At 47.5% G+C, this 108,820-nt stretch overlaps 1 protein-coding gene across 1 annotated transcript; it reads right to left on the bottom strand.

Moving 5' to 3' along the window:
- Positions 1-10,519: 10,519 nt before the first annotated feature.
- Positions 10,520-93,515, bottom strand: raly (RALY heterogeneous nuclear ribonucleoprotein). The gene is made up of 9 exons (XM_052030959.1): positions 93,459-93,515; positions 40,857-41,120; positions 36,670-36,742; positions 34,841-34,891; positions 28,870-29,030; positions 25,147-25,260; positions 21,766-21,932; positions 12,167-12,211; positions 10,520-10,576 (listed from the first exon to the last, which is right to left on the bottom strand). The coding sequence occupies exons 2-8, from the start codon at positions 41,110-41,112 to the stop codon at positions 12,170-12,172; spliced, it is 864 nt and encodes a 287-aa protein (XP_051886919.1). The 5' UTR covers positions 41,113-41,120; positions 93,459-93,515; the 3' UTR covers positions 10,520-10,576; positions 12,167-12,169.
- Positions 93,516-108,820: the final 15,305 nt, after the last annotated feature.

The following is a 108,820-nucleotide window of genomic DNA, read 5'->3' as shown; positions in this document are numbered from 1 at the left end:
AACTAATCATCTTTGCTAAGGAATGTGCACAAATGATACCCATTTGTTTTCTGTGTTTATTTAGCGTGTGTCATTTGCATGGACTCGGTGGAGTCTGGGATAGATTGAGCTCTGTTTTGGTGATGTACGAGGCGCCTAACAGTACACCTTCTCTGTTCAGCAAACTCTCAAAGTGCCTCTTTGGAACTGAGAATGCCAAGATCTCGAGTGTTGATGTAGATTTGTCACCATCCACTTTAATGTAAGCACAGAAGGGATGTATTTTAATTTTTTTAAATTGAGCTCTTTGGTTTTTCCTTTTAGACGTAATACCAAACGACTTTGTAGGTGCTGTGCAACTATTTTTCTTTGTCAGGACAACAGCCTGCAAGTGCAATTGTTATGAACAAGCTGCTGCCTTATTCCCAAAGGTTATGTAATGCAAGTTAAGAGGAACTTCCTTGGAGAGCGATGCAAGACATTTGAAAATAAATTGAGTGGACTTCCAATACAGGCTGGTGTTTCATGTATTCTTTTGAGTTTACAAGCCCAGAGATATTGAGGAATGTGCATTGAATTGGAGGGTGAAAGCAAACTAGCTTCCCTCCTCAACCCCTATCCCTTCACCCGTTACCTGTGGATTTAACTTGGATTGGGACATATTGAACCATTTTAACTAGTGTGCATCAATGGAGAGACATCTGGAATACATCATGGAATGGAAGCTTATAGCTTGCACTCCCCTGGCAGCATGTTCTAGGCACCCACCACTCTCAGAGAGAAAAAACTTGCCTCTCACATCTCTAAACTTTCCCAATCTTATCCTAAGCTTACGCCCTCTGATATTTGACATTTCCATTCTGGGGGTGGGGGGAGATTATCTACCCTGTCTATGCCTCTCATAATTTTATACACTTCTATCAGGTTGTCCTCTCGGCCTCCAACACGTTAGAGAAAACAATTCAAGTTTGTCCAACTGCTCTTTATAGCTAATACTTTCCAGTGCAGGCAACAACCTGGTGAACCTCTTCTGTACCCTCTCCAAAGCCTCCACATCATTCCTGTAATATGGCAACCAGGACTGCACACAATACTTCAAGTGCGGTCTGACCAAAGTTTTATACAGCTGCAACATGATTTGCCAACTTAATGCTCCAACAGATGAAGGTGAGCATGCTGTATGTTTTCCTTACCACCCTATCCACTTGTGTTGCTGCTTTCAAAAAGCTATAGACTAAGAAGCATCCCAAGATCCCTCTATATTATGCTCCTAACGGTTGTGCCACTTGTATTCTTTCATATTGCATTTGACCTCCCAAAGACGCAGCAACTCGCACTTGTCCAGATTAAACTCCGTCTGCTATTTCCCTGCCCAAATTTCCAACTGTTCTCTATCCTCCGGCAACCTTCCTCACTGTCCACAACACCACCAATTTTTGTGTTGTCTGCAGACTTACTGATCAGACCATCTACTTTTTCATCCAGATCACTTGCGGGACACCTCTCGTCACAGACCTTCCAGTCAGAGGAAATCTCTCCCACCACCACCCTCTGTCTTTTTATATCCAACTTATGAAGATGCCTGCATCCCATGTGACTTAATCTTCTCAACCAGTGTACTATTAGGGATCTTGTCAAATGCTTTAGTAAAGTTCATGAGGCAACATCCACTGCCTTTTGCTCATCAATCACTGTTGTCACTTATTCAAAACAAAACTCAGTAATTTAAGAGACAGGACCTGCCCTAGATAAAGCCATGCTGACTATCCCTAGTGATCTATCATATATATTAGGTATATATACCTAGTGATCATGAGGACCTATCCTTGATGTAATCACGAAGAAGGCATGCTAGTGGCTCTACTTTGTTAGGAGTTTGAGGAGATTCGGTATGTCACCAAAGACTTGTAAATTATGTACAGTGGAGAGCATTCTGACCGGTTGCATCACAGCCTGGTATGGAGACTCCAATGCACGGGATCGCAAGAGGCTGCAGAGGGTTGTAGCTCCTTCACGGGCACAACACTTCCCCACCTTTGAGGGCATCCTCTTGATGCCTCAAGAAGGTGGCATCCATCATCAAGGACTCTCACCATCTGGGACATGCCCTCTTCTCATTACTACCATCAGGGAGGAGGTACAGGAGCCTGAAGACCCACACTCAATGATTTAGGAACAGCTTTCCCCTCTGCCATCAGGTTTCTGAAAGGTCCATGAACACCACCTCATTAATTTTTTTTGCACTATATTTTTAAATTTATTGTAATTTTTGTCTTTGCACTGTACTGCTACCACAAAACAACAAATTTAATGTCATACAAGTTGCTGATAAACCTGATTCTGATAGTAAGTCCATTCTTTTCCAAATGTGAGTAAATTTTGTCCCTGAGACTCTTCAATAAGTTCCCTACCACTGATGTAAGGCTTATAATTTCTCTTAAAACTCCCACAAAGATTCAATCACTCACCTACACATTATGGGCAATTTACAATTGGCAATTAACCTACCAACCCTGCATGTCTTTGGGATGTGGGAGGAAACTGGAGCACCCAGGGGAAACCTCTTGTGGTCACAGGGAGAATGTGCAAACTCCACACAGACCAGCAGGGGTCAGGATTGAACCCAGGTCTTTAGAGCTCTGAGACTGCAGCTCTACCAACTGCATCACCTAGACATGTAAGGTCCTATGGGTCTTGACAGGTGAATGTGTTGAGAATGTTTCCTCTAATGGGAGAATCTAAATGTAGGGATAACAGTTTAAAAAGGTCACCCATTTAAGACAGAGACCAGGTGATTTGTTTTCTCTTGGGAGGGTCATGGGTCTTTGGAACTCTCTGCCACAAAGGGTTGGTGGAAGCAGAGTCTTTGAATATTCTTAAGGCAGTGGTAGCGAGATACTTCTGAGTGAGGACAAGAGAGGAGAAAGCTTACCATGGGTAAATGGTCATAGGAAGTTGAGGTCACAATCAAATCAGCCTGTATGTTATTGAATAGCAGAACAGGCTCAAGGGGCTGAGTGGCCTACTCTGGCTCCTAATTTGCCTGTTCCTTTTGGAATGCTTGCTCTCAGTGTTGACACTCAACTTTTATCGATGCACCATAGAAAGCATCCTATCTGGACGTATCACAGCTTGGTACGGCAACTGCTCTGCCTGGGACCGCAAGAAACTGCAGAGGGTTGTGGACGCAGCCCAGCGCATCACAGAGACCAGCCTCCCCTCCTTGGACTCTGTCTATACCTCTCGCTGTCTTGGTGAAGCAGCCAGTGTAATCAAAGACCTCACCAACCCGGGTCATTCTCTCTTCTCTCCCGTCAGGCAGAAGATACAGGAGCTTGAGGGCACGTACCACCAGGCTTAAGGACAGCTTCTACCCCACTGTGATAAGACTATTGAACGGTTCCCTTATACAATGAGATGGACTCTGACCTCACGATCTACCTTGTTGTGACCTTGCACCTTATTGCACTGCACTTTGTCTGTAGCTGTGACACTTTACTCTGTACTGTTATTGTTTTTACCTGTACTACATCAATGCACTCTGTACTAACTCAATGTAACTGCACTGTGTAATGAATTGACCTGTACAATCAGTATGCAAGACAAGTTTTTCACTGTACCTCAGTACAAGTGAAAATAATAAACCAATACCAAATACCCATTTTCTCCCATTTGTGCTGGAATCTCATTGCCTGAACTGTTTACTTGCTCCTTCCTACACAGCTGCTGCCTGACCTCCTGAGCAGTCCCAGCATCTTCTGGTTTTATCTCATTATTATCTGTCACTGATGTTTTGAGCAGTGCGCAGAGTAAAGGCAACCATTTGTTACAACCCTAACTAGAACTACTTCTGTTAAGTGTACAGTGCTTTAGAAAGTCTGAAAGCATTATAGAAATGGAAATCTTTCTTTAAGCTTATACATTGAACCATATAAAAGATCAGAAGAGACACAAGACTGCAGATGCTGGAATCTGGAGCAACAAAAAAATCTGCTGGAGGAACTCAGCGAGTTGAGCAGCATCCGTGGGGGGGGAAATGGACAGTTGACGTTTTGCGCCGAGATCCTTCATCTGGACTGAAAGATTGAGGGGAGATCGTCAGTGTAAAAGATCAGGTGGGTGCAAATAAAAAGCCATCTCTAATCATTCTCAACAGTAAAAAGCTTTATTGGAGTATTGTACAACACATAACAGTCTCCCATATGCTTCTCATGGATAGTTTGTAGATCATGGATAAATAAAGTTTTTATAGTAGTGAAGCATAGAATAACCCTCAGCACCCAGCATGACACCAGACAGCACTGTGTGTGTCCCTCAGGAATACAGTCACTGACTTCACAGTCAATTGTTTGGTGATTTAGTATCCCCTCTTGTGAGTAACTCGAAGATTGTTCATTAAGTGGATGCAACAACTTTGGTTGGTTCGATCCAGAGAGAATGTGTCACTGCTGTATGGAAGGGCAAAACTAAGGAATATCAATTTAAGGAAATCACTGCTGAATTCAGGAGAAACATCTTTACTCTCAGAGGTGGGAGAATTAGGATCTTGCCTCCACAGGAATTGATAACATACTTAACTTTATGAGAGACCAGAAAAGCAAATGAGTGGCCAGGAACTGGGGCTTGAGAATGAATACTGACTTGGAGTGGTTGGCCAGAATTGTTCATTTCTACGCTGTATCTTCTGTCTAGAGATGGAGCTGATGGTGTGTGTGTGAAATTGAGGCTAATGATTGAGAAAAGGGGCTAGTTTGTTTTGCCTGAATGGTTCTTCCCCCATTGCTGAAATCTCTCATGTTTTGAACATATAGCCCAAACCCTCTTAAGGAAATCCGCCTTCCTGATGATTCAAGTGCAGTAACTGGAGGACAACCCCCCCACAAAGCCAGATAAGACAATCCTGCGGACTCAACGTGGGCTGATTTCTCGTGCTCCGATAGAAATTAAGCCAGTCCCAGGAGAGAGGGGGAGCCCCTTCAGAACTGGGAGAATTCTCTAACCCTCTGCGAATTGGGACAGGAACGTTTCCAAGAACAGAAGCAACTTAATTGGCCCAGAAACCCTTCAGATCTCTGCAGCAGCTGGAATGGGTTACTGGGAGATTGGCCATCTCAGAATCACTGGTCTTTATACAGTCAGTTTATTTTTTAAAAGGCAAGTTAATCTCTGATCTGTGATCTTGAAAACTTCAGTAGATTGTATGAAAAATGATGACAGTGATCTCCAATGTCCCCATCGACAAACTACACCTGGATCTTCTCATATCTATATTTCTCATACTTCCTAGAGGGAGGCCATTCAGCCCGTCAAGTTTATGCTGGGTCTCAGACCAATCCCAACAGTCTTATTTCCCTGGAACCTGTTCTCTCTCTCACATGCCCATCAACTATTCTCCTGCCATCCATCTACACCAGGGGTAATTTACAGTGGCCAATTAACCTACCAATCAGCACCTCTTTGGGATTCCCTTCTACTCCTCTGTCTTGCTGTGATTATCCAGCTGTAACACATCTTTTGTACTCACCTCCACTACTTCACACAGCAGCCCATCCACATTCTCACAGCTTTCTGATGAGAGGTGGTTCTCTGGATCAGGTTTTCATGTGATTGGATTTTTTTGGCCTTCTGCTTGCTTTTGCCCATGGTGGAAACATCATCTGTACATTTACCCTGTCAAACTACTTTGTAATTTGAAAGATCTGTCAGCGGTTGTTGGCTCTGTGGATGGCTTTTGTTCTTAGACCCTTTGCTGTTACAACTCACAGACTTTCAGTTCTTAAGGTGGGGGTGGTGGGGGGGGGGGGGGGGGTGCTGGTTAGACCTCAGACTCTCCCTTCTGGAGCAACGACTCCAGCCTCTTTCTTGAGAATTATGTAAACTGATATGATCCTGATACTTCTTCCAATGTGCCTTCATCTTTTCCAGAACAGTGCTCGTAAGCAGGATCTAACCGAGTCTCTCAAAACATCGAACTTTTCAGTTTTTCCCTGCTCTAGGAATGATTACTGTCTTCACCTCCTGCTGACCTGCACCTCTCTTTACATGATCTGCCATCCACAAATCCCCTCTGCTCCTACACCCTAATTAAACTCTGACCTTCCAAGTAGTGTATGGCCTCCATATTTGTTCCAATAAAAGTGCACTGTCTCATACTTGCCATATTGAGATCAATTTGCCAACTACTGTCAATTTCTGTCTACACTTCTCGCTGCCTCGGTAAAGCAGCCAACATAATCAAAGACCCCACCCACCCCGGACATTCTCTCTTCTCCCCCCTCCCATCAGGCAGATGATACAAAAAGCCTGAAAGCACGTACCACCAGGCTCAAGGGCAGCTTCTATCCTGCTGTTATAAGACTATTGAATGGTTCCCTAGTACAATAAGATGGACTCTTAACCTCACAATCTACCTGTCTTCACTTTCTCTGTAACCGTAACACTTTATTCTGCATTCTGTTATTATTTTCCCTTGTCCTACCGCAATGCACTGTTGTAATGAATTGATCTGTATGAACAGTATGCAAGACAAGTTTTTCACTGTACCTCGGTACATGTGACAATAATAAACCAATTTACCTGTCCATGCTGTAATGTTTTAGATTAACCTGAGTGACATGTTTTTCACACAGAAGGTGGTGCCAGAGGAAGTGGTGGAGGTGAGTATCATTACAATGCTTAAAAGACATTTGGACCGGTACACGGATAGGAAAGGCCATACACAAGCCAGATGGGACTAGCTCAGGTAGGCAACTTGGCATGGACGAGTTGAGCCAAAGGGCCTGTTTCCGTGATGTACAACTCTATGATCTCCATGAATCTACACTTGGGCTGCTTTTCGTCTGTCAACTGAAAGCTGCAGTAGGCCTGTTGAATTACACGAGGTTATGGCACATTCTGAACACACAAAGTGGTTAAAAACAGCGGCAGAAGATGGAAAACTCTTCACGTGTCTAGAGGAGTGCTGTTCCGACACCATCCCGGACAAACCAGCCCACTTGAAGGGTGTCCCATCCACTGAGCTAAATATTCATTCCCTCCACCACTGGCACACAATGACCACAGTGTGTATCAGCCGTAAAATGCACTGCAGTTACTCACCCAGGCTACTTCCAAACCTGTGCTGAAGGAGGACGAGTACAGCAGGGGCTACCTGCCTCCTTGCCTCCAAATCATGCACCATTCTGACTTGGAAATAGATCGTTGGTCCACCGTCACTGGGTCCAAATCCTGGAACTCCTTCCCCAACAGCACAGTGGGAGCAGCTTCACTGGAAGGACTGCACCATTTCAAGAAAGCAGCTCACCACCACCTACAAGGGCACTTAGACCCGGGTAATAGTCCTGGCTTTGCCAGCAGTACCCAGATCCTGAAAAATAAAGTTAGACAACCAATTGAGCTTCTCCTGAAGCTCCTGTGCATGAAATAGCCCCCTCTCATTCTGTACGTTTAGTTTTATTAGCAGGAGCTGGTAAGTTTTTCCCCTGTCTTCCTGACACTCCTAAAGTAACCCCGAGCCATTCTTGCTGGAGTTCAGTAGGCAGGGATGTCCAAGTGTGGTTGGTCACAGTGGACAGAGAGTATGGGTTCCACGTTACAAGGCAGGAGGACACTTTGCCAACTGTGTCTGAAAGACCCGTCAGACTTGGATTTTACCCTTGGCCAGGAGTTTCTGCACAGTCTGGGAGCTGTTCACCATTCACACAGGTACCTGCATTTAATGGCTCCTTCAAAACTCACCATACTTCGTGTTTTCTTTTGGTGAGAAGAGGGAGAACGATGGTTTTTAGAGAATTTCATACTTTTAGCATTGATGAAACAAGATAGTGGACCCAATGTCTTGGCAATGTCCATCTCCGATAAAGGAGAATATAACCATCTCCCCATCACATTCAACACAGTTCCCATACTCAAACCCACAACCATCAACATCCTGGGGGTTGACCAGAAACTGCATTGCAACAATTGCACGAATACACCGACCACAAAGAACAGGCTGGGTACCCTCCAGAGAGTGAATCACCTCCTGTCTCATTAAAGCCTTCCTGCCTTCTACCAGGCACAAGTCAGGAGTGTGATGCAACACTCTCCACCTGCCTAGATGAGGGCAGTTCCAACAACTCTCAAGAAGCTCAGCACAATCCTGGCAATGCAGCCTGCTCTATTGACACTCCATCTAGCACCCCAAACATTGTCTCCCCTGAGCTACAGAGGCTGCAGTGTGCACCAGCTGCGAGAGGGGATACAGGAATTCCCCAAGGATTTTCTGTCAGCACCTCCCAAGCCCATGAGGTCCTTCATCCAGAAGGACAGCAGGCTTGTGTGAACATAACCACCCTCTTCTCCTCCAATCACGCCCTATTGGAAGTAAGCCGCTGTTCCTTCACTGCTGTTGGGTCAAACTCCCTGAGCAACGTGTTTGTGGGAGAACCTTCATCATGTGGATTGAAGTGGTTCAAGACAGTAGCTCACTACCACGGTCTCAGGGACACTTAGGGACGGGCAACAAATACTGACCCAGATCCCACAGGGGGTTTTCACAATTGACATCAGTGAGCCAGATGGATTTTACATCAGTTTGGTACATTTCAAAATCGACAGCACACACCCCTCATTTCCAGCTCCTGTTTTTCACTGTACCTTGGTACATGTGACAATAATAAACCAATTCCAATTCCCAGCAGGAGACCTTGCATCCTACTAGTGTGTTCTAACCTGCAAATCACGCAAACCTCCTGTTGCTATAGGAATCACAATTTAATTTTTCTGTAGATTTTTTTTAAACACGGAAGAATACTTCAAATGGAAAGGAAATACTATTAGTTTTTAAAAAATGAAGTATGATACAATTCACAAATCACTTAGATTGATGATAAACTCCTTCAGAACATTGGCAGAGGTTGGAAGGTCAAAGGCAAAGACAGAAATGCAACTCAGCTACACAAGCAGATGCGGAGACGGTGCTAGACCCTGCCATTTCTGGACCGCTTTTGGTGTGGAGTATGGGGATTCATCTGTGACTTCAAGCTCAGCCTGTTCACTGCAACATTGCAGAAAGGAACGACCGATCAAATGGAAACCCAATGCCCCCAGCCGTGTCCCCCAATTTCTCCCAGCCATCTGTAGTAAGTTCTGGCCTCGAGTCTCCAGGTCAACATTTCTTTGAACAGTTCTGTTTATCAATTGTTAAACTATGTGAAATGTGGAGGCAAAAAAAAAATAATTGTTTGACTGAGAATCAGCCAATCAGATCATGAAGCTTTGGTTGGCTTTCCAATTAGCTATGCTGGATGGCCAATGGTGGCCAGGGGTGGTGGTGGAGGCAGATACCATAGAGGCGTTTAAAAGGCTCTTAGATAAGTACATGAATATGCAGAGAATGGAGGGATACGAACATGGTGTAGACAAAAGGGATTAGTTTGGTTAGGTGTTTAATTACCAGTTGAATTAGTTCAGCACAACATCGTGGGCCGAAGGGCCTGTTCCTGTACTGTACTGTTCTATGTTCCATGACATGAGGGGACAGATGAGACTGTTGGAGGTGGGAGGTCATGTGTTCAACAACTGTCCAACTGGAGGAGGTGAAGGTGGTACAGGAGAATGAGTTGGTAAATGTCTAAAGTGATAGGCCTGCCCTCCTGCCAGTGAGAGCCCAGTACCCGGGAGATGTGATGGAATAATGAAAACTCCAGCACTGAGAAAATGGCCTCATTGTTCGAGAGCAGGACATTCTTCTCAGTTGTTGCTGGGATCTCGGCAGGCGTGAGCAGCCAGGCCAACATTTACTGCTCATCACTAATTGCCCTGGAACTGAGTATCTACCTGCACTGTTCTACAGGGACGTGAAGGGTTAACCACATTACTGAGAGTCTGGAGTCACACTGCAGGATGTTAGTGAGCCAGATGGAGTGTACATCAGTCTGCTACTTTCATAACTGCCATTACTAGCTTTTTATTAATATATCCCAGTTTACTTAATATGCCCAGCCATATGTCAACAGATCAAGGGTCCAGACCTCTAATTTCAGGCCTGGCATCCACAGTGCTCCTGTATACTGAACGTGGGAATCCAGGAGGTGAACGGCAAGGAGCATTGAGCCAGGACTGAGAGCAGTTTCCCCATAACCTGTGGGCAGGAGATTGCCACAGCTACACTAGCCTGAGTCTGACGAAAAGGGAAGTGGTTGAAAGGGATTTTTATTTCCCTCTTTGAACATGTAATACAGGTTTGTAATATTCTCAAGTATGATGGAGATTGACAACAGCACTTGTACATGTCAAGGGAATAAAGTAATGAATGATCAATCTGACATCTATCATGTATCCCAGAGAGTTTCAATGGCAACTGGCCAACAGTTTGCTCCTTGAGTGTGGTGTTCTCTGCAGTAGTTCCTGAGGCACACACAGGTTTTTTATCATCTCTGCAGCGACACAGGAATGCCCAAATGTTTTACAGATGTCCCCTCATCCTCCTGGTCTGGCTGAGCTGAAGTAGTGATGGCCTGTGGTGGTTTCTCAGTTAATTAACGGTGCAGTCCTCAGCCAGTTTCGAGCGCTCTCCCCATTACTTGTTGCCTGCTGAGAACCACTGGTTTGCAGTCTGTAAAATAAAAAGCCAATTGATGCAGGAAGCAATCTGTCTAACTACCAAACATTCACTGAACACAGTGTGACAGGTGGACACAACAGGAAGGACTTTACGTAATTAACCAGAAAATGCACAACATAAATAATGAGTCACTGCTCCCATTCCTCATCCAATGGTAACTCCTTCCCAGAATTTCTCATCCAATTGCAACGCTCTCTCAGAATTTCTCATCCAATTGCAACGCTCTCTCAGAATTTCTCATTCAATAGTAACTACCTCCAGAATTTCTCATCCAATTGCAACTCTCTCCCAGAATTTCTCATCCAATTGCAACTCTCTCCCAGAATTCCTCATCCAATGGTAACTCCTTCCCAGAAATTCCTCACTGGATGGTAACTCGCTCCCAGAAATCCTGATTCAATTGTGACCCACTCCCAGAAATTCTGATTCAATAAGGTTCCAGGAACCTACTCTATCCCTAGCTCGAATCAGTCATTATGTTGCTCCAGAAATCTATTAAAATAATCCAATAAGATCACCTGTCAAACTGTGCCTCCCCGAGTTGAATTGCCCAATTTTCTCATTATTAACACCTCCCCTACACTGGCACAGAAGAGGAGCTGAGGCCAGCATAGATCAGCCACGATCATATTGAACGGTGGGGCAGGTTTCAGGGGCCGAGTGGCCTAGTCCAGCTCCTTTTTTTTGTATTCACTGGAATTCAGCCTAACAATCCTTCTTTATACAACCCCATCCCAGGAATCTCTCCCTGGTGTCTCATTTGTCTGAACCAAGATGATTGACAAGATACTCTAACTCCTGTCAATCCAGAATCAGGGAACATTTCCCCTCTGCTGCATGATGTTGGTGAAGTTACGCATTGTTTGGGCTTTGCTGATTGGTGCTCTTTGTTAGTTGGCTGTGCTTAACGTAGTGTCCACTGACTCTCATGGTTTCATCCACGGTATTTCAGGAATGTGCAGGAGTCTGAGATCAATTGATCTTTTCTTCCTTATACTGCATGCTTTTTCTTTTGCATTTTATTAGCCTTTATTCAGAACTTCATCTTCTAAGAAATGGGTGGATAATTCCCCTGTCAGTCTTACCCAGGGACAGTTGTGCTATAATTGATTGGGATTGATCCTATGTCAGTAATTTGTACCAACTGACTATCGTCCACCCAGTTCATTCTGTTGGAGAAATGTAATTTGTTTTGGGAGACCCATCTTAGGTTAGATTAGGAACACTGTTGTGGTTCATACAGTCTATGTTTAAGTAGACCCTGTTGTTTGCCTTAAACAAATAGACTTAATTGTTTAATAGACTCTGTTTGCTGAATGCTTTAACCAGCCTCTGGTTGTCAGAGGTCCTGCCCCACTTCACCTCACTGACCAATGTCCATGTCACATTCCTAGCCACACAAATGTGGAGGGAGTGTTGTTGGGAGGTCTGGCCGGTCTCTATGAAAGACCAGCTGTTGATTACTGACTGAAACCGTCACACGACTCTGCCCTGCACCTTACTGAATCAGAGGGATTGTGCAAAGTCATCTTCACAAGACATGAGAAAAAAATGTACATGAAATTAAAGAAAAACGGATACCTTCTATTCTAACGTTGCCTCTGCCTCTACTCTGTGATTGGCTTCCTGCAGATAGAGAAAGGAAATAATTTAATGTTTCTTTCTGGGCAGTGAGTGTGAGAGCACAGGGTGAGAGCCACAAGGCAGAGATCAGGAAACCATTTTTATTTGGAACTCAATCCCAGCAAAGGCAAGAGTCTAAAACCATGGAACTTTGTGTTCTTGGCTTCTAAACCTCGACAGCACAGTGGCGTCCCTGTCTCCCTGGACTGGAGTCTGATAGAGATTGGCTGTGATTGCTGGTCAACAAGATGCATGTGCTGGGAGGATGGAGGGTAACCAGTTGCACTTTTGTGGTCAACATCCTGCACTCCTGTCTGGTACGCCAACAAGACAACATTATCCCTGCCATTGGTGCTGTAACAGCAGCAGGCAACCGGAAGGTCAGTGCGTTCCGGGCATCCAATGTCTGGGGCCATCTTGTCATATGCCATCCCTGCATTTGAGTAGGAGTGCCAGGTGGTTTGTACACACCACTGGCAGTTCAACAACAGTAACTTGCTTTCAAATAGCATCCCACAGATGATATATGAGCCACATAAGGGCAAGTGGTCAAACATTCAGTGTGAACATGGTGGGCTGAATTCCCTGGTTCTGTGCTGTATGCCTGTATTTTTGTTGATCTGGTGAGGCTAGTATTTAATGCTTGGATCTACATGTCCTTGAGACAAGGTGGAGGGAAGAGAATTGACCATGAGGCAATCATTAGCAAACATTCCCACTTCTAAGCTCATTGATGAAGCCGAAGATGGTTGTCCCAGGACGCTGCCCTGAGGAGCTCCTGCAGTGACGCCATGGGTTTTTGGGCTGACTGACCTGTGACTGGGACTACTGGGAGTTGGCAGGTACCTGGATGGCCTTGCCCTGTGAAGGGCAGTCAGGTGGCACTGCAGCTTGTGCCCACTGCCTCACAGCTCCGGGGCCCAGGATTTGAACCAGACCTTGGCACTGCCTAGTGGAGCTTGCACTTTCTCCCTGGATTTCCCCCAGGAATTCTGGTTTCTTCCCACATCTCAAAGGCCTGCTGGTAGGTGAACAGGCTGCTGCAACTAGAAGGGGGTTAATGGGGGGAGGAATCCAGGGATGGGCTGGGATTTTGTGCGGGAGTGGGGTGGGATTTTGTGTAGGGAAGGTGGGTCGTGGAGTGCAGGGGTGGAGCGTGTGAGGTACAACTCCAGACATCAGAGTGTTTCCCCTTGATGCCCATTGACTGAACTTTTACCAGGTCTGATTAATGCTACACTCAAGTCAAGTGCTGCTTTGATACTGGAGGCAGTCACTCCCACCCCACGTCTGGAGCTCAGCTCTCTGCTCCACCTTTGGACCACAGCTGTGATGAAGCCCGGAGCTGAGTTGTGCTGGACCGACTCAAGCTGGGCCTCGGTGGGCAGGTGCTTGGTGGATGCTCCTTGATAGCACGGTCACGGATACTTCCCAATCCTTCGCTGATGACTGGGAGGAGACTGACTGGTGAGGTAATTAGCCGGATTGGATTTGACCAGATTTTTGTAGACAGGACATCTTCGGGAAACCTTCCATATTGTTGGGTAGATCTCAGAATTGTAACTGCACTGGAACAGCTTGGCAAGAGGTGCATCTGGTTCTGGAGTGCACATCTCCAGTACTACCGCTGGGCACGTTGTCTGGTCCTGCCTTGCTGCATTCTGTGTTCTTGGCCGTTTCTCGATACCACGTGGAGTGAATTGAACTGGCTGAAGGTTGGTCTCTGTGATCGAGTTGCAGAGCTCAGAAATGGGCCCAACTCCTCCATGCCGAGCATGATTCATATCCATGCTAACCCCACTGACCTGCATTAGACCCGTATCCCTCCACTCCTTTCCGATCCAAGTACCTGTCCAAATGCCTTTTAAACACTGCATCTGCCTCTCCCGCCTCCTCCAGCAGCTTGTCCGAGATAACCACCGCTCTCTGTGTGAAAACGTACTCTCAGATCTCCTGTCTACCATCTCACCTTAAACCTGTGTCCTCTAGTTTTAGACTCCCCTACCCTGGGAAAAATACTGTGACCGTCCACCTTATCTATGCTGCTCATAATCTATAAACCTCTGTACGGTCACCCCTCAGCCTTCTACACGCCAGTGGGAATAAACCCAGCCCATCCAATCTCTCCTTAAAACCACAGCCCTCCATTCCAGGCAGCATCCTGCTGAATCTCTTCCGCGCTCTCTGTATCGCCAGTACTCAGTTGGGCGACCAGAACTGTGCACCGACGGTGATGGTGGGGATCCCAGCGGGAAGCCGGGATGGATCCCACACTCGGTGCCTGCTTGTGAATACTTCAGCCTCGTCTCCAGCACTCACTGCTGGGTCTCAGAGGGTGGGGGTGTTCCTGGAACCTCCTCCTCCCATGAGCTGTTTGATGTGGAACCCCACCACTTGTGACTGGATGCAGCAGGACTGCAGAGCTTAGATCTGGTCCATTGGTTAGCTCTCTCTCTGCTGCGCACATGGACACAGCCCACCTTCAGCAGGTTGGCACCTCATTTATAACAGCTCCCAGCATGACATTCTGCACTCCTCCTTGAATCAGGCTGATCCTCCATCCTGGTAGTAGTGGGTGGAGTGAGGGATGCTTGGACCATGATGGGATGGTGTACATTATCTGCTGCTGCTGATGGCTCAGCCCCTTATGGCTGCTCAGACCTGTTCCGAACCAGTCCTGTTAGCATGACTTCGAACCACGTACCACGATGATTGCGTCCTCAGTGTGAAGGCAGGACTTGAGAGTCATAGAGTCATACAGCACGGAAACAGGCCCTTCGGCCCAATTGGTCCATGCCGACCAAGATTCCCATCTAAACTAGTTCCGTTTGACCACGTTTGGCCCATATCCCTCTAAACCTTTCCTATCCATATACCTGTCCAAATACCTTTTAAATGTTGTTAATGTGCCTGCCTCAACCACTTCCTCTGGCAGCTCATTCCATATACTGACCACCCTCTGGGTGAAAAAATTGCTATTAAATCTCTCCCCTCTCACCCTAAACCTACACCCTCTCGTTCTTGATTCCCCAACCCTGGGAAAAAGACTGAGCGCATTCACCCTGTCTATGCCCCTCATGATTTTATACACCCCTATAATATCACCCCTCATCCTCCTACGCTCCAATGAATAAAGTCCCAAATCTGCTCGACCTCTCTCCACAACTCAGTCCCTCCAGTCCCAGCAACATCGTCATAAATCTCCCCTGCACTCTCTTCAGCTGAATGGCATCTTTCCTATGGCAGGGTGACCAAAACTGAACACAATACTCCAAATACAGACTTTGTCTGCACAAGTTCTGGGCAGCATTGACGTACCGACTCAGAATGCCACCCATCGAATCACAAAATTAACTCTAGACCATGCTGGACCAGGTCCCACAGTTTATGCTGCCCCTCAAAGAGTGCTGGAAACTCATAAACAAAAGATGCTAAAAGATCTTGACTTATTTCCCCCGTCTGTACCTTTGGGTAACGTTTCCACATCTGCCTCATATTTTACAGTGTTTCAGTGACAGCAGCTCTCAATACAACATGCGCTGAGCTTAATAAACAGGTTGTTTTTAATCCCCAGTTTGGATGCCTGTTGGAACAAGTGATTGATAACTTGAGATAAATCTACAACCACCAACTCTTCCCTCCCTGGTCTCTGCCCTAGATGTCTGTTCCCTATTAATATACAGGAAGCACTGCACCTTTTCCACATCTTATCATATTTTTGATCAATACAGTTTGAACACAAAGAGCCTAGTTAAAAGATTTCCACATCAGACAAAATGATTTCTTGAGGCAAATTATGACTAATGACCGCAAAGTATCTGAGAGTACAAGATCAAACAATGGCGGCTGAGGTCTGAGTGGAATAATGGGTTCTTCGATCTCACTGAGCTGAGGAACGTGGTGGTCTCCCAGCTGGGTACTTGAAGGGGAATCAGGAGACAATAATGTATCCCTGGCACTTTGTGCTGCTGCCTCAAAGTTCCCGGGACCTGGATTTGATCCTGACTGTGTTTGCCCTGTAACCATTGGTTCATAAATGTGCAGGTGGGTTAATTGGCTGCTGTGAATTACCCCTGGAGTAGGCAGATAACAAAAGAATCAAAGGACGGTTATGGAGTCAAAGAGTTATACAGCACAGAAACAGGTCCTTTGGCCCAACTGGTCCGTGCCGACCAAGATGCTCCATCCAAGCTAGTCCCATTTGCCTGCGTTTGACCCATAGCCTTCTAAACTAGTTCCATTTGACCATGTTTAGCCCATATCCTTCTAAACCTTTTCAATCAGTGTACCTGTCCAAGTGCCTTTTAAAAGTTGTTATTGTACCTGCCACAACCACTTCCTCTGGCAGCTCATTCCACATACTGACCACCCTTTGTGTAAAAAAGTTGCCCCTTCAAGTTCCTATTAAATCTTTCCCCTCTCACCTTAAACCTGTGCCCTCTAGTTCTTAGTTCTCAAATCCTGGGAAAAAGACTGAGTGCGTTCACCCTATCTCTGCCCCTCATGATTTTATACACCTCTATAAGATCACCTCTCAGTCTCCTACACTCCAAGGAATAAAGTCCAAGCCTGTCCAACCTCTCCCAATAACTCAGGCCCTCTTGTCCTGGCAACATCCTTGTAAATCCTTTCTGCACTCTTTCCAGTTTAAGAGCATCTTTCCTATAGCTGGGTGAGCAGGGTTGGTGGGCATTTGATAGAGGCAAGTTGTAGGGAGACAGAGAAAGGGGATGAGATTGTCCTGCTGGGAGTTGGCATGGATCTGAAGGGCCCAATGGCCTCCTCCTGTGTTGTCATAAGTGAGTTATACTGCAAGTACAGTCCTCTGTCTTTTAACAGTTCCACAACATCAGTTACAGTTATGGGCTGAGAAATGGCAGCTGGAGTTTAATCCGGGCAAATGTGAGGTGTTGAACTTTGGGAGCTCAAATGTAAGAGGAAAGTATACAGTAAATGGCAGGACCCTTAACAGCACTGATGTACAGAGGGATCTTGGAGACCAAGTTCATACCTACCTGAAAGTGGCAACACAAGTGGATAGGGTGGTAAAGGCGGCGTACGGCACGCTTGCCTTCACTGGTCGAGGCATTGAGTGTAAAAGTCGGGAAATCATGTTGCAGCCGTGTAAGGCTATGGTCAGGCCACACTCAGAGCCCTGTGTGCAGTTCTGGTCGCCCCATTACAGGAGGGGTGTGGAGACTTTGGAGAGGGTGCAGAAGAGGTTCACCAGGATGCTGCCTGGATCAGAGGGTATCAGTGATAAGGAGGGGTTGGACAAACTTGGATTGTTCTCTCTAGAGCATCAGAGGCTGAGAAGAGATGAAAAAATTATGAGAGGCATAGAGAGGGTAGACAGTGAGAGTCTTTGTCCCAGGGTAGAAATGTCAAATACTAGAGGGCATAGCTTTAAGGCGAGAGGGGGAAAATTTAAAGGGGATGTGCAAAGAGTGGTGGGAGCATGGACCCGGGCCGCCAGGGGTGGTGGTGGAAGCAGATACAATAGTGGCATTCAAGAGGCTATTAGATAGACACATGAATGTGTAGAAATGGAGGGATGTGGACCAAGTGCAGGCGGAAAGGATTAGTTTAATTTGGCATCAAGTTTGGCTCAGACACTGTGGGCCGAAGGGCCTGTTCCTGTGCGGTACTGTTCTATGTTCTGATATTTAAAAGTTAGCTCGAATGGTCTTCAAGAAGATGGAGGCGAGTAATCACGACAGTTCAAGCACACGAGTTACTCCCACAGGGTAGCTGGTGAGGGACTACCAGGATGTAGACCAGCGGCAATGATGAAACGTTTCCGAATCTGGATGGTGTGTGGCTTAGGGGAGGTCCTGCAGGCAATGGTGTTCGCCTGCACTCGCTGCCCCTGTCTTTCCTGCTGGTAGAATCCTCGGGTTTGGGAGGTGCTGCCGCAGTAGCTTGGGTGAGGAACTGCAGGGCACTTTGCAGATGGTTTACTCTATGAGCTGGTGGCGGAGGGAGTGCACGTTTATTATCGGTGAGGTGCAAACTCCACGCAAGCAGCACCCCAGGTCGGGATCGAACCCGGGTCTCTGGAGCTGTGAGGCAGCGACTCTACTCACTGTGCCACAGTGCTGGATGTCTCATTACACCTATTGGAAGTATTTCCAAGTTCTGGTTGATGTAGATTTGTACAGAAACATTGTCCACAACAAAGAACTAGATGATCTATCCTGGGCCCAACACATTGCTGTGATCACGAAGAAGGCACAGCAGTGGCTCTACTTCATTAGGAGTTTCAGGAGATTTGGTGTGTCACCAAAGACTCTTGCAAATTTCTACAGATGTACGGTGGAGAGCATTCTGACTGGTTGCATCACCGCCTGGTGTGGAGGCTCCAATGCACAGGATCGCAAGAGGCTGCAGAGGGTTGTATCCATCACGGGCACAACCCTCCCCACCATCGAGGGCATCTTCAGGAGGTGGTGCCTCAAGAAGGCGGCATCCATCACTAAGGACCCTCACCATCCAGGACATGCCCTCTTCTCGTTACTACCATTGGGGAGGAGGTACAAAAGCCTGTAGACCCACACTCAGCAATTCAGGAACAGCTTCTTCCTCTCCGCCATCAGGTTTCTGAATGGTCCATGAACCCATGAACACTACCTCGTTACTCCTTTTTTTGCATTATTTACTTTTGTAACTTTTTTTGGTAACTGTATGTCTTTGCACCGTACTGCTGCCGCAAAACAACAAATTTCACATCATAAGTCAGTGATAATAAATCTGATTCTGATTAATCTGTTATCTGAGGGAAAAATCTTGACCAAAGCACCAGGATAATTCACCAGCATCAAACAATCTGCTGGAGGAACTCAGCGGGTCGAGCAGCATCTGTGGGGGGGGGTGAAGGAATTGTCGATGTTCTGGGTCGACAGTTCCTTTCCCCCCACAGATGCTGCTCGACTCGCTGAGTTCCTCCAGCAAATTGTTTGTTGTTCCAGATTTTTGTGTCTCGAAGATGACTCACCAGTCTTTTGCAAATAAAGACATAAAATTTTTAAGGAAATTTCACCAGGAAGAGGTGGAGATGGTTGAGAACTTCAAATTCCTCGGAGTAAACATCACCAATAGCCTGTCCTGGTCCAGCTACATAGATGTCACAGCCAAGAAAGCTCACCAGCGCCTCTACTTCCTCAGAAGGCCAAGGAAATTTGGCATGTCCCTGTTGACCTTCACCAATTTTTACAGGTGCACCATAGAAAGCATCCTATCCGGATGCATCACAGCTTGGTACGGCAACTGCTCTGCCCAGGACTGAAAGAAACTGCAGAGAGTTGTGGACACAGCCCAGCGCATCACAGAAACAGCCTCCCCTCCATGGACTCTGTCCACACTTCTCGCTGCCTTGGTAAAGCAGCCAACAAAATCAAAGACACCACCCACCCCGGACATTCTCTCTTCTCCCCTCTCCCATCAGACAGAAGATACAAAAACTTGAAAACATGTACCACCAGGCTCAAGGACAGCTTCTATCCTGCTGCTGTAAGGCTCTTGAACAGACCTCTTGTACGATAAATACGAATTCTTGACCTCATAATCTACCTCATCATGGCCTTGCACCTTATTGTCTGCCTGCACTGCACTTTCTCTGTAACTGTAACACTTCATTCTGCACTGTGTTATTGTTTTCCCTTGTACTACGTCAAAGTACTTATGTTTTGAAATGACCTGTCTGGATGGCATGCAAAACAAAGTTTTTCTCTGTACCTCGGTACATGTGACAATAATAAACCAACTCTAGTTCGGCCCTCTGGTTATTGGAAGGACGGTTCCACTGGCAAGATAGCATTCCACTGGCAAGATAGCATTCCACTGGATTGCTGGCCTGGGAAAGGTGCTGTGGGAAGGTGACAGAGTCGGTGGTCACTGGCTCAGGGTGAGAGCCCACACTGACTGAAGGAAGCTGCTGCAGAGACACAACATCCATTCGCTTCTCTCATCAAAATGCAGAGCACAGCAAGGGCAGACTTTGTCAGATTCCACAGGCTAAACGACAGGGCATCCTGTGTGTCTCCCCCTCGGTTCCCGTGAAATGTTGGGCACAGTGGTGGTTTGAAGAACTAACAGCACAGCCCCAAACTGGCAGGAATGTGCAGCTGCAATTTAGAGTTGAAGTCCTTGGATAACCCAGGCTGTGGAATCTGTTCACACAGGCTGCACGGCAAGTAAACTTTATTGAAGCAGCTGCGTTTTTAACTTTTAAAGTGGATCAGGAACTAACATTTTAGTTGAGTTTTAAAACCAAGTTTTTAAAATGTGACTAGGAATAAGGTTTCAAAGGTCATATAATGTCACTGGCTCAGGTTTAAAAAATAGCCTGAATTATTTTGCAATAATGGAAACCATTTCCTGCAAATGATGTCTTACTGAAGTTTTATCTGGATGTGCACATAGTCCATAAATGAACGTGCTCTGCTCACAGGGCAGTAGATCTTCTGCATCCTCTGGTGGTGGTGTGAGGTATTTATTGGAATTGGTTTATTACTGTCCCCATGTACCGAGATACAAGGTCCAGTTTATTGTCACCTGCACAAGTCCATGTGTGCACGGGTGCAATGAAAATCTTACTTGCAGCAGCATCACAGGCACAGAGCATCAGATAAGCAGCATTCACAAGAAAAACATAAATTTAACATAAATTATACATAATTTTTTACAAGAAAGAACACAATTAGAAAAAAAAACAAAGTCTGTTTTAGTGCAAAGTGATCAAAGTGGACATGGTGTTGTTAACTGTAGTGATTAGAGTTTTGCTGGTTGGTTCAAGAACTGAACGGTTTTGCGTGCCATCCAGACAGATCATGCCGTACTTAAGTACGTCGAGGTAGTAAAAAGAAAACAGGATGCAGAATATATTGTAGCAGCTGCAGAGAAAGTGCAGCGCAGGCAGACAATAAGGTGCAAAGGGGAAGTTGAACAGTCTCCCCTTTAATAATGGGGGCATGTTTTATCAGATGGTGAAGTCTGTGTGTTTAAACTAACTGACCTTAAATGGAGGGCAAAACAGTTCTTATAGGGTGATCCTACAGAGGTGTATAAAATCATGAGGGGCATAGACAGGGTGAATGCGCTCAGTCTTTTTCCCAGGGTTGGGGAATCATGAGCTAGGTTTCTTTTAAGGTTTTATAGGTTTAAGGTGAGAGGGGAGAGATTTAATAGGAACCCAAGGGGCAACTTTTTCATCCAGAGGGTGGTCAGTGTATGGAACGAGCTGCCAGAGGAAGGGGTTGAGGCAGGTACAATAACAACTTTAAAATACACTTGGACAGGGACATAGATATGGAAATGGGTCAAATGTGGGCAAATGGGACCAGCTTAGATGGGCATCTTGGTCGGCATGGACTATTTGGGCCGAAGGGCCTGTTTCCGTGCTGGATTACTCAATGAGTAATGGCCATAGTCGTAATAAAATGGATTAAGCTGATAAGTATGGTTTACAGTGTGAACCACCACCACAGCAAACTTCAACCCTCTGCCTGCCTTCGAGAGACCCATTCGTCATTCGATGCCGCTCCACCTGGTGAACTCACCACTTCATCCTCACAGTCATTATCTCCTGCCGTTTCACCCTGTTCCAGATCAGCAGCATCAGTCTCGTCCACCTCAAATGGCTCCTCTGTGACGGTTTCGGCTGTTTCTGAGGCAGAATCCCCATGAGACAACTCAGTCCTGCCCTCGTCTGCCTTCTTCCTGGTCTCTAGAAAAACACCCGAATTCAGACATACAAGAAGAGGCAACGTGTTTCCATACAAGGACCTTCCCCCCCTCAAAGCACCAAACCTGTTGTATAAACAGAAAACACCAGGAATACCCAGCAGGTTAGTCAGCATCTGTGTAGAGGGTACACAGAGCTAACCTTTCTGGTCAACAATCCTTCATCAGCAGTTGGAAAGTTGGAGATAAAAAAGTGTTTTGGAATGCAAACGAAGTGGGAAGGGCCAGGGAGAACGGAGAAGAAGGAGTGTATGTCGGTTGGAGGTGGATTCAGTGACAAAAGGGTGAAGGCAGGGGATGAAGGGATTAGCAAGTAACAACAGGCAGGTCTGAAGCAGCATGAATGGAAGAGAAGTGATTATTGGAAATTACCAGGAGAATAAAATTGTGAAGAAAACAACATAATCTGTTCTATAAGTAACGCATTACACCGACCAAGAACATTAACAGCCATTTTAACCTTCTGGTTGCACCACATTTCAACTCCCCTTCCCATCCCACACCGACCTGTCTGTCCTCGGCCTTCTCCTCTGCCAGGGTGAGGCCAAACCCAAACTAGATGAACAACACCTCATATTCCGCTTGCACAGCCTACAACCCAATGGCATGAACATTGAGTTTCCCAGTTTCAGGTGATTCACACCCTCTCTGTTCCTCTCTCCCACTGGTCCATCTGGATTCTTGCTCCTTTGTACCCCATCACTCCCCATTACCCAGCCCCATCACCCCCCTCCACCTGCCCATCACCCACACACCTACCCACCTGGGTCACTTCTGCCTTGACCTCCTCTTTCTATTCCTTCCCCTGCCCATTGTCCTTCCCTTATCACCCTCCAGCCTCTGTCCCCGCCTCCCCTGGCTCCACCTGAAAATCCCTTTTCCCCCCATCTGTTTCCACCCACCAAATACCAGCCTGCGTCTCCCCCCCTCCCTCTCTCTTCTATACACTGGCTATCTCCCCTCTACACTCTCGGTCCTGATGCAGGGTCTCGACCTGAAATGTCAACCACCTCTTTGCCCCCACAGATGCTGCCTGATCCGCTGAACTCATCCAGCAATTCGTTTTCTTGCTCAAGGTTCCAGCATCCGCGGTCTCGTGTCTCCAAGAACCTTAACACGCCTGGTAACTGTCGGGATTAAGCCACACAGATATTCCCTTTGATCTACGTCCCTCCCACCCACCTCTCTTACTTAAACTAACTTTCATCTCTCTCTTTCCCAGTTCTGACAAAGGGCTGAAACATTGACTATTTCTGTCTCTACAGACGCTGCCTGACCTGCTGAGCATTTCCAGCATTTGTGCTTTTATTTCACATTTCCAGCATCTGCGGATCTTCGATTTTCATTTATGAAGCAGCAGCTACTTGTTTGGAATGAGATCTCTTACACCCCACCAGACCTGGTACTGCTAAAGGATCTGAAGACATCAGTCAGCATCACAATTCCTCAGTGAAGTCCACTCGCATGATCCAGGGAAGAAGGTTTCATGTGGCTCCATGTTTGGGTCTTTGGTTTTAGGAACTTAAGGGTGTTGCTGGATATGGGGTCAGTGCAGGAAAATGAGGCAAAGGACTGGCCATGATACAGCAGTCAGAAGGAGCTGGTTGGCCTACTCTTGCTTCTTTATATGGCTTATAATAAGTGAAGTGGCAGCACAGAGGCATGGCGAGTAGACCTGCTGCCTCAGGGCTCCAGAGATCCCAGTTCGATCCTGACCTCGGGTGTTGTTGTTCTCCCTGTGACCGCGTGGGTTTCCTCTGGATGCTCCGGTTCCCTCCCACATCCCAAAGGCATGCGGGTTGGTGGGTTAATTGTCCGCTGTAAATTACCTCTGGTGAATAGGTGAGTGGTAGCTTCTGGGGGAGTTAATGGGAATATGGGGAGGAGTAGGTTACAGGGAGTTAGTGGGGCAATGGGAGTCAGCAGAGACTTGTATAACATAGAACAGTACAGCATAATACAGGCCCTTCAGCCCACAATGTTGTGCCGACCTTTAAAACCTCACCTAAGACTATCTAACCCCTTCCTCCTACATATCCCTCTATTTTAAATTCCTCCATATGCTTATCTAGTAATCTCTTGAATTTGGCCAATGTACCACCGCCCCAGGCAGCGCATTCCATGCCCCAACCACTCTCTGGGCAAAAAACCTTCCTCTAATATCTCCCTTGAACTTCCCATCCATTAACATAGAACACTACAGCACAGTACAGGCCCTTCAGCCCACAATGTTGTGCCGACATTTTATCCTGCTCTAAGATCTATCTATCCCTTCCCTCCCACATAGCCCCCTATTTTTCTATCGTTCATGTGTCGATCTAAGAGTCTCTTAAATGTCCCTAATGTATCTGCCCCCACAACCTCTGCCGGCAGTGCGTTCCACACACCCACCACTCTCTGTGTAAAAAACTTACCCCTGACATCCTCCTTATATCTTCCTCCAATCACCTTAAAATTATGTCCCCTCGTGTTAGCCATTTTCACCCTGGGAAAAAGTCTCTGACTGCCCACTCGATCTATGCCTCTTATCATCTTGTACACCTCTATCAAGTCCCCTCTCATCCTCCTTCTCTCCAAAGAGAAAAGCCCCAGCTCACTCAACCTATCATCATAAGACATGCTCTCCAATCTAGATAACATCTTGGTAAATCTCCTCTGCACCCTCTCTAAAGCTTCCACATCCTTTCTATAATGAGGCGACCAGAACGGAACACAATACTCCAAGTGTGGTCTGACCAGAGTTCTATGGAGCTGCAACATCACCTCGTGGCTCTTGAACTCAATACCCTGACTAACGAAGGTCAACACTCCATTACTTTAAAGCCATGCCCTCTTGTATTGAGCATGGGTGCCCTGGAAAAGAGGCACTGGCTGTCTACTCTATCTATTCCTTTTAATGAGCTAAATGGCCTCCTCCTAATAATGTATGGAAATATCAGGCATATTCATGTTTCTGGGTTTATAAATCTCTTTAAAGGTGAAGACCTCCAAACACATGGAAGTCCCACAGTACTGGGTTGAGGTGTCCGCCTGGGTTAGAGGTTCACAGCCCAGGACAGTTGTCAAAAATCAATTCACTGAACAAACCTTAACTCAGGCAGCTCCAATTGTGGAAGTGGGAGATCAGAATCTGATCTGTTCTGGGGCCAAGTCACAGGGCAAAGGGCAGGAGTGACGGTGTGGATTAATTCACCCACCTGTATGACCCACTTTCTCCTTCGCAATCTCCTCCAGTCTCCCAAGGAGTGAGTCAATGTTGGATTTAATCTGTGTGAGCTCAAGTTTAATTCGCTGCAGTTCATTGGATTTTACTGTAGAGAGAGAGAGAAAGAGGAACAGAGGTGACTAACATTTCACGAGGAGGCAACAGCTAACAGAAGCCAATCTCTTCTGTCAAAACTATCCATTTTCCCAAATGACTTTCAGGGAACCATGTACTTGTACCTCAACAGAGGGACCTTGGAGTACAAGTACATGGTTCTCTGAAAGTGGCGTCACAGGTAGACAGGGTGGTGAAGAAGGCTTTTGGCACCCTGGCCTTCATCAGTCAGGGCATTGAGTATAAAAGTTGGGAGGTCATGGTGCAGTTGTACAGGACGCTGGTGAGGCCACATTTGGAGTATTGTGTCACTGTTGGTCGCCCTGCTGTAGGAAAGATGTTGTTAAACTGGAAGGAGTGCAGAAAAGATTTACAAGGATGCTGCCGGGACTTGAGGGACTGAGTTACAGGGAGAGGTTGGACAGGATAGGCCTTTATTACTTGGAGCGTAGGTGACTGAGAGGTGATCTTATAGAGATGTATAAAATCATGAGGGGCATAGATAGGGTGAACGCACTCAATCTTTCTCCCCAGTGTTGGGGAATCAAGAACTACAGGGCACAGTTTTAAGGTGAGAGGGGAAAGATTTAACAGGAACTTAAGGGGCAACTTTTTTTTACACACAAAGGTGTGGTATGCATTTGGAGATATAAGATTTCTTGATTAGCCTCATGTACATCAAAACACACAGTGAAATGCATCTTTTGCGTAGAATGTTCTGGGGGGCAGCCCACAAGTGTCGCCACGCTTCCGGCGCCAACATAGCATGCCCACAACTTCCTAACCCGTACGTCTTTGGAATGTGGGAGGAAACTGGAGCACCCGGAGGAAACCCATGCAGACACGGGGAGAACGTACAAACTCCTTACAGAGAGCTGCCGGAATTGAACCCGGGTCGCTGGCGCTGTAATAGCGTTACATTAACTGCTACACTACCATGCCTGAGCTGGGAGGGGAAGTGGTTGAGGCAGGTACAGTAACAACTTTTAAAAGACAGTTGGACAGGTACATGGACTGGAAAGGTTTGGAAGGTTATGGGCCAAACGCTGGCAAATGGGACTAGCTTGGTTGGGGCATCTTGGCTGGCATGGACCAGTTGGGCCAAAGGGCCTGTTTCTGTGCTGTGTGACTCTGTGACTCTCTAAGCTTTGAAGTTCTAGACTTCAGGACATGGCCCTGAAATTTTCAGTGATGGTGATGGTGAGGACACAGAGTGGCCTCACCACGAACTGCCACGCGCACAGTTAAACAGAGAAATTCCGTGATCTCAGTCCTGATGAAGGGTCTCGACCCAAAACGTCAACTGTCCGTTTCCCTCCACAGATGCTGCCTGACCTGCTGAGTTCCTCCAGCATTTCGTGTGTGTTAATCCAGTAATCCAGTTAATCCTAGAGAAACAAAGGACTACAGATGCTAGAATCTGGATCTGCAGAATTACTGGATTCATCCAGTTGATCTTGTGGGTATTACAGCCTTCTCCAGCACAGTCTGCAGTAATCAGTGAATTGCCAAAATCTTCCAGTTTTACAAGGTCTTCTTGTTATTAAAAATCCCCATGGAAATGTTACCTCTTACTGCAGAGAGCAACAAAACCTTTAACCCTGTAGTTAAATCATAATTTGCTGCTCAACAGTCTCTCAAGCCCAGACAAGGATCACATTTTGCGTGTCGCAAGTATCATTCTGGCAGACATCTTTTCCAAAAGGTGTACAATGGCGAGCATTACATTTAGTTTCACATTACGGCAAGCACACGCCGAGCAGTGAAGGGGCTGTGGAATGCAGCTGAGCAGTCGCGGAGGTTGACAAGGCCGTTGTTCAGTGGAGTTCTGACCTCCATGTTATAAACCAAACAAGATTTAAGCTGGATCCCAAACTCAAAGTTTACAACTAATGAATGAGTTGGGGCTTTTATTATTTACGTATTTCCTTATGACATAGGAAGAGTCCATTCAGCCCACCAAGTCTATGCCAGCCCACAGTGCAGTCCCATTCCGCACTACTTTACTGTATCCTTGTAACCTATTCTCGTTACATTCCCCACCACTTTCTCCCGGACTTTACAACTCACTTATACACAAAGGCACAATTTACAGTGCATGTTTTGGGATGTGGGAGAAAACCAGAGAACCCGGGGGAAACCCGCACAATTGTAGGGAGAAAGTGCAAACTCCATACAGACAGCACCAGAGGTTGGGATTGAACCTGGATCTCTGGAACTGAGAGGCAGTGACTCTGGTCCTGTTGAAAGGGAATTGACCTGATAAGGTTGTGAATAGGGTTTGGTAGAATTGACACCGAGAAGCTTGTTCTGCAGAACTGGGGCTGAAAGTGTGAGATAATCCCTCATAAATCCAGTTTGTGATTCAGGAGAATCTTCCCTACCTGGAGTGGGAAGTCCACGGATATCACTCCCGTGGGAAGCCATTCAGCTGTAGAGCATCAATATCGTCAAGCCAGATACTTAAAGGAGAATGGATGAGGAGAGGCTATGGTTGGGGTAAGACACGGGAGGAGCTTGTGTGGAATATAAACACAGGCACCCAGTAGTTGGGCTAAGTTGCACTAAGGTCTTGCTTTTGCATGTTCTTTTTTTCCCACTGCACGGTATAATTTATGTATAGTTTATATTCTATGTGTTGTCTGTACCTAGGTGCCTGTGGTGCTGCTGCAAGCAGGTGTTTCATTGTACCTGTACCTCACCGTACATGGCAATAAACTCAACTTGACTCAGCCAGTTCCATCACGGTACAGCTCTCCCCACCATCAAGGATATCTGCAACAGGCAATGTCTCAGAACAGTGACATTCAACATCAGGGACCCCCACTATCCGTGCCATGCCATCTTTTTGATGCTGCCATCAGGCAGGAGGTACAGGAGCCTGAAGACCCACACCTCAAGGTTCAACAACAGCCTCTTCCTCACTGCCATCAGGTTCTTGAACCCACCTGAAAAACCCTGATTCTACCTCAGGCTACATTTCCCTCAACTTGCATGGATGTGGATATTTTTGAATATGTTTATTTTTGTTTATTTTGTCGTGTAAATTATGTATAATTTATGGTCATTTAAGTTTATGTAATTTATATTTGTCATGTATTGGTATTGGTTTATTATCGTCACTTGTACCAAGGTGCAGTGAAAAACTTGTCTTGCATACCGTTCGTACAGATCAATTCATTACACAGTGCATTGAGGTAGTACAGGTAAAAACAATACCAGAATACATAGTAAAGTGTCATAGCTACAGAGAAAATGCAGTGCAGGTAGACAATAAGGTGCAAGGTCAAACAAGGTAGATTGTGAGGTCAAGCATCCATCTCATCGTATAAGGGAACCATCCAATAGTCTTATCACCATGGGATAGAAGCTGTCCTTGAGCCTGGTGGTATGTGTCCTCAGGATCCTGCAGAAGATACAGGAGCCTGAGGGCACGTACCACCAGGCTCAAGGACAGCTGCTATCATGTTTGTAACGTACTGTGCTGCTGCTGCAGGAAGCTAATTTTCATGGCATTTATACCCTGGGCCTGTGTGCCTGTGACAATAAACTCGACCTGACTTGGTGGCCTTATTCCATGCTGTAGGTGTACAGAACTCACATTTTAATTTTGTGGCGTTTTTTGCCACAGTCGTGGAGCGCGACATTAACTTCAGGGGGATCCCAGATTTCCCCCGCCGGAGCACGGGGACAATCACACGAGGACGCTTCACCGGGATGGCCCTAGGAACCAACGAAGGCCGACTTGAGTACTCGTGCATCCTGTGGTGGAGAGAGAGTGACGGAGAATCAGCCCCGGTTAACCCACGATGGCCAGCCTGAGACAACAAGCAGCGGAGCGGGGGTGAGGGATGGGGAATGGCTGGAGGGGATGTGGACCGGCTGGTGGTATGGGTGGGTGGGTGGGTGGGTGAGGCTTGACGCAGCAGCGGGAGAAGGATCAGCAGGGGCTCACGGACAATATGGTTCCACCTCAAGGTGGGACAGGAACAGAGGCGATGGAACGTCAGCACACTCAGACCCAAGGAGGTGGCAGGGCAAGTTCAACCAGCTCCTACATGACACAGAGAGGCCATTTGGCCCATCAGGTCCATGCCAGCTCACAGCAGAGCAATCCCATCAGTCCCATTCCCCCTTCTCCTTAGTTCCCTGTATCCCTGCAACTCATCCTCTCTCATACACACACACACACACACACACACACACACACACACACACACACCTGTTCGATTCTTTACTTAGACAAGGGACAATATACAGCGGCCAATTATCTACCCGCACGTCTTTGGGATGTGGGAGAAAACCAGAGCACCCGGGGGGAAACCCACGTTGACATGGGGAGAACAGGCAACTCCCCCTACGTCAGGATCCCACCGGAATCCCTGGATCAGGGAGGTGGCAGTACTAACTGCTGCACCACTGTGCCACTCTTCAGGGTCCAGAGGTTATCAAATGAAGTCAAAAAGCAAGGAATCCAAGCTGAACTTTAGTTTGGATATGTCACGGTCACTGGTTAAGCCCCAGGGAAGGACCCAGGGTAGTCATTTCAGGTCACAACACCTCAGGTCCTGAGACACTGCAGAGAACACAGAACAGTACATCACAGGAACAGGCCCTTCGGCCCACAATGCTGTGCCGAACTAATTAAGCTAATGACACCTAATTAAACGAATCCCTTCTGCCTGCACACAGTCCAATTCCCTCCATTCTCTGCACATTCATGTGCCTATCTAAGAACCTCTTGAACGCCTCTATCGTATCTGCCTCTACCACCACCCCTGGCAGTACATTCCAGGCACCCACCACTCTCTGCATAAAAAACTTGCCCCACACATCTCCTTTGAACTTTCCCCCTTGCACCTTAAATGCATGCCCTCTGGTATTGGCCATTTCGAACCTGGGAAAAAGATACCGACTATCTACTCTCTTTGTGCCTCTCTTAACATTACAGGAGAGTTCCCAGAATGAGGTAGTTCAGTTATACGGAGAATCTGCTGGAGGAACTCAGCGGGTCGAGCAGCATCTGTGAGGAGGGAAAGGAATTGTCGATGTTTCGGGTTTGAAACCCTGCATCAGAATCCTTGATCTGAAACATTGACAATCCTTTCCCCCCCACAGATGCTGCTCGACCCACTGAGTTCCTCCAGCAGAGTGTGTGTTGCTCCAGATTCCAGCATCTGCCGTCTCCTGTGTCTCCTGTTGTATTGAGGAGATGGGGGTGGCGGGGGGGGCGATCTCCTCAACCGGAGGATTTGGTCGAGCTGTTTGAATTTACCAATGATTTTTTTGAAGAGGTAGAAAGGGAGAAGCTCTTTCCACTGGGAAAAGAATCCATTTGGTTCTAAGAACTGAGCAAGGTGTGTCCCTGTGGCCCTGCCCTGTCATGGGGTCAGGTCATGATCAATCTGACCTTGGCTTCAGTCCCATCCTCCTGGCTGCTGTCCCAACCTGGAACTCGGTGTAACTTCACCTGGAATATTCCCATCTACTCCACCTGGGATAGTCCCATTAACTCCACCTGGAATATTCCCATTAACTCCACCTGGAATATTCCCATCAATTCCACCTGGAATAGTCCCATTAACTCCACCTGGAATATTCCCATCTACTCCACCTGGAATATTCCCATCTACTCCACCTGGAATATTCCCATCAATTCCACCTGGGATAGTCCCATTAACTCCACCTGGGATAGTCCCATTAACTCCACCTGGGATAGTCCCATTAACTCCTCCTCCACAGCTCTCTGCCGTAGAGAATCCCAGAGATTCACAACCCTGTGACAGGTGAAATTCCTCCCCAGATCCATTGTAAATGGACGTCCCCGGGATATCCTGGGGTGACCCTTTGACTGGGGGACACAGGGATGGGCTGGAACCCCAGGTGAGCGGGACTGTGGTGAATGTCCGATCCATACTCAGTGTGGACGCACATCTGGGGCTTGGAGGTGGTTGTGCCTCTCACTGCAGTTTCCAGTTCCCCTGGTGACCCTGCCCATCTGTGCCTGACAGCTTCAGACGAGGTGATCCACTCCCCTTCCTCCTACAGACCCTGGGAGCAAGAGCAGGATGTTCAATCTTCTCTGTCCTGGCTAAACTGTCCCTGGTCCTACCTACCCACCTCAGTATCCACCAGTCTCAGAATCCACAGCCTTTACATAGAACAGTACAGCACAGGAACAGGCCCTTCGGCCCACAATGTCTGCGCTGACCACAATGCCAAATTAAACTAAATCTTGTCTGCCTGCACATGATCCATATCCCTCCAGTCCCTGCATATTCACGTGTCTAACAACGTCTTAAACCCCTCTATCATATCTGCCTCCACCACCGCCCCGGCAGTACATTCCAGGCACCCACCACTCTCTGTGTAAAACACCTGCCCCACACATCCCCCTTAAACTTTCCCCCTCTCACCTTAAAGCTGCGCCCTCTAGTATTAGACATTTCCACCCTGGGAAAGACTCTGACTGTTTAGCCTATCTGTGCCTCTCATAATTTTATAAACTTCTATCAGGTCTCCCCTCAGCCTCTGACGCTCCAGAGAAAACAATCCGAGTTTGTCCAACCTCTCCTTATAGCTCATACTCTCTAATTCAGGCAGTGTCCTGGTGAACTGCTTCTGCACCCTTTCCAAAGCCTCTACACCCTCACTGTAATGGGGGACCAGAACTGCACACAGTGCGGCCTGACCAAAGCTTTATACGGCTGCAAAAGAGGGCAAAGCACTGGAGAGATCTGGACCAGGGGATTGAGATCTCACTCCCCTGGTCCAGATCCCCCAGCTCCATCTTGTAGATTCCCCAGCTGGTATTGGTATTGGTTTATTATTGTCACTTGTACTGAGGTACAGTGAAAAACTTGCCTTACAAACCGATCGTACAGGTCAATTCATTACACAGTGCAATTACATTGAGTTAGTACAGAGCGCATTGATGTAGTACAGGCAAAAACAATAACAGTACAGAGTAAAGTGTCACAGCTACAGAGAAAGTGCAGTGCAGTAAGGTGCAAGGTCACAACAAGGTAGATCGTGAGGTCAGAGTCCATCTCATCGTATAAGGGAACCGTTCAATAGTCTTATCACAGTGGGGTAGAAGCTGTCCTTAAGTCTGGTGGTACGTGCCCTCAGGCTCCTGTATCTTCTACCTGATGGAAGAGGAGAGAAGAGAGAATATCCCAGGTGGGTGGGGTCTTTGATTATGCTGGCTGCTTCACCAAGACAACGAGAGGTAAAGACAGAGTCCAAGGAGGGGAGGCTGGTGTCCGTGATACACTGGGCTGTGTCCACAACTCTCTGCAGTTTCTTGCGGTCCTGGGCAGAGCAGTTGCCGTACCAAGCCGTGATACATCCAGATAGGATGCTTTCTATGGTGTATCGGTAAAAGTTGGGGAGCAGTTTCTCCATCTATCCTGTCAAAATCTTCAGCTCACTCTACTGACTCTCCTGTACAAAGGGGTACAGCGCCCAGTCCTTGCAACTGGCCCTCACAACAACTCTTCAATCGCCAAACTCGGTCCTCATTGAGAGGTCAGCTGTGGAAAGGGTGAGCAGCTTCAAGTTCCTGGCTGTCAACATCTCAGAGGATCTATCCTGGGCCCAACACATTGATGCAATCACAAAGAAGGCACACCAGTGGCTCTACTTCGTTAGGAGTTTGAGGAGATTTGGTACGCCACCAAAGACTCTTGCAAATTTCTACAGATGTACGGTGGAGAGCATTCTGACTGGTTGAATCACCACCCGGTATGAAGGCTCCAATGCACAGGATCGCAAGAGGCTGCAGAGGGTTGTAGACTCAGCCAGCTCCATCACAGGCACAACCCTCCCCACCATCGAGGACATCTTCAAGAAGCGGTGCCTCGAGAAGGCGGCATCCATCACTGAGGACCCTAACTATCCAGGACATGCCCTCTTCTCGTTACTACCATCAGGGAGGAGGTACAGGAGCCCAAAGACCCACACTCAACAATTCAGAAACAGTTTCTTCCCCTCCGCCATCAGATTTCTGAACTGTCCATGAACACTACCTCATTATTCCCTTTTCTTGCACTATTTCTTTACTTTGTCATTTATAGTAATTTCATGTCCTGCACTGTACTGCTGCCGCAAAACAACACATTTCACAACATATAAGCCAGTGATAATAAGCCTAATTTTGACTATTCTGGGCAGAGGCAATCCACATCTCAAACCTCCTTACAATGTAGAAGGAGACCATTCAGCCCATTGAGTCCATGCTAGCTCTCAGAGCAATCCCATCAATGTGTGAGAAAGAGAAAATAAGCTATTCTTTCTCACACGCCCTAATCCTCCAACCCTTCGTATACACACTAGGGGCAATTTACAGCGGTCATGTACCGCTGTTGGGATGTGGGAGGAAACCAGAGTACCCAGGGGAAACCCACGTGGTCACAGGGGGAATGTGCAAGCTGCACACAGACAGCACCGGAGGTCAGGATTGAACCTGGATCACTGGAACGGTGAGACAGAAGCACAAACCTCTGCACCAGTGTGGTACCCAGCTGGACAAGACCTGGGCTGGCCACAAAGATAAACGTTTTGTAACCCTAACAATCAAAGTTTGAGTCCCTGTGGTTAAACCAGCCACATGCACTGTCCAGGTGTGGTAAACCCTGACAATTCCAGCTCAGCCACTATTGAATTCACACACTCGAACGGAGATGTTTAAGGTGATCAAAGATTTGACTGGGGAGAAGTTTGAAATCCAGCGGGGAGGAAGAGTCTGCAGGAAGAGTACAGAACAAGGGGACATCAACATAGACCAATAGTCCAGCCGCTCAGGGTGACATCAGGAGAGGAAACCAGGGCCTCCCTCGCTGGAATTCCTGAGGCTGGAACTCCGGTGACCATTTTAAGATCTGAAGTCAATAGATTTTTGTTAAGCCTGTTGTACAAAAGGTTACGGATGGAAAGTTGGTGGATGGACTTAAGATATAGATCAGCTATGATCTAAATGAATGGCAGAACAATCTGGGAAGGCTGAATGGCCTCTGCTGTCCATAACTGATCAATAAATGTTCCAGTAACCAAGGAAGACTTGCATTTCTGTGGCACCTTCTGAGGTCAGGCACTACAAGGTGCTTTACGGCCAACAAAATATTACTTTTGAAGTGTGGCCACTGGGTTATTATGCTCAGCGAATACAGGCACAGCAAGATCCCACCAACAAGAACGTGATGCTGAGCAAATGACCTGCTTTGGTGGTGTAGGTTGAGGGAGAAATACTGGTCAGGATACCTGGGATGGAGATACCACAAGCTCTTTTGCATCTACTTGAGAGAAAAGGCAAGACGTGGTCTAACCTTGTGCAAGTGACGGTACCCCTGACCGTGTGGCGCTCCCCCATTCCTGCACTGGAACCTTCCGCCCACGCTTGTACGCTCAAGTGCCTGGGGTGAGATTTGAGCCCAGCGCCTTCAGAACCCAGAACTGAGGGAGCTCCTGAGCCACGGCTACCTGTATATTTTATAATGGACGCACCAGATTTATTTGGTAATCTAATCAGAGACCTGAATAGAGGCAGAAACAAATTGAATCTCAGACGTTACCTTTCGTAGAAATCGTCCCTGAAGTAATCATAAGCAAAGTCGTAGCTGGTGCTTAGAGGAGAAAGGAGACAAAATTAGTCATTGGAAGCAAAACAGGCAAAAGTCGTACAGCATAGAAACAGGCCCTTCGGCCCACCAGTACATGCTGACCTTTTTGCTCATCGACACTAATCCCATTTGCCTGCATTAGGTCCACATCCTTCTGTGCCCTGTCTACTTACGTCTCTGTCTAAATGTCTCTTAAATATACTGACTGCATCTGATTCCACAACCTCCTCCAGCAGCTTGTTCCAGACACCAATTGCTCTCCGTGCAAGAAACACTCACCCCTCAGATCCCCTTTAAAACTCCTTCCTCTCATCTTAAACCTATGATATTCTGACTGTGAGCCCTATCCACGCCAATGTTCTCGACATTTTCAGTTAACATTAAATGGGAACATTTCACTTCATGTGGACGGTGTGAATGCATCAGAGAAAACCGAAGAACGTTGCGGTGTAGGACTGCCCCAGTCTCCGGACACCACCCCTCCACCCACACTGTGGGGCCGATCCTCTTCCAGCTTCCCTCGTTGCTGTCATGGATCAGGACACAACTGGTGACTTGGCGAAGGTTTGCTCTGCCGTCCAGCCAGTGTTGCTTCCAGTGGTGGAATGGGGGAGGTTCAACAAACACAGCAGGAGTTCCTGGTCTCAGTCCCATCTGAACAAACTGGCTCCCACAGAGGGGGAGAGGGGACGGGAGAGATGGGGAGCCACCTCCCCCTCACCACTCTCCCACACCCAGGCATGCACAGCTCTTAATGACGACCAGTTATGGAGGAACACACCCGAGTCTTTAACATGTTTTGTGAGTGGGTGGGAGTAGGAGATGGCGCTTGACACGGGGGCAGCACAGTGGTGCAGGTGGCTCACAGTTCTGGAGACCTGGGTTCGAACCTGACCTCCGGTGCTGTCGGTGTGGAGTTTGTACTCCCATCTCAGCCAATGGTTCCTCCTCTCTCTGAGGGCCAGGAGGAAAGTTAGAACCGGCAAGCTTTGGAACCACAAATATCCACAAGGTAAAGGTGGAGAGGTGAGCAATGAGTGTGTGAAAGTGGCCACTGAGGCACTAGCTGCCCATGTGACCCTCCCCAGCACCCTGGTACAGGCACAACTGCTCCATCACGTGTGCGGCACTATCGCAGAGGAAGAGATCTCTCACCAGGTTGGGGGCTGGAGGGGAGGAGTGTTGCTATGGTGAGAAGGGTATGGGCTTGTGGTTGGGCGAGGAAGTGTCCTGGGACACTGGAAGGCCTCATGCTGTGCACAAAGCCATTTCCATTCGCACTTTGCTCGACATCTCCCTGTCCCCATTGGTGAGGAGGGTTTGAGGGACAGTTGTGTGGGCATCACCCACTACCCGGTGGAGCTGATGAGTTCTCAGCTCTCCCCCCGGAAAGCAGAAGGTCAGGGAGAGAGATCATCGGAGCATCTGGTGGGACAGGCGCACAGGAGACTGAACTCTCAGGTTGGGATCCAAAACCAGGAATCGCCAGCAAAATCCAATCCAATCCAATCTCCACCCAGGAACCACCGGTAACACGGAATTCATTCCCACAAGGAGTGGGGAGGTGGTCGGACTGATGGACTTCGGGAGAAAGCTGGATAAACATGGGAGGGACCAGCAAGTGAGGGGAATGTGGTGGAGAGAGATCAGGCTCATTACAAACCCCGGCATGGACAAGTCGGGCTGAACGGCCGTGCAGCATACTCAGGCTAGTTCGGGTGACCCCCATGCTCTCCCCCACAGGGTACCAGAAGCAGTAACGGTCACCGGATCGCTGGTACCTGTACAAAGTAGAACTGGGCCGCTTCAGTCCCTTGGGTCTGTTGGGCTTGGGCTCCCCAGCCATGTTAATATCTGCAGGAGACACAACAAAACCAGACCAGTCTTAATTTGCCCATTGCCCACAACACGTTCAGTTTGCTGCCTGCTCTCAGCTCACCCATTTCATCTCCTAAAAGGTTACAGTCAAAGGGTGTGGACAAGACTTGTGATGTGCACATGCTCTATTCAACTGCTGGGGCATCACACCCAAGCTGATCACACAACGAACCAGTGAGGAGCAGGAGAAAGTCACTGGATCGCTCGAGTCCACTTCGCCATGACTGATCTGACTGTAGCTCAATTCCATCTTCATGCCTACCCGTGGAAATCTTTCATCTCCTTGTTTATCGAGGATCTCTCTCCATCTGCATTAAAGATATTCAAAGACTCTGCTTCCACCAGCCTTGGGGAAGGGAGTTCCAAAGATTCACCGTCCACTGAGAAAAAGCGTTTCACCTTATCTCTGTGTGAAATGGGTGACCCCTAGTTCCAAATCCTCCCGTCCACGTTCTCCCTGCCAAGACCATTCAGGATCTTATACATTTCCCCTCTCACTCTCGTAAGCCTTGCCTGTCCAACCCTTCTTCAGAAGAAAACCCACCCATTCCAGGGATCTGATAAACCTTCTCTGAACTGCTTCCCATGCATCTATATCCTTCCTTAGATAAGATGACCAATTCTATACACAGCACTCCAGATGTGGTCCCACTAATGACCTGTGCAACTGAAACGTTATCACTGGTTCCTCTCCCCACTCCATTCCCGGCAGCCCTCCCCACCTTTCATGCTCCACCTTCCTCTCCCATCAGATTTCATCACCTGCAGCCCTCTGTCACCTCCACCCATCACCTCCCAGCCTCCGTCACTGTCTCCACTCTCCTCTTCTCTGTCTATCACCCCTCCTCACCTGGATCCACCTATCGCTCGCCAGCTCTTGGCTCCACCCCTTCCCTTCATACTGGGTCTCTCCCCTCTATCTTTCAGTCCTGATGAAGGGTCTTGGCTCAAAACGTCGACTGTCCATTTCTCTCCACAGATGCTGCCTGACCCGCTGAGTTCCTCCAGCATCTTGGTTGTTGCTACATAACCTCCCTAGTTCTGCGTTCATCCCCGCTTGCAATAAGCAATGACATTCTGTTAACTTTCCTAATTACTTACTGTACCTGCATACTAGCCTTTTGTGAATCATGGACCAGGACACTCAGATCCCTCCACATCTCACAGCTCAGCATCTCTCATCATTTAGATAATATGCCTCTTATGTTACGTTTCTTGCCATTTTCACATTTTCCCACATTACACTCCATTTGCCAGATCTTTGCCCACTCTAAAACATCTCTTTGTAGCCTCTTTATATGCTCTTCGCAACTTACTTTCCTTCCTATCTTTATGTCATCAGCATGTTTAGTAACAGTACCCTTGGTGCCTTTATCCAAGTAATTTCAAGTCATAGAGTCATAGAGCTATACAACACGGAAACAGGCCCTTCGGTCCAACTGGTCTATGCTGACCAAGATTCCCATCTAATCCAGTCCCATTTGCCTGCGTTTGGCCCATATCCCTCTAAACCTTTCCTATCCATGTACCTGTCCAAGTGCCTTTTAAGTGTTGTTAATATACCTGTGTCAATAAGTCGTGTGTCTTAACCTGGGGAGGGGCTGTATTCAGTTGCATCAAACTGCGATGAAGGATCAAGGACATCCCATCATCAGTGTTGTAGGGTGACTGAAGTTGGAGCTTGACAGCGACACTTGGAACAACTACCTACATTTACATAGTACCTTTTACTGGTAAAACACCTGAAAGCACTTTGCAAATTCATTATTAAGCAAAGCTGAGATGGAGACAAGGGAGTTATTAGGGTGGCTTAAAGAGGAGACTAAAGGGGAGAGAGGGAGAGATGGAGAGAGAGAGAGAGAGAGAGCGAGAGAGAGAGATTCTATATATCTCTCTGAAAGATTCTATCTTTCTCTATATATCTCTCTGAAAGATAGAGAGAGAAAGAAAGAGAGAGAGGGAGAGAGAGAGAGAGAGAGAGAGAGAGATAAAGCCAGTGTGAGAGGGAGGTTTAGGATGGAATCCCAGAGTTTGGGCCTTTGGCAGCTGAAGGCATGGCCATCAGTGATGGAAACTGGGCAGAATTGAAGGAGTGCAGAGAGGAATCAGAAAGCAACAAGTCCCAGATGCCGAAAATCTGAAATTCTCACCGGGTCAGTCAGCATTTGTGGAGATGTGTTTCAGGCCAGAACGAGCTTACATCAGAACTGGTCTTAAGTTGCTGAGAAGGTGGAGAGAACAAGGGGGAGTCTGTAAGAGGGTGGGGACCAAGGGGGACTGAATGACGTAAGTGGGGTGGTGCTGGCGCTGGCTGAGAGAGGGAGGTGAGCCCTTGTTAACCATCTTTCTGGAGAAGAGGGAGATTGGAGGGGCTTATGGAGAATGTGGAAGGATTTGAATACAAGGATGTGAATTTGAAAGCGATGGATTAGGAGACGCCATGGGGGTTCGTGGGAGACCAGGACACAGCAACAGACCCTTGGATAAGCTCTTAACAGCATCTGTTGTGGGTGTTCAGCGAGGGGAGGGTGAGGACCGAGGGGAGAATACTGGCAGGGATGGGACGCCTGCAGAACAAGTCATAGAAGATTTTGCCGCAGAACCAAAGCCGGTATCAAAACACACCTTGCTCTTTCTCTGATTGGGAACAGGACCCAGAAAACTGGTTTTCAGATATTCAGATGGTGCAACCATGGACTGAAAACTTAAAATTGGAGCCTTATGTTCTCCAGCACTTCAACAAACCCATTAGTACAGATAAACATTCAACGCACATGTCCAGCCCTGCTGACAGATCTTATTAACAGCTTCCAGATGTGTCCCCTTATCACTAATAAGGTGCAGGTCGGGGAGAGGGGAGAGGGGGGAGGGGGGAGGGGGGAGGGGGGAGGTGGGTGGAGGGAGAAGGGAGGAGGGGAAGGCGGAGGAGGGGAGGGAGAGAGGGGAGAGACGGGAGAGGGGGAGAGACGGGAGAGGGGGGAGAGACGGGAGAGGGGGGAGGGAGGGAGAGATGGAGAGGGAGAGAGGGAGAGGGAGGGGGGAGGGGGGGGAGAGGGGGAGGGGAGGGAGGGGGGAGGAGCGGGAGAGGGAGGGGGAGAGGGGGAAGGGGAGAGGGGGAAGGGGAGAGAGGGGGGAGGAGCAGGAGAGGGAGGGTCGGAGGGGAGGGGGAGAGGGTCGGCGGGGAGAGGCCGTGCTGCTCAGTGAACACAAGGCCAACATCCCAGCTTTCACACCTCCCGCTGGTCCCAGGATGGCGGGCCTGTGCAGTAACTACAGGGGTGCCCTCGGACTTCTCTGGACTGGGACCTCACCAGGTTCTCGGGCACGAGACCACAAGGGTTCAGTCTGCTCTTCCTGGCCATTTCCAGAGGTGGGGAAGGAGGAACTCCCATGACTTGCCCTTTGCAGAAACAGTCTAGTGGTTGGAAATCGAGCCTGGTATTCCCTTCCCAGACCAGGGCTCGGTGGTCGTTCCATCTCCTAGTGGAGTTGGCGATTCCCAATACTTCAGTCTGAGTTTTATGGAGAAAGACTAACGTGCATTTCTATAGCCACCTTTCCTAACCTCAGGATAACCCAAAGTCAACGAGGTGCTTCTGAAGAGTAGTTACTCACACGAAAGGGGTGAGTCTAACATGAGGGCGACTATCAGAGGGCAGGGAAAGCAGACGCTAGAAGGAAATCTCATGACTTGAAAAGAGGCGATTGGATTAACGGTGGGAAATGTAATTGTTCTATCTGACAGTTGCACTAATTCCATTCCCCTCCCTCTCCGATCCCCACCCTCCTTTCCCCCCCTCCTCACCTCCCTCCCTCTTCCCCTTTCCCCACCTCCCTCCCTGTCCTCCCCACTCTCCCATTTCTCCATCCCCCCACCCCTCTCCTCACCTCCCCCCTCTTTCAATGAAACAGTCACCAAGCTGTGATTGTACTAAAGTGGAGCCGGGCTGTGAGTGCATCTGCCTTGGGTAAGTGGGTGAGGTGTATGGATATGTTCCTCTCACTTTCCAGGCAGGGACACCACCCTGAGGTTTAATGGCCACAATTCCCCGCCCCGCCACATCTATCCTACGTAGGTGGTCAGCCTTACCAAGCGTCTGTCCAGCAAGCACGCGCCGATTCTCCCCAGCCACCGCCACGCGCGCAGTCCTCTCATTTGTATACTGCACAAAGGCGTAGCCCTTGTGTACAGAGCACCCTACCACCTTGCCATACTGCCCAAAGATGGTCTCCACATCAGATTTCTTCACCACCGCCGTGTTGAGGTTTCCGATGAAGACTCGCGAGTTAATTGACCGCGGATCGTTCTTGTTGGTGATGTTGCTGGTCTGCAACTTCAGTGACATGGTGTGGCCTAGAAAGTGAGAATAAAGGATCAGTCCGTGAACTTCTCCTTCCGTAATTTATTCACTCCCAACCCTGGCATTTCTCCACCACTCCCAGCTGTCTCCGAGCTGACGTGGCGGCAGAGTTGTCCGTGTTGGTGGGTCTGGAGTCACATGGAGCCCAGACTGGCGCAGGACAGCATACAACCGTTATTGGTAACAACACTTTACCCCGGATTTATTTCATTACTTGAGCTGCTAATCTTTACATTTGTATCTCATAGAGCAATACAGCATGGATACAGGCCCTTTGGCCCAACTAGTCCACGCCGACCATGGTGCCCACCTAGCTAGTCCCAATTTCCTGCGTTCGGCCCCTGTCCCTCCAAGCCTTGCCCCTCCATGTACCTATCCAAGTGCTTCTTAAATGATACTGTTGTACCTGCCTCACCCACTTCCTCTGGCAGCTCGTTCCATATACTCACCACCCTCTGTGTGAAAAAGTTGCCCCTCAGGTCCCTTTTAAATGTCTCCCCTCTCACCCTAAACCAGTTTTGGACTTCCCTACCCTGGGGAAAAGACTGTCACCGTCCACCTTATCTGTGCCTGTTATAATTTTAAACATTTCTATAAGGTAGGCCTCATTCTCCTACGTTCCAAGGGATAAAGACCCAGCCTGGCCAACCTCTCCCTATAACTCAGGCCCTCTAGTCCTGGCAACATCCTCGTAAATCTTCCCTGCATTCTTTCCAGTTTAGCCACATCTTTCCTATAACAGGGTGAACAAAACTGTACACAGTGCTCCAAGTGCAGCCTTACCAATGACTTATATACCTGCAACATAATGTCCCAACTCCTGTACTCAGTGCCCTGACCGATGAAGGCCAGCGTGCTAAATGCTTTTTTCACCACCCTGTCTACCTGTAATATTGCTTTCAAGGAACTATGCACATGCATTCCTTGGTCCCTCTGTTCCATTGCACTCCTTTGTGCCTTACCAATCACAGTATAAGTCCTACGCTGGTTTGACTTTCCAAAATGCATCACCTCACATTTATCTGTATTGAAATCCATTTGCTAATCCTCGGCCCACTTCCCTAACTGATCAAGGTCCCCCTGTAATCTAAGTTAATGTATCCTGAATCATCGAATCACAGAATTATGATAGCTCTGAAGAAGTCTAATCAGCCCATTTGAGGTTATACTGGTTCCTAATAAGACAAATCTCAAGTCCCATTCTCAACAACACTAAAGCAGGAGTAGGCCACTCAGCCCCTCAATCCTGTCCCACTATTCAATATAATCATGGCTGATCTACCCCAGGCCTCATCACCTCTTCTGTGCCAGTTCCCCATAACCCTCAATTCCCCAATCTTTCGAATATATATCTACCTCTCTCTAAATACTGGCAATATTGTGGGTGGCACGGTAGTGTAGCGGTTAGCGTAACACTATTACAGCACCAGCGACCCAGGTTCAATGCCAGCTGCTGTCTGTAAGGAGTTTGTACATTCTCCCTGTGTCTGCGTGGGTTTCCTCTCACATTCCAAAGACATACAGGTTAGGAAGTTGTGGGCGTGCTATGTGGCGCCGGAAGCGTGGCGACGCTTGCGGGCCGCCCCCAGAACACTCTACGTAAAAGATGCATTTCACTGTGTGTTTCGATGTACATGTGACTAATAAAGAAATCTCATCTTATCTTATCCAGCCTCCACAACCCTCCAGGGCAGGAAATCCCCGAGATTCACCACCATCTGTGAGATTTTCTGAAGCACCTGGGTCTCAGTTTTGAATGACTTGTACTGTAACCACCCTGTTTTCCCCCATCGGGATCTGACGTTTCAATAAAATCACCCCTCATTCTTCCAAACCCCAAAGGATACAGCTCTAACATTTATAGCTGTTTCTGCTGGGACAACCCTCTCATCCCAGGGATTAGCCTCATTTAAAGTCCCCTACTTTCCCCCAAATCTGGCCATTTTTTTTCTCTCACAAAATGGTATGGCCCCAGGAGAGCTGTGGAACAGAGGGACCATAAGACACAGGAGCAGAATTAGGCCATTCAGCCCATCGAGTCTGCTCTGCCATTTGATCGTGGCTGATTTATTTTTCCCTCTCAACACCATTCTCCTGCCTTCTCCCTGTAACCTTTGACGCTCTTACTAATCAAGAACCTATCAACCTCCGCTTTAAATATACCCAATGACTTGGCCTCCACAGCCGTCTGTGGCAATGAATTCCACAGATTCACCACCCTCTGGCTAAAGAAATTCTTCCTCATCTCTGTTCTAAAGGGACATACTTCTGTTCTGAGGCTGTGCCCTCTGGTCCTAGACTCTCCCACTACTGGAAACATCCTCTCCAAGTCCACTCTATCCAGGCCTTTCAATATTCGGTAGGTTTCAATGAGATCCCCCCTCATCCTTCTGAACTTCAGCGAGTACAGGCCCAGAGACATCAAATGGTCCTCATATGTTAACCCTTTCATTCCCGGGATCATTTTTGTAAACCTCCTCTGGACCCTCTCCAATGCCAGCACATCCTTCCTTAGATATGGGGCCCAAAACTGCTCACAATACTCCAAATGTGGTCTGACCAACGCCTTATAAAGCATCAGCATTACATCCCTGCTTTTATATTCTAGTCCTCTCGAAATGCCCAGATCACTAACATATAACAAGGAGTACAAGTACACAGTTCCCTGAAAGTGCCGTCACAGGTGGACAGGGTGGTGAAGAAGGCATTTGGCACCCTGGCCTTCATCAGTCAGGGCACTGAGTATAGGAGTTGGGATGTTCTGTTGTAGTTGGACAAGATGTTGGTGAGGCCGCACTTGGAGTATTGTGTCACCCTGCTAAAGGAAGATTTCATTAAGCTGGAAAGAGTGCAGGGAAGATTTATGAGAATGTTGCCAGGACTCGAGGGCCTGGGTTATAGGGAGAGGTTGGACAGGCTGGGACTTAACTCCTTGGAGTATAGGAGAATGAGGGGTGACCTTATAGAGGTGTATAAAATCATGAGGGGCATAGATAGGGTGAACGCACAGTCTTTTTCCCAGGAAGAGGGAACCAAAAACTCGAGGGCATAAGATTAAGGTGAAATGGGAAAGATTTGAAAGGTACCTGAGGGGTAAATTCTTCACACAGGGGGTGGTGCGAATGTGGAATGAGCTGCCAGAGGAAATAGTTGAGGCAGGTACGATAACAGCATTTAACAGACAGTTGGACAGGTACACAGATAGGAAAGGTTTCGAGGGATACGGGCCAAACACGTACAAATGGGACTAACAGGTGGGCACCTTGGTCAGCATGGACAAGTTGGGCTGAAGGGCCTGTTTCCTTGCTGTACTACAACTGCTGCTCCAACTTGCTTTTGCAGAGGCTGGTTGATCACTTCCACGCTCCTCCCTGCCAACACCTACCACCCCCCACAGGGAGTGAATCTCTGACCAAAACTCCTCACAATATTTCAGGACTGAGACATTTTCCAGCTATTTTCTTGCACAGGGAGTGGAATTAATATAAATCTGCTGCAATACCAAACTGCACCAGCGGATGGTGAGCTCTGCCCACGGCATCTCACTTCTCACGGTATGTCTTAATTCTGCTCAGAATGTATCTGCTGGGGTTTTACCCCAAGAAATAATCTGAGTTTTGTTACACAGCAGTTTCAATTATGTTTCAGTGATGATTCAGGGATTACACACACTGTCTGAGTGGTTATCTAAACTGCCCTGACCTCCAGCACAGGCACAGCCCACCATCCATGGGGTCACCAACCTCCAACTGCTCCCTTTCCTGGAGATATCATGATGTGACCACCAAATGGCCTGCCTCAAATCTCCGGCCATTGGCTGCATAACATGTCTGTCATCTCAAGATCTGATCAGCCAATCAGAAAACAAACCAACTTCCTAACCTGATTGGATAATCCAGGACATCATTAGGTCCTCATACAGCCACAGGGAACAGGCCCTTCAGCCCACTGAACCCATGCTAACCATCAACCATCCATTTATACCAATTCTACATTGAACCCATTTTTTAATCCCTACAGTTTTTTCCCATTCATTCCAGGGCTGTGGGCTTTGGAGGCTGAGCCAGCATTTAATTGCACACTCCCATCGATTCCCCCCACTCACCCACACACTAGGGGCAATTTACAGCAGCCAGTTGACCTACCGACCCGCACATCTTTGGGAGGTGGGAGGGAACAGGAGCACCCAGGGAAATCCACGCGATCAGAGAGAGAACATGTAAAGTCCATGCAAACAGCACCGGAGGTCAGATAGAACCAGTGTCTCTGGGGCTGCAAGGCAGCAGCTCCACCAGCTGTGCCTCCGTGCTGTACACCTGCTCACTCATGAAATGAAATCCTCAAAGCAAATAACATAAAGTCCCTGATTTATGGACATCTGATACACAATTTTTTTCTCTTTGGAGAATATCCTTGATTTATGGATCTTTTCCCACAATAGCATGCAAATCTCCACAGGTTTTACCAAAACATACATAATACAGAGCATTTTAGTAAAATGTAAAACTACAGCCTGCCAAATCCTGACTCCATGACCTCCTCCTCCAGTCCTCCCAAACTCCTCCATCTCCACCCTACCCCTCCTGCATTTAGTGCTTTTAGAGCACTAGACTCCGGAATTCTCTCCCCAAACCTTTCCGCCCCCCTTCTCATTGATGATGCTCCTTGGAATGTAGCTTCTTCAACAAACCTTTGGGCACCGGTCCCAACATCTCCTTAGAAAAAATACAGCAGATGATGAAGACCTGAAATAAAACTCAGCAGATCAGCCAGCATCTATGGAGAGAGAACACTCTGATGAAAGGTCATCGCTCTGAAACATTGACTCTGTTTCTCCCTCCACGGATGCTGCCTGACCTGTTGAGTATCTCCTGCATTTTCCATTTTTATTATCTAACATTTCCTTATGTGGCTTGGTGCCAGATGTAGCTTGAATAAAGGCCTGGTGTATAGGTGAGTGGCAAAAGGACCGAAACTTGGTTGATCGGCATGTGGGAGAGAATAAGGTCTCACAGCCTTTACCACTGTCGTTGCTAAATAAAATGTTTTCCAGGAATGCATCCTTGCAGTATACCGAGGGGTTATTGGTAACACGGTTTAAAGTGCTCACCACGATCTACTCCTGAATTTTGCAACAGTGACCAGAAGATTGACAGCTCCAGGGGAGGGCACTCTTGTGTCAGCGAGTGGGAGAGGGAGGGCTTGGTCACTGCCTCTTCAGTGATGCCCCGGTCAGTAGATTGATGGATGCTGCTGGGACAGGTTCTGAAATCTCCTCGGTCAATCCGTAAGGAACTTTAGGGAGAGAGTGCAGGAGGGAGCAGAGCTGGAGTTATACCCTGCTCCCGCTCTCCATCTCACCTCTCAGCCTGGATCTTACTGGCACGGTAGTGTAGCGGTCAGCATAACGCTATTACAGCACCGGCGACCCGGGTTCAATTCCAGCCGCTGACTGTAAGGAGTTTGTACGTTCTCCACGTGCATGCGTGGGTTTCCTCCGGGTGCTCCGGTCTCCTCCTACGTTCCAAAGATGTACGGGTTAGGAAGTTGTGGGCATGCTATGTTGGCGCCGGAAGCATGGTGACACTTGCGGGCTGCCCCCAGAACACTCTACGCAAAAGATGCATTTCACTGTGTGTTTCGACGTACACGTGACTAATAAAGAGACCTCAAGATATCTCCTGTACTGATCGACCAGAGAAGGAAATGTTTGGTTGTTGCTCCTTGTTATCTGATCCAACCCCAGACCCTGACTCCTCAGCTCCTCAGTGGTGGGGTCAGAAGGGTTGCTCCAAAACAGGCGATTCGGCCCCAAAGTTCCATGCTGGCCTTGCTTTTCATGTGCTGGTACAGTGACAGAGTGGACGGACCACATCCAGGTCCTGACACAAAACACCCAGAGGTGTGAATTAGAATCCCAGCACAGCAGAAGGGAGAATTTCAATAAATCTGGAATAAAAAGCTGTTGGTGTGACCAAGAGTTGTAAAATCCCAATAAATGAAAATTAGAAAAAAACCTGCAGATGCTGAAAATCTGAGACAAAAACAGAAAATGCTGGAAACACTCAGCAGGTCAGGCAGCATCTGTGGAGAGAGGAACAGTCAATGTTTCAGGTCAAAGACCCTTCCAATTTCCGACAAAGGGTCTTCAACCGGAAACATCAACTCTGTTTCTCTCTCCACAGATGCTGCCTGACCTGCTAAGTGTTTCCAGCACTTTCTGCTTTTGTCTCAGATTTTCAGCATCTGCAGCTCTTTGCTTTTGGATTACAAGAATAAAACCTGGCAGAGCATGCAACATCGGTCTGAGCAATGAATATGGTCACAATAAACTCTACACCTATCACCTCCCAGCCTCTGTGGCTATTGCCACTTTCCCCTCCTCCATCTGCCTACCACGCCTCCTCACCTGGATCTACCTATCACTGCCAGCTCTTGCTTCACCTCTTCTCTCCACCTCTTTATACTGCTCGTCTGCCCTCTATCTTACAGTTCAGATGAAGGGTCTCGACCTGAAACGTCGACTGTCCATTTCTCTCCACAGATGCTGCCCGACCCGCTGAGTTCCTCCAGCAGCTCCTCCACAATAAACATACCCAGTCATCTCAAATAGTCTTCATAGAGCTGACCTGCATCCCCACAGAACTTGACCTTATGGGCAACATGGCAGACATCTCGGTCACAATCCCTGGGCCTTCTCCTTAAGTGGACCCTCAGGATCGAGGGTGACTTGCTTTTACTCTTGTGGGTTCTGAGGTGGTTGAGGTGAGGCCAACTTATGACCCATAGACTCTGCCTCAATTGGGGCAAGGGATGGTGGACAGAATTAGATTAGTTCCTTGTCAACAGACACCAAGGTGCAATGAAATTCCTCGTTTGTGTGAAGCTCAGAGAGTAAACAGTACATAAATATAACATTAGACACAGCAACAAGCACAAAACGGCAGAATGGTGCAAAGCTTGTTGTACAGTCTGAGGTAGTGCAAAAAGAGATGCTGAAGTGACAATAGAGGAAGAGGGGAGAGTCCGAGAACGTGGCAGGACCACCGGGAAGGGGATGTGAGAGAGGTGATTGGTTCAGGAGTCTGACAGCAGTGGGGAAAAAGCTGTTCTGTGGGGTGGCTGGTTTGTGAGCTGGTGCACTCCCGCCGTCACTTACACCGGGTCTCTGTGCATTCCTGAGGTTCCTGACCCCATCTGGAATGCTCCTTCTCCACTTTGAGCGGTCATGGGCCAGAGATTCCCAGGAATCAGCCAGGATGTTGCATATTTTCAAGGGGCCTTTGAGCACATCCATGAGGCTGTTCCTCTGTTTGTCCAGCAATCCCAGTCCTGGCACAGGTTGGGAAAGAGTGCCTGCCTCCGATGTCTGGTATTGCACAGGTGGGAGGTATGGCTGCCCAAGGGAACTGACTGGGTATCATTAGGGCCTCGGTGCTGGAGGTTCGGCTTGTCACCAAACACGGTGACAAACCTCTACACATGTAGTAGTGAAAGTGTCCTGACTAGTTGCATCATGGTCTGGGACGGTAATTCAAATGCACAGGGATGCAAGGGGCTGCAGAAAGCAGTGGACTGTGTCCAATACATCACGGGCACATCCCTCCCCACCATCGGGAGTATCTACAGGAGGCGCTGCCTCAAGAAGACAACATCCATCGTCAAAGATCCCCAACATCCGGGCCATGCCATCTTCTCGCAGCTCCCATCGGGCAGGAGGTACAGAAGCCTGAAGTCCCACACCACCAGGTTCAGGAACAGCTACTTCCCTTCAACCATTCGGTTCTTGAACCAACCAGCAAAACTCTAATCACTGCCTCAGTATAGCAACACTGTGACCACTTTGCACTACAAAGGACTTTTCTTTGTTCTAATTGTGTTCTTTCTTGTATAATTTATGTTTAATTTATATTTTTCTTGTGAATGTTGTGTATCTGATGCTCTGTGCCTGTGATGCTGCTGCAAGTAAGTTTTTCATTGCACGTGTGCACACATGAACTTGTGCAGATGACAATGAACTCGACTTGACTTGGAGGTGTTGGCTGGGAGAGGACACTAAGGTTGGTTTAGTCAACTCTGGGTCCTTTGTGTTCCACCAGTGGGGGTGGGGTTGGGGGTGTCACTGTGGTATACACACAGACAGGAGTAAACCTGACTCCAGACACCGTTCAGTCGTTGAGAGATACAGGACAGAATCAGACCCTTTGGCCCATCAAGCACCCATTTACACCAATCCTACACCGATCCCATTTTATTCTCCCCATATTCCCATCACCCAGATTCTACCCTTCACCCACACACTAGGAGCAATTTACAGCAGCCAATTAACCTACCAACCTGCACAACTGGGCTGTGGGAGGAAACCAGAGCGCCCAGAGGAAACCCACACAGTCACAGGGAGAACATGCAAACTCCACACAGACAGCGCCCGAGGCTGGGATTGAACCCGGGTCTCTGGCGCTGCGAGGCAGCGGTTGTACCTGCTGTTGCCACTGTGCTGCAGGTCAGTCAGTGGCGAGGAAAGCTTCTCCTGCTGGATTGGTCAGTGACTATCCCACACCCACTCTGGTCCCACGCAGACGTGAGACGACCATTCCCCTTACCCCGTCAACCTTCTGTAGTTTTAGACACTCCCCTCCGCCTCTTGTCCAGAGGCAGAAGAAGTACCTGTCCCCTTCCGATTTCTCCGTGTCCACCACCGCACCCTCTTGGGGGCCCCTGGCTTTGGCCAGCCTCATTGAGATGGCAGCCCACAGACCATGACCTCCTCTCTGGGGGGTGTGGGAGTCACCAACTTTCTCCCTTCTGACCCTTAGCTACCAGCCACAATCCCCGTCCTTTCTACAATCACCCTCTCACACACCACCCACAACCACCCTCCCCCCCTACAAGACTGTGGGAGATGGCTGTCCCTCTGTCTCATGAATCCTCAGATCCTCAAGCACATCTAGACACCGCCAGGTCTTTAATCGCCCCTTGACCAACCATGGAGGACCCCCGACCCTCTGTTTCTGGTACAGAAACCCCAGAGATCCATCAGACAATGCAATGCTTCTTCTCAGCAGAAAACTAAATGAAAATACTTCAGTTTCCAGAACTAATCAGCTTTGATCCTGGCACGTCCAATATCTAGGATTCTCAGGCTAACTGTGATTTACAAGCCATTGGACCAGTCATACATCTTACAGGCTGTGACTGCTCCCTAGTTTATCTCACAGGGTTTCACTGCAAAGGAATAGATCAGAGACTTATTCTGTTCTGTGCGGAGCAGAGTGTAAGGGATGGCCTGCCCATCCTGGTCTCAGTCAGAGACTTGAATGGAGTTTCTTCCCCGATGTATTTCAGTGTGGAGATACTCCCAGTCCCCTCTCCAGCTACACATCCACAGGGTGACTTGCAAAACTTCTCAGCCAATCGAGTGCTTTTGAAGCACTCCCCTCTGTTGTGAGGTAGGAAATGCAGACACCATTTGTTCACAGCAAGCTCCCACAAAGTTAAAGTTGAGCTTATTGTCATATGCACAAGTCCATGTGTGCACAGGCGCAATGAAGAACTTGCAGCAGCATCACAGGCACAGAGCATCAGATAAGCAGTATTCACATAGATTAAACATAAATTATACACAATTTTACAAGAAAGAACACAATTAGAACAAAATAAAACAAAGTCCATTTTAGTGCAAAGTGGTCACAGTGTTGCTAAACTCTAGTGATTAGGGTTTTGCTGGTCGGTTCAAGAACCGAATGGTTGAAGGGAAGTAGCTGTTCTTGGACCTGGTGGTGTGGACTTCAGGCTTCTGTACCTCCTGCCCGATGGGAGCTGCGAGAAGATGGCGTGGCCCGGATGGTGGGGATCTTTGATGATTTATGTTGCCTTCTTGAGGCATCACCTCCTGTAGATACTACCGATGGTGGGGAGGGATGTGCCCGTGATGTATTGGGCTGAGTCCACTACTCCCTGCAGCTTCTTACGTTCCTGCACATTCAAATTTCTGTACCAGAGCATGGTGCAACCAGTCAGGATACTTTCAGCAGTACATCTGTAGAAAAAGTGCTCGGTGACAAGCCGAACCTCCTTAACCTCATAAGAAAGTAAAGACGCTGGCTCGCTTCCCTTGTGATTGTATCTATGTGCTGAGCCCAGGATAGGTCAATTGATATTAGGAACTTAAAAGCTGCTGACTCTCTCCAAATGAGTGATCAAACTAAGCCCGGGATCTGGGAAGAACTGGGCTGTGAAATCTCTCGGCTTCACCAGGAGAGGTTGCCATTCTGCCTATCGGGTTCATGCCAACTCTCAGCAGAGTTATTTCTCCACTCATGATACCTCCCTGTCACTCTGCACCTTATTCTCTCCCACATGCCCATCAACCAAGCTTCGGTCCTTTTGCCACTCACCTATATACCAGGCGTTTATTCAAACTACATCTGGCACCAAGCCACATAAGGAAATGTTAGATAATAAAAATGGAAAATGCAGGAGATACTCAACAGGTCAGGCAGCATCTGTGGAGGGAGAAACAGAGTCAATGTTTCAGAGCGATGACCTTTCATCAGAGTGTTCTCTCTCCATAGATGCTGGCTGATCTGCTGAGTTTTATTTCAGGTTTTCATTATCTGCAGTATTTTTTCTAAGGAAATGTTAGGACCAGTGCCCAAAGGTTTGTTGAAAAAGGTACATTCCAAGGAGTATCATCAATGAGAAGTGGGGAGGAAAGTTTTAGGGAGAGAATTCTGTTGTCTAGTGCTCTAAAAGCACTAAATGCAGGAGGGGTAAGGATGGAGATGGAGATGGAGGAGTTTGGGAGAAGGTCACAGAGACAGGATTTCGCGGGCCGTACTTTTACATTTTACTAAAATGCTGCTGGTTGTTTGACTTGGTGGACTTCTGATCTGGTTCGATGCTGAGATCAGGGCAGATACCACAGGAAGTTACTGGGGCCTCATTTATATCTTTTGGTGAATGGGTTTATTATTGTCACATGTACAGAGGTACAGTGAAAAACTCTCTGGACACAGCTCAGCACATCACAAAAACCAGCCTCCCCTCCATGGACTGTCTATACTTATCACTACCTCGGTAAAGCAGCCAACATAATCAAAGACACCAATCACCTGGAACAATCTCTCTTCTCCCCTCTCCCATCGGGCAGAAGTTACAAAAGCCTGAAAGCACATACCACCAGGCTCAAGGACAGCTTCTATCCCGCTGTTATACGACTATTGAACAGTTCTCTAGTACGATAAGATGGAATCTTGACCTCACAGTCTATCTTGTTATGGCCCTGCACCTTATTGTCTGCCTGCACTGCACTTTCTCTGTAACTGTTACGCTTTATTCTGCATTCTGTTATTGTTTTCCCTTTTACTGCCTCAACGTACTGATGTGATGAAATGGTCTGTATGGATGGCATGCAAAACAAAGTTTTTCACTGTACCTCGGTACATGTGACAATAATAAACCAATTCACCAAACAATATAAACCAGACCCCAGTACCTTCCATAGAACCATAGAACCATAGAACACTACAGCACAGAAAACAGGCTATTCGTCCCTTCTAATCTGTGCTGAAACTTTATTCCGCTAGTCCCATTTACCTGCACCCAGTCCATAACCCTCCAGACCTCTCCCATCCATGTATCTATCCAATTTATTCTTAAAACTTAAGAGCGAGCCTGCATTTACCACGTTAGATGGCAGCCCGTTCCACACTCCCACCACTCTCTGAGTGAAGAAGTTCCCCCTAATGTTCCCCCTAAACCTTTCCCCTTTCACCCTAAAGCCAGGTCCTCTTGTACTTCTCTCTCCTAATCTTAGTGGAAAGAGCCTACTCTCATTTACTCTGTCTATACCCCTCATAATTTTGTAAACCTCTATCAAATCTCCCTCATTCTTCTACGCTCCAAGGAATAAAGTCCTAACCTGTTCAATCTTTCCCTGTAACTTAACTCCTGAAGACCCGGCAACATTCTAGTAAATCTCCTCTGCACTCTTTCAATCTTACTGATATCCTTCCTATAGTTAGGTGACCAGAACTGCACACAATACTCCAAATTTGGCCTCACCAATGTATTGTACAACCTCACCATAACATCCCAACTTCTATACTCAATATTTTGATTTATGAATGCCAGGATGCCAAAAGCCTTCTTTACAACCCTGTCTACCTGCGACACCACTTTCAGGGAATTATGTATCTGAGCTCCCAGGTCCCTTTGTTCCTCTGCACTCCTCGGTGCCCTACCATTTACTGTGTATGTCCTACCTTGATTCGTCCTTCCAAAATACAACACATCACACTTGTCTGCATTAAATGCCATCTGCCATTTTCTGGCCCATTCTTCCAGTTGGTCCAGATCCCTCTGCAAGCTTTGAAAGCCTTTCTCGCTGTCCACTACGCCTCCAATCTTACTGTCATCAGCAAACTTGCTGATCCAATTTACCACATTATCACCTAGATCATTGATATAGACAACAAACAACAATGACCCCAGCACAGATCCCTGAGGCACACCACTAGTCACAGGCCTCCAGTCTGAGAAACAATCATCCACAACCACTCTCTGTCTTCTCCCACACAGCCAATTTTGAATCCAGTTTACAACCTCTCCGTGGATACCTAGTGTCTGAACCTGCTGAACTAACCTCCCATGTGGGACCTTGTCAAAGGCCTTACTAAAGTCCATGTAGACAACATCCACAGCCTTTCCTTCATCTACTTTCTTGGTAACTTCCTCGAAAAACTCTACAAGATTCGTTAAACATGATCTACCGCGAACAAAGCCATGCTGACTATCCTTAATCAGCCCTTGGCTGTCCAGATACTTGTATATCCGATCTCTCAGAACACCTTCCAATAATTTACCTACTACTGATGTCAGGCTCACCAGCCTGTAATTACCTGATTTACTTTTAGAGCCTTTTTTAAACAACGCAACAACATGAGCTACCCTCCAGTTGTCTGGCACCGCACCCGTAGCTAAAGACATTTTAAATATATCTGCCAGGGCCCCTGCAATTTCTACGCTGGCCTCTCTTAAGGTCTGAGGAAATATCATGTCAGGCCCGGGGGATTCCTGTAGTATCTGCCCTGATCTAAGCTTCGAAACAGGTCTTGGTCCCACAGAACAGGGCAACGGAAGTTCACCAAGTCAAGCAACCAACAGCTTTTTAGAAAAATGTAGAAACTACAACCTGCCAAATCCCAATTTAAAAAAAAGTTGTTGACAAATGGAAGCATTTATGGTTGAGTCAGAATTTTAGCTCAAACAGACACTCTCAAGCCAGAAGATAGAGGAGGTAATTTACAAGTCCCCGTATTGCAGACCAATCATCCATTTAGCAAGACAACTAAACATAAGAAAAACAACATCCTGCTGTAATCACTCTTCAAAACAGGTATTTTACCAAACAACACATAGTTGCTAACCTCAATGATGAATACACACACAAAATGGCTGACCACACATGGTGCTTGACTCAAAATGTCTGCCCAGACAAAATGGGGCCCAGCAAATCCTGCAGTCTTCTCATTGATTCACACGGTTACAGACAGGTCAGGACGTCCAAGATCTGGTTTGCACACTATACAATTATTTTTTCTTGAATCAGAGAGTTTGGGACTTGTTGAAACCTCACACAACCTGCACTAAATCTCATTCCTCCTCCCCCAGCAAGACAGATCACTGAACAATGACTGCCCCCAACCTCAGCTAATGTCATCACAACCTTCCCCTACCCAAACCCTGTTCCCACCACCCTTCCCACTCCAGCCTTAGCAACAGCTGACAACTCCCATGACATTTTGTGTCAAACATAGAACATAGACCAGTACAGCACAGGAACAGGCCCTTCCGCCCACGATGTTGTGCGGAAATAACGAAGCTAACGATACCTAATCTTTTATGCCTGCCGATGGTCCATATCCCTCCATTCTCTGCAAATTCATGTGCCTATCTAAGAGCCTCTTAAATGCCTCTATCGTATCTGCCTCCACCACCACCCCTGGCAGCACATTCCAGGCACCCACCACCCTCTGTGTAAAAAAACTTGCCCCGCACATCTCCTTTGAACTTTCCCCCTCTCACCTTAAGTGCATGCCCTCTGGTATTAGATATTTCAACCCTGGGAAAAAGATACCGGCTATCTACCTTTGCCTCTCATAATCTTATCAACTTCCATCAGGTCTGCCCTCAACTTCCGCTGCTCCAGAGAAAACAACCCAAGTTTGTCCAACCTCTCCTTATAACACATACCTTCTAATCCAGGCAGCATTCTGGTAAACCTCTTCTGCACCCTCTCCAAAGCCCCCACATCCTTCCTGTAATGGGGGCAACCAGAACTGAATGCAATACTCCAGATGCGGCCTAACCAGAGCTTTATAAAAACCTCCCCTCCTCCAGTTTTTTCAACAAACAAAAGGGTTGATAAACATTATTTTGTGACACTGCATCATTTTCTTCATTGCTCCGGGCATTGATCAGAACAGTGCTCAGGAGATTTGACTCCCAGAGACTACGGGTTAGTCCTGGCAGGGTCAGCAACCCATGTTTGCAACTAATGGCATTGACCAAAGATCAAGACTGAATGAGTGTCCTCAGTACAGCCCAGAACCAGTGCCCTGTTCCAGCACTCACTGCAAATCAAATTACACAACCATTTCATAAAATATTCACAAATATACTTTTATTTAAAATTCAATTTATATTTAAAAAAATGCACAGGATCACAAGAGGCTACAGAGGGTTGTAGACTCAAGCCAGCTCCATCATGGGCACAACCCTCCTCACCATTGAGGACATCTTCCAGAGGCGTGCCTCAAGAAGGCAGCATCCATCATTAAGGATCCGGGACATGCCCTCTTCACGTTACTACCATCAGGGAGGAGGTACAGGAGCCTGAAGACCCAAACCCAACAATTCAGGAACAGCTTCTTCCCCTCTGCCATCAGATTTCTAAACGGTCCATGAACCCATGAACACTACCTCATTGTTCCTTTTGTTTTTGCACTATTTATTTTGTTATTTATGGAGTTTTCTGTCTTTGCACCGTACTGCTGCCGCAAAACAACAAATTTCACATCATATAAGACAGTGATAATAAATCCGATTCTGAAAGCCTGCATTGTGCCTGCAGAACTCTGCTGTTTGTCTCTGCTTCTTCAGTCAGAGAGTATACCCCTTCACAGTTGTGTTAAATTTCTCCCACCTCTCGTCTCTCCACCTGCCCAGGTTGTATAGGTCTCTACCACTTTCTCCTCACTGCCACACTGTCTCCTGCCCACCCTACCCCAGCCATTCATATACATCACCAACAGCAGTGGTCCCAGCACTGACTCCATGGGAACACCACTGTCTACCAGTCTCCAACACAACCAGTTACCATCGCTGAAAATCAAAAGGACTGCTGATGCTGGAGATCTGGAAGAAAAACAGGAAATGCTCTGCAGACATGAAATGTTAACTCTGTTGCTCTCCCACAGATGCTGCTGAGTGTTCCAGCATTTGCTGGTTTTGTTTCATTTACCAGCACTCTCTCCCTTCTCTCTTCGACCTAACATCCCATCCATGCTGCTACCAACCTAGTCATTCCTTCTGGGACTGTAGGAAACACCAGTTGAAAATCCATGAAGATGACATCTATTACATTCTTTAAATCAGCAGTACATGGAACATAGAACACAGTCCAGCACTGGACAGGCCATTCGGCCCACAATGCTGTGCCGATCTTGATGCCAATTTATACTAAATGTCCTCCTCCTGTGTATCATCCATATCCTTCCATTCCTTTCGTATTCGTGTGTCTATCTAAAAGCCTCTTAAACTCCACCAGACTGCCTGCTTCCACTACTACCCCTGGTGACCCATTCCAGACACCTACCAGTAAAAAACTTGACCCTCACGTCACCTATAAACATCCCCCCTTTAACTTCATTACGTCTCCTCTGGTGTTTGACATTTCTGCCTTGGGGAAAAGATTCTGACTGTCTACCCTATCTATGCCTCTCATAATTTTAAAAACCTCCATCATGTCTCCACTCAGCCTCCAAAGCTCTAGGGAGAACAACCCAAGTTTGTCCAACCTTTCCTTATATCTCATACCCTCTAATCTAGGCAGCATCCTGGTGAACCTCTTCTGCACCCTCTCCACACCCTTCCTGTAAACGAGCAACCAAAATTGCCCACAATAACAAGATATTGTGACATACTCTCTGAACAGGATCAACATCCACAGGGATATCTCTTCAAATTCAGCTAGGTTAACCAAGCAGGAGTCACCATTAACAAACCAATGTTGCTTCCCTTTTTCACCAACTTCACCAAATGCCTATTAATGTTTTCTCTGATTATCTCGCTTATAAACTTTCCCACAGCCAAGGTTAAACTGAGCACCTCCCTGCTACTTCTCATAGTAAAGGAGGAGACCATTCAGCCTATTGCGTCAATGCTGGCTCCCAGACCGATCCCATCAATCTCACTGGCCCACTTATTTCCCCTGTAATCTATTCCTTCTCACATGCTCGTCAACTCTCCCCCCTCCACCAGGGATAATTCACAACAGTCAATTAACCTATCCACAAGGAAGTGATTGGGATGTTAGGGGTGGGGGTGGTGAGTGGAGCAATGGGAGGAAAGCCCTGTAGTTAGAGAGAGAACGATGCTCAACGCCAACAGCCTGTCCTGGTCAAATCACGTAGATGCCACGGCCAAGAAAGCTCACCAGCGCCTCTACTTCTTCAGGAGGCTAAAAAAGTTCAGTTTGTCCCCTTTGAAACTCACCAACTTTTATCGACGCACCATAGAAAGCATCCTATCTGGATGTATCACAGCTTGGTAGAGCAACTGCTCTGTCCAGGACCGCAAGAAACTGCAGAGGGTTGTAGCCACAGCCCCAGTACATCACGGACACCAGCCTCCCTTCTGCAGACTCTGTCTTTACCTCTCGCTGCCTTGGTGAAGCAGTCAGCATAATTAAAGACCCCTCCCACCCGGGACACTCTCTCTTCTCTCCTCTTCCATCAGGTCGAAGATACAGGAGCCTGAGGGCACGTACCACCAGGCTTAAGGACAGCTTCTACCCCACTGTGATAAGACTATTGAACGGTTCCCTTATACGATGAGATGGTCTCTGACCTCACGATCTACCTTGTTGTGACCTTGCACCTTATTGCACTGCACTTTCATTGTAGCTGTGACACTTTACTCTGTACTGTTATTGTTCTTACCTGTACTACATCAATGCACTCTGTACTAACCCAATGTAACTGCACTGTGTAATGAATTGATCTGTATGATCGGTATGCAAGAGAAGTTTTTCACTGTACCTCAGTACAAGTGGCAATAATAAACCAATACCAAAATGCACAATGGCTTTACATTTGGCTTTTTCCACTTCTCCAGCACCTCCTCTGTATCTGGGCAGGGCCAGGTTATAGTCAATAGAGTCACACAGCACAGAAACAGTCCCCCGGGCCCACCAAGTCACACTGACCATCAAGCCCCTGTCTATAACAATCCCATTTTATTCTCCCCACATTCCCATCACCTTCTCAGATTCCACCACCAACCTGCACACTAGGGGGGCAATTTACCCACTGACCCGCACGTCATTGGGGCGTGGGAGGAAACAGGATCACCGGAGGAAACCCCGTGGTCATAGCGAGAACGTGCAAACTCTCCATGCCGGAGATCAGGATTGAACCTGGGTGTCTGGAGCTGTGAGGCAGCAGCTCTCCCAGCTGCGCTGCTGTGTCACCCTCGACTTGCAGGTGAGGGCGTTTCGTGATTCGGGGCAAAGGTAGGGTGGATGGTGTCAGGAAACAAGAGCAGCCATCTCACTTAAGGTCAGTGCAGACGCAACAGGTCGGATGAGGCCTAGCAGGCTCTTTTGTCCGTAATCTGCACGGCAGGAGGTTAGAGTGTAATCCTGCAAAACTGGAAAGGATTCCTTGCCCTGCTGACATCAAAGCAACATTATCACCTTCTTAAGTACTTAAGGAGTACATTATTATAAGACAGACGAAGAGAGCTTGTGCTGTAAAGAAGTCGCTGCTGTTAGAGGTTCACTGCCAGGTGAAACACATATTTTTAATTGACACCTTTCCACCATCCTGGCCCACTGCCAACTCCACTAAGTATTTGAATGGCATTAAAGTTCAATGCAAAGGAGGGGGAACAGCCAAGCACGCAACGTCTCTCTGAAGTTCTGCGGCCATTTTGCAATGACCAAGCCAATAATAAATTAAACGGGAGCCTGCTTCATCTGGACTAACCATGGAGCCTTTAACCTTTCACTGTACCTCGGTACAAGTGACAATAATAAACCAATTCCAATTCCAACCACGTGTTAGGTTAGAACCTAATGCCAGCAATATATCACAGTGAGGAGGAATGCTGAGTTCAGCACAAAGCACCACATACAGGTCCCCAGGAAGCCATCTTGATCCGACAATTTTATCAAAGAACATCTCATTAAGAACACACTCTCTCTCTCTCTCTCTCTGCACGCCATATAATTTACAATTTAAAGTGATTAAGGATGAAATCTCAATTACAAATCCAATTAAGTTGTATTAAACTATATTCCTTCAAAAATCACTTCAATTGAAGGAAGATTTGCATCCATTTTTTAATATTCTCTTACTTGTTAACAGCTATCAACTTCATAGCAACTGTCCTGACCTCAGGATATGACAGGCAACGAAATAGGTGGGAAGTGAATCACTGACACAACACAACAGGCCACGCAAGATTTCATCCCACAAACAATGCAGCAGGTAGTGTTGCGTCACAGTGCCAGAGACCCGTGTTCAGTCCTGACCTCTGGCGCTGTCTGTGTGGGGCCTGCACGTTCTCCCTGTGACTGCGCGGGTTTCCCCAGGGTGCTTGGGATGCCTGCCACCAAAGTGCAGGTTGGTAGGTTAATTGGCCACTGGAAGTTGCCCCCCCATGTGTGTAGGTGAGTGGTAGGAGAATTGGGGGGAGTTGATGGGGATGTGAGAGAGAACAGGTTGCAGGGAAGATAGTGGGGGAATGGGATTGATGGGATTGTTCTGAGAGCTGGCATAGACCCAATGGGCCAAATGGTTCCTTCTCCATTGTAAGGAAATATGATGGTAACATGGAAAGATGTCAGGTTTGGGAGACGGTGGCCGAGGTGTAAACATTATTGGGGTGGAACAGAAGGAAAGGTACCTAGGAGCACTCCACTGTGGCATCTTATAGGTCTGAACAAAAGGCAATCGTTCCTACAAACTTGGGTTGTTTTCTCCTGAGGGGCAACCTCATGGAAGTTTATAAAATTATGAGAGGCGTAGAGAGAGTATTTTCCCTAGGGTGGAAATGTTGAATACTAGAGGGCATAAGTTTAAGATGAGAGGGGAAAGTATGAAGGAGATTTATGAGGCAAGTTTTTTTTTATTACACAGGGAGTGGTGGGTGTCTGGAATGCACTGCTAGGGAAGCAGATACGATAGCGACGTTTAAGAGGCATTTAGATGGACACATGAACAGGCAGGGAATGGAGGGATATAGACCATGTCGAAGCAGATGGGATCAGTTAGAATGATGTCCTGGTCAGTGCAGACATGGTGGGTCGAAGGGCCTGTCCCTGTGCTGTACTGTTCTATGTTCTACTTTCTACATAAGGAACCAGAATTTGATGGAGAGGAAACATTTGGCAAAATCCTTTCATTCCCTCCTCAATACTTTTATAAATAATAAACAGAATATGCCACCTTTTTGCACAGCCCCTGAGTATTTCACCATGAAGGGAAATGTTTAACTCCCTGGGAGAACCTGGAGATCAGCAACCACTCTGAACACTGTCAAATTCAGGTGGTTGATGTTGGGTTCAACGTTTGTTTCCAAAGGAGACCATTCAGCCCCTTGAGACTGTTCCGACATTCAGTTTGGTGACCTGTGTCTACCTTGTTTCTTGTAAATTCTGTCAATCTTATCCAACAAAAACATCAACTTCAATGTTTAACTTTTCATAAAAATTTTCCCCCAGCCCTCGTCAGTCTCTCACGAGGGGAGAGAGTTCCCACTTTCCACTTCCTTTCCTGACACTACCCACCACCCCCCAAGTTTAAGTCCTTGTTCTGAGCTCCCCGAACAGACGATATTGTTTCTCTCTGCCTTCAGTATCAATCCATTTTAATCATCCTAAGCACCTCAATTAGGTCACTCCTTAATCACCTACACATGAGAGCAGGCAGTCCGGATGTAACATGACCTGTCCTCACAAGTTAACACATTCAGGGCCAGCATCAGACCACTGGTTGTCTTTTCCTTTGGATCCCTCTGATGATCAGAGCACTGCTTTGCTGAACCTTTCAATGGTTGCACGTGGCTGGATTCAAAACCCTATCTTCTTCCGAGACTTGGTCACGGTGCATGTTCATTGGGCCCTGATCAAAGAAACAGTGCACTAATTGTCTGCTTCTTCCAAGAAAGAGCTTGCGTTGATGTCTACTTTTCAACCCGAGGATGCTGCCACCACTTCACAGTCAATGATGCACCTTAAAGCTTCAGAATCACAGCACAAAAGGAGCCATTCAGCCCATTGAGTGTACCCAGTTGCCACCCATCTGATCTCCTCCCCACCTTCTATCCATAGCCCCAAAACACTTCCCTTTTAGATATTTGTTCATCTCCTTTTTGAATGCTACAACTAACAGTGTCTTCACTACCTCCCCCAGCAGGATGCTAGGCAGATTGAGGTGAGGAATGTTGGCCCAGGAACACAGCTTGAGAGTCTTATTGCCTCCAGAGCAGCCCAGAGCGGATAATTCAGTGAGACTCTGACCCTCACTGGGTCAGGCAGAGGTCAGAGACACTGTCCCTCCCAGCCCACAGGCACTGGGAACTCTCAGCATAAGAAACAGAACAGCCCATTCAGCCCTTCATACCTCTCTGCAGTTCCATATGATCAAGATTAACCTTTCACCTCAGCATCGCTTTTCCAACGATGACCCCATAGTCCTTGATTCTCCTAAAACTTCTGTCTTAAACATACTCACTGATTGAGCCTCCACCCCCACCCCCCTGTTCTGGGTAGAGAATTTCAAACATTCATCACCCCCGAGTAAAGGAATCTTTTCCTATCTCTATCCTGAATGGCCAACCTGTTACGTGAAGACAGTCTCCTCCGGTTCTGGATCTCCCAGTCGGGAAAAACATCAACATCCACACCGACCTCATCAGATCTGGCGAGGATTTTGTGCATTTCAATGAGATCTCCTCCTATTCTTCTAAGTTCCGAGAATACAAGCCCGGTCAACCCTGCATCAACACCACCCTAGTTTATCCGACCTCTCCTAATAGCATGTGGCCTCTAATCCGGCAGCACCTTGGTGAACCTCTTCTGCACCCTCTCCAAAGCCTCCACATCCTTCCTGTAATGGGTGACCAGAATTGAATGCAGTATTCCAAACGTGGTCTAACCTGAGTTTTATAAAGCTGCAACATCCTGACTCTTGAACTATTTTGCTAATAATAAGTTCAAATAAAAATAGATTTGTTAAATATGATTTTGCTTCCATACATCCAACTCTGCCAATCCTATTAATTTTTTTAAATTATCCCTTTACCACTTCTTTAATAATAGATGCTGTTGTTGTTTGTCACTTTTTCTCAAGTAAGTCCACGATATCTGGTCAAAAGTGTTGGGACATGTGCAGAGATAGGTGATTAGACCAAATTGGACTCGGAGGTTCTTCTCACACTGGCGACAGAGGTGTAGAGATGCTGTAGCATCAGTGGTTCTTGATTTCTGAGATACACTTTTCCTCTTTGCTTCCTCCATTCCCACTTCCTCACGTGAGCAAGCACTGTGATATGCCAAACAGGACAATTCAATGCTTGTTGTTCCCAGTGGGATGTGTCAATGGTGAATCTCTTTAGGGGTGTTCTAAGAGAGTCTTTGACTTTCCTTTTTTGCCTACCACATGATTGCTAGCCCTCAGTCAGGTCCCCATAAAGTAACTGCTGTCATCAGACATTCTCCTGGCCACCTGATCTGTGATTCCTTCCACAATGTGTAAAAGCTGGCGAGGTTTGTTGAGGACAGAATCTGTGTGTCTGGAACCTGGTCTTGCCAACTGATGGGAGATGACAACCAGTGCATCCACCACCTCCACCCCTCTGAAATCCTTGGCCTGGAAGTCACCAGACCCTGGGCATTTATCAGCTTTCAGTCCCAATAGGTTCACCAATATTTTTTTGTTAATATTAATTTCTCTCAGCTCCTCACACACACTCTCTATTACTTCTGGGAGATTTTTGGTGTCGGGCTTTTTGGCCCAACTATTCCATGTTTAGTGTTTACACCAGTTTCCTCCAACCCTCCTCCATCTCATCCCACTCCTGGTCACATGACAATGTTCCTCACTCAACGGGGAAGGTTTTCCCTGGATTCCTTCCCGAGGTTTTGGGACCATCCGATATTTAAAGCCCCTTGTTCTGGAGCACCTTCACAACTGGAAACATCTCAGGCAGGCCCACCATTTGAAGCACTTCCTGATCTTCCCATTCCTTGCCAGGTCACGCCCCAGTTTGCTCTCTCTTGCAGCTCCCTTCAAGTCTTGTTCATGCTCACAACTCTGGGCATCCATCAGCTCTACTTGCACATTCTCCACTGTCTCGGTTAGCTGGTACAGTGCCAGAGACCCAGGTTCAGCCCTGACCTCCTGTGTGGAGTTTGCACACTTTCCCTGTGACTGCGTGGGTTTCCCCCGGGTGCTCCGGTTTCTTTCTGCATCCCAAAGACGTGCGGGTTGGTGGGTTAATTGGCCCCCAGTGTGTGTCACTGAGGGGTAGAGTCTGGAGAGAGTTGATGGGAATGTGGGAAGAATAAAATGTGATTGGTGTAAGATTAGTCTCAGTGGGTGCTTGACGGCTGACACAGGTTCGGAGGGCCAAAGGGCCTGTTTTAGTCCTGTATGATCCTCACTTTTTATTACACTTTCATCAGAACTGTGCTCAGTGCTCCACGTGTGAAGGTTTGTTACCAGTTTATGGAACTGCTTTTGATTTCTATTCCTTTAGAAATGGGCCCCTGTAGCAGAGTTCTTCATGACCACAAGCTACAGAGAATCACAAATTAAATAACACTGCTCACGGAACCAACAGACTAAAATAATTCCACACTGTCCCAGAGTTAAGAGGACACCTTTAAGCTTCAGTGAGTCTGAACTGGAATCAAATTTAGATTATTTTTTGTGCCAGAAAATGTCTAAATCGGTATGTATCACCTCGACTTACTCAATAGCAATGTCACGTCCAGACAACAAGACCATGGCTCTGCATCTCACACACACCATCCAGACCAACGGCTCAGTACAAATTGAGGGGCTGCAATGTTCATTATTCACACAAGAGTTGACAGTACTAATGGCAAGGCCAGAATTCATTGCCCATCCCTAACTGCTCTTTAACCGAGCAACACACAATCTGCTGGCGGAACTCAGCAGGTTGAGCAGCATCTGTTGGGGGCGGTGGGTGGGGGGGGGGGGGGGGTGAGGAGGTGAGTGGTGGGGGGGAAGGAATTGTTGACGTTTTGAGTTGAAACCCTGCATCACTTAGGTTTTATGGAGATCCCCCCTCATCCTTCTGAACTCCATCGAGTACAGGCCCAGAGACGTCAAACCCTCCTCACATGTTAAACCTTTCATCCCTGGGATCATTCTTGTAAACCTCCTCAGGACCCTCACCAATGTCAGCACATCCTTCCTTAGATACGGGGCCCAAAACTGCTCACAATACTCCAAATGCAGTCTGACCAACGCCTTATAAAGCCTCAGCATTACATCCTTGCTTTTATATTCTAGTCCTCTCGAAATGAATGCTAACGTTGCATTTGCCTTCCTTACTACCGACTCAACCTGCAAGTTAACCTTAAGGGAATCCTGAACTAGGACTCCCACATCCCACACTTGCCTTGGACAACGTTCTTCCTTAAATTATAAAAACCGCAGCAACCTGCATTTACCTAGCACCCCTGATGTGCCAAAGTGCTTCAAAGAAGTGACAGTTATTAATACAAGTGGCATGGACTCACACTCATAAGTTGGTTGCACACTCCAAACTGCTGAATACACCCCCAGGTCTCCTGTGCACACACTGACCAGCACCCAAACTATCACATAGTCTGTGTGCCAGGCGCAACAAGAAGAGACAACAGGGTAGGCAGTCCAAAGGAGTCTCACCAGCTAACTCCTGGGATAAGAAGGGTTGTCCTATCAAGAGAGGTCGGACAGGTTGGGTCTGTAGTCAGTGGAGTTTAGAAGAATGAGGGGTGACCTTATTGAGAAATCCAAGATCCCTCAGGATCATGACATGGTAGATGTTCAGATACTTCCATTAGTGGGAGAATCTCCAATGAGCAGACACAGGTACAAGATGAAGAGGCAGTCATTTAACACCAAGGTGCGTAGGAATTTCCTTTTGCAGAAGGTTGTGAATCTCTGGAGCTCTCTATCTCAGAGAGTTGTGGAGGCCAGGTCATTAGAAGTATTTAAGATGGAGGTAGATAATTTTCTCAAGATTATGGAATTGAGGGCAATGGGAAACGGGCACAGGAAAGGAGTTGAGAGAAGCACAGCTCAGCCATGAAAAACACGATGATGCTGGAGGAACTCAGCAGGCCAGGCAGCATCTGTGGAGAAAAGCAGGTGGTCAACAAATTGGGTCAGGACCCAAGGGCCTATGATGCTAGAGGAACTCGGTCTGAGTGTTTTCCATCTAGATTCCAGCATCTGCAGTCCGTTGTCTCTCCAGTGTTTCTGTAGATCAGCTATGATCATATTGAACGGTGGGGTGGGCTAAGGGCCAAGTGGCCTACTCCTGCTCCCATCGTCTTGTGTTCCTTTCTTGCGCCTTGTGGATTGTTTCCCCACTGAAAAGCAGCGCGTGGTCCATAGATCACAAACCATGTCCAAAATCAACTGCCTCGCTCCGGGTGAGATTGACAGGGAAATTAGCCAATCAGCTTCATCTGACCAGAAGCGTGGCCTTGGAGTTTGCATCGCACGCTCTGCACCGCCTCTCAGCGAGGCCTTTCTGGGTGAATGGACCAACCATTAAGATAAGATAAGTTATCTTTATTAGTCACGTGTACATTGAAACACACAGTGAAATGCATCTTTTGCGTAGTGTTCTGGGGGCAGCCCACAAGTGTCGCCACGCTTCCGGCGCCAACATAGCATGCCCACAACTTCCTAACCTGTATGTCTTTGGAATGTGGGAGGAAACCGGAGCACCCGGAGGAAACCCACGCAGACACGTGGAGAACGTACAAACTCCTTACAGACAGTGGTCAGAACTGAACCCGGGTTGCTGGCGCTGTAAAGCGTTACGCTAACCGCTACACTACCGTGCCTGAGGAGCTTGGCTCTAAATGGAGATTTCCTATCACCAGCTCCAATAACAATGTTGGTCACTTTGCTTTCTGCTGTTATGGTCAGAGGGCATTGTGAACAAATGATGTGAAGGAACAAAGAGTTTACCCTGATCCCAGCCACAATAGCTCTGCTCTTCCTGTCACCTCCAGCACTTAATGGGCTTAATGATTTATAGCTCTAATATTCACCACAGTGCTGGATCTACATTAAAGAGGGAGATAACTGTGGAACAAGGGAGACAGATTACAATTACAGGCAATTCAGTGGTTTAAAGTGGAATTCACTTAGACGGAGGCTGATGCAGGACTGGAAGTTGGGAACAGCTCAGATTCCCCATCCCACTACTGCAGGAGACAGCGGGATAAGCAGCTTGCCATCTGAACCACTGACCAAGAGCTGCCAAGCATGGCATTAATCAGCTCCTTAAGTACTAATTAACCTGGACTCTGATCATTTCTTCCAGTCACTTAGCAGCTGTGGGGAGTCGATGGCCTTTTGCGATTACCACAGCGCTCAGCCCAAGAGTGCCGACTCCACTGACTGAGCCAAGCTTCAGTCAGTGCTGCCCATTCACAGGATATGGGTGTTGCTGGAAAGGACAACACTTGTCCTCCCTGACCGTCCTCAAGAGGCTGGTGAGCTGCCTTCTTCAACCGCAGCAGACCTTCTGGTGAAGGTGTTCCAACGTCACTGTGGTACAGATTTAGACCCAGTGATGATGAAGGAACGGTGATAGATTTCCAAACCAGGATTGACTGTCGATTTCCCTCCACAGATGCTGCCTGACCTCTCATTCCAGCATCTTCTTGTTTGTTGCTCCAACTCAGGATGGTGGATGACGTAGGAGGGGAACCTGCAGGTGGTGGCACTCCCTGCTGACCTCGTCCTTCCTTGTGGTACAAGTTGTGGGTTTGGGAGGCACTGCCAGAGCAGCCAAGGTGAGGAACTACACTGTGTTTTGCAGACACTGCGCGCCGGTGGTGGGGGGAATGAATGATTAGGAATGGCGGATGAGGTGACATTCGAACAGGCTGCTTTGTCCAGAACGGTGTTGAGCTTCTCAAACGTTGTGGAGCTACATTCGGGCAAGTGCAGAGTGTTCGATCGCACTCCTGACTTGTGCCTTATAGATGGTGGGAGAGTCTCAGAGTATCAGAAGAGGATCCACTCACCACAGGATACCCAGCCCTTGACCTGCCTCCGTAACCATGGTATTTATGTGGCTTGTTCAGTTAAGTACCTGGTCAATGGTGACCTTCAGGATATTGATGGTGGAGGACTTCTACAGATGTACTGTTGAAAGTATCCTGACTGGTTGCATCACAGCTTGGTACAGCAATTCAAATGCACAGGAATATAAAAAGCTGCAGAGTTGTGGACTCTGCCCAATACATCACAGGCACATCCCTCCCCACCATCGGTGGTATCTACAAGAAGGACTGCCTCAAGAAGGCAACATCCATCAAAGATCCCCACCATCTGGGCCATGCCGCCATCTCACAGCTCTACCATTGGGCAGGAGGTACAGAAGCCTGAAGTCCCACACCACCAGGTTCAGGAACAGCTTACTCCCTTCAACCATTTGGTTCTTGAACCAACCAGCACAACCCTAATCACTACAGCTTAGCAACACTGTGACCACTTTGATCACTTTGCACTAAAATGGATTTTGTGTTTTTTTTGTTCTAATTGTGTTCTTTCTTGTAAAAATTTTGTGTAATTTATGTTTAATTTATGTCTTTTTTGTGAATGCTGCTTATCTGATGCTCTGTGCCTGTGATGCTGCTGCAAGTAAGTTTTTCATTGCACCTGTGCACACATGGACTTGTGCACGTGGCAGTAAACTCCCCCTGACTTGACTCAGTGACGGCACTGCTCTTGAATGCTGAGGGTTGTCGGTTAGACCCCATTTCTTTTTGTGACATGAAAGGATATTTCAGCCCATCGAACCCCTTCTCCCACTAACTTTCCCTATTCCCCCCCCACCCCACATTCCCAACAACTCCCCTCAGATTCTACCACTCAGCTACACACCGAGGGCCAATTAACCTACCAACCTGCACTTCTCTGGGATGTGGGAGGAAACCGGAGCACACATGGAAACTCCACACAGACAGCACCCAAGGTCAGGATTGAACCCAGGTTGCTGGAGCTGTGAGGCAGCATTTCTACCAGCTGTTCTACCTATCTGTGCAACAGGAGTATTACTTTCCTCTCATTAGCCCATGGCTGAATGTTGGCCTGGCATTGCTGCCTGTGAACCGCATTGTTATCTAATAAGTCAAATGCAACTGAACACAGTTGAAATTAAAATAACTCAAAACCAAAAACCTGCAGATGCTGGAATTCCAAAATATAAACAGAACATGCTAGAAACACTCAGCAGGTCGGGCAGCATCTACAGAAAGAGAAATAAACCCTTTTATCAGAAACGTTGCTCGCTCTCCATATATGCTGCCTGACCTGCTGAGTGTTTCCACCATTTTCTGTTTCTTATTACTGTTGAGAGTGACAGTCGCCCACTCTACTCATAAGTCAGAAGGAAGGTGACTGATGAAGTGGCTGAAGATGGTTGGGCCTAGGACACTGCCCTGAGGAACCCACAGCGATGTCCTGGGACTGAAATAATTGGCATTTAACGGATGCAGCCACCCTCCTTTGTATGAGATGATGCAGTGCTTTCCCCTTGATGCTCGATGACTTCAGTTTTACCAGAGCTCCACTCGGTGAAATGTTGCCTTGGTGTCAACTCTCACCTTGCCTGAGAAATTCTACTTCTTTGTCCATACTTGGACCAAATGGGAGATCCTGGCAAAATCCCAATGAGCATCAGGGAACAGGTTACTGGTGAGTCAGTGCTGCCTGGAGCCCCGTCGATGACAGCTTCCTTCACTTGTGCCAATCATCGGCAGTGGACTGATTGGGTGGTGAACTAATTGGGTGTTGTCCTTCTTGTCAACAGAAGATACCAGAGCACTTGTCCCCATTGGGAAACTGGCAAATGCACAGGTGCACAGCTTTGATCTGGAACAGCTTAGCCAGATGCACAGTTCGTTCCTAAGTGCAGGTCTTGAGTACAGCAGCCGGGACATTGCCTGGTCCCCACAGCCTTTACTCCCTCCGTCGTGGAATGGATCAAGTTACTTGAAGATGGACGTCCTTTGTCGGGATCTCAAGAGGAAGCCGGGACGGATCGTTTGCTCGGAACTTCTGGTTGAAGCTGGTTGTGAATATTTTTGCCTCGTCTCCAGCACTCACACCTGGGACCCCACTGTCACTGAGAGTGGGGATGTTCTCCGAGCTCTCCTCTCCCGTTAGCCTTTATCTTGTCCATTACCAGTCCCAAATGGAGGTAGCAGGGATGCAGAAATCCCATCTATATTGATTCTCTATTATGATCCTACTGCTGACCAACACTACCTTAACTTGGACCAACTCCCCATTTAGTGGGAGGTGATTTCATTATTCAAACAACCTGGGCAAAACCTCATGCCAGAAATCCCATCTGCTGCCAAACGCATAAACCCTGCCAGGCCAGCGTACTGGAGCTTATGCGTCCCTGCAACCTCATCGCTGTACCAATTGTCATTTGTCACACCTTTTACACATCTCAGAAACAGCCTTCATCCAAATGAGTTATGGATCAGAGAATACGGACACTCACGCAGCTCGCGCCGAACTCCCGCCACCCATTCACCCCAATCCCAGTTTATTCTCCCCACATTCCCATCAACTCCCACTCACCTACACACCGGGGGTAACTCGCAGCGGCTCATTAAGCTATTGCCCCGCACGCCTCTGGGGCATGGGAGGAAACTGGAGCAACCGAGGGGAAAGCCACACAGTCACAGGGAGAAGGTGCAAACTCCACACAGACAGCACCCAAGGTCAGGATCGAACCGGGCTCTCTGGAGCTGTGAGGCAGCAACTGAGTCAGGAGTTGAACAGCACTGAAAAAGGCCCTTCAGCCCATTTTTGTCCATCTACCCTAATCCCATTTGCCCACATTATGACCATATCCTTCCATGCCTTGCCTATTGAAGCGTCTGTCTAAATGCCTCTTAAACATAGTGACTGTATCTGATTCCACTGCCTCCTCTGGCAGTGTGTCCCAGATATCAACCTCTCTCTGTGTAAAAAACTTTCCCCTCAGATCCCTGTTAAAACTCCTTCCTCTCACCTTAAACTTCTCTCCTCTTGTTTTTGACACCTCCACCACAGGAAAAAGATTTTGACTATCTATGCCTCTCATAATCTCATACACCTCTATCAGGTCATCCCTCGTCCCCTTCACTCCAGGGAAAACAAGCCCAGCCTGTCCAATCTCTCCTCATAATGAAAATTCTTCAATCCAGGCGACACCCTGGTGAATCTCCTCTGCACTCTCTCCAGCACAACCACAGGGTGTGGTGACCAGAACCACACACAATACTCCATATGGTCTAACCAGTGTTTTGTATAGTTGCAACATAACATCTCAACTCTTATATTCTATGCCCGATCTTTGAAGGCAAGCATGCCATAAGCCTTCTTCACCACCCTATCAACCTGTGTTGTCACTTTCATGGAACTATGGAGTTGGACCCCAAGGTTTATCTGTTCATCAACTTAATGCCCTACATATTTGACTTCCCAAAATGCATCACCTTGCACTCATCGAGATTAAGTTCCATTTGTCAATGCTCGATCCAACTTTTCATCTGATCTATATCCCAGTGTGGCCTTAGACGACCTTCCTCGCACCAATCTTCCTGTCATCCGCAGCCTACTAATCATGCCTCCTACATTCACATCTAAGGCATTAATATGGATCACAAACAGCAAAGGTCCCACCACCAATCCCTGTGGTGCACTACTAGACATAGACTTCCAATCATAATAGCATCCTTCCACCAGTGTCTGCCTGCCATCACCAGGCCGAGTTTGGATACAAGTAACCAGCTCGTCTTGGATCCCATGTGCCTTAACCTTCTGGACCAGCCTACCATGCAGGACCTTGTCAAATGCCTTATTACAGTCCACACAGCAATGTCAGCTGCCCTGCCTTCAGCAGATCTGTGCTGTTGTGCTTTCCTCAAACGAGACAGGAAGTTGGACATCAAACCAGCGGGAGAGGTGATGGAAGAAACAAAAGATTTATCCCAAATTCCACATTTGGGAACTTACTTGTCTCAGAGTCTCTAACACTGCTCTATTCATGCAGCCCTAGATTGGAAATGACAGGGGGATACGCTGTGGCTGCTTTGAAGTGGTACCCAATTACTGAATGGTGAATCTGTTCAGTCGGAAAGCTCCTCAGTGAAATCTTCTTCCATGTTTAAACTAAAATCTGTCTCCAGGATCGCATCAAATTCTAGAGATGAGAAATTATTATTTGTATTTCACACCAATTGTTTGAAGCAGAATTTCCATCCAGAAACCCTGCAGTTCCCCACCTTTGACCATATTTATCTCCATGGTGACTACAGAACAACACAGGAACAGGCCCTTCAGCCCACTAATACGTTGCCTGATAGGGTAGTGGAGGCAAATTCATTGGGGCATTTAAGAGGGGCTTGGATGGGCACATGAATGAGGAAAATATCCCTCTATGGGCATTCTGCAGATAGGAGGGAATAGCTTTATTGGCACAATATCATGGGCCGAATGGCCTGTTCTGTGCTGTATCGTTCTATGTTCTAATGTCTGTGCTGAAAACAATGCCAAATTAAGCTAAATCTCTTCTGCCTGCACATGATCCAGGTCTCTCCATCCCCTGCATATTCATGCGTCTATCTAAAATTGGTAAATTAAATTGGGAAATTGGTTTATTATTGTCACATGTACCACAGTGAAAAGCACAGTTTTGGATGCCATCCGTACAGATCATTTCACCACATCAGTACATCGAGGTAGTACAAGGGAAAACAAAAACAGAATGCAGAATAAAGTGTTACAACTACAGAGAAAGTGCAGCGCAGGCAGACAATAAGGTGCAAGGGCCATGACGAGGTACAGTGTGAGGTCAAGAGTCCATCTTATTGTACAAGGGAACCATTCAATAGCCTTATAACAGCAGTCTTATAAAAGCCTCTTAAACTCCATTATCATGTCTGCTTCCGTCACTTCCCCTGGCAGCCCAAGCCAATGGTCATTTCCTACATTACAAATGTGTCTGGACTTAAAACATTCTTGATTAGCCTTTAACGTGATGAGGGTTACTTAGAGTCTGTGAAAGCTGCTATACAAGTGCAATTTTCAGCTTCTGTGCCTCCTTCTCTGACCTTGGTCTGATAGAGTCCCCGTGGCTCAGTGCTTTTAGCCTGAGCATCAGTTATCAGGGCTTATCCCAGCTCTCAGTTTGTGCTTCCTCGGGAATGTTGGAATGGAGGGATGAATAATTTATAACATCATTATTGCAAACTGATCAAGCATCGCTTGCAGCTGCTGTTGGACTGGAAGCCACGTGTGTCTTCTAATCTCGCCACCGGGAGACTGTCTGCATTTTTCAGGCACACTGTGTGCATTTTTCTGAGAAATCGTCTATTCAGGTGTTATACATTTTGAGGACAAATTTACATTTACATTAAGGCAGGGCTTTATGAAATCACCCCATCAATGCTTGAAGTGCACAGAGCTTACCATTACTCCAAACTCCCCCACCCACTGGGGGGGGGGGGGGGGGGGGGGGGGGTGGTGGGTGGTTTGAAGTGACATTAACTCTTATCTTTTGCTCTCAATTGGGAAGCAGGTTAGGTGTTGGAGCAGTATCCATAGGCATGAGTTCGAATCCACCACACCAGATGGAGGATCACTTAAACCCATGCAGCAAAAGTCCAGATTTAAATGGGAATGGTGACTGTGGACGGCTGGATACTGAGGGAACTCATCTGGTTCACTCACCCCCCATAGGTGGAAGTATGTTGTCTTTCCCCGGGCAGCGTGGCTGATGCTGAACTGTACTTTGCTAAAGAAAGCCCCTTGACCGAGGAGCAATTAGGTGCTGACGATAAATGCGGGTTTGCCAACACTGTGTGATGGAATGAAATGCTGACCCAATCCTTTTGGAATGAGGGACATTAGAGAAAATGGGTAGAAGTCTATGTCACCTGCACTAAATGTGCAGTGGTGGCACGGTATACTGACTTTAGCACAGTACAGTGGCACATTATGAGCTCGTTACCAGGACTGGAGGGTTTGAGTTACAAGGAGAGACTGGTAAAAGGCACTTGGACAGGTACATGGATAGAAAAGGTTTAGAGGGATAGGGGCTAAACATGGGCAAATGGGACCAGCTTAGATGCAAATCTTGGTCGGCATGGGCCGGTTGGGCTGAAGGGCCTGTGTGTGTGCTGTATGACTGGATAGGCTGGAACTTTTGCACTGGAGCAGAGAACGCTGAAGGGTGACTTATAGGGGTTTATAAAACCATGAGGGGCATGCCCTCCCTGGGGGAAGTCTTTTCCCCCAGGGAGGGCATAAATTTAAAATGAGAAGGGAAAGATTTAAAAGGGACCTGAGGGGTAACTTTTTCTGCACAGCAAGTGGTGGGTATGTGGAACAAGCTGCCAGAGGAAAGGTAGAATTACGACGTTAAAAAGACGTGTGGACAGGTTCATGGATAGGAAAGGTTTAGAGGGATGTGGGCCAAATGCAGGCGGATGGGACTAGCTCAGGTAGACAACTTGGTCAGCATGGACGAATTGGGCCAAAGGGCCTGTTTCCACTCTCTCTGACTTTGATGACCGTATCCACGGGTAACCAGGATTCAGTGACAGAGGCTGACCATACCTCCCAATCTACCATCTAGTTTGCTCAGTACACTTTGCTTTGGGCCAAATGATCTATACATCCATGGTATGTGAGATACTTTCTCGTATTTCCTCACAACACAGGAGGCCATTCAGCCTATCGAGTCTATCAGAGCAATCCCATCAGTCCTATTCCCTCAGGAAAGCAGCAAACATAACCAAAGACCCCCCCCCCCCCCCCGCCATCATGGACATTCTCTCTTCTCCCCCCTCCCATCAGGCAGAAGACACAAAAACTTGAAAACACACATCACCAGGCTCAAGGACAGCTTCTATCCCGCTGTTATAAGTTCATCTTGTACATTAAAGATGGACTCTTGATCTCACAATCTACCTTGCCATGGCCCTTGTGCCTTGTTGCCTGCCTGTACTGCACTTTCTCTGTAACTGTAACACTTTATTCTGCATTCTGTTATTGCTTTACCCTGTACTATCTCAATGAACTGATGGGATGAAATGATCTGTATGGATGGCATGCAAAACAAAATGTTTTTCACTGTACCTCAGTATATGTGACAATAATAGAACATAGAAGCCTTGCATCTGTGATGGGCAAGCTGTTGGAAAGGATTCTTAGAGATAGTATCTATGGGCATTTAGAGAATCATGGTCTGATCAGGGACAGCCAGCATGGCTTTGTGAAGGGCAGATCATGTCTCACCAGCCTGATAGTGTTCTTTGAGGAGGTGGCCAGACAGATTGATGAGGGTAGTGCAGTAGATGTGGTCTACATGGATCTTAGTAAGGCATTTGACAAGTTCCACATGGTAGGCTTCTTCAGAAGGTCAGAGGGCATGGGATCCAGGGAAGCTTGGCCTTGTGGATTCAGAATTGGCTTGCCTGTAGAAAACAGACGGTTGTGGTGGAGGGAGTGCATTCAGATTGGAGGGCTGTGACTAGTGGTGTCCCACAAGGATCGGTTCTGGGACCTCTGCTTTTTGTGATTTTTATTAATGACTTGGATGAGGGGGGTAGAAGGGTGGGTTGGCAAGTTTGCAGAAGACACAAAGGTTGGTGGTGTTGTGGATAGTGTGGAGGATTGTCGAAGATTGCAGAGGAACATTGATAGGATGCAGAGCTGGACTGAGAAGTGGCAGATGGAGTTCAATCCGGAGAAGTGTGAGGTGGCACACTTTCGAAGGACAAACTCCAAGGCAGAATACAAAGTTAATGGCAGGATTCTTGGTAGTGTGGAGGAGCAGAGGGATCTGGGGGTCCGTATCCACAGATCCCTGAAGGTTGCCTCACAGGTGGATAGGGTAGTTAAAGGTAGGCACAACATTGTGGGCCAAAGGGCCTGTATTGTGCTGTACTGTTCTATGTAACATTACAGCACAGTACAGGCCCTTCGGCCCACGATGTTGTGCCAACATTTTATCCTGCCCTAAGATCTATCTAACCCTTCCCCCCCACATAGCTCCCTATTTTTCTATCATTCATGTGTCTACCTAAGAGTCTCTTAAATGTCCCTAATGTATCTGCCCCCACAACCTCTGCCGGCAGTGCATTCCACACACCCACCACTCTCTGTGTAAAAAACTTACCCCTGACATCCCCCTTATACCTTCCTCCTATCACTTTAAAATTATGTCCCCTCGTGTTAGCCATTGTCGCCCTGGGAAAAAGTCTCTGACTGTCCACTTGATCTATGCCTCTTATCATCTTGTACACCTCTATCAAGTCACCTCTCATCCTCCTTCTCTCCAAAGAGAAAAGCCCTAGCTCGCTCAACCAACCATCATAAGACATGTTGTCCAAACCAGGCAACATCCTGGTAAATCTCCTCTGCACCCTCTCTAAAGCTTCCACATCCTTTCTATAATGAGGCGACCAGAATAAACCAATTACTTCCCGGTAACCTATTCTCTCTCACATGACCATCACATCCACCACTGCTGGAGGTAATTCGCAGTGGCCCATTAACAATCAGCACAGCTTTGTGACGTTGGGGGAAACCCACATGGTCATGGGGAGAACTTGCAAACTGCACACAGACAGCATCGGAGGTCAGGATCGAACCCATGTCACTGGAGCTGTAAGGCAGCTGCACTAACTGCTGCATCACTGTACCATCCAAAGCTTTGCACGAAGCCGGAACTCTTTGCAGGTCTGTGTGTGGTGGGTAGCGCCATTACTCGGGGATTGTTCAGTCCAGCTTCCAGCAAAACTGCTGCATCCCCAAGGACCCTGACAGAAACACCACAAAGGATGGAAGAGCCAGGAGTCTTTGCTCCTTCGTGTCAGGCAGGGAGTAGGATTCATGGTTCTGTTCTTTGATGCGAGCTATGAGCAGTCCTTTTGAGAATTCTGCTTCCAGTGTCTGTGTGATCATCTCTGGACACAGGACAGGAAGCCCTCCTTTCCACACTGTGAAGATATTATATCTCCATAAACTGGATTTTGGCTCAGGAACCGTGTGTTGGGCTGAAATTCATTCTCTTGTTGGAAGTTCTGTCGCTAATCCACATCTGCAGGACTCAGATAGGAATCAGTGGATGCTCCTCGTTAGTGTAACGCTATTACAGCGCCAGCGACCCGGGTTCAATTCTGGCCGCTGTCTGTAAGCAGTTTGTACGTTCTCCCGGTGTCTGCGTGGGTTTCCTCTGGGTGCTCCGGTTTCCTCCCACATTCCAAAGACGTACAGGTTAGGAGCTGTGGGCATGCTATGTTGGCGCTGGAAGCATGGCGACACTTGCGGGCTGCCCCCAGCACATTATCAGTAATGCAAAAAGACGCATTTCACTGTGTGTTTCGATGTACGTGTGACTAATAAATAAATATCAGGAGGTTACAGGTCCAAGTGGGACTGGGTCCTCAGTCCCAGTGAAGGACTGAGGAGGTGCAATAGTGTCCAGGGTGCTGTTTCTCAGATGGGACGTTAAACTGGGGCCTCATTTAGCCTCAGAGGTGAATGGAAAAGATCCAAGGGTAGACAGCCAGTGTCTGTTTCCCACGGTAGGGGTGTCTACAACTACAGGGCATCAGTTTAAGGTGAGAGGGAGGAGGTTTAAAGGGGGTTTGAGGGGGTAAATGTTTCACACAAAGAGTAGTTGGTATCTGGAATGAGCTGCCAGAGGCAGGAACAGGAACAACATTTAGGAGGTACCTGGACAGGTGCTTGAGTGAGCCGGGCACAAGGGGATGCGGAATTAATGCAGGCAGGTGGGATTAGTGTAGACAGGCATGACGGTCGGTAGAGATGTTATGGGCTGAAGGGCCTGTTTGTATGCTGTGCATCTCTATGACTGTAATGGCAGTAATTCAGAGAAAAGCAAGGGTGATCTCTCTCTGGGCAAATGATCATACTGCTGCTTGTTGGATCTTGCTGTTGAAAAATCAGCCACTATATTTCCTACATCACAACAGAGCCACCTGATTGGCTGTAACATGGACCAGAATGTCCCAAGGATGTGGCAGGCGCTGGGGAAATGCAAATCCTTCTTAAATATTCAGTCCTGTCGGATGGGACAGGGAACTTCCTGAATTTGACTCTGAGTTTCTGACAATTTATGGAAATTTCCAGGGCCCAGGGCACTTTGGAGTGAACATTGGGTTCCTCGGAGGGCAGACTCCAGCTGATCCACTAAATTGTCAAGTCGACGGGCAACAACCAAAATCCCCAGGTCTCTGGATTCAGGACACATGGTCAGACCAAGGAAGGAGCGCAGGACAGAGAGTAGTGCAACAGCCAGACATCTGATGATTGTCTTGTCCCCGCACTGACTCCTGTACAGACCAGCTACAAACCTCACCCTTTGCCCGCTGTGGGATTTGAACTCCCGATCTCTGGATTGCTTGGCCTGGGTATGAGGAAGCTACTCACTGCTGCCATCCACAGGCACATCAAAGCTAAATTATTGACAAGAGCTTCGGCCTCCACAGTGGGGCAGGTCAGCACATTCAGCTTTGTGGGACAATCCATCCCTCTGACAGACAGGAACTCAATGCTCCATCAGACAGCAGCAACAGTTCAATTGCAATGTTCCTCAAAGACAGGTTACTAATCAGGACAGGCCTGCAGCACGAGTCGACAGAAAATCCCTCACCTCCCACTTCCATCACTTTCCCCATCACACTTTCCATTCCCTTCCCTACCTCACCAATAACAAACATCGGCTCGTCTTATCCTTCAACCTGCCTCCCCTCCATGGACTCTGTCTACACTTCTCGCTGCCTCGGGAAAGCAGCCAACATAGTCAAAGACCCCACCCACCCCGGACATTCTCACTTCTCCCCTCTCCCATCAGGCAGAAGATACAAAAGCCTGAAAGCACGTACCACCAGGCTCAAGGACAGCTTCTATCTCACTGTTATAAGACTACTGAATGGTCCCCTAGTGTGATAAGATGGACTCTTGACCTCACAATCTACCTTGTTGTGGCCCTTACACCTTATTGTCTGCCTGCACTGCACTTTCTCTGTAACCTGTGAGAAGCTGCAGGGAGTTGCAGACACAGCCCAGCGCATCACGGACACCAGCTTCCCCTCCTTGGACTCTGTCCTTACCTCTCGCTGTCTTGGTGAAGCAGCCAGCATAATCAAAGACCCCACCCACCCGGGACATTCTTTCTTCTCTCCTCTTCCATCAGGTAGAAGATACAGGAGCCTGAGGGCACGTATCACCAGACTTAAGGATAGCTTCTACCCCACTGTGATAAGACTATTGAACGGTTCCCTTATACAATGAGATGGACTCTGACCTCATGATCTACCTTGTTGTGACCTTGCACCTTATTGCATTGCATTTTCTCTGTAGCTGTGACACTTTGTACTGTTATTGTTTTTACCTGCACTACCTCAATGCACTCTGTACTGACTCAATGTAACTGCACTGTGTAATGAATTGACCTGTACGATTGGTTTGTAAGACAAGCTTTTCACTGTACCTCAGTACAAGTGACAATAATAGACCAATACCAATACTTTATTCTGCATTGTTATTGTTTTCTGTTATACTACCTCGATGCACTGTTGTGATGAAATGATCTGTACAGATGGCAGGCAAAACAAAATTTTTCACTGTACCTCGGTACGTGCGACAATAATAAACCAATTTACCAATCTTGCCTGATTTAGCTCAGTGAAAGTACCCTCAGAATGCCATGGGTTCAAGACCCTCACTGGAGACCTTGGTGTCCCAGTGCAGTGACAAGGGAGTGCCACAGTGCCTGAGGTGCCGTCTTTTACACAAGACATTACACCAGCTCCTCCCCTACTTCTCTCCACTCAGCACCATTTCAAAAAGCTGGGGAGCTTCCCCTCAGTGTCAAGGCCCAATATTTCCCTGTTGACTGGTTTAGTGCAGTAGCATAATGGATCAGAATAGAGACATGAGTTCAAATCCCACCACAGCATCTGGGGAACTGAAATTCAAGTAATTAAATAAATCAGTAACATTGGGCATGAAGTTCCTGGATTGCTGTAAAAATCCACCTGGCTGCTCAGGGGGGGAAACCTGGTTTGGGCGATATGTGACTCCAGACCCACCCAATGTGGTCAACCCCATATTGAAATGGCCTTGCAAACTCTGATCAGGGGCAATTAAAGAGGGAAATAAATTACTTCCTTCAAGAACTGGTAGTGGTCTGGAACTGAGGGGAAAGTGGACCTGGACGAGCACTGGGTATTGGCAATGGTTTACTATTGTCACGCGTACTGAGATACAGTGAAGGTGTAGACCACGGGACAATGGACTGAGAGCTGGGGTGTGGGATAGGACTGGATGTGATGGGCCAAAGAGCCTTCTGCGAACCTCTGTGGTTTCTCTAGGTCTTCAGGTTCCCCACACACCCTCGATCCACAAGTCTTCTCCCAACCACATGGGAGGTTGTGGTGTTTGAGCCCCCAACTCTCGTTATGCACTCACACTGGAGAGGGCAGTTTGCTAACAGTTGAATTCCCGAAAACTGTATCCCAGCAGGACTCGCATTTCCCCGACACCAGTCACAACCCATCCTGCAGTTCAGGAATCTCCCAATTCCTGTTGCGAAAAAGCCAGGTAAAATTTATTGCAGCATTAAAGGAAGTTGTGTGTGTTTTTTCCCTCACTCTCTACCAATGTACCAGTTTATTAGTTGGAAAAATACTGGAGAATTTCCAGAAATTCTCTCAAGCAGAGCTGAGAAACTCACACCTCAGTGAGGGCTGAATCCACACAACAGACTCAGTGGGGAGAACCAATTGCTAAGTGTCTGGCATTATTTTGGCAAAATGCTTGCAGTGAGGTTGCCAGATCAGTTATCCCACAGCTAACCAGCCTGTCAAAGTCATTGATCAGGGAAAATCTCTCTGGTTTTCAAACTTCATGTCACCCTTTCCTAACAGGGCTCTCCCACTGAGGCTTTGGGCTCAGATACTGAAATCCCTCTCAACTCCTTTGTGTATTGTTCCCTCTACCAAGAGGGACATGCATTGGGTGCATTGGGAACAGCACCACCGTCCTCACTTGGATGCATATCGCCATTACGTCATAGTCACTGGGCTAAAATCCTGCACTCCCTCACCCGCACTCAGGATCCCCACACCAGGGACTACGCCTATTAAAGAAAACTGCACCCGATGGAGTTCAGAACGATGAGGGGGGGGGGGGGGGGGATCTCATTGAAACCTACCAAATACTGAAAGGCCTGGCAAGAGTGGATGTGGAGAGGATGTTTCCATCAGTAGGAGAGCTTAAGGTCCGAGGGCACAACCTCAGAATAAAGGGACGTCCCTTTAGAACTGAGATGAGGAGGAATTTCTTCAGCCAGAGGGTGGTGAATCTGTGGAATTTCTTGCCACAGAGGGCAGTGGAGGCCAAGTCATTGGGTGTATTTAAGGCAGAAATTGATAGGTTCTTGATTGGTGAGGGGGTTAAGGGTTATGGGGAGGAGGCAGAGAATGGGCTTGAAAAAAAAATCAGCCATGATTGAATGGTGGAGCAGACTTGAATGGGCTGAATGGCCCAATTCTGCTCTGATATCTTATAATCTAAAACAAATGCAACACTAGTCATTGGTCTGGGTAGAATGGTGCTCAGAACCCCAGAATAAATAGGAATAGATGGCAATACTTTTCCCTTTGGACAGTTCAACCAGCATCTCCAGACCACAGAGCAATGGTATACATCGAGTGTTTGTAAACCAGCGCCTCAGGTCACAAAACTTCAGGCGACCCAGAAGAGGTCCTATAAATGACGAATGGTTCGGAAGGAATGGTCGCAGAGAGTTTCCACGTCTGGGGAGGAGCAGAACCAGAGGCTGTTGAGATTAGAGAGTCGGCAAGATATCCAGCTGGGAATTCAGCAGAAATTCCCTCACCCAAAGTGCAGTGAGAATGTGGAACTTACTCCCATAGGGAGGGGTTGAGGGTCTTGATGCGCTTAGGGGGAGGTTGGACAAGCGGAAGGGGAATCCATAAACACTGATAGATTTAGATGGGGAATGATGGTAAAAGGCTCGAATGGAATGGACGGGTTGGGCCAAATGGCCTGATTCTGTGCTCTAATTCTCAGCGTCAAAAGGAGCAGTTGCTGTAGCACTGAGCTTCAGAGGAACGGCCTGCAGATCCACAGAGCAGGTAACATTTCCATTCCTTCATCCTGCCTTGTTTCCTCACCTCCTCTCCCCCCCTCACTCCCCCTCCTTTCCCTCACCCCTCATCTTCCCCCCCTCATTCCCTCCACCTCCCACCTCTCATCCCCTTCCCGTCCCCTCCACCTCTCATCCCCTCATCTCACTGCCCCTCCAACTCTCATCCCCTTCCCCTTCCCAGCCTTTCCCCTCCCTCCCTCCCGTTCCTCTTCCTTTTCTCCTCCCCCTCAAGATTTCTTTAAGAAACGGACTCCCTCTGCCTAATCCCTTTAGAAATGGGATTAGGTAAATGATGGACAAATAGGATCGGCACCAACAAGTCCAGCAGTACATTTCATTGTTAGAAGCAACGGGTTTCAAATCATTTTACTTCTCTTTGTCTGTGGGTTGTGGGCATCACTGGGAGACCAGCATTTATTGCCCATCCCGGATTGTCCTCGAGATGGATGGCTGACCAGGGCATTCCAGAAGGCTAATGACATTAATGGGTCAGGAGTCACACAGAGAACAGACGGCCTGAGTTCCTTCCCTGAACTCGGTGGGTTTTCTGACTACCTGTGGTTACGCGGTCACTCGCACCGAGATTGACCTTTTTATCCCAAGCAGCACCCCCAAAAACAGATTCAGCTTCATCTCTGCTGCTCATGACCTCTTGAAATCGAGGCCTACAGGGGAGGCAAGGCCGAGGCTGGATCAGCCTCTACCTCAATGGAAGGCAGAGGAGGCTCAAGGGATGGGATGGCCCGTCCCTCCTTCTCTCTCTTGTTCCAAAGTAGCTGCATAACGGACAAGCCTGAGCCCCGAAACTGCACGTTGGTGGGTGACGGAGGAACGAAGCCCGATTCAGACAGTGCACTGTGGCTGGCAAAGCCACAGGGACAGAAGGTTCAGAAAGAGGGAAAGGTTTGGAGGAACAATAACTGCAACAGAACCAGTAAAGTAGAAAAAGAAAATAAGATTTGTGCTGGGGAGGCAGAACAGAGGGAGAGATGGGGAGGCAGAACAGAGGGAGAGATGGGGAGGCAGAACAGAGGGAGAGATGGGGAGGCAGAACAGAGAGCCAGAGGTTAGAGAAAGATCACTTATCGGACAATAAATGAGGTCAGCTTCATCTCAGAGGCTACACTTGTGCTGTGGCATTAGCACCGAGCAAAATTATTTCAATTTTACAGCAATTGAGCTGGAGTTCTAGTCCAAAGTCAAGGCCAAACGGACAGCGGAGAGAAGCAGAGCAAGTATTTGCAGAGGGGGATCCCATAGAACAGGTTTGGCACATAGGGTGTATTCCTACACGCAGGGTGAAGAATCCCTTCACTGAGAACCACAAACACACACACACACATACAGGCACACAAACACACACAGGCACACACACAGGCACACAAATACACACAGGCACACACACAGGCACAGGCACACAAACACATGTGCGCACGTACTCACACACAGACACAAATGCACAGACACACACTCACACACACGTGCTCAAGCACAGACATGCAGGTATAGAGAGAGACAGAGCGTGAATAAAGTTTTTTGGGAAGAGTTGAGTATTACAGACAGGTGGACAGCTGCAGGGTTTACAGGCCCCCTGACTTGGGGCTTCCTTGGATTAAGGATGACGTGCAGGGTGGGATAACGAAAAGGGGTGGGGTGTGAGGGACACGGAAATAGAAGTTCATCCTCTTTGGGAGTCAATGTGGTCAGGAACCACAAGTTCTGAATTTAAGGGACTTTAAGCAACACACCTTTCCTTCAACACAGCAAAACCAAAACCTGCTGGAAATCTGAAATAAAAGGAGAAAATGCTGGAGATACTCAGCAGGTCAGGCAGCATCTGTAGGGGAGGAACAGAGGCAACTTCTCTGGTTCACTAGGAGCAGTCAGAGATGAGGCAAGTTTTCAAATGTGGAGGAAGAGGCAGAAAGTACAAAAGGAAAGGTCTGTGATAGGTGGGAGGAAGGAGATAACGGGGGTGAACAAGTTAAAGGGGAAACAAGCAGCTCTGGTGAATAACAGGGGCAGGAGAAAGTCCGACAGCCCTTGTTTAATACCTAAGTCAGAGGAAGCATTCTGACCCAGAGTTCAGGAAAAGTGGACTTTGCAAGACTGAAGGAGGTTTCCATGGCTTGGAGGGGACACCAGTGGATGAGATAATTGAACAGACACTGATGTTCCTCATACAGTTCCAGCTTTGCAATAGAGAGTTTGGTCCATCTGGAATTATCAGTGGGACCACTGTGTCCCAGACTGCTTGCTGTGGAGCTGGTGTGCAGCAAGAAGCAACAGCAGGAACTGGGAGTGAAAGAAACGATGGGCACTGCTCCCTAAATCACCTTCACATCTCAGCTCCTTGTGGCTCCAACCTGGGCCACTGGATTACTGTGTCTGGGAGAAAGCCAACCCTAATCTCTGGGACACAGCTGTGAACACCAGCCCAGAGAGCGAGACAGAGGGAAGAGAGCGAGAGAGAGAAAGCAGAGAGTTGAGCATTCTTTCAACTTTTTGATGATTGTGTCAAAGTTACTGGCAAAAGGGGTAAAAGAATACCATTGGCTCCATGCCGGGTAAACCCCACTGAACATGGTTAAAGGAGGGAGTTTTACCCCAGAAATTCAAGGCTAACAGCCTCTTCCCCACCCCACAGCGCTGGGATCTAAAACACTGGGGTGGTGCTAGATACTAGTTCAAATACTACAGGACATGCATTTAAGGTGAGAGGGGGAAAGTTTAAAGGAGATGTATGGGGCAAGTTGTTTTTTTTTTACAGAGAGTGGTGGGTGCCTGGAACGGGCTGCCAGAGCCAATGGTAGAAGCAGACACGATGGTGGTGTTTAAGAGGCTTTTAAATTGACATGCGAATATTCAGGGAATAGAGGGATATGGATCGTGTTCAGGCAGAATAGATTTAGTTTAATTTGGCATCATGTGCAGTTTGGACACTGGGCCGAAGGGCCTGTTCCTGTGCTGTACTGTTCCGTGTTCTATGTGATGTTGTGGAGGTTGAGTCTGTACTCCAACGTGAAGAACGCGAAGCTTTTTCCAGAACTTCTTTTAACTGAAATGCAGCACTGGTGAATTATTTGACCATAACAAACAACTCCAAGTGGAGCAGGAAGACTCAGCATTGATACCCAACGTCTGTAAGACGGTGAAGCAGCCCACAGCACTGGGGACAGGGGCAGTAACTAAAACTGACACTGGGGCACACAGAATGATACCGGGACAGACCAAAATCTTGGCTAAAGAGGCAGAGTTCAGGGAGCATATCAGAGGATAAAAGAGAGGGAGATCACCACAGACCACTTCTTTCATTTCTACTGAGTGCCGTTCACAGGTTACCTTCGGATAAGATCGGCTGACTGTACACAACTTTACAATTGCAACTCTGAACCCGCTCAGCCAACATAAGGGGGAGAAAGTTCTCAGACAGAGGAGGTGTTGAATGTACCCTAGCCCAACCTATAACCTGCCATGTACCCTCAAGCAGCAATAACAGCGACGGCCTGGAGCATTAGACAATATAAAACATCCCAAGGGTCATGATGACCAATTGACTAGACAAAGAGGGTTGGTTTAAGGCGGTGGTGTTCCTGTGTGTTTACAGTGAATCCTATTACAGTCTGTTCCCTGATGGCATCAAAGTCAAAGTCGAGTTTATTGTCATCTGCACAAGTCCATGTGTGCACAGGTGCAATGAAAAACTCACTTGCAGCAGCATCACAGGCACATAGCGTCAGACATCAGCTTACAACGGCTGACGTTACCTCTGGAGCTGTGGACAGAGACACAGGATGGGATCAGACTGGGAACGCAGATGAGCATCCACAGATCCGTGACAGTAGAAAGGCTCGCGTTTCCTGCTCTGAGCGGAATAATCAGCAGGGGAAGTGTGTGGTCCGCACTTACTGACCAGCGCCTGCACCCAGTGAGACCCAGGCACCTGCTGGTGTCTGTGGACTGGTTTCAATTACCGGGCCATAGATCTGGGACAAGGGTTCGAACCCCGTTATGGGACTTCAGGAATTTAAATTCAAGCGCTTAAATAACTCGAGAATTAAAAGAAACACTCCTCTCAGCAATGGTGACTGAATCGTCATAAAACCCTCTCTGGTTCACAACATCCCTCTGGGAAAGGAATGCTCTATCCACATCAGTCTGGCCACCAATCGGGTCCACTGGTAACTGCCTCACCCAATCAGGGCAATTACATGGACAATAAATGACAACATTGGCAGTGATGTCACATCCTGTGAAGGAATAAATTTAAAAAAAACACAGCCAATAAAGTTTGCAATTAACCTGGAAGTATTCGCAGGTAAGTTTCCCTGAACTAATATCTCCCCTTCTCCTCCTCCACTCCCTGCAGAGTACACTGCTGGGGAAACACTGGCTCCATCCTCACCCTACAGTCCTACAGCAATCAGTCTGACACTGACGATCTCTGCCAACGACCGCAGCACAGAAGAGGCACAGGGCAAACCAACACGATGCCAGAGTTTGAGGTTCACAGTGGTATTTCCCTGCCCCACAACCCAACCCTCAGGTCTACCCAGCCTATTGTCACATTTAGTTCCAGGTGGTGAGTGAGATCACTACTGGGAGATTTTGTCTGCTAAATACAGGTTTGAAATTCATAACAACATACTTGCTGTCCAACCTGATTATAGTGTGAGAGAGACAGAGAGAGAGACACACACAGAGAGAGGGACAGAGAGAGGGACAGAGAGATTGTTCCAAGGGCTCATTTGAAGGCCACATTCCAGTGAGGAAGAGATAATGTGTCCATATTGCATCCCTGAGTCCTGCTTCCTAAATAATTAGAAATTGGATTCTATATTTAAGTTGATCATAACCAATTGTGTTTCATGAAGCTTTCAGTCGAGAAGGAATGGGAAGTTTACGTGTGTTTTAATGTCCGGACTTTGAATACCTTTGCATCTGTGATCTCACACCAGTGAAGCATACAAGAGGATGGGCCTTAAACTCACAAAATGTCTTTTACCAACTTGCCCCAGTGTCCAACATTGCTCTCTGACAGTGAAGGTCTGCGATAAGACCCTGGATCACCCAGACCATCCTCTCCTATCTCAGGAGCCACATCTCAGTGATGTCAAACATTGACAATGGAATCACCATCATCTTCAGTGCATTTGGCTGCCTGAGGAAAGGAGTGTTTGGAGACCAAGATCTTAAACCCAGCACAAAGCTCATGGTTTACTAAGAAAGTGGTGATCTCTGCTCTCTGACACACGAGAGACATACACTCCCTAAAGCAGACACCTCAGTGCACTGGCGAGTTACCATCAACGCTGTCTCCACAATATTCCAAAAAAAAGACGTACAGGTTAGGAAGTTGTGGGCGTGCTATGTTGGCGCAAGAAGCATGGTGACATTTGTGGGCTGCTCCTAGAACACTCTACGCAAAAGATTCATTTCACTGTGTGTTTTGATGTACATGTGACTAACAAAGAAATCTTATCTTCTCTAAATGTACTGGTAAACCAACATCCGTCTCCTCTCCCATGCCAACACCCCCAGCACTCATGTCCTAACGACACCCCATTAGCTCTGTTAGGCAGGCCACGTCATTCCAAAACAGACACCTCGAGCTTTGTCACCGGACGAGAGAGGAAAAGATTCGAGGATGTACTCAAGGCCTGATCGAACACCAACAGCAGCTTCACCTTTAACCTGGGAGTTTGTAGAGCCAAGGATACATGCAAGGAGTTAGATGTTGTTCTTACAGATAGAGGGATCAAGAGAGATGGGGAGGAAGCTGAAAAGATCAAACTGAGTTTGAATGACCATCAGCAGCAGCGTTTGTCACACATCACTCCTTGGGTGTACTAGAACAACATCACTGAAACTGTTAGTCTGGAATTCCTCTGTACATGAAGGGGCGACTGAGAAGAGAGGGTTAAGTTGGCCAAGTTACAATATGAAGCTTCTAACCAAATATTCTTTATTGATGCTGAATGACACCCAGCTGACAGCAGTGGCTGATGCAGCAATGTGTGACAGGACAGACCACACATATGTACTACAGGCAGGAATGCTCACCTCAACCAATGTCCAAATCTGCTTCCTGCCGTTTGCCCTACTCCAACCTGGCACTGACCAAACCTGTGACTAGTGCTAAACCATAGAACTGTTATTGCTCTGCATCAAGGAAAGACTGACTTAACCCAGGAGTTCATACGTTGAACGCCTGCTCTAAGAATGATCTCCCAAATGAGAAGACTGCAAAAAAAAAAATCGCAGAGAGTTGTGAACAAAGCCCAGTCTATCAATAACCTTCTTTCCATGGACTCTGTCTACACTTCCCGCTGCCTCGGGAAAGCAGCCAGCATAATCAAGGACCCCTCCCACCCTGGACATTCTCTCTTCTCCCCCCGTCCATTGTTCAGAAGATACGAAAGCCTGAAAGCACGTACCACCAGGCTCAAGGGCAGCTTCTATCCCACTGTTATAAGACTATTGAACAGATCTCTTGTAGAATAAAGATGATCTCCCAGTCTACCACGTTGTGGCCTTGCACCTTATTGTCTACCTGCACTGCACTTTCTCTGTAACTAACACTTCATTCTGCATTCTGTTATTGCTTTTTCCTTTGTACTACCTTGTTGTATTGATGTGTGGAATAATCTGTACATATGGCTTGCAGAAAAAAGCTATTCACTGTATCTTGGTACATGTGACAATAACAAAACCAATTACTGATGCTGCAGGTACCATTTACAGGGATTAGAAGTGCCATCTCCCTGGTTGGATGAATGTACAAGATCCCATGGTGCTATTTAAAGGCATCATCCTTGCTGATGCTAACCCACAAACAAAACAGATTACAGAGTCACACCACACAGAAACAGGCCCTTCGGCCCATCGAGTCTGCACCAAGCACCAATTACACTAAACCAATTTAATTCTCCCATGTTCCCTTCAATTCTCCCAGATTCTATTAGAGTGGTAGAGTATTGTGGAGTGACCAATTACCAATCCCCATGTCATTGGGGTGTGGGAGGAAACCGGAGCACCCGGGGGAAACCCATGCAGTCACAGGGGAAATGTGCAAACTCCACACAGACAGCGCCTGAGGTCAGGATTGAATCCAGGTCTCTGGAGCTGTGAGATTACAAATCTAATTGCTAGTTGGTTCTGGTAGACTGGCTGCTGCATTTATTCCCACAGTATATTACAGGGTATGATGATGTACTGTGGGTTGTCCTGTGTGTGAACTGCAGGGTTGGTAAATTGGTTTATTATTCACATGTACCAAGATACAGTCAAAAACTTTGTTCTGCATGCCATCCATACAGATTGTTTCACAACATCAGTGCATTGAGGTAGCACAAGGGAAAACAATAACAGAATGCAGAATAAAGTGTTACAGTTGCAGAGAAAGTGCAGTGCAGGCAGACAATAAGGTGCAAGGTCATAACAAAGTAGATTGTGAGGTCAAGAGACCATCTTATCTTACTAGGGAACAGTTCAATAGTCTTATAACAGCGAGATAGAAGCTGTCCTTGAGCCTGGTGGTATGTGCTTTCAGGCTTTTGTATCCTCTGCCTGATGGGAGGGGGGAGAAGAGAGAATGTCTGGGGTGGCTGGGGTCTTTGATTATTTGGAATGAGCTGCCAGAAATAGTGGTTGAGGCAGGCACATTGGCAACATTTAAAAGCCATCTAGATAAGCATGGATAGGAGAGGTTTAGAGGGCTATGGGCCAAACGTGGGCAGATGGGACTAGCTCGCTGGGCAACACAGTCGGCACGGACGAGTTGGGCTCAAAGGCCTGTTTCCGTGCTGTATGACTCTATGACTCTTTGACAATCATTTGGAAATTCTGATGGCCTAGCATCTAGTTCACTGGGTGATATTTACAGCATTCCTTTTAAAATCACCAGGGCCCCATTGCCACGGTTCCTTTAAACTCACACAATTCACCAGAGAATGTACTACGGTATATCTAAAGTGTACTGGGATAGTAACATCTAACAGACCTGAAAATCTGCCAGAATGGCACCCACCAAGGTCCTGAGGCTGTCAAATTGTTGGAATTGTACTGTAAATTAACTTACAACTAGATGCATAGAAAACATCCGAGGATGTAACATCGTGTGAGCATCTCTAACCACGTGTCCTTGAACAGAGACTAAACGGTGAACAAATCCGGGCGCTGGTAGCACTGTCCACAGCAAAGTTTAATCTTAAACTCAGAGCCAAGCCATTTGAGGGATGCAGTTGGGCCCCCTCTTCCCGATCAGCCTGGTTTATGGGCTCAGGTCTCTGGAGTGGGACGTTAATCCACACACCTCCAGCTCTGACACGGAGGCAAGGCAGGGGCCACAAGATCTCACCACCTTCCTCCCCTTTCCTTCTGACCAGGAGGACAGTGGAGGATCAGTCGCTGAGTATACTCAGGACAGATTTATGGATGTTGAATAGAAAGGGAAACTAGGTTGGTGCAGGAAGGTAATACTGAGGTAAAGGATCATTCACGATCTTCTTGAACAGCGCAGCAGACAGGAGGGGTTAACTGCATCCCCCTTCTGGTTATGATCTCTCGAACCTAACAAGACTCCATGTCTTTTACTCAATCTCATTTGTTGTTAGAGACTCTAAGTTTTGGAGACCATTGCATCCCTCAACCTTCTTCATCTTCTGCAGTCCCTCGGGATCGAGGATGATTTGCTTTCTCTCCGGTTTCCTGGATCCCGAAGTGGCTGGTGGGTCCTATTGTGGGACCCGCAGACTCTGAGATAAGTGGGGCAGGTGGAGGGGAGCTCATGAGGTGGTCTGCTCCTTCGTGGGGCCAAGTGTGTGCTCCTGATACACGGCCTCAAGGTTCTCAATCCCCTCCCCAATGGTCCTTTGGCAGTCATGGGCCAGGGATCCTTGAAATGTTTCCTCTGTCTGCCTGATAATCTCTTCCGAGAGCCCAGAATATTGTGTCACCTCCAAATATAAAGGTGCTCTGCATCACAATCTTCAGAGCTTCCTCAGAGTGAACCACTTTTATCCAGAGACTCTTGGTCACTGGACTGAGGTGGCTCTGTCAGAGTAACAAATACAGGTCAACATGTAAACCAACAGTGGCCTTAAGTTAGATGTAAACAAATAGTTCTCATCACATCTACACCATGTTCCTCTTCATCCACCTCCCCCAATAAATCATGGATAGTTCTGGCCCAAACCTCCATTCCTGGATACAAGATTGAGTCAAAGTCAGTTTATTGTCATCTGCACAAGTCCATGTGTGCACAGATGCAGTGAGAAACTTACTTGCAGCAACATCACAGGCACAGAGCATCAGATACACAACATTCACAAGAAAAATATAAATTAACAACATAATTATACAAAATTATGCAAGAAAGAACACAATTAGAACCAAAAAAGAACGAAGTCCGTTGTAGTGCAAGTGGTCACAGTGTTGCTATACTGAGGCAGTGTTTAGGGTTGTGCCGGTTGGTTCAAGAACCGAATGGTTGAAGGGAAGTAGCTGTTCCTGAACCTGGTGGTGTGGGATTTCAGGCTTCTGTACCTCCTGGCCGATGAAGATCTCCTGCGAGAAGATGGCATGGCCCGGATGGTGGGGATCTTTGATGATGGGTGTTGCCTTCTTGAGGCAGCGCCTCCTGTAGATACTACCAATGGTGGGGAGGGATGTGCCTGTGATGTATTGGGCTGAGCCTGCTACTCTCTGCAGCTTACGTTCCGGCGCATTTGAATTGCCGTACCAGACCGTGATGCAAACAGTCAGGATACTGACTCTGGGACACGTTCTTCAGGTTTAATCAACCGAATTTATATTCCCTCACAACCTAAGCAACTCCTCCGCCATTGGTCCCTCAAGATGGTCATCTTCCAAAATGCCCTCCATTCTCCATCCAATAAGATTCTTCTCTAGCAAATGGGTGACCTTTAGCGGTCAAGTCAACCAGCAAGTTTTCCGGTGTAACCAATGCACAGTGACTGCTCCCTGTGATTTATCCCAATTGAACTGGCAATAGTCTCACTCCGTAATCCTGACACAAGTGCCATGCTGGAGCTGTTGGTTGACACCAATTAGGTTCTGAGGCTCATGGTGATTCCACAGGGAGGTGGGGAGAGAGAGAGAGAGAGAGCGAGAGCAAGTCTCCAGTGAAAGACCACCCTGGTGGTACCCCTGTCAGACTGGCTCCTCAATGAGGCACGCAGGCAGGGACCCACACTTCAACTGCGGTGCCATCACAAAGCTACCTCACGCTGGAGTGCCACGCCGTGTGAATGGAGACTTAAATGCCGTTGCCCATAACAACGTCAAACCAGGAGGCCCACCCATAGCAACAGCCACAGCCACAGCAACCAACCCCATCACTCATCCAGTTATTGTCTGGAGATTCAGACACCTTCGGAGACCAGGAATGGGGAGGGTTCTCCAAGGAACCCAAGGCCATGCTAGGGGTGCCGTTGCATTTATGCATGGCCTTGCTGGACTAAGTGCCTCCCCACTGCCAATCCCGATTTTCCTGACAATCTATGCCACATTGATATCTGCAGTGAGCAACATATTTTGATACACCATATCCGGCAAATGTAAATATTACAAAAAAAAATTGACACTTCTTTCCTACATAAAGGCAAAGCTCTTTAAAAGTTCCTTCAACGTTTTAAAATTGTTTTCCTAATCTCAGGATAATTGGAATAATTATTGTCAAATTCTCAGGAGTAAGGAATGACATTTTAAAGTTGTCTGCAGGGAAGCGCAGGACTTACTGTACATTCATTTAACACCACTGGTTATGTCTCAAACACTATGACTTTTACTCACACTCTTAAACTCGTCATCCCGTTTTAATTTCGTTTTCTGCAATTGTTTGCTAAGTACCAGTCAGGAGTTTGTTTTGATAGTTTTTATTTATTTGTAAAATATAGCAAGCTAGCCTGTGATAATAAAACCCTTGTCTCTCTCCCTCCATCGAAGCACCATGTCCTATCTCAGTGAGATAATACCTCCATTTCAAACAGAAATCGTTCGCCAAAACACGGTCAACCGGGAAAAACTGACAAACTTTCTTCCAGAGAGAGGGGGAGAAAAAATTGCAAGATTCAAGAACAATAAGACTGCATTTTGTTAAAAGTCATTCAAACAATTGCATCCAAGTGACAGGTTATTTTCGAAAAGGTGGTGGAGGGGGGAGGGGAGGGGGGTGAGACTGAATCCCTGACAAAAAAAATGCTGAACTGATTTTAAAAAATACATTAAAAAGAGAAAAGAAAACCAAAATGCAATAAAATTCAAAAAATCTTGACGCCAGTTTGCGTGCACGCAGCCCGGAATGTGTGCAAGAATCATTTCATTTATCAGTGCAACGTTTAATGGTCTAGATTCATTTATTCTCTCTCACACACACACGAACATTCACACCGGAGTCTAGTGCAATGTAAGAACTACTCTGTTACACACATTGTTCATCTCGCCATCTAAATATATATTAAATGCAATAAAAAGATTTTAAAAAACGGGGATTTTTTCTTTGTTTTTTTTAAATCAAAATGTGATAGACAGTAAAAATTACTCACCAGAGAGGCAAGAAAATTCAGGAGTTAAAAAAACGGCAGGGAGAGGGAGGCGAGACAGTGAGAAAGAGAGAGAGAGACTGGTTGTAGGCGTACAGACAACGCACCGAAATCCACCCGAGTCCCGGCGCTCTCCACCCAGCTATAGGGGGTGACCTGGGAGTCAGCCAACACACGCCCCGCCGCCCAGCCCAGCCCCGAGCCCGCAGAGACGGGTCCCCGCCTTGCTCCCTCTCCTTCTGCCCTGACAACCCCGGGGATTTCGGCTTCAGAACTGCTGTGAGACCAGACAACCCTTTCGTACCAGCCTGCCTTCCCTCTGCACTGATGGTGGGTTCCTGCATCCCAGATTATTCCCAATCCCAGGGCAGTGGTTGGAGGAAGAGACTGGAGACGGTTTTTGAACGGCTGTAGATTCTCTTAACCATTGAAATGTATTTTTAAAAGAAATCCTTCGCTGGTGGACCCATGTGGAAGTTTTCACCCTGAATCTCCAGCGTCCCTGTGCAACGGCACGTTGAATATTTAATGTCCATTTTTTCTGCATCAGATTATTCTCATCAGGAATTCATCTGTCCACATTCACAGCACATATCTACAAATACAATAAACTGTAGGTGCAGAAAATCTGAAACTGAGACAAAACATGCTGGAAACAGTCAGCAGGTCAGGCAGCCTCTGGGGTGAGAGATAGAGGGTCAACGCTGCAGGTCGATGCCCCTTCGTCAGAACAGGGAAAGGGAGAAACACTCTAATTTACTTCCTCTCTTCGCACCAGGGTACAGTACCGGTGGGGATGGGTCTGTCACTGTATAACACTGGGGTACAGTACCAGTGGGGACGGGTCCGTCACTGTATAACACTGGGGTACAGTACCGGTGGGGATGGGTCTGTCACTGTATAACACCGGGGTACGGTACTGGTGGGGACGGGTCTGTCACTGTATAACACTGGGGTACAGTACCGGTGGGGATGGGTCTGTCACTGTATAACACCGGGGTATAGTACCAGTGGGGACAGGTCCATCACTGTATAACACTGGGGTACAGTACTGGTGGGGACAGGTCCATCACTATATAACACCGGGGTACGGTACTGGTGGGGATGGGTCTGTCACTGTATAACACTGGGGTACAGTACCGGTGGGGATGGGTCTGTCACTGTATAACACTGGGGCACAGTACCAGTGGGGATGGGTCTGTCGCTGTATAACACTGGGGCACAGTACTGGTGGGGACAGATCTGTCACTGCACAACACTGGGGTACAGTACCAGTGGGGATGGGTCTGTCACTGCACAACACTGGGACACAGTACCAGTGGGAACGGGTCTGTCACTGTCCAACAATGGGATACAGTATTGGTGGATGGACATCACTTCCTGACATCAACCACTATTTGAAGGGGCTCCTTTAAAGAGCAGAGCAGGTGCAATGGACAGCAGGATGCTTCTGAGTTCACATCCCTCCTGGTTGCCATTCCTGCTCCTGTCAGCGACACATGAAGTTGAGAGATTCCCAGATGTAACTGTTGCTGTGTTGCACCGTGGCTATCGTCAGTGTGTCGGGTAGAATGCGCTGAAAATGCACTGTGGAGGAAGGTGTGAACAGATTGTTTCCTTTCTGAAAATAACACTTGGCTTTTATCTACTTTTCTGAATAATGTGGCGAATTAGCCCTGCTGGTTTCTCCTGCCACTGGCTCCAAATGATGCTTGACTTTTTCGCTGAACCTTCTAAATAAATCCATCTCTTTTCTCCATTCTGTAGGAGGCTCAGGGGCTTTAAAAAAAGAGCACAGGGAATGTTGAAAAGCAAAATATCTGCAGACTTTGGAAATCTGAAGTTAAAACAGAAACTGCTGGAAATACTCAACAGATCAGGCAGCATCTGCGGAGAGAGAGAGAGAGAGACCCAGTTAATGTTTCAGGTTGGTGATCTTTCATCAGAGCCGATCAAAGATTATTGTGCTGAGTACTTCCAGAATTTTCTAGAACTCCTTGAGGGAGGGAGAGAGGAGATGTGGGTGGAACAGCGAAAAGGCAGTGTTGGAGCATTGATACTGTGGCATTTCTGCCCTTAAACATGATTGAAATATGAATATCTGGCTGGCTGTGGATGATTATTGTGTGTTCCTTCCGAGTGTTCCTGAGACATGGTAAATGTTGTAAGTATGTCGGAATCCACAAAAGGTTGTGCAGTCACTGCATTCACCGCATCAAGTAACCCAGACTTTGCAGGAGTGATTTTGGAAGACTTCACACCACATAACACTGAATAGGAAGGTTAACTTGTAGGTCGAGTCGGTGGTAAAGAAGGCAAATGCAATGTTAGTGTTCATTTCAAGAGGACCAGAACATTAAGGCAGGGATGTACTGCTGAGGCTTTGTAAGGCATTGGTCAGACCGTATTTGGAATATTGTGTGCAAGTTTGGGCCCTGTATCGATGGAAGGATGTGCTGGCCCTGGAAATGGTCCAGAGGAGGTTCACAAGAATGATCCCAGGAATGAAAGGGTTAACATATGAGGAGTGTTTGATGTCTCTGCACCTGTACTTGATGGAGTTCAGAATGATGGGGGGGGGGGGGGGGGGGTGAAATCTTATTGAAACCTACCGGATACTGAAAGGCCTGGATAGAGTGGACGTGGAGAGGATGTTTCCATCAGTGGGAGAGTCCAGGATCCGAGGGCACAGCCTCAGAATAAAAGGACGTCCCTTTAGAACTGAGACGAGGAGAAATTTCTTCAGCCAGAGGGTGGTGAATCTGTGGAATTCGTTGCCACAGACGGCTGTGGAGGCCAAGTCATTGGGCGTATTTAAGGCAGAGATTGATAGGTTCTTGACTGGTAAGGGGGGGGCTGAAGAGTTCTGGAGCGAAGGCGGGAGAACGGGATTGAAATAAGTATCCAGCCATGAATGAATGGCAGAGCAGATTCGATGGCCTGAATGGCCTAATTCTGCTCCTATATCTAATGGTCCTTTGGTTGCTGATGACACAACAGTTAGCAATTTGTGAGAGTTGTTTTGGGTTGGTTGGTTGTACATTGGTTAAAGAAGTGGATGAGGAGTTGGCAGATGGAATGTAATTTAGGAGAAGCTACGGTTACCCACATTGAAAAGCCTGACTCCATTTAACAAAATTACATGAGGTGTGACTACAGAATGTTACAGCACAATGGGGTCTGTGGGTCTCAGTCCATGAAGCACAAGGGGTTGGAATGCAGGTACAGCAAGAAATGAGGATGTCGGGCTTTATTCTGAAGGGGTATGGAGTTTGAAGGTAGGGAAGTTCTGATGCAATTCTACAGGGGACTGGTGAGAGGATAATTTAGGGCTACTAATGCAACATCTCTGTTTGATAAGGGAGTTAGGGAATAGACCGTGTAAATACAGGCTAGTCACACTGATGTTGAGAAATTATCTTAATCAATTCTAAGTGACAGCATAAGTTTAGATAGGAGCAGATTTATCAGGGACAGTCAGCATGGGAATGTCATGTCTGAGTAATTTAATAGTGATTTTTGAGGTGACAAGGTGGGTCGATGAGGGGAGTGTACTTGATGTAGTCTACGTAGTATTGGCAATGTTTTTGACAAGGGCCCACATGACAGGTTGGACAAAATAGTAATAGCCCATGGAGTCCAAGGGAAGATAACAAACTGGATCCAAAGCTGGGTCAGTGGCAGGAAGCAAAAAGAGACTAACTGTAAGGGGTGTTTGTGACTGCAACACACAAAAAAATCTCTGGAACTCTCTGCCCCCGAGAGTAGGGGATGTTGGATCATTAGATATATTTAAGGTGGAGATAGATAAATATTTGAAAGATCGAGGAATTGGTGGCTATGAAGAACTGGTACGGAAGAGGAGTTGAGGCCAGCATAGATCAGCCATGATCAGATTGAATGGTAGGATAGGCTTGAGGGGCCGAGTGGCCTATTCCTCCTCCTATTTCCTTGTGTTCTATGAGAAGTTTGCAGATGATACAAAAATTGCCTGTTTGATTGACTGAGGGGGAGCTTTGGATTGCAGGAGGATATCGATGGTCTGGCCAGTTGGACAGAAGTGTGGCAAATGGAGTTTAATCCAGAGAAGTGTGACGTGGTGGTTTTAGGGAGGTGCAGTGAGGCAAGGGAATGCACAATATCGAGTGGTGTAATAGAACAAAGGAAACCTGGTGTGTACGTCCCAGATCATCAAAGGTAGCAACACAGGTCAATAGGGAGAGGTTGGGCTGGGCACGACTTACTCCTTGGAACTGAAGAGACTGAAGGGTGACCTTATAGAGGAGCACAGATAGGGTGAACACACACAGTCTTTTTCCCAAGGAAAGGGAAGCAAAAACTAGAGGGCATAGGTTTAAGGTGAGAGGGGAAAGATTTAAAAGGGACCCGAGGGGCAACTTCACTCAGAGGGTGGTGCGTACACGAAACAAGCTGCTAGAGAAAGTAGTTGAGAGGAGTGCAATAAGGACATTTAAAGGACATTTGGATAAGTATGTGGATAGGAAAGGTTTAGCGGGATATGGCACAAATGCGGGCAAATGGGTTTAGTTTAGGTGGGCACCTTGATCGGCATGGACGAGTTGGGCCGAAGGGCCTGTTTTTGTGCTGTGTTTCTCAATCACTCAATAAACATCAGCATGCTTTCCGTTTTTAGCTGGGGTACAGAGTTTAAGAGCAGGGAGGTGATGCTGGAACTGCACGCAATGCTGGTTAGATCACAGCTTGGGTCCCAAGTACAGCTCTGGTCACCCCGTTAGAGGATTGCACTGGAGAGTTTACGAGGATGTAGTCAGGACTGGAACATTATCACTATGAGGGAAGTTGGATAGGACGGGGTTATTTTCTTTGGGGCCCAAGGATAAGACCTGATCGAGGTGTATAAAGTCACGAAGGACCCAGACAAAGGAAGGATCTATTACTCTGTACAGAGGGGGGACATAAACCAGGGGCAGATATTTAACGTAACAGGGGTGAAGGATTAAAGGGGAAAGCAATTTTCATCTAGAGAGTGGTGGGGTCTGGAACTCGCTGCCTGAAAGTGTGGGAGAGGCAGAAACGCTCATCATTTTAAACGGTGCCTGAGTGTGCACTTGAAGAGCCACGGAGGATGGTGGAGCTGGTGCCAAAGGGTGGGATTAGGCTGAGTGGCTCTTTATCAACCAGCACAGACACTAGGGGCTGAATGGCCTCCTTCTGTGTCATACATTCTCTGTAACTCTAACACCCGAAACCCCAGAGGGTCAGAGAGTTAACGTGCGGACACCATCACTGTCGAGTTCCTTATCTAGTCATTGCGGCTGAATTGAAACGCTGACCTCCCTTCTTAATGAGTCTGCATCATGCCACCTCAACAGTGAGGGCTAAAGAAGGCAACTCGTCTCCACTTTCTCAAGGACAAAGATGGACAGAAATAAATGTATCTCAAGAACAAATTTAAAAAAATCATTGCTGTCTCCATTACAGACGTGGTGCAGGGAATATAATGCCAAGGACAGCACTTGTGACATCAAAAGAAGGATTAGATTACACTTTCAAATCCTTGATACTGAATATTCCATGCCCTCCCACCCTCTTCTGTTTAAAGGCTGCCTTTAGTTTGGACTTCCTGTGAGCAATGCAAGGCGCGATTGCTGTAAACAGGGTTCTGTCAGAGATAGCCACTCAGGTTTCATGTTGTCAGGCCTTAAGCGATCTGTTTGCTGCTTTCTGAGTTTCACACACACAGTTCTGGGACCCTGAAATGTGACAAAGTTCTGTGCTGTTTTAGATTTAAATTGCTGCACTGTCCCAGTGAAATTACAACACTGTCACCTTCCTGGCAATGTGAAGAGTTGCTCAGGTGTGTCCTACCAACTAAAGACAGGACAAGTGGCAGATGGAGTTTAATCTGGCCAAGTGTGAGGTGTTGCACTTTGAGAGATCAAATGTACAGTACACAGTTAATGGCAGAACCCTAGACAGTGTTGATGTGCAGAGGGATCTTGGGGTCCAAGTCCATAGCTCCCTGGAAGTGCTGCATAGGTTGATAGGGCGGTAAAGAAGGCATATTGCATGCTTGCCTTTATTAGTCGAGGCACTGAGTTCAAGAGCCAGAAAGTTATTTTGCAGCTTTATAAAGCTCTGGTTAGGCCGTATCTGGAGTATTGCATTCAGTTCTGGTCGCCCCATTACAGGAAAGATGTGGAAGCTTTGGAGAGGGTGCAGAAGAGGTTTACCAGGATGCTGCCTGGATTAGAGGGCATGTGCTCTAAGTAGAGGTTGGACAAACTTGGGTTGTTTTCTCTGGAGCAGCAGAGGCTGAGGGGAGACCTAATAGAAATTTATAAAATTATGAGAGGCATACAGTATATAGATAGCTGGTATCTTTTGCTCAGGGTCGCAATGTCTAATACTAAAGGGCATGCATTTAAGGTGAGAGGGGGAAAGTTCAAAGGAGGTGTGCAGGGCAAGTTTTTTTACACAGAAATTGCTGGGTGCCTGGAACGCACTGCCAGGGGTGGTGATGGAGGAGGCAGAGGTGATAGAGATATTTAAGAGGCTCTTAGATAGGCACATGAATATGCAGAGAATGGAGTGATATGGACCATGTGCAGGCAGAAGGGATTTGTTTAATTAGGTATCATTAGCTTAATGTGTTCAGCACAACATTGTGGGTCAAAGGGCCTATTCCTGTGCTGTACTTTTCTATGTTCCATGTTCTTCAAAGGAACATGGTTGTGGTTGTCAGATGTCAACCAACCCAGCCCCAGAACATTAGTGCAGGAGTTCCTAAGGCAGCATCCTAGACTCAGTCATCTTCAGCAGCTTCATCAATGACCTAATCACTATCGTTAGGTCAGGCACTGGGATGGTTCATAGTTGTCCTGTCTTAAGTTCCATTTGCATCTCCCCAGAAGATGAAGCAGCCCTTCCTGCACGCGATAAGTTGCAAACATCCGCCAGCCCTGAATGGAAAGTCAAAGCCGAGTTTATTGTCAGATGCACAAGTCCACGTGTGCACAAGTGCAATGAAAAACTTACTGTACCTGTAGCAGCATCACAGGCACAGAGCATCAGATACACAACATTCACAAGAAAAGTATAAATTAACAACATAAATTATATAAAATTATACAAGAAAGAACACAATTAGAACAAAAAAAACAGTCCATTGTAGTGCAAAGTGGTCAAAGTGGTTGTAATGTTGCTATACTGAGGTAGTGATTAGGGTTGTGCAAGATGGTTCAAGAACCGAATGGTTGAAAGGAAGTAACTGTTCCTGAACCTGGTGGTGTGGGACTTCAGGCTTCTGTGCCTCCTGCCCGATGGGAGCTGCGAGAAGATGGCACGGCCCGGATGGTGGGGATCTTTGATGACTGATGTTGCCTTCTCGAGGCAGCGCCTCCTGTAGATACCACCGATGGTCGGGAGGTATGTGCCTGTGATGTACTGGGCAGACTCCACTGCTCTCCGCAGCTTCTTACGTTCCTGCACATTCAAATTGCCGTACCAGACCATGATGCAACAAAAGGATACATTCAACAGTATATCTGTAGAAATTTGTTAGAGTGTTGGGTGACAAGCCGAACCTCCTTAACCTCCTATGAAAGTAAAGATGCTGATGCTCTTCCCTTGTGATTGCATCTGTGTGCTGGGCCCAAGATAGATCATTCGAAGTGTTAGTGCCCAGGAATTTAAAGCTGCTGACTCTCTCCACCGCCGATCCACCAAAGAAAGCATCATGAATACCTGGCAATGTCCATCTCCAAAAGGAGAGTCTCAGTGAACATTCAACGTCATTGTCATTACTAAATCCCCTGACTGTCAATATCCTGGGGTCACCACTAACCAGAAAGCCAACTGAACCAGACACGTAAATGCACTGACCACCAGAGAGGTCGGTGGATTGTTACCCTGGGGTGAGTGACTCACCTCCCAACGCCCCAGGGCACTTCCACCATCTACAAGGCACCAAGTCCGGAGTGTGATGGAATCGTCTCCAGTTGCCGGGATGAGTGTGGCTTCAACACCTCTCGAGAAGTCTGACACAAAGCAGCTGACTGACTGCATCCCGCCCCAATTCACCACCTTAAGCACATTGGCACTGTGGCACACTGGTAGAGCTGCTGCCTCACAGCTCCAGTGTCCTGGGTTCAGTCCTGTCCTCCGGTGCTGTCCGCACACATCACCACTATGACCACGTGGGTTTCCTCTGGGTGTCTCTGATTTCCACCCACATCCCAAAGGTACATGAGCTGGTAGCTTGGTTGGTTGGGGGAATTGATGGGGATATGGGGAGAATGGGTTAGAGGGAAAATTAATGGGGGAATGAGAATGCTCTGAGAGCCAGCATGGACTCTATGGGCCGAAATGGCTTCCTTCCGTTTTATCAGGAAATATGCAATTAAACATTCATTCTGCCCATCACCAGTGCAGCATGGATGCAGTGTATGCAGTTCACAAAGTGCAGTGCAGCAACTTTCCCAGGTCTCTTCAACAGCACCCCCTGACCTCTGGCACCCAAGGTAACGAGGGCAGATGCTGCAAGTGTTTGGGAATGCCATGCAATCTTCTCCAAAATACTTCCCATTCTGCCTTGGAAATCTTTGCTGGTCCCTCATCGCCACTGGGTCTAAGGTCCTCGAGCTCTCTCCCCAATAAGTACTATGGAAACACCATCACTATAAATGCATTGCAGTGACTTAGATACACAGTTCACCACTCCTCAGCTGGTAACTGGTTCATTATTGTCACAGGTACTGAGATACAGTGAAAAACTTTTTGTTTTGCATGCCATCCAGACAGATCATTCCTTACATAATTGCATCAAAGTAGGAGGAAGAAAACAGAATGCAGAATATAGTGTTGCAGTTACAGAGAAAGTGCAGTACAGGCAGACAATAAGGTGCAAGGGTCATGACGAGGTAGATTAGGAGATCAAGAGTTCATCTTTATAGTATGAGGTCCATTCAGTAGTCTTATAACAGTGGGATAGAAGCTGTCCTTGAGTCTGGTGGTACATGTTTTCAAGCCTTATGGGAGGGGGGAGAAGAGAGAATGTCTGGGGTGGGAGGCGTCCTTGATTACATTGGCTGCTTTCCCAAGGCAGTGGGAAGTGTAGAGAGTCCATAGAGAGGAGGCTGGTTTGTGTGATGCACTGGGCTGTGTCCACAACTGTCTGCAGTTTCTTGCAGCCTTGGACAGAGCAGTTAATGAGGAGCTTGATCTTGACAGAGACACTCAGGGCTGAGGAATGAATAAAACAAAGGATATAAGTAGAGAACATTGCCAATGCTCAGGTAGGCAGCATCGGTGGAGGGAAAAACAGAGGAAACATTTCATGCCAGTGATCTTCCACCAGAAGTGGGAAGATGACTCAGCTTCTCTCTCTGCAGATGCTGCCTGGCCCACTGTATATTTCCAGCGGGTAGCGATAGTTATCACTGAATGTTTAATCACCCAATCTGTTTTACTTCAGATTTTCACCATCCACAGTACTTGTTTTCGTTAGAGCCGATATAATTGCAGCTAGCTGTGCCAGTAATGAGGCAGAGAGGTGAACAGAGGGAATCGAAAAGATCTACCACGATTCCTAGAACTTCAACCAGTCCCTCTGAGCCCTGCCACCTGGTGAGTGCTTGTCAATGTGACCTGAAGTACAAGTGGGATTACTGATAGTAGTTGCTATTGTATACGTATGATTATTGGTAATTACAGTCATCACTGTATTTGCCTGATATCTGGTAATAGGAGTTTGAATGGTGAGTGGTAATAATAGTTATCATTGCATGTGTAATTCCCAACAAAGCCATTGTAACCTTCAAATCCGGCTACCTTCTGGAAAAACTTAGCAAGGAGACTGGTGATCTGGAGAATTGGGGCAGAACCTCAGAGAGTGTCTGCTGCCTCGAATCAGCTTGTTCCCAATGCAGGAGGAAGATGTCCCTGCACAGTCCTACTCTGGCTCCTCTGCGGCAGGTTCACTCTGCACGTTGCCTGAGAACGACAGTCGTACAGCACGGAAACAGGCCCTTCAGCCCACATCCATGCTGACCACTGTACCCATCCACACTAATCCCATTCGCCTGCATTAAATCTGTCGCCTTCTGTTCAAATGCCTGTCGAGACACCTTTTAAATGCTGTGAGTGTATCTGGTTCCATCACAGCTCGTTCCAGATATCGACCGCTCTCTGTGTGAAAAACTTTCTCCTCAAATCCCCTCTAAACCTCTCCTCCTTTAAACCACCCCCCTCACCTTTAACCTATGCCCTCTTGTTTTAGACACCTCCACCATGGGAGAAAAGCTCTGACTATCCACCCTATCTATATTGGAATTGGAATTGGAATTGGTTTATTATTGTCACATGTACCGAGGTACAGTGAAAGACTTGTTTTATGTACTGTTCATACAAATCAACTTTCACTGTGTTCACACAGTGCATTGAGGTAGTACAAGGTAAAGCAATAACAGAATGCAGAATAAAGTGTTACAGCTATAGAGAAAGCACAGTGCAGGCAGACAATAGGGTGCAAGGCCACAACGAGGCAGATTGTGAGGTCAACAGTCCATTTTATCATACTAGCGAACCTTTCAATAGTCTTATAACAGAGGGCTAGAAACTGTCCTTGAGCCTGGTGGTACGTGCTTTCAGGCTTTTGTATCTTCAGCCTGATGGGAGGGGTGAGGAGAGAGAATGTCTGGGGGGGGGGGGGGGTGGTGGGGTGGGGTCTTTGATTATGTTGGCTGCTTTACCGAGGCAGCGAGAAGTGTAGACAGAGTCCATGAAGGGGAGGCTGGTTTCCGTGATGTGCTGGGCTGTGTCCACAACTCTCTGCAGTTTCTTGCAGTCACGGGCAGAGCAATTGCCGTACCAAGCCGTGATGCTCCCAGATAGGATGCTTTCTATGGTGCATCGATAAAAGTTGGTGAGTGTCAAAGGGGACATGCCAAATTTCTTTAGTCTCCTGATTTTTTGTTTTATTTTATACACCTCTATCAGGTCACCCCTCAGCCCCCCTCGCTCCAGGGAAAACAAGCCCGGCCTGTCGAATCTCTCCCCATAACTAAAGTCCTCTAATCCAGGCAACATCCTGATGTATCTCCTCTCCAGTGCAGTCACATCCTTCCTATCCTTGAGAGGTGAGATCCCAGTGTAAACTCTAGCAAACAAGAAACAAGATTAAAAAGTAGGAAGTCCAAGGTAGTAGCCTCTATATTATTCCTGGTGCCACGGTCTAGTGACCACAGGAAGAGAAAGACAGTGCTGATCTTTGTGCAGCTGGAGATGGTGCAGTTAGGAAGTCTTCACCTTCCTGGGCATTGGGAGTGGTTCATTGAGAGTGGGACCTACACATGTCGAGCAGGTTGTGCCTCAGCAGGCCGAGACTGTCACGTTGGTTTCAACTGCTGGGCGGGACTGATACAAACTTGGCAGGGAGTGGGAATCTGAATGTGGATTTGGAGGGTGTGGAGATGCATTTGGAAATGGACGATTAACATTGCAAATGTGTGATAACTGGTTCTAATGGTTACCACTGAATGCTTAATTCCCAATAAAGCTTTTGAATCCTATAATCTAACTAAATTGCAGATTCAATACCAGGATTAATTATTTGACATTGGGACTACGAACAGGAAGGAATTCAGAGGGAAGCAGGGATGCTGTAATGTGAAAGGATGGAGGTTAACCCCTCACCCAACCTGCCCCTGTCCTTCCCTGTCCTCTGCCTCTCCTGCCCCTTCCGTTGTTCCAGGTACCCTCCATTGTCCCCTAGATACCTTCCCCATTCCTCTCACTCTCACACAACTCTGTTCCCCCACACAAGCTTCATCCAAAATCCAACTTCCCTGGCACTGGGGGATAGTTCCCTGGCCTCTCCTCCCTCCCACTCCCTCCTCCTCACTGCCGACCTCCTCTCCGCTCCTGGTTTCTCGGCCCCTGGGCAGAGGCGGCTAAACAGGAGTTGGGGGATCAGCTACGAACGGGCGGTGGCAGGGGCTGGGAGTGGGGAGGGGTGGTTGGGGACAGGAAATGATTTGGGGGGGAGGGGTAGGATTGTGAGCAGTACTGGGGGGGGGGGGAACGGGATCGGAAGAGATGTTGATGGGGAGACAAGTTGGTAGTTCGATCGGCCGGAACTTGGACCCATGGCGCCACAGAGAGACCGAACCAAGTGGGAAGTGGTCAGTGATGCTGTCTGGTGTGGGTGGCTGGTCCAACTGTCACTGGACTGGTGACGTGGTGGTGGGAGTCGTGCGGTGGTATTTCCTGTGCTTTTCTGCGTTACAGCCAATTTTCTATCACACAGAAACAAAGGACTGCAGATGTTGGACTCTGTCTTTACCTCTCGTTGTCTTGGTGAAGCAGCCAGCATAATCAAAGACCCCACCCACCTCTCTTCTCTCCTCTTCCATCGGGTAGAAGATACAGGAGCCTGAGGGCACGTACCACCAGACTTAAGGACAGCTTCTACCCCACTGTGATAAGACTATTGAATGGTTTCCTTATACGATGAGATGGACTCTGACCTCACGATCCACTTTATTGTGACCTTCCACCTTATTGCACTGCAGTTTCTCTGTAGCTGTGACACTTTACTCTGTACTGTACTGTTATTGTTTTTACCTGTACTACATCAATGCACTCTGTACTAACCCAATGTAACTGCACTGTGTAATGAATTGATCTGTATGATTCGTGTGCAAGATAAGTTTTTCACTGTACCTCGGTACAAGTGACAATAATAAACCAATACCAATGCCAATGAAAAACACGATGATGCTGGAGGAACTCAGCAGGCCAGGCAGCATCCGTGGAGAAAAGCAGGCGGTCAGCGTTTTGGGTCAGGACCCTTCTTCAGGACTGAAGATAGGAAAAGGGGAAGCCCAATATATAGGAGGGAAAAGCAGAACAGTGATAGGTGGACAAAAGAGGGGAGGCCTGACCCGAAACGTTGACCGCCTGATTTTCTCCACGCATGCTGCCTGGCCTGCTGAGTTCCTCCAGCATCATCGTGTTTTTAATCTTCTGTCACACTCTGAACTGACTCCTAGGAAGCTAGTTTGTGGCTGGGGGTGGGGGGTGGGGGAGGGGGGGACAGAATTGTGCGCGGGTGAGAAGGGGAGAGGGGTGTGGAAGGAAATGCGGCAGCAGTGAACACAGGGACGACGGGAGGAAGGCAGTGAGGGGAAGGGGGAGGGGAGACGACAGACAGGAGGAGCTGAGAGTGGAGCAGGGATAGGGAACAGGTGAAGCAGTGCTGAATGAGAGCCAATGGAGAGCTCCTGGGGTGTCCGGGTAGATCTCACTTGGAGCCTCTGCACTGGGTACTATCGGGGATTACACTATCGTACGTCCCGGCTGGGTTAACCTGATTTGGTGCAGGGAGTATGACAGGAGCTCCCTCCCTCTGCTCCATCAGACAAAATAACCATCGCTAGGACCTTTGGATGGAAGATTCTGATGCAAAGTGGAGTGGGTACAATTGTGTGCATCCACACAGAGTCTGAACTGAATTTACTTCTCTCTGGGGTTTAACAAGGGTGACAAGCTCAGGCTAACTCCACGATGTATGAAGAAAAAGCCTCCGTGTTTATACATAGAAGGTAGAACTTAGTACAGCACAGGAACAGGCCCTTCGGCCCATAATGTTGTGCTGAACTAATTAAACTAATGACACCTAATTACACTAATCCCTTCTGCCTGCACATGGTCCAAAAACCTCACACAATTCCTGACCATTCCACAACACCATTCCTGACCCCTCACTCTCACCTCCCAGTGCCTCTTGCAGTCTATTCTTCATGCATAAGCCTAAACAGCTGGCCACTCAACGGTACATGAGTCTTGTCCTCATGATGCACAAACACACACGGCAAACAACGCTGGTCATAGAGTCATAGAGTTATACAGAATGGAAACAGGCCCTTCAGCCCAACAAATCCATGCCGACCATGATGTCTATCCCAGCCAATCCCATTTGCCTGCATCTGTCCCATATCCCTCAAAAGGCAGGCACGTTAGTGTAGCGGTTAGCATAGCGCTATTACAGCACCAGCGACCCGGGTTCAATTCCGGCCGCTGTCTGTAAGGAGTTTGTACGTTCTCCCTGTGTCTGCGTGGGTTTCCTCCGGGTGCTCCGGTTTCCTCCCACATTCCAAAGACATACAGGTTAGGAAGTTGTGGGCGTGCTATGTTGGTGCCGGAAGCGTGGCGACATTTGCGGGCTGCCCCCAGAACACTCTACGCAAAAGATGCATTTCACTGTGTGTTTCGATGTACATGTGACTAATAAAGAAATCTTATCTTATCTAACCATGAACCTGTCTAGATGTCTTTTAAACCTTGTAAATGTACCCGCCTCTACCACATCCTCTGGCAGCTCGTCTCATGTACCCACCACCCTCTGTGTGAAAACGTTGCCCCTCAGGTTCCTTTTAAGTCATTCACCCCTCACCTTTAATCTACGTCCTCTAGTTTTAGACTCCCCTACCCTGAGAAAAGGACTGTGACCCTCCACCTTATCTGCACCTCTCATGATGTTATATAAACCTCTATAAGGTCAACCCTGAGCCTCCTACAATCCAGGGAGAAAAGCCCCAGCCTGTCCAGCCTCTCCTTATACCTCAAGCCCTCCAGTGCTGGTAACATCCTCGGGAATCTTTTCTGCTCCCTTTCCAGCTGAGTGACATCCACAGTGGGTGATGGAAAGCCTGTCTGGTCGAATCCTCTGGCTGAGGGACTCCAAACTAACCGTGCTGTCTCTGTGATTAGCTAGACTGAGACCACACTGAGCAGACTGGGCCTGTTCCTTGCTTGTGTTGTTTTCCTCTGCTGGATGAGAGTGGCAGTGTTACCTAGCTACCAGTCTGAACATCGTGGCTTCTGAATGTTGAGCACGTTATCCGGGGCCGTGCTTCCCGCGGCGGAATGAGGGAGTACTGAGCTTTCTGGGGTGCTATCTTTCGGATGAGATATTAAACCAAGGCCTTGTGTCCTCTCCAGAGGAGGCGTAAGAAATCCCTTGGCACTGTTTTCAAAAACCTTTGAGTTTGGTTGTTTTCTCTGCAGCACCGGAGGCTGAGGGGAGACCTGATAGAAGTTTATAAAATTATGAGAGGCGTAGATGGGGGTAGACAGTCTCTATCGCAGGGTAGAAATGTCAAATACTGGAGGGCATAACTTTAAGGTGAGAGGGGGAAAGTTTAAAGGAGATGTGCGGGGCAGGTTTTTAAACAGGGAGTGGTGGGTGCCTGGAATGTGCTGCCAGGGGTGGTGGTGGAGGGAGATATGACAGAGGTGTTTAAGAGGCATTTAGACAGATGCATGAATTTGACGGGAATGGAGGGATGCAGATCATGTGCAGGCGGATGGGATGAGTTTCA

This window comes from Pristis pectinata, chromosome 16, assembly GCF_009764475.1.
Source record: "Pristis pectinata isolate sPriPec2 chromosome 16, sPriPec2.1.pri, whole genome shotgun sequence".
In the NCBI taxonomy this organism is placed as follows: Eukaryota; Metazoa; Chordata; class Chondrichthyes; order Rhinopristiformes; family Pristidae; genus Pristis; species Pristis pectinata.
This window is presented reverse-complemented; position numbering and strand designations above follow the sequence as displayed.

Excerpts from the sequence above, each read along its gene's own strand:
- raly (XM_052030959.1), bottom strand. The coding sequence starts at position 41,112 with ATGTCACTGAAGTTGCAGACCAGCAACATCACCAACAAGAACGATCCG. Across the intron at positions 36,743-40,856 it reads GCTTGCTGGACAGACGCTTG|ATATTAACATGGCTGGGGAG; the intron begins GTAAGGCTGACC and ends TGTCTCCTGCAG. Across the intron at positions 29,031-34,840 it reads AGGGACGATTTCTACGAAAG|GATGCACGAGTACTCAAGTC; the intron begins GTAACGTCTGAG and ends TCTCCACCACAG.